This window comes from Gobius niger (assembly GCF_951799975.1).
Source record: "Gobius niger genome assembly, chromosome: 11".
NCBI classification, from domain to species: domain Eukaryota; kingdom Metazoa; phylum Chordata; class Actinopteri; order Gobiiformes; family Gobiidae; genus Gobius; species Gobius niger.
Genome location: NC_136862.1, coordinates 20,886,283 through 21,012,600, shown reverse-complemented (window position 1 = coordinate 21,012,600; position 126,318 = coordinate 20,886,283). Strand labels below are relative to the sequence as shown.

Here is a 126,318-nt window from a genome sequence, read left to right as displayed (position 1 = left end):
TGCCGGCAGGTAGTGCACCAGCTCTTTCGCTTATATCTGTTGCTTTTTAATTCTTACAGACATAATTTCATATTAGTTGGAGTCGAGGTCTGGTCGCTCACTGTACTTTGTATCCGTTGCGAGATTGAGCCAGTGCCTCTGCGGAGGTCTGTTCTCTATAAGTGCTTTTAGTTTTAGGCGTGTGGAAGGGCGCTGTGTGGGAAGGAATGCTGTTTATTTTTCTAGTGTTCTGAAGACCTTTCAGTGGACGTCAAAACAGCAAAAGAGGAAGAACGGCCCAAAAAGCAAATATTATTGTCACTTATTTTAAAAGTGACAAAAACATTCAGTCTCCAAATTGGCGTACAAACATAACATTGAAACATAGCATATTGTTCAGAGTACAGTAAGTACAGCTCCGGAGCATGAGCTGTGCTGCTAAAATAGCCACAAAGTATGCACTTAATTGATTGACTGTAAACAACAGGAAATAATTATGTTTTGGGGAAGTGAAAATATGGAGACGAACTTAAATGTGGTACAGTGTGTTTGGGTGTGTTTGAAAACCACAACAATCTCAACTGAAGACAACTAACATAACAATAACATCATAGTAATTAGCCCTAGACTGGAGAATTACTTCTGTGGAAATGTCTTACACAGTTTGTTTAGACTATAGGGCTGAACGATGTGAGAAAAAGTGTCTAAGTAAGATTCTTCCAACGAATTTGCTACGCTTAAATTCAAGATTTGTTTTGTAATAAAGAATTCAGTTCAATGTGCACATGTGGAGACTGAAAAATTAACTGCTAAAGTAATAGAAGGATCACATTTCAGAACATGTGTTGAGTTCTAAAAGTACAGGATTGGCAGGTTTATAAAATTAGAGCTTGTTTGCAGAAGGCATTGATCAATTAAATGAAACTGTTGTGCGTGGGAGCACACAGAGCCGGGCCTCTTCACTCATCAGGTGCATGGTTGTCATTTGCAGTGTAGACTTTATGCATTTTAAGAGAAAAGTATAGATGTACAGTGAATTAGTCCGATTTAGGCCTATTTTGGACCGGGTAGTGCTTGGAGGGTCAAATAATTTGTAGTTTGAAATGTTTGAGAACCACATTGCAATTTTTCATCCGCCCCCAGTATTTTATTTCTTTCACTGCATATCATTTTTATCAGTGAAACACATATTCATTCCATCCCTGTAAAACAGGACTGTGGACATTGGGCAAAAGCAGTTGTACGTGTAAGAGTTAGTTGACCCACTGAATGAAGTGACACATCAGGCCAAACCAAACAAATCAGAGAAAACTCGTGGAGCCCGTTTTCTGAAGCCCATTTGTTAACCTCTACTGCTGCGCACGGCCCTCAAAACGCCGTGTTGTGATTGGTCGGGGGGAGACGTCAGTTAATTGACGGGACAAGCAACATGTTGTGTTGGGTTTGAAAGAGCGTGTGTGTGCACTCGGAGTTTGTTGTCCCAGGGGAATGGCACGCCTCATAACTGACTCTGGCACTAGGCCTCCTCCCTCGGCCTGTTTGCCACGCTTAACCCTTCAGCTGCCAGGGCATTCGGCGAGAAGGATTGATCTATTTATGGGGCAAACGCTCCAACATTTAAACTTGTAGCTTCACTGAGAACCTATGTACACTGAGAGTTTCAGCAAAAAAATGAATCATTGACCCCAATGTGTCAATTTTGAAAATAGGCCTTTCCACTCAGGATCTGTTATGAAATAAATGGGTGTTCCAAGTAAATAACATGTTATTGAGGCATTATTTGTAAAATGAGTCGCCTACCCAGGTACTTAATTGATTGACAATTGTTGTAAAGAACAAGAAACTTGTTATCTTGGGCCCCATATATAAGCAAACTGTTGCTTCAAGGGTGTCCCATTTATGAATATGCATTATTCCATGAATGAATGTGTAAAAATGTTTTTACTGTAGTGTATATTCATAATAAACTAAACTGAACTGAACTGAAAACAACAATAGTTTACTGACATACTACAGGAGATTGATGTGTAATTTGAAGTTGTAAATATGAACAGCACCCTACATTATACCAGCTGTCCATGTTGTTTACTGCAGCCTTGTGTCCCCAGAAGGCCCTGCCAGTGCTTGTTATCTCCACAGTGTCCCTCTCCTCCAGGGGAGCCTCACTGGAGCTGCAGTCATGACAATAATAGAGGCGTAAACAGCAGGCACCTGGGGGCAGGTTTCTACACAGACCTTCATCACCACATTAGTGCAAGGGCTCAGCCATTCATAAAAAAAACAAAACAAAAATTGGCTCTCACTGAAGTAATGGCTTTCTGAATTCTTCTTTTAAAAACAATTATTTTTATTATTTCTTTGTAACTGTAATAATATTTAGAGATCAAATAAGAAACCTGCAGAAACAAGGGCTCAAGATGTCAGATTTTATTGACGTTTACACACAATATATATATCTTTTTTAGTAATAGTGTCAGTAATACTTCTAAATGTTTTCAGTTTGATTATTATCTTTCTTCCTATAATTGTTTTATTCACTGCTTCTTCCTCATCACAGACATTTATGTTCAGCAGCAGTCTTTCTCTCTTGCACATGTTTGAGTCTGGCCTAGTTTAAAAAAAATGGAGACTGTTTGTATTTGTCTTAGATTCCCCTTTTGTAAAGGGGTGTGTCCATGCTGGGTAATTCAACACCATTAACACGCTGAGGTTACTGTAACAGGCTAAACAGCCTCAACCAGTGTCTGCTAACTCACACCCACATGCCATGCGCCGGCCGTTTGGAGCGCATTGTGTCATGCTTTAGACATACTTCGGACTGAGGGGGTGAGAGAAGTGCCTGGAACAGGAGCTAAGAAGAGACTAGCTGGAGTAGAGTCTTCATGGGTGACTGAAGGAGGTAGAGAAAGTGGCAAACAGAAGGAAAAGAAGACGAAGGGGAGAGCGAGAGCTTGGAGGAACCACCCAAAACTTCCCAAACCACCCAATCAAGCCTCCCCTCTGCAACAGGATCCTCCCAGAGCACCACCTGAGAGCTCCCAGGCACAGCTGCGCCTCAGAGCTGAGCAGCGGGACAAAAGACAGGTGGGAGACACGCAGCATGGGATATCCTGCTCCGGGCCAAGACTTTTGCACTATAATTCTCAAACAAAGTGGGAAATAAACGAGCAAATTTGGGTTTTCTTTCCGGGCAAAGAAAATCGGACAGTCTGTCGGGAATTGTATCCAGTGACAACGTATTGAGCTCACAGTCTCTCTAACGGGAGACCAGGACGATATATATGGACGTTTCTCTCAGGATATTGGAGCAACATTTTTTAAAACTCAATTAGAATTTTTCACTTAAGCGATACATGATGTAGAGTGTGCGTGGAGGCAATGAGGAGATCAGTTTGAGAGTATTTTCAACCAGGAGTTGGCTGAGCTCCTGTCGATCTGTAGAGCTGGAGGGATGTCTCTGGAAGATGGACGCAGCAGCGGGAGCTTGGAGGCTGAGAGCGCCGCCTCGGACCAGAACCCGGACCACAACCAAAACCAAGTGCCAAGCCAGACCCAGAGCCTGAAGGAGAGACCAAGACTGGACCATCAAACCGCCAAAGAGGATGAGATTGTCCTCCATCGCATCGCCTCCATGACCTCCCTGGACTCGTTTGAGCCTAGTGACTTCACCGGGAGGTTTACCAAGTTCCAGTCGCGCCCCAGAAAGAGGTCGCGGATCATTGGAGGTAGGGCAGTTGGCTTCATGTTTGTTATTTGCCTTCAACGCTAAAAATATACATCAAGTTGTTCAGGTTTTGTGAGGGTTGACAGAGAAAACAGGACAGATTTGTTCCAAATTAAGAGCATTTGTCAACGAATTTGATGATGAATTGAATGACCGGAAAGATGGTCGGCTCTAGGGCAGTGCTAATTGGAAAATAAACAATGGCTATTAGTTTAGTGACCGAAAAAAAACACAAAGACTTGGACATAAGAATCACTTCATCCATTAAGTTTCAAATACTAAGTGAAGAGATATTAATCAACATAGCTGACCTGAAGCAATCCTACATCATCAGTATTTTCTTCCCTGATCTTGAAAATGAAAGTAGATCCTTGTTTATTCTGTAGAACTTGCCATGGCTGCTTTTGGACCTGTACCAGGATACGTGAAAACAAATATTCCTACCATCCCTACATTATTATAGCTGTCACCTTAAGATTCGGGGTGACTGTAAACCCTGTGGGATTTGAGAGTGGTCTTGGATTTCCTGGTACCTGTTTGGGTCGGGGCATGTTCACAGAGGAGGGGTCCGGCTCAATGACAGGTTCCTTTGTTGTGGCTTTTGAGACGCTGTGAAAAGTGAGACCCACTGTGTCTTTAGAAAAAAAAAAAAAAACCTGTGCTAATCCTCCACCACGCAATGAGAGAGAGCCATGTCTTTGTGCATCTTGGGCAATAAGCCCCCAAACCACTTGATCTTAGTTTACTTTCATGATCTGACGGGGAGTTTCATGCCCTCACACTTTCGGGTGGAGGGCGAGGAGGGGGAGACAAACCATTTACATCAGAAAAGACAATGTGTAAAACGAACGCTCTCAAAACAAATAAGCTACTGTTGCTTTACTAAAGACATTTGCTTTGAACTTTTGACTCTGCAAAGAATATTGTTTGAATATTCGTAGCCTGAAGCTGCTGCTTAAACGGTTGCTAGTGTTAGTATTTTGCGACTGCCGTCAGAAATAGTTCACTGTTGCACTTACAATTTGAATTCAGTGTGAAACGTTTAGACATGCCCATATCGACTGTATAACTACCATCATTGTTGTTTTATTTGAACAATTATCAAACTATTTTAATAAGCAATGCACCTTAATTACTGTAATTACATGTTTAGATTTCGAATGTGCCATTACTGTTGTTTTGTTTAGTATATGTATGTACCTTGTTGGAGGTCTCAGTGCTTCCCAACCGGGGTAAATGAACCCCTCACAGTACATTTTAGGAATATTTTTGTATTTTTAGATAATGGAAGAAAGTAAAACAGTTGTCATTTTTAGTTGCTTTGTTTCTAGATTAGGGGTCAAAACACATTGGGAACTACTGGTAACTACAGGTCTAGTTCCCTGAAGTGTTTTGTGGAGCAAACCTAGAGGTTCATTGAGGTCTATCGTCTGTAGCAGTGCAGACAGTGGGCGTGCAGTCAGCGTGTTTTAAAAGGGGAAATCTGAAGTGAGCTGTTTTCTGCCTAACAAGCCCATCTGCTCAAACATGTCTTCAATCGGTTGACATCACTGAGCAAACTATAAATTACAATACAACTAGATACCATAAAATCCTTTGTGTATGGGGTGTGCTGACTTGTGCAAAAATGTGAGACTTTGAAGCAGGACTTGGAGGCATTCCTGGCATGAGACGGTGCACAGGGCTGGTTGTGTTTGGTGAAGGCAGCAGTGGAGCAGACAGACACAGGAGTGTGAAGTGTAAACCTCCAGGTCCTCTGTGTCTGTGTGTGTGTGTGTGTGTGTGGGGAGGGGGGTCTGCTCTTATTGTGCTGAGATTGGACTGCACACATTAAGTTTACAACTCTAGAAGAGAAAACTTGCAGTAAATTGTCATACTAACGATTCCACAGCCTGTAATTAAAGCAGTACTAAGTAACTTGTTTACCTTAATAATCCCTCTGGGGGTAATACAAGTGTTGATGGGATGACTGGGGGGTCTTATATCCCCCTGGTGTCTCTGGCCAGAAAACCTCAATTGCAACTTTCCCTGCCTCTGCACCGGGTCGGAGGCCTCAATACACACTAATGGAATCATGAAGAAGAAGCTAACAGGCTAACGGGTAAAGCTAACTGCAGGCTAGCGCCACTTTAGCATTATTTACAGCCAAGTTTGAGTGAAAAAAATGATCTCCATTGTGTAATTGGATGTACAATATCCCTCTCTCCCTTTGTCTTTTTTGTCAGCGTAGTATTTACTCTCACAGACAATTAATGAGTAAAAAAAACGCAACATGCTGCAGTGGTGCTTATGGCCTCTAGGGGCATGAGGTGCTTACTTTTGCTTTAATAAATGTTTATCTATGTCTGGTCTGAAAATTGAGTTAGATAATGTGTCCCTACTCCTCTTTTTTTAAGTTATTATCATCATTTTTGTTGCAATATGCGTATTGTGCATGTTGGTGTGGGGAGAAAATGCATGCAAACTCCACACAGGAAGGTCCCACATGGTCCTGGAATTGAATCCTGGACCTTGTAACTGTGAGGCAATATTAGGTAAATTAACATGAAATATGTCTTGTGGTAAATGAATAAGTAAATTTACATTTTTTTCCCACTATGATTCATTCATTGCACCTTAAACAAGAATGCACAGTTGCTGAGTAAAGCCTCTAAACTAGCGTAAGTTATATGTCTGTGCACATGTCCAGGAGTTGCTGCTGGTGAAGGAGGCACATTCCTGCAGCTGGCATGCCCAGGCCCCTGCGCAGTATGTCAGGAATCCCCACAGCACATCCACCACTGCTTACATATGTTCAATACTCGTTTATTATTGGAAGACCGATGTGTGTCATCCTTTTGGCAAATATCACTTAGACAACTCTCTCCAGCAGGACAGTGTTTTTCTCAGGACAAGCCCAAACAGCTGCTCTCACAGAACCACATGACATCACGTATATTTGCTTCTATGCTTTTAATAATCCCTAGTTCAATTATCTACGTACAGGGAAATGTAAGTTTGTGCCGGATATTATAATTTACTTTGTGAATGATGTTTGGACTTAGTAAATGTAAGAAAACCCTTGCACTTTTCGTCCACATTCAGAGTAACAAACAAAATAGTAAACTAAAACACTTCTAATAGATCTTCATGAAGCGTGGACATAATACTCAGACTCTTAGTCATAATAGACACTTAACTTTGAAAATAGTTTTTAAGGAGAATTCAATTTCACCTCAAATTGCCCCTGCTAAGCTACCACTGGTTGGAAAACGCTGATCTACTACATACAGTAGGCCAGCAGTTTAATATGAATAACTTTGCCATACTGTAGTGTAGTCATACTGACACATTGAAAACTAAATGCAAAAACGACATTGCAGTTCTTTCACTCAGCCTTTACCAACAACCTTAAGTTACTCCTAAATGTCCTCTGCACAGTCTGTTTACAACCTGACACGGAATGGGGTCAACACACATCTATCCAAGACATTTCACATCGACCTGTGTGAAAACAGGCACAGAGATGATGAATGGCTATTTTAAACACCATGTTTGCAAAGCCTGCTGTGCCCTGGCCAGTGTTCTCAAAATAGAGAACAATAAGGCTCTACAATAAATCGCTTTCAAATCAAAATTGCACTTTTCATAATCTCCATCAGCAAATCACGGGGGCTACAGTTGTTTAGGCCATGTCAACAAAAAAGGTATCTCATCTCTTTTCAAAAATGTTCTGATAGACATATGATCCTTGTATTTGCTCACCAGTTCCTATTTCAGTCTTGGCTTTAATGTTAATGTTCCTGGACAAGTTTAATGTGCACTTGATTTTATTACGTTTACATTGTCTGAAAAATTGCAATTGTAGCAATAATCTCTCAGTCTAGCCCAGAGTAGATTATAAACTTGCCCAGTAAATGTGTACTGTATCTAAGTGCATGATGCAGAATTTAGAGACAAGAATAGACCCACAGTGCTTCCTTGTTTTATGTCTGTTCCCTGGAGATGGGGCAGTAATTGTCTGTTAATCTGAACCAGGCCACTGTGTGCCGGCCGGGTAACTCTCCTGCGAGCTGCGGCATTTTGTATAAAACATTTTATCTTCTGCGATTTAGCCCTCCCTCCTCCTGCCTGTTTCCCCTCACTGTCATTGTTGGTAACACACCCACATGTCCGGTGCCACTTCCGCCCTCTGTCCTGGGAATTACATTGAACCTAATTATGCTCCTGCTGCACTTACTTAACCAGAGCTGTTGTGGCCGTAGGTCTACATTATAGGCTAAACATAGAGTCAATGTAGTTAGCCATAAATATGTCATTGTTTTCAGATTAGCATGTACAGTGGGGAAAAAAAGTATTTGGCCAAAATCCAATAGAATGTCTATGTGAAACTGACCAAATACTTTTTTTCCCCACTGTATATTCCTTTTTTATCTTGTATGAATTCAAAGCTTTCCACTTGCTTGAGCTTGATGTTGCTTAAACATGAAACATAAAACATAAAAATTGGTACTATATTGTAAGGCGTAATAACACCTTAGGGGCACTTCGACGTCCACACAGTAATATCTTCGGAATTCTTTAGGAGTGAAGATATTACTGCGTGGACGTTGAAGTGCTCTTAAGGTGTATTTTTCAGCATTCCAACATTTTTCAACATTAAAAAAATAAAATAATGAAAACCAAAATTGAGATAGCTGAAAATTAAGACGTGGTTTACATTTTTTCACACCCAGAACTTAAAGTGCATGTGACGGGTTTGAATGCTTTTGAAAATACGACTTATTTAGACGAATAACATCGGTTGTAAGTAAATAAGTAGCATTTTATTTCAGTGAAGCAGCAAGAAATGTTGGTCAGAAAAGTTATTTTTATTTTTATTTTTAAGCTGCTGACAGGAAGTGACATAGATAGAGGTAAAGTTCCATAGCAGACTGACTCATTTCCCATTGACACAACATTGTTGGCACGGCAACAGTTTAAAATTATTGTCCTCTATCTATGTCACTTCCTGTCAGTGTCCAATAAGGAAGTGAAACTAGAAACATCGCAAAAAAGGTCAAACTAAAGAAAGCTGGGTACATTTTTTTTCCCCCTGCAAACTCTTGAACATAATTGTGTTAACTATCCTGCCCTAATGTGTCATAATGCACTTTAGAGCAATAAAGAATTCAACCGATTCATATAAACAATGCCCTTGTGGTCAGACATTTTTTGACTGTGCAGTTTCATGATTATTTTCTCACTGAACTCCTTCCCAGAATTGGTTTGGAAAATCCTCAAAGAGCAAACTGCTTCTGTTATGAAACTATGAAAAATATACCAAAGCTATTCAAGCCCCAAAATAAAACGGGAGGGAATATTGCTGCGCACTGGACAGGAAGTACTGTGTCTGTGTGCAAACATTGTCCCAGACCCGAGAAGCACTGCCATTTAAATCCGGAGTGGAGCATTTGTTGTCATTCATAAACTCCATTGAGTGCCCTTTTGGTGTATTTTGTGCTCGGGCAGATGCGATTAGCCCGGGACCATCTCTGGCTATTTGTCGCTGTGACCTGTCTGTTATTGCTGCTTTGGGCTCTCATTGGCGGAGGGGGATCACAGCATGCTCGCTCAGCATTTAGCCTGAACCAAAACAGTCAGAATGAAAACAATTAATAAACCTTGCCTTTTTAGATTGTAGTGGATCTGTATGAATCTAGAATCTGTCATGCACCAGTGCTGATGTGCGTTGCTCACTTGTCTCCCTGCTTCCCTTGTGATCATCTTGTTATTGTCCACCTTCCTGTGCAGCGCTGCTCTGTTTTCCTCACCCCCCCTCCTCCCCTTTCTCTCTCTCTCTCCTCTCTTTCCTTTAAGCTGATTGGCTCTGTGCGCCTACCAACATCTGTGTATCACTGTCCTGAGAGAGCAAAACACAGAGGGGATGGGTGCTAGCCGCATGTTAGCCGCACGGAGCCACAGGACGGGACGGGTTGTGTAGCTTTCTTCCTCTGCGCTGACACATTAACAGACAGAACAGAGCAGTAGCATTAGCGTTCACGCAGCCTCTCCGTGTCCCGAGTTGGTCCGCAGAGCCTCATCCTGCCGTCCGGTCCTCTCTCCGCTGTCTGTCACCGTGGCGACACAGCCTCCGCAGCCATGGCGACCAGCCAGCAGGATTCAGGCTTCTTTGACATCAGCATCAAGTCCCTGCTCAAGTCTTTAGGAGGCAGTGAGTACATATGGCTGTGTGTACTGAAGCTGTTTTGACAAGCAAACGTGGGGCTTGCTTCTTTTTTATGTTGTGTGCTTTTTAGTTTGTTTGTTGCTCTTTAAACATTCTACTATTTGCATATATGTGTATGCATATTACTTCCTCTTATCCGTAATTTATAAGCGAATATTATGTCCGTGTGTTTAATTTTTTCATTTATTTTGGGTCTGTAACTGCAAGCGTGGAAGAAAGTGGTGTTCATAAATGTTATTCTACATAATGAAGGCATCTTAGTGATTTAAAAAGGTGCACATCAGTACATTAAAAAGTACATAATTGCAGAAAAGCAAAAGCACAAACCTGATCTGCAGTGTCAATGTTTGGAAGATTACATAATGGAAGACCGGAGGTCGTCAGATGTGCTCAGGGTTAGCTCAGGGCAAATCCGATAACTCAGCACTTTTTCTGAGCTAATTATACACTAAGAACAACTCACTAATTTGCGTTTTCTCTGTCTGCGTCTTAACTTGTAGTCACATGTTGCCTGAATTATGTTGCATTTAACAAGTTTATGGGGTTGTTGACAGAAAGACTGGAATCACCAAATCGATAGCCCGGATCAATGTTTTTGCAGACAGGATATGAAAGCGTTCTCCTTGAAAAGCTCGTAGGCAGCTCTCTTACGGCCGCATCCCGTCGTTCGGAGACACACTGGACATATTGTACTTTCTACCAGTCAGCAGTGGACAGTTGGCTAAGCACTGCTGCACTAACGGTAGCTCATTGATCGAGACAGCCTCATGCAAAACACTGCTCGTTTACACTCACTTGGTTTTGATAAGAATGAAAGGCATCCAATTGTGATTTTCAAGATGGATAGTATATGTACTTTTTTAAATTCATATGTTGTGCTGCTGTTTGGGAGTTGAAGTTGAAATATGGGACTGGTCCAGGGAGATCACAAACTAAAACACCACTTGTTTACTGTCACTGCTGCATTTGGCATACAGATAAGAAATGTATTGGGTAATTTGCAATATAATAAGGTATCATGTCAGTTTAGATTGCTACAGTTTGTGCTAAAAAAGACATTTATTTCTGTCAACATGAGCCCAGCAATTATTTTAATCTAAGAACATTTTGGAAACATTTACTCAATGTGAGAAAAATGTGCAATGTTTGATAGCTGTCTTGGATGTTGTGCTATTATGCAACATTTCTCTGAACCATTTCGACACAGTGCACTCCATGAATTTTACACATCGTAGTTTTTTATGAAATTGCATCTGTTCCATGACAAGGCAATAATGGAACTAAGTTAGGCAAATCTTATTTAAGATTTCACATGGCTGAGTAAGACATGTAGATCTCAGTCAGACGGAAGAATGTAGTGATTTTGCAATATGGAGCTTCTTGTGATCATCTAATGTTGTAATAAAAATAATATAGAGCCCTGTTTATGCTCATACAAAGTTCATTGTTTTTTGTTTTGCTGGTCGTGCTTTTTACTTATCATAGCTATGTTTCTGTTGACATAAAACCTGCTTTTTGACATGTATCGTATTGTGAAGGTTACAGTTAGCAGGGTCCTTATTGCCACGTGTGAACAGCGAATTGTTGTGTGTTGATTGCGCGCTGTGAGCGTTTTATGCAGATGCAGAGAACAGCAGCAGCAGCAGCAGCAGCAGCAGCGATAAAGGCACGTGTGAGGATTTCTCATTGAGGTTCAGTCACTGGTGTGTGTGATGTGCAGCTCCAAGGTCATCACTGTAATGGACGGCTTATGAGCCACTCGCCGGGCCCTGCGCTATTGTACTCAAAACTGCATCATATTCATAATTACGGGACAAAAATAGACTGCGGTTTTATAAATAAATAAAGAATAATGCCTTGTAATCATTTTTCTGAGAATTTGTATTATTATTTCTATCAAGGGCGGATGCTTTTCAGGAAATTGATGTGGAGAAAATGCGTAATGCGTTTCCTGCCTGTTCATACATTCAGTGAAACATCATTTAGCATGCACAAGGGTGGAATATTTGAAAACGTTATTCATAACACTGTTAACAAGACAATTTTCCACAAAGGTCCAAAATAAGAAATTATAATTCAAAATCTGTACCAAGAAGAATAAGGCCTAACATATTAATTCCAACATTTTACGCCATACACTCAACAGATTGAGTTGAATTTAGTTTAAATTTACCCCTTGACTTTAATTCCTATCTTTATTTTTTAGCGAGATACTTTTTATGCGTTTGTTTGAGCTCTAAATTATTATAATGTATAAAGGATTAATGCAACCTATATCGAGTATAGTAATAATTGTATTGCTTTACCACGTTTGGACAATAACACAAGAATGGCTCAGAAAAACGCCGACATACTTTATACCCGTCTCTAATCTAATATTAACTCCTGCATTTCATCTATATACAAGCTCAGAGTTCTCACTTACCGACCCGGGTGCTTGATGTAAAATGCAGTGCCACAGAAATGCCTGAGCGGTGCCAAGGGGCATAAATCAGGCTCAGAAAGAGTGAGTCAGCAGCCGGGTCTGACTTCTGCTGCTGTTAACGCTTGTTGATGGCACTCACTGTGCGTTTGTGTTAACTTATAATTACATTCTGTATCTACGCAAAGGTCTCTTCTCGGGCTTGTGAAATATGTAGTGTGTCATCCCTAGGTGGATGTCTACTCTTTAATTGAATCCCTATGTAAGATATTTTAGGTCTTTCGGTGTGCCCTGTTGTCTTATCTATATGTGGTAGTGATTCATGCCATCACTATGTTAGTGTGCCAGACAATGTGACGTTATGCACCAAAGTTAGCCTGTGTGTTCATGGAAATTTCTTTACACGTCTCATCTTATCTTTACACGTCTCATCTTATTAACTGACTACTTTTGCTGTGTGCTCAATAGAATAGTGGTCCAGGGCTGAAGGAGGTTAATCTGTGGCCTTTCACCAACTAACATAATAACGTTTGTCCTTAGTGTTGGATTGATCTCATTTGTAGCATATTCTGATACATTTTATGATGTACATTATAATGCCTATCTTTGTTTATTTGATAACAGCACCAAAGGTCAAAAGATAACATCTGTATCCAATTTGATAGTGTTCATTTAAAGCAGTACTAAGTAACTCATGCCCCTCAATGCCATCAGCACCACTGTAGGTGTTGTAGCATGTTGTTGTTTTTTACTCATTAATTGTCCATGAGAGTAAACACTGCGCTGACAGAAAAGACAAAGGGAGAGAGGGATATTGTACATCCTATTACACAATGGAGATAATTTTGTGTGGCTGTAAATACTGTTTAAGTGGTGCTAGCCCGCAGTTAGCTTTGCCCGTTAGCCTGTTAGCTTGTTCTTCGTGATTCTATTAGTGTTCGGAAGACCCCCCCAATCATCCTATAAATACTTGAATTACCCCCAGAGGGATTACAAAAAGGATTTATTGAAGGTAAACAAGTTACTTAGTACTGCTGTAAAGAGGGGGTATTATGCTGTTTTGAAGGTAGACTCAGAGATTACACAAAGATGCGCTAGTGGCTGGAGAATGATATGAAACTTTTTTGGTAAAAAGCTCTAAAAAGTTGATTTTGTTTACCCCTCTCCTTTAAAAGGAGGCTTTTATGCATAATTCACTTTTTAGAGCTTTATAATCACATTATATTGTTGTATTTTCATCAAAAACATACCCAGAGTTGTGTTTAGAGTCATTCATGGACTTTAGGATGCACTCTCCTTACCTCCCCACCACGGCTCCTGATTGGTACCCAGGATATCCATCCTATGCTGAGCGACAAGAGGCAAAACAATCAACCAGGGCTTCACTATTGCAAAACATGCTGCAGCCCCTTCCGATGATGATGATTACGTTGAAGAGTTGCCCATTACTGTATATCGACTTGTGCCTTTTATAAAACGCATCAATGCATGGTGTGTTTTGTTTATTTCTCTACATATTGTAGTTATTTGTCATTTGAATATCTCAAGGGAAATATTATCCCGTCAAAGGTTGTGTAATTGATTTGGAAGTGGCTTCAATCGACCAGTGATGCCCTCGATGTTTCCTGCTGCTAAAATGCAGAGTCATGGAAACCTGTTCATGAGCTCTGGTCACTGCACTGCATCAATTGGCCTGTGGAGGATCGTTTTACACTGTTCAACCTTTATCTGTATTGACTCTGAGAAATGAACCATTACAACATTGCACATGTGACACGACAGCTGAAGCAGATTAGATGTTTTAACTCGCTGTAGAGAATACATATGACATTACATTGTTCTTTTGCCATGTCGTGGCTACAGGTGCATATTTTGTTCATGTCCATAATACAGTTTCGTATGGCATCACTATGTTGAAGATGGGAGGTTTCGGGTTTTTGAGTTTGTTTTTTTTGCTGTTTCTACTTGTTCCCAGGTTGTGTTTTTTTTTTTTGTACATCAACCGATCACAAGCCATGAGAGTGAAACGTCATACATACATAAATCAATCAACTTAACCCTGACCCTGCCCTAACCACTAACCTTAAAGACAGTGGGCTGGTGCCTAATCTTAATACATCGATTTTCCACACTTGCAGCTTTCCTGCACTGGGTCGGAGGCGCAATACACACTAATGGAATCACGAAGAAGCTAACAGGCTAGCGCCACTTAAACAGTATTTACAGCCAGGTTGAGTGAAAAAAAATATCTCCAGTGTGTAATTGGATGTACAATATCCCTCTCTCCCTTTGTCTTTTCTGTCAGTGTAGTATTTACTCTCACGGACAACTAATGAGTAAAAAAAAACGTAATATGCGACAACAGCTGCAGTGGCCTCTAGGGGCATAATCTTAAAGCGAAATAAACACCTTCAGCTTTAGTCCCATTAGGCGTACAACAAAAAACACAATTGAACTTATTATTATTATGTCTTCTTCACATTCATTAATGGTTTCATCAGAATCAGTTGAATCTGATGTCGAAACGTTTTTCTTACCTCCAAGAATTCGACACTTTGTTTTGTTTTGTGCATGGGACGACATGTTTTAATTTGCACAAAAAGATGACGCACAGCTTGCAAAACTTGGATGGAACGGGGATTAAGGAAAAGGCCGAGGCAGAACTAAACCATAAAGTTGCATAACATTTATTTTGACAGGCAGAACTTGAGCATCTGTCAAATACAAGTCAGCTCATTTTCTGACAGGGGTACAGTGACTCCTTACATGGGGACACACAGAGTCTAGTGTAAAGCCTTGGTCGTACCTGCCTTCTCTAAACAAAGGTACCTCTATGAAGCAGCTCGTGTTATTTGCATATACGCACACTTCGGGGTCAGGAGTAGGAGTGGTGGGTATGTAAGAGACTGACCGCCAGCGCTCTATATATAGTCGCCCCCCTCTCGCTCCCACCCACCCCGCACTGCTCTCTCGGGGCAGTGTTGAAATTCCAAGCCCCAACTCCTCTGGTCAGATCTCCTCAAGCAGCAAGCAGACTTTATAACTTAAATGACTACTGACAACGCAGCGCGCAGCCGAGAAGAAGGCGCTTTTCCAGAAGCACTAAACTCCGCTGCAACTTCCCACTGACTCTACTGTTTTTCAAGGTCACGCTGTAAAGGAACATTTTGGGACCCGTCTAAGCTACAACCTGATAGTTGGGTCACGGTCTCATGTATCTACTCAACATGAGGCACGCTGCACTCTGCAACCAACCCGTCCTGAAGCAAGACAGTGGAGCGAGCTGCTTGACTTTCTAACAACTTTTAACATTGAGGCCTTCAATGGCTGCCCCCATCTGTGGATACACCATGACGTCTTGGCTAATTTGGATTCAATGTTGGATGTAGCTGCTGCTCTACAATGGGAGCATACACTTTTAGCTTTGGCTGAACGAGTCCAGCACTTGTTTGTGGGATATGCCTTGCTTACTATCATGGTGGATGTCGAAGAAGAATATTTCAAGCTTTTATATATTTTCCTAAAGGATTTATTTTACACCTGATACTATTTCTTAATTTCTGTCACCTGTCAACACCATGGAGGTCCCAACAAAGTGGAGCAGAGCTAGTGTCATCAGCTTCATCAAAGGCCTTGGTAAGCTAATATGGGGCTGGATATTATTCACGTGCACCCATGCTTGCATCACGCCACTGCTTGGGTTACACGCAAACAGGGCTCGAAAGATGCCAGTAATTAGTCCTGTTGCCTCTCACCTCCTCGGGGAAACCAGCACCGCAGGGTCACATGGTCAACGGAGGTCAACCAGCCTCAAGTGACGGGCGGATTGAGCTGTCCGCATGGGGTTTGTACAACTGAATGACTGGCATTACTATATAATATCGAGGGGAAGAATCATCGCATAGAAAAAGTTCTCAACCACTATGTTATTTCAGTAATGTAAGATAGTATTAGAAATAAACTTGGCTTTTGTTTGTGGTTTACACAGTGCATTACCCTGACTTTAAAAAGTGTGTTAATCCAAACATTACTCACTCTCTTTAATATCATTTATGTATCGCCTCTTTTATAATCTCTAGGGCTGAACAGTATTTGGAGAAAAATATGCAATCTTTCTGACAAGGATTGCAATTGCTACAATTAAGACAAAATCTCTTTAAGTGCACACTTTAACCTCTTAATCCCCACCTGAACCGAGCACATTTTCTCTAGTTTGGCTTTATCCATATCTAAAAGCTTCTTGAAAAAAGTGTCAAAATAGTGACGAAAACCAGGATGAAAGTACAACCCCAAAAAAGTAACAAAAAAGAGCGACAAAAACACAATAAACAAGCGACAAAAACATCATTAGAAAGTGATGAAAGCGAGCCACAAAAGAGAGACAAAAAAAGTGATAAAAATGCAACAAAAAAGTGGAAAAAAAAAGGAAAAGTGATGAAGAAAGCAGCAAAAACATGACAAAAAAGGCACAATCAGTTTTGTAGGTCTTTCAAATGAGGCCTATACCCTGTGAGCTCCAGTATAAAAGCTTAGATTTGGGTAAATGCTGAACTAGAGAAAATGTGCTTGGTTAAGACGGGAGGTAAGAGGCTAAACATAAAGAATCATAGTCATTGCAAAGACCTAAGCTACCGGGTTAGTGGGCTTTAAACAACCTCCATGGAGTCAGGACATTTAGTTGTCATTATATAGCTCGCTGAAATAATTACTGTTGCTAATTGTGGCCATTCAAATTGCAAATTTCAATTTGATTTGTATTAACCTAGCAAACCTAACATCCACTCTCACATTGCTCACTTTAATCAAGGAAAAGAAATGGACTACAGCCCAATGGTTTTCAGAACGTTGTTGGTTTCCTAGTACCACCAGATCTAAATCAGTTCTATACATGATGAAAAGTAAGACTATGCCAGGTCTAAACTAGGACTGAATCAGGCCTCACATAGTATCAAACCATGACTAAAGGCGTTCTAGACAGGGACTAATCCAACAGAGGCCAAAAAGGTGGATGACTCTGGACTAGAAAGTTGAACATGTGCCAGAGCTGCTGAGTACCACTAGAAGCAGCTAGAACCAGTGTCACCATTACCACAGTTTGTGAAACACTATACTTGTGTAGAGCGCCCTTATGTTTCATTCCACAAGAAAGAATAAAGAAAGCATATTAGCGTCACTTGACTTTTATAACAAAGTGTGCTTCATTGGAAATGCACTAATCTCCAGAGTCATGTTTCTCTATTTAAGATCTGCGTCAATATTGTGTCAGGTGAGTGACAGGAACAGCCCCTCCCCCGCTGTATATCTGTCAGTTTGTTTGTCGTCTGCCTCACTAATGTAACCTTTTAGACTGCGCACTATCGCTGCAGATGCCATTACGTCTTATGAGAGCTATCAGCGGTATCAATATGATGTAATCCCTGAGGAGACGAGATAAGGCGCTCTTGAGCAGTTGGTGTTTGCGAATCTGGAAAATGTATCGAGTCAGATGTGGCACACTCTTTATATATAGAACTAAATTTAGTTGCGGCTCCAGACACTTGGCTTCACACCAGGGCTAAGCTTATTTACGGGACCACAAATGCATACGAGTGTTATTTTCAGACAGAAAAGTTCTACTTTTACACATCTGCTGCATGTTTTTGGTCAACGCATCATCATAAATGTACAGGGTTCGCTTGACATGAAGTGTTTTCATTGGAATATGCGGTAAATATAGTTTATCCTGAGTCCGACTGTGGCTTGTTGTGCAGAAATAATTTATGAATTAAACTGAACTTTTGCACATTTTTCAGTCACGATGCATTTTGGTTTTTGGATTGTGTTTGCAAAAATGTGAGCAACTCTACGAGACCTCAGTGATTGATATGGATATTGCATCAATATTGCATTAACAAGAAATTTGCGACACATTTTGCAGCCCTAATCGATATGATTGGTTGTCATTGTTTTGTTCAATTTCTCCTGGTAGTTTCTAGTGAACCATTTTGCCAATTTTCCCTTTTTTTTTTAAATCTTTCTGGAATCTTATGTATTTTATTTTTTCTACTCTACTTAAGCGGTGCAAGTGTATGGAAACATTATGAAAAAAGCAGAGTTTCTTCTTGTGACAGGTGGACACAATATCTATTTGAGAGTTCAGTTAAATGAACCTGTATTTATTTTTTGTCCTTTGTCTGCAGCCTCTCCAGTGGGTCTGAAGCCACCCGTCCCGCCTGTCACTGGTACCGTGGAGAGGAAGGGTCCTGTCGTCATGGCGCCGGTAAACGTGGACCCGGAGAGCAAACCGGGCGAGTTCGTCCTGAAGAGTCTGTTCGCAAACTTCACCCTGCTGTCCGAACGCAAGATAAGGATTATAATGGCCGAGCCGCTGGTGAGTTTAACGCTGTCTTTTTTCTTGAGTGACTTTGTTGCATGTTTTGACACCTGTTAATTACACATTTTTAATACCCCTCTATCAGTGATGCACTTTGCTTGAGCTAGTGTGGCCTTTTATTGTTCAACCTCTTAACCCCCACCTGAACCAAGCACATGTTTCTCCAGTTTGGTGCTACCCAAATCTAAAAGCTTCTTGAAAAAGCAAATATAGCAAACAAGGATGAAAACGCAAGAAAAACGTGCTGGAAAAAACAAAATTATAATGTGACAAAAACACAACAAAAAAAGCAACGATGGAAGCGCAGTACTTATTAACTTGTTTACCTTAATAAATCCTAAGTCCCTCTGGGGGTAATACAAGTGTTAATAGGATGATTGGGGGGGCTTTTATCTCCCCCCGATGTCTCTGGCCAGAAAACCACAATTGTAACTTTCCTTCCTCCAGGTCAGAGCCGCAATACACACTAATGGAATCACGTAGCAGAAGCTAACAGGCTAACAGGCAAAGCTAACTGCGGGCTAGCGCCACTTAAACAGTATTTACAGCCACGTTTGAGTGACAAAAAATATCTCCATTGTGTAATTGGATGTGCAATATCCCTCTCTCGCTTTTGTCTTGGCGCTTTTGGTCTCTAGGCACGAGTTACTTAGTACTGCTTTAAAAAAAAAAAAAAAGTGCAACAAAAAAGTGACAACAAAAATAACAATGAAGAAAAGCAACAATAACGCAACAAAAATGTGACAAAAGAGTGACAAAAACGCAAAAAAAGGCAGCAAAAAAATGATGGAAAAGGAACAAAAGCAGACAAAAACACATGAAAAAAAACTATGACAACAAAGAAAAACGACAAAAACGTGTGACGAAAAATATGTGACGAAAAAGCTACGATCAGTTTTGTCAGCCACAAGAAGGAATCTATACCATCGGCTACAAGAGGGAATCTATCCCACCACCAAGTATGGAGTGAATGACTAATAACTTCACTCTAGCACTTTGAGAACTCTTGTAAAGCACAATACAAATGGAAGCTATTATTTTTTCTGTATTATTATAGTTGATTGATTTCTTACCAAATTCTGAAAAATGTAAGCCTGTTTATATTTACAATTTGGTCCCATAACCACACGTCTGTTTTGTGCATTTCTTTAGGAGAAGCCACTGAACAAGTCTCTTCAGAGAGGAGAGGACCCTCAGTTTGATCAGGTCTGTACTTGACACCGATACCACTCCAGGGCTGCACAATATGAGCCAAAAAGAGTCTTCAAATCAATTTTTCATCAAATTGTGCGCCGCTCTTACCTGTGTTGGGTGCTCTCTGTGCAGTTGATGAGCAGCATGAGCTCTTTAGCGGAGTACTGCCTGCCCTCCATCCTTCGCACTCTGTTTGACTGGTACAAGAGGCAGAACGGGCTGGAAGACGAGTCGCACGAGTACAGGCCACGCGCCAACACCAAGTCCAAAAAGTAAGACACAAGTCGTTAATGAAAGTATCACACTATCAACGTATTACATCAAGTTTAATGGTATAAAGGCCTTGTAAAGGTCAAGCTTGTTCAGTGTTGCAGGTGATATACAATATACACTGCAGTGCCTGGCCAGAAAAAACAGTTACCACCATAAATGTCACAAGCACACACACCTCTTTAGATTTGAATACACCTGCAATCGAGAAGCTTCTGCAATGTCACAAGCTTAATTCCTGTCCAGTGAAGATCTTGTATTGATAATGAGATGTTGTTGTTGTCTGTTCTAGCGATGAGCAGCAGAAAGACTACTTACTGGAGCGGAGGGATCTGGCAATAGACTTTATGTTCTCTCTTGTTCTGATAGAAGTTTTAAAGCAGGTAAGTGATGCTGCTAATGTCCATTAAGGCTTAACATTTCTCCACCACTTCATGTCTCCGCAGTGGTTACAAAATGTCGACTACAAAATGAGCCAATTTATGTTTTTTAAAATGCTAATGTTCTAGCATGGCCTAAATATGAAACAGGATGATTATTTTAGTAGTTGGGCTTTTGTGCCGACCACTCAATGCAGCAAAGCTTCCTCTATATCAGCTCTTTTGTCACCACAGCTCTTCATTCTGTTTCACAATAACCAATAACCTTGTCCTTTCATTGCAGATCCCTCTTCATCCATTGTTAGACGGGCTCATTCAGGAGGTAATCAACCTGGCCTTCAAGCAGTTCAAGTATAAAGAAGGGTAAGACTCGCAAACTGTATTTTACTTTGTATTTTGTATTTTCTTTTTTATTACTTAGTTCTCATACATCTAGCAGTACAATAGCAGTTTTTTCTAACACGGGTGTGCATCTTTTATAGGTATTTGGGACCCAACACTGGCAACATGCACATTGTGGCTGACCTCTACGCCGAAGTGGTTGGAGTTGTGGCCCAGTCCAGGTAATGTAACCCGCCACTTAAGTAACAAAATAAATGATTCTCTCTGAACGTATGGTGTTTATTAGGAACATAGATGCTGTGTTTCTGTTTTGTCCTGTTACATTATGTTTTGTTATAATGCATGTACAATTACAAAATACAAAGAATGAAACATTCCCATGTTAAACAAAAATATGCAACAGTCAGGATAAAAGAATCCACTAAATCGACACATTACCAGCCTTAGACGAGAATTTGTTTCAAGAATTATCATCATCATCATCATCATCGTCCGTCGCCGTCTAGTATTGATTTAGCCGACTCTATTGTCCCATGTTTCTAATAATAATGATAAGATAAGTGGTCATTGTTTGATATTTACATGGCTAAAATTTTTCATTTTTTTAATTAAGATTTTTATCTGTATAGTACCGTATACTCTGTGTCTTTAATATGTTTAAAAACAAGTATATACCATGATAAATTCTGCAACTAGACAGAGGAAACCGGAGTAACCTCTGTGCTATAAGTAAAAATAAGAGGACAGAATAGTTCTTTAATCACTGGAGGTTCCCTGTTAAACTTGACATTCTTCATTGTTGCTTGGGCCATTGCCGTTGTGTAACGTAGTTGTTGAAATCCACACTCGCAGCTGTGAAAAGCTGAATATGCAGTAGCTACATACCTGTCCTCCTTTTGACCTCATTCAAACTGCAATTACACATGGTGTCCATATGTCTCCAGGACAGGGCAAGCAATGTCTGGTTGACTGTGGAGTGCTGAAGTTGTGTCTGTCTTACAAATGTATGAGCTCGTCCTGTGATGGACCTTACGTTTTATAAGCATTAGCCTATTATTGTGTTTTATTGAGGGGAGGTAGGTTGACAGAGGAGGCAAATAAAGGTCATTGTGAACACTATTGGCCTTCAGTGCTGTTCTTTTGGCTATGAAGTATTTATAAGCTCACATTTATCGATATACCAGGTTTAACAGCATAGCTGTTCAGCAGCACAGATCAGTTGGAAACAGTCAGGCGGCGCCTTGAGGAATTTCATTGATATTAATTAATGTCAGTTAATATTGAATTATGTTCACTGAAAATGCCGTAACCTTTTCCATCTTTAGTTTTATTTGTTCAGTAAAAATGAAACAACAATGTTTTGGGCAAAACACTTGGCTTTGTTTTTTTTTTCCACTGGTCTTTACAAATATTTGTTGTATAAACTGGATTATAAAGTCCTTCCATCAAGAAACGAGAAGACTCAAGCAGCTAGAGTTACCATTTCACTGTTTGATAACTGTTCATAGTTTTAGCTTTAAAACGTCATTTTTAACATAAATAATGATAAACAGGAGCAAGACGGTTCCACACATTTACGCCGTGAACAGACAGACGCTTCAGTGTCCGTGACTTAGGTTTGGCAAACATAAGTAATCTTGTAAGAAGAGGTTCTGAACAGTCTGGAACTGTTCATCGAATTTGCAATTTTCTAATCTACAAAACATTTAAATGTAATTGGCACATTAAAGTAAATGTGTTTAAAGTAAAGAGTAAAACATATTATTACATTTTCAGAGTTCCCATGAATTACAGCTCTGAAACTTAAAACAAAAACATTGACCTGGAAGGGCGTGATTGCTGATTGAAGTATTTCTGATAACATATGGAATATATACAAACAAATCGTACACAATGCACACTTTAAAAGGGTCATACTTTAGGGCCACACTTCAGTCTTGACACTATTTTCCCCCTTACATACAGCTCGTTTTATGGCCTGCAGTGTTTATTTGCCTCATATTGCAACACTCAGCACCAGACGTGATCTCCTGATGACTCCTCCACTCACTTATCGGCGGTGCCAGCCCATGTGAAGCACGTGAAACGCCACAGACACCAGTGCACTCAGCCCAGAACAAGCAGGCACATACACATTCTCCACACATCACCCCTCCACATGCCTTTCTAAATATAGACCGGGCCGCCGAGTCGTTGGTAAAGATCTGTCCACATGGAGGCCGTCTACAACAGTACACACATGCACCTTCAAATAATCTTTTAATTGTAGGAGTCGACTGGGAAAATGACCCATGTTTAATGATCTTTACAGTTGGTTCAGATCATATTCAGACGCCTTTATTTACTGAGATAGATGTTAAGAATGGGAAAATTTCACTAGTGCAGATTAAAAATAAAAAAGGATATTTCAGTATTGGAGCCAATTTTGAGCCAATCGTCTAAATATGTTGATTTCCGTTTTTGTGATTGCATTAATTGAATTGACTGATGATTTTTAACCTCTTAACCCCCGTCTTAAACAAGTGCATACCCAAATCTAAAAGCTTCTTGACTGGTGCTTACATCCTCTTGGCCATTGCAACGCCTCATTTGAAAGCTAAGACCTATAAAAAGTGATGTTGACCGATCTTTTTCCTTGTGTTGTTGCACCGTTTTTGTCACATTTTCTGCACTTTTTTGCTGCACTTCGATCACTTTTTTGTCACTTTTTTGTGGCGTTTTTGTCACATTTATGTTTCTTTTTTGTGGCTTTTTCTTCTTCTCGTTTTTATCACATTTATGACGCTTCTTTCAAGAAGCTTTTAGATTTGGGTGAAGCCAAACTGGAGAAAATGTGCTTGGTTGAGGTGGGGGTCAGAAGGTTAGATGTCAATGTTCTCTATATGTTTAGTGTGTTTCCACCCAATTTTACTGCGTGAACGATATGAGATAAGATAAGTCAATGTTACTGTAAAACGCATCTTAGCCCTAGTATTACAAAACTAAATCACTGTTATCGTCCATCCCTTGTGTATATTTTCAAGAAGAACATTTCAGTATCAGACTTCAACACTATGCCACTGGAATAAATAGAGGGGTATAAATACTTCCTCCGCCTACTGCGCCGCCAAATCACAACATTACTCACTTTTCATTCCCCCTGCTTTTGTTTTAATTACCGTGCCCTGGCAGAGTTTGCTGAGAAAGCTCCTCAAATATCTAATCATATTTAATGGCTTGTTTTGGCAGGTTCCCAGCAGTCAGGAAGAAGTTCATTTCGGAGCTGAAGGAGCTAAAGCAAAAGGAGCAGAGTTCGTATGTGATCCAGTCCACCATCAGCCTCATCATGGGCCTCAAATTTTTCCGAATCAAGATGTACCCGGTGGAGGACTTCGAGGCGTCTTTTCAGTTCATGCAGGTAGAGTCACAAAAAAATGTATTGTGTGTATATTAGTTTCTTCAATATAATGAAACAAGCCCATATTGTGTAATGCACTCATACACATGCCATGCAATACTGTCTGCGAGCACTTAGGCACATCTGTACTACCGTGCTTTCCATGCTGAGAAGTTCCACCGAAGTAATTAGAGGTTAAGTGCCCTGTTTATTAGTTTTGTGATGGTGATTGCACTCCTGTTTCCCATTTCCTCTCCTGATAATGACGCGGGGCTTTTTACATCGGTAGCGTTTAGGAAGTGCACACCAAAACAACCCACTGTCACAGCCGCTGATCAGCCCCTGCGATCTCTCCGTCTCTCTCCTCAGGAATGTGCGCAGTATTTCTTGGACGTGAAGGACAAAGACATCAAACACTCATTATCTGGACTCTTCGTGGAGATACTTGTCCCCGTCGCTGCTGTGAGTGCGTTTATATTATTGTTTTATGTTCACTGAACGTACAGTGGTGGTCAAGAAGACAAAATGCTGGTGTTAAATTTCACCCAATACATAAAATAAAGTACCTGCGTTTGTGGAAAAGACCTGGAAAAAAATAAGTGTCTTTACTATGAGGGGGCTCGCCTCTCCTCAGACCTGACTCTAACTTTGCCAGGACCGGGACATCACCAGCTCGTCTCTATGGAGATGTTGCTGCTTTGCTTTGATCACAGGTACAGGTGACTAGGAGCACATCTGGTATCACCGGCTTGTTTTGTTGTTTTTTACGACAAAACAAGCCAGTGATGCTCTTGCAATGAAGCAATACGGTTTAACCTCAAATGTTTAAAAATGTTAAAAGTATGTATTTTCCACCCCCTACTTGCTCCAGCCATGTCCTAATGTGTAGAATGAACCATGACCTATTTACCACAACTGCCTCTAAAATCCTGCACTGTCACTCAAAAAGGTGATAATTCGGAAGTGCCGTCATGCACAAGCTTAATATAGAAGGTGCAGTTACGCGTATGACCTGAGGTGGCAGTAGTGAGTATGAAATGGCCAACTTGCATCTGCCCTTTTAATGCTTATACCCATTGACATACTGTATTGGTGCCAGTCCCAAGTTCGCATAAAATGCTTCCTGGTTACATGGTGATAAACTGAAGAAGATTGAAAAACAATGTGGAATAATCTTCCTGAAGATGTGAGACAGACGTCAATTTTAACAATGTTCAAATCCAAAGGTTTATTTTAGTTAAAGTGTTCTATGTTGTCTTGTCTAATTTGCTCTAATCTCTCTTTGCCCTGCAGACTGTGAAGAACGAGGTGAATGTCCCGTGTCTGCGTAACTTTGTGGAGAGTTTATACGACATCACGCTGGACCTGTCCTCGCGAAAGAAGCACTCTCTGGTCAGTTCACATCGCTCTGCCTTAGTACATGCCTCCATTCATCCTGCAGCCCCATCAACAACGATACAGTATGTGAAGGCACTTACAGTAAGACTCCAACGCACGCGGCTTTTATCTCTATGAAGAGACAGGAGCGTAGTTAGGCTCCAGTGGACGGCTCTAAAACACTGACAGATGGTTAGTATTTGACAGCAGCGGGGAGGCGTGGGGAGGAATCAGAAAATGGGATGCAATATGGAAATTTAACCAGTGATCACTCAAACGGGGTGTAATGAAATGTTTAATTGATGCAGTTCCTACATTTACAATCCACAATAATCCTGATGACATTGTACTGGTTTTAATTAGATTTACATTTTGTGTAAGGCCGCTCTGTCTTGTTGTCACATGTTCTGACCACAAGCACTAAGAAGAAGCTTCTGGGAATAGAAGCAAAACATCCTCAACTCTACTAAACTCAGTCCAGTTGACGATATAAAGCAGTACTAAGTGACTCATGCCCCGAGAGGCCATAAATGCCACTGCAGGTGTCGTAGCATTTTTTCTTTTTACTCATTAATTGTCCGTGAGAGTAAATACTACGCTGACAGAAAAGACAAAGTGAGAGAGGGATATTGTACAACCAACTACACAATGGCTGTAAATACTGTTTAAGTGGTGCTAACCCGCAGTTAGCTTTTCCCGTTAGCCTGCTAGCTTCTTCTTCGTGATTCTATTAGTGTGTATTGCGCCTCCGACCCAGAGGTAGGAAAGTTGCAAGTATGGTTTTCTGGCCAGAGACAACAGGGGGACATCCCATTAACACTTGTATTACCCCCAGAGGGACTACGAAAAGGATTTATTAAGGTTAGCAAGTTACTTAGTATGTTTTTTTTTTAAAGTGCTTGTCATGAACCTGGGAATTCTCTAAATTCTTCGAACAAGCTGAGAACGCTTGGCGTCCCTAAAACGTGACTACACCTGCGAGCACAGATAAGATCCTTTCCCTCAGACACAAACAAGTGCATGTGAGACGGGCGGCTGCTTCAGAAATGTCAGGTATGAGCGCGATGATTTGAATTTCGTAATTGTTATTCTTCCAAACCTGCGCTAAACAATGCATTTGGAGACAGTCATCAAGCTCTTACTTTGATAAGATACAATAGGGAAATACGTCCATTGGGGTTGAGGGAGGGTTTATGACCAGGGTGTACCCAGACCAGAGTGATAGTTAGCGGCGCATTCACGTCAAAGTATGATCTCAATGCTGTCTGTGAATGGGCCCCACTGAAGTCCATACAGGTGATGAAGTGTCAGACACAACAGACAGAAACAAGCTGAACACCCAAGTGTGGGAAACTTATCTTCCATCGGCACTGACACTTTTGAAAGCTTCCAAGAAAATCATTATTCTGTTGAACAGCAAGAAGAAATGCAACACATTTGGGAAGCTGAAGCTATTCTGTGATTAGCACGCGTTTTCATATTTTCATGCATGTCATATATTTTGAATTACTGTCATTACTGTCATTATTAATTGCATCGAGAGACAGTTACATTAGTTAAAACTTACTGTTGATGATATCCCATTTTAGAATGTCCTGAATGCTTAAATGTTTATCCTGTATCTCTCTCTGTCTCCATCAGGCGCTGTACCCTCTCGTGACCTGTTTGCTATGTGTCAGTCAGAAAAACTTCTTCCTCTGTCGCTGGCACATTTTCCTCAACAACTGCCTTTCAAACCTCAAAGTGAGTTGTTTTGTCAAATGCTTTTTAAAAAGTTGGCAACAAAGTGAGATTTCCTATTTAACACTTGTACTACTGTAAGCAAACCTATTCATATTAATCACTGGCTTTTGCGACCCATTCAGTTTAAACAGACACAACATTGCAGATAAACTCTCTCATGAAATGCACACACAGTAATTGCCTGCTTCCCTATATAAATATATCTTCAGTTGTATAACAATCTAAAGTATGAGCAGTATGCAAAGTGAAGAGGAATGCAGCGCAAGTGAAGATTAAGACAGATCTTTAAGGTTGTGACTCTGTATGGCACGACACACAGATTATTTTTGGTTGAGAGCACACCCTTATACATGTTGATGTCTGACTCAGGGGAAGGAGAAGACAGGTGTTTAATACAGTTGTTAACTATGCTGCTTTTGTCTTCAGAATAAAGATCCCAAAATGGCGCGTGTGGCTCTTGAATCACTGTACCGTCTCTTATGGGTTTACATGATACGGATCAAGTGTGAGAGCAACACTGCAACGCAAAGGTAAGGGGATTTTATATTTACTTTTTACAATATTAGCACGAGCATCGTACGTAAAGTCCGTATTTACCGTGGTTTGTCTTGTCGTTTTCTGTTTTCAGTCGCCTGACGTCCATTACCTCCACACTGTTTCCCAAAGGCAGCCGTAGCGTTGTTCCCAGAGACATGCCGCTGAACATTTTTGTCAAAATCATACAGTTTATTGCACAGGTTCGTACTGTAACCATTTGATACACTTACGGAGAGCAGATCTCACCGTTATTGTGACTTGTATTTAATTGTGTGTCTGATCAGGAGAGACTGGACTTTGCCATGAAGGAGATCATTTTTGACCTGCTGAGCGTTGGGAAACCAGCCAAAGCCTTCAGTCTGAACCCTGAGGTAAAAACAACTCTGTATCAATAACATGCACACTCAGACATCGGCCAAACAATGCTAAACCCCCTGGATGCTCAACAGAGAGCAGCATTCCTGCTTTTATTTGCGTTTTCTGTCGTTGGGTAAAGATCCATGTGTTATCTTAAAATCATCATTGCTTCGTAGGTAGAGAAAGCATTTGATAATTAAAGGTCTATGCCAGGGGTGTCCAAAGTGCGGCCCGGGGCCAAATGCAGCCCTCAGACAAATTTTTGGTGGCCCTCGGCCTTCTTGCTGAATCGGTACACATCATAAGAGATAGTCCTTTTTAATTTAGTAATAATTCTACACAATTCTAACAAACTCATTGTGAGACTGAGCTGAATATGAAGATTTTAAGCATAAATAAAGGTATAGGGCACAATTAAAACCTCTGCCATTCAAAGGTTTCGCGGCACTGATCACCGATCTATGGCCCTTCACCCGGTGTACTCTTCAACATGCGGCCCCCCATGAAAAAAGTTTGGACACCGCTGGTCTATGCTTTATAAATCAGGTGTCTCGATTCCTTTTGATATCTATGAGAGTACCAGTACAACTTGTAAAACGACTCAATTAATATCCAGTCAGAGAAGGACTTTCAATATCTGAAAAAAACACAATACACATGGTTACTCAAACCCATTTATGCTTAAAATCACCTTATCCTTCAATGCTCTGAGCACAGTCAAAGAAAATAGCTTTTATATTGTAGAAAACAATAGAAATAATGTAGCAAAAAATGATTAAGCAATATTTGAGTGCATACTAGATCTGAACCCTGAACTACAAAGCTACTTAAACTTATCCCATTTACCCAGACATTAGCATCCCTGAATTAGCGATACTAAAAAGCAGCTATAGCTATATTAACTTTGTGTTTCTCTGGAGCACAGTCATGTGAAACAGACGCAGTCACATTTTAGCCAAATATTCTTAGAGATCATACCCAACAGGAAGTGATCCATGACAAAACGTGTTATTTGTGTTGACGCTGAGTTGAGGGTGCTGTTTAAAATGAAAGTGACTTACCCTCAACCGGGCCATTTTTGTCTCCTTCTTTGAACATTAGACAAACTACATTTTGTGTATTTCAGCGCATGAACATTGGTCTGAGGGCTTTCCTGGTGATAGCGGATGCTCTGCAGCAGAAAGATGGAGAGCCCCCGATGCCAAACACTGGCGCCACACTGCCTTCAGGAAACTCTCTTAAAAAGAAGAAAACCTACCTGAGTAAAACACTGACTGAAGAGGAGGCCAAGTTAATAGGCATGTCGCTGTACTACTCCCAAGTCCGGAAAGCTCTGGACAACATCCTGAGACACTTGGACAAAGAGGTGGGACGCTGTATGATGCTCACCAGTGCTCAGATGCTCAACAAGGAGCCAGAGGACATGATCACGTATGCAACTTTAACCTGACATAGTCTACCCTGTGCAGGTCAGGATAGTAATTGCACTGTGTCTTTTACAGTGGCGAGAGGAAACCTAAAATTGACCTGTTCAGGACGTGCGTGGCAGCTATCCCCCGGATCCTCCCTGATGGGATGTCCAAACCGGAGCTCATCGACCTCCTCTCAAGGTAAGTCATAAGCAAAACACATTCATCAAATCTCTCCTTACTTTCCAGTAACAAAGTCTGATGTCGAAATTTATTTGTTTCATGGTAATATAACATAACATGTTGATATTTTTCTGCAGGCTCACGGTGCACATGGACGATGAGCTTCGTTTAATTTCCCAGAATTCCCTGCAGAGCTTATTACTTGACTTTTCAGACTGGAGGGAGGACGTTCTGTTTGGTTACACACATTTCCTTCTGCGAGAGGTATCATCATTACCATAGTTTAATTTGCAAGTTTTTAATCATACATTGCTTTTCTTTATGTCTGTTTTCCGTGTGCCCTCTCCAGGTGCAGGATACCCACCAGGGTTTGCAGGACGCCTCGGTGAAGCTCCTCCTCCAGCTCCTCACACAGTGGAGGCTCGCACTGCAGCTCCAAGGGAAGACGAGGGGTGGAGTCGAGGTCTGTGTACAGGCACAATAAATCAGGCTTTAATGGATACTTTACCAGGAAATATTGGCTCATATGTTACAGTTGTCATAACCTAATAGATTACATGTCACCTCTCTTCCCTCTCGTTTAGGCCAGTCCGCGGATGCCTGATAGATACCCCCATTGCTCAGTGCTTCATGCTGTAGAGGGTCTGGCTCTGTTGCTGCTCTGCTCGTGTCAAATCAGCACGAGGAAACTGGCCGTTGGGGTTTTAAGGGAAATACGCTGCCTCTTTACTGCTCTGGGACACGCTGAGGTACTGTTGAACCATTGGCAGTGTTTTATTTGATTATAAATAAATAAATGATACATTCTATAAAATAAATACCATGAATAATTACCATATTACACCATCTTTATTGTTTGCTGTTTCCTTCCTATTGCCGTCCTGCTACCGTGCCACCGAAATACTCAGCTCCAGCATTACAATCCAAAATGAATACATACTATTACTAAAAACGGCAAACAAAACAGCTCCATATTTACCTAAACTGCTGACGATGCTTTTCCACATTCATCAACCGGCTAAGACCCAAAGGGGGGCAGAGACATCCGAGATCATGGTGCAAATGCCCTCAGACTGTTGTTATTTTTGCGTATGCTACATATACATGGCACACTTTTAAAAATAGCTGACAGTCTAAATGTGTTTGGCTCCAGGATGACGACAAGCCCATGATAGAGATCATGGACCAGCTGAGCCCAGCAATAATGGACAGCATCGTTCACGTGGCCGTCTCTGACTCAGTGAGTGCAAAGTTTAATGTTATGTTAAACATCAGTGGATGTTGTGGGGAAAAAAATAGTAAATGAATTAGGAGCATTTATGTTGATTTTGAGTAATTTTGGACTCAATTGAAATAAGATTACCATGTGAGAAGATGTCAGCTTTTATTGTCACCAGTTGTATATGGTCGTTATATCCGTGGGCAAGACACTTCATCTACATTTCCTTCTCCAGTTACAGTCAGTGTCGAGTTGTGGCGGGGAGGGGATTTTGCATAAAATATGATCATCCTGTAAGGGGAGAGACAAAAGGACTGTATAATTGAATGTACACACTCTGTACTGAAGGATACTTGGACAAGCTTACATTGATCCATAAAGGACATTGCTTAATCTTTGTAGATCAATAATACAGTAAAAACATTGTGAAAAACCTCAAATGTAGAGAAACGAGAAGGAGCATGAGAGATGTCTTCTCTGGGTGGATGTGGGTGCTAGGAAGCTGATGAGGCAGGTGTGGAGTAGGTTAAATGGAGAAGCATGCACACATTTTGGATGTGGAGGAAGTGTGGCTGATATAGTGTTGGACTGAGATGAAAGTGAGGCTTGTGATGATGAGAACAATGATCAGACGATGATGTGTGGTGCCCTTGAAACTTAAACAATAGAATAATACCACTGAAATTAAATGGTTTAACTTCACCATAAAATTCATATTTATTGTTATGTTTCCAATCCCCAGAAGTCAGCGAAAAGTATATTATATATTTACTCAGACGATTGCGCCACATTGCAGTGAATAAATGCTCTGTTTTAGTCGACTCTGCCCATGAGCCATCACGTGGACCTGCAGTGGCTGGTGGAGTGGGGGGCGCGTCTGGTGAGCAGTGCCTACGACGTGAAGAGCCCCAGTCACGTGTGGATCTTCGCCCAGTGCGTGAAAGACCCATGGGTGCTCTGTCTGCACATATTCTTGAGGCAGGAGCACCTTCCCAAACACTGTCCCATCGCCCTGGGATACGCCTGGCCTTATGCGTTCACACGGCTGCAGCTGCTACTGCCTCTCGTGGACCCCAAGTAAGACATTAACCCATCCCACGTACTGATCAGTTAGGAGAGGCATTATAGAAGAAGCTTTTAAATTATTATTATTATATTTATATTATACATTTTTCCAACAGCAGCCCAGTGAATGCCAAAAAGACAAGCACTGCTGGCTCTAGTGACAGCTACATTTCTCTTTGGCGAAACTACCTGATCTTGTGTCTGGGTGTGGCCAAGCCCAGCATCATGTCTCCTGGTCACCTGCGGGCCTCCACACCCGAGATCACGGCCACCACCCCCGACGGCAGCGTCACCTACGACAACAAGGTCTGTGTGCGCCGGGAAGCACGGAAATTAATACTTCATAGGAAATACACTGGGCTTCATTGTTATGGTTTCATGACTTGATGACAACTGGAATGTACCGTAAGACAAAAAAGATCATTTTGTATGCTTGTAATATGACAGTTGATAATGATTTAAATCTATCTTGTTGGTGAATCTAATGATCACATGACATTTTTTTTCTATTAATGGCTGCCATTTTTAGGGATTTTAAGAATAATACTGAGGATGTTGCAAATAAATGTTTGATAAGTTAGCCCAGTATAAATCTTAATCATCATGTTACATTTGTTTTAGGTGATAGGCACTCCATCTGTGGCCTGGCTGTTGAAGCAACTCGTCCCTTTGATGAGAGCGGAGAGTCTGGAAATCACAGAGTCTTTGGTGCTTGGATTTGGGTGCACAAATGCCCTTGTATTCAGGTATGACTTTAATCACAAACATTTAACCTCTTAGCCCCCACCTTAACCGAGTGCATTTTCTTTAGTTCAGCTTTACCTATATTTACAGCCTCTTGGCCAGAGTAGGGCCTCATTTGAAAGCTAAGGCCTATAATCTAGAAGGATCTTCTTTCCCACATTGTTGTCACTTTTTTGACATTTTTTTTCCATTGCTTTTTGATTGCATTTTTCACTTTTCCATCACATTTTGTCACTTTTCCATCACATTTTTGTCACCTTTTTATCACACTTTTGTCACATTTTCATCACATTTATGTCGGTTATTCAAGAAGCTTTTAGATTTGGTTGAAGTCGAACTGGAGAAAATATGCTCGGTTCAGGTCGCGGGTTATGATGCTAACTTTAGCAAGTCACTGCCACAATGCCAGGCTGCTCTGCTCTCTGAAAGACACTAAACACATCCTAACAAAAGGGAAAAATATAAAAACTTGGGACCTTCCATTTGATAACTGTCAAACTGATGCAGCATACTTGTTTGATGACAATACTTAGCAGAGGCTGAACTCCTTGACAGTTTTGGACTACAACAATGGAAGTTTAAGGAGGTGCTAGCTTTGCATGTTATCTCTTACATAAGAACACCCAAAGGTACAGCTGTGTCTCCCGCTAATGTTTCCCCCATCTGTCGTTACATTCTCGCCATAGCTGAGATTAGCAGCATACCTCTGTGATATTGTGAGAAGGAAAAAAAAGCATTGCAGATCAAGAAAGTGAATTCTTTGAGAGGCAAAGATGGATCACATTTTTCTCAAAGACACAGGCACCATTGTAAAACACAGTTGTGCTGTTTTATCAGGAACCATCTAATTTCCACTAGAAAAGCTTTCCAAAATGGGTTCATTGTTGTTAAAAAAGATTAAGGTCATACCAGGAAAAGTGACTTGTGTGGGAGGATTAGTGCATTTGGGACATGCACCTTTTAGATTCCACGAATGCATTACGAAAGTTAGCAACGAGGCTCTGTCACCTCATCACACTCAGCACAACACTTGACCTCACTTTACTTTGAGCAGTTTGCAAATAGATTTTTGCCTTATTGATTTATAGGGAGCTGGTTGAAGAACTCCATCCACTGATGAAGGAGGCACTTGAGCGAAGGCCGGAGGTAAACACACAAAAAAATCAATGGTTGTTAAAATACTGTGAATCTGTGCTTGTAATTAGACAGTAAAGCATTTAAAGATTTTTCACAGTTTGTTTTTACTTTTATTCTAAATTGATGGTTTTCTTTGGCTTTCACAGAACAAGAAGCGCAGAGAGAGAAGAGATCTACTGAGGCTGCAGCTGCTGAGGATCTTTGAACTGCTGGCAAATGCTGGAGTTATCAGTGACAGGTCTGTTGTATAGGGTTTGTTGCTTTTAAACTATTCATGCACTATAACATTTTCCCTTAATTTGTGTCATGCGTATCCTTAAATCAAATGGTTAATGTATGCTAGGAAATAAATCCCTGTTGTGCAGCTGTTGATGCTCTCGCCTCACAACAAGTGCAGCGTTTGATTCCCGTGGGGCTTTTCTGTGTCTAGTTTGTAGGTCTAGTTTCCCCTATCACTAAAAATGTGTACAATAGGGTCTCCTCTAGGGCCGGGACTCCCCCATGAAAAAGATTCAGAATCTTAGTGAGACGTTTCTGGTTAAATAAAGGTCGAATTATACGAAAATAACTGCACAGATCAATGTCCAATTGTATAATAAATTATAATAAATAATATGTATTACCATTGCAGCACAAATGGGGCATTGGAGCGTGACTCTCTGGCTCTAGGCGCCTTGTTTCTTGAATACGTGGATCTGACGCGGATGCTTCTGGAGGCTGAGAACGAGAAGGAGCTGGAGGTGCTCAAAGACATCCGAGCTCACTTCAGTGGGATGGTGGCCAATCTCATACAGTGTGTCCCTGGTAAATAAATACACTGATACCTAAAGCATCATTTATTGTTCTCCTTCAGTCATCCAAACACCAGCATGTGTTTGATCCTGTTTGTTTGTCATTTGCAGTGCACCACAGACGATTCCTCTTCCCTCAGCAGTCTCTAAGACACCACCTTTTTATTCTCTTCAGCCAATGGGCAGGACCCTTCAGTGTTATGTTCACACCTTTGGACCGCTACAGTGACCGCAACCAAAAAATCACACGATACCAGTACTGTGCCCTCAAGGTAAAAACCAAACAACAACATGTTTTATTGCTATTTATTTTACGAAAGCTACAATATTTATTTGTTTTTTCTAGGCAATGTCAGCAGTTTTGTGTTGTGGACCAGTTTTTGACAATGTGGGACTCTCCACTGATGGTTATCTTTACAAATGGCTTGACAACATCTTGGCCTGTCATGATCTGCGGGTACGTAATTTTTTTTTTGTTGGCTGCTTATTTGCACCACCGACAACTCATTCACTCACTACATTCACACTGGCGTTTGAAATAAATCTCTCATCTTTGTAGGTACACCGTCTTGGGTGTGAGGTCGTCATCCTGCTGCTAGAACTAAACCCGGACCAGAGTAATTTATTCAACTGGGCCGTGGACCGCTGCTTCACCGGGTCCTACCAACTGGCCTCTGGTTGCTTCAAGGCCATTGCTACGGTCTGCGGCAACAGGTCCGTACACTGACATCCACACATGCACTCAATGCAATGCAGCCACTTGGTACTGAATATGTTTTAATGTCTTTTAGGAATTACCCATGTGACCTTGTGACGCTTCTCAATCTGGTGTTGTTCAAGGCTTCAGACACTAGTAGAGAAATATATGAAATCTCAATGCAGCTCATGCAGGTTTTGTGTTTGTCTTCTCTTTCAAAACAGAGGCATTAAACATTACTCGCAAATCACCTTTTTTTTTTTTTTTTTACATTTGCACAGGTGCTGGAGTCCAAGTTGTGTGCGTACTCGAAGCGGATGGTCGAACAAAAACCTGGTAATATTTTGTACGGGACACACGGGCCGCTGCCTCCTCTCTACAGTGTCAACCTCTCACAGCTCTCCATCCAACTGGCCAGCATGTACCCAGAGCTCACCCTGCCTCTGTTCTCAGGCAAGCATCTCGGTGTATTTATGGATAAAATAAGTGTCCGTCGCATAAGTAACAAACTGTTGGTGTTAAAGAGCTGATTCATAGAAGGTCACATGACTAGTTCTGACCACATAAAGCCATTGAGCATCGGTGCCTGGCAGTAAGCAGAGCCAAGAGTGCGACTGTTGACAAATTAACATATGCCACTGGCAGCTGTAATAATACGTGACCTATGCATTACTGCTATGGGGACAATTATAGATGATGAAACATGCTCGTAATGGCTCGAGGCTGACAGAGGGGCCACGAGGGTAATTAAAATGCTTTGACCTGCCTTTATAGTAATAGCAGATTATACACCGGTATGGGTTGTAAACCATTTCATTTCTAAAAGCTTCAAATTATACCTGTGGTTCTTTAGATTTTGATTCATTTAACACATGTAATACACATTTAGACAGTTTAGCATCATTTCGTTATAACATTAATAAACACAACGTTGATTCTTTCTTCCGATGCAGAGGTGAGCCAGCGCTTCCCCACCACACACCCAAACGGCAGGCAGATCATGCTGTCCTACCTGCTGCCCTGGCTCAGTAACATCGAGCTGGTGGACACGGGGCTGTTGCCCCCTGCCTCCAGCCCCTGTACCCCTGATGAGGAGTGCCGCACACAGGGACATAACATGGGCGCATCCCCTAGTCTGAAGGGCAGCGGCTGGGGATCCCTGCAGGCCACGTCTCTGGTGCTCAACAACCTCATGTTCATGACGGCTAAGGTACAGGCACCAGACTGTTGATTCGACGTCTGAAAACTGCATCATCATTACATTAAATAAATAAATGAAGGATAACATAATTGCCATTGTAAACAGTGCATTCAGAAAGTTTTCAGGCCTCTTTTAATTATTTTAAGTTATTCATTTTAGTTATTCAGTTTGACAGTAAAATCATAAATTCATTTTCGAATTTGATTACACTATAATAACATATTAAAAATAGAAAATTAAAGAAAAGAATATTAACCTGTTTTGCAATTTATAAAACTTTAGATTTCTGATCATGCAGCCAAGCATTTTTTCACATTCTTTAAAAGAAAAAGAAAAAAAAATCTAAGTTTTGTTCAGATTTTTTTATGAATGCAGCTCGATTTGGTCTATGTCGTGCTCTTCAACACCATTTCTTTTCCTTTCAGTACGGAGATGAGGTTCCAGGTCCCGAAATAGAAAATGCCTGGAACGCTTTGGTCTCAAACGAAAGATGGAGCAACAACTTGAGGATAGCACTGCAGTTCCTCATCAGCCTGTGTGGTGTCAGCAGCGACACCACGTTACTGCCTTATGTAAGGACTTTTTTACACTTATCATATTCTTTCAATGGAGACATCATGCAAAATCAATATATTGTTGTCTCCTTAACATATCTGAAGTAGTATTTTCTTCAATCACGCAGTTTTACATAACCAGGTAGATTTTGCTAATTTCTTCTTCTACCACTGAAGCATTCTACTTTGTTTTTCCGGGATGTTGCTGCGTTATATAGAGATCACAAAACTGTGCTCTACTATTTTCAAGCCCATAATTCATGCGCTTGGGCTCTTTTACATTATTTAAAAAATGTAAAGTATTATATCTTATGATGGAGAACCCAACCAATGTTTTAAGCTCCAATCATGCATGATATGTTCACTTTAATAGTTCACAGAGTACATGTTGCTGATCCTAGTTTCATGCATTTTCAGATCAAAAAGGTGGTGATTTACCTTTGTCGCAACAACACCATCCAGACAATGGAGGAGCTCATATTTGAACTTCAACAGACTGAGCCAGTCAACCCTGTGGTGTTGCATTGTGACAACCCTCCTTTTTACCGCTTTGCTGCGAGTAACAAAGCCTCCACGTCACAAACAGGTGAGTCAAGGGGTCATTATTTTTTTCAAACCAGGAATATTTTTTCCATAGCAGATAATAATTTTTAAAGCCTACACTACAGTACGTGTAATGACATTTCTGCTTTGTCTAGGAACCACCTCGAGTAGTAACACTGTTGTGGCTGGTCCTGAAAATCTCCCCGACTTAGATGAGCCCAAACTGTCAAGAGACAGTGATGATCGGTAAGAAATTAAGTTATTCTTTATCCTGTATTACATGCACAGTTATATTAACTTGCCTATAAATGCCTATGTATGTCCATCCATTTTCTTCCGGTCGTGGGGGCAGCAGTCTCAGCATAGATGCCCAGGCTTCCCAATCCACGCACACCTCCTCCAGCTATTCTGGGGGGACCGGAGATTATGTTCACAAAAAAATACAAATTACCAATCGGCAACAAAAAGCTAGATTTAAATCTGCAATGTTCTAATTATATTATAATATATATGCTCAGTAATGTACAGCTCATGAGTCAGACGCTCATCTTATGTTGCCACCGCTCTCCTATTGACTTGCCTGACCTGCGTTCAGATGTTAGAGGAGCGTGGCGCCTCTTGTGAATTACCACTTTTATTCCGTCATAAGGGTTGAGGGAATGTAGTCGTTGACATGCCAACTTAATCGGAGGTAGATGTCCACATCGCTACATGAAGACATTTGAAGAGTATTCTGATTGAGATTCTCTTTTTCTACAGGAGGGCAAGAGCACACAACAGACTGGAGTCCCGCTACAGTAACAGCTCGGGTGGCTCATACGAAGATGAAAAGAGTGAGTTGATTTGTTGTTTTCTCTCGTGGGAAAACGTCCCAGACTCAGACAGGCCAGAGGGTTCAGAAGCGACAGTGATGTTTAAAGAGCTTCGGGACATGGATTCTCACTGTCACTCTGACTTAATGCTTTTTGTCACTGAACTTCAAAAAAAATGAATGTACAGATTGACATGAAGCGTGCCGCTTGACTGATAAGTGACTCGGCGAACTATACTAAGATAATACTTGTTTTATGAACAAAATCACAGATCCGTTTGTGTTTTTTTGTGTGTGTTACTTTACAATAATGACTATTTCAAAAAAGTGCAAAAACGCTTTTGCTACATTTTTGTGGAAAGACCTGCCTGGTGTATGTAGTTTTACATTACATTCTTCATAGTTTTGACCGCTTTTGTTAAATCACACTTCTTTTTGATGCATATCTGGGAGTTTGTTTTTATGAGTGAGACAAATGTCAAAAGCATAGTAGGAATACTTTACTGAAAGAAGTGTAAAATAAGTTGAATCATTTTAGCTTTATCGTGATACATTTTAATCGGGTATTCATCAAAAACATGATGACAATATTGATCTGCTTGTAGGCGATCCTCTTCCCCCATACGCTGGTTGGCTATTGAGTGTTTTGGAGACAAACCGCCCTCAGCCGTTACCGATGCCAGTGAACGGAGGCTGCTGGGCTCCTCTCGTCGATTACCTCCCGGAGACCATCACACCCAGAGGACCTCTGCACAGGTGCGCTTTATCTACTCACAGAGATGTGACGTGGATTAGCTCTGCTCCTTGTTACTATCTCCACTCATCTGCAAACTCAGCGCCGAAAGGTATTTACAGCTGTCAAATGTTCCATAGATGAAGTGATAAAACGAGAATGAAAACCAGCCAGTGCCTTTGCAATGTACCAAATGAAGTGAAACATGCTGTACATTTAGCACCTGCAGAAGCATTTATCAATATTATAGCATTTTGACAAGAGCATCCTTTTCCATTCACTTCATGATGAATGAGCAGTGACAGCAGTGAGCCTACTGTGGTGTTATGTGCATAGTAGAACATTACGTTCACTATGCAAATATTCAGTACATTCATTACAAACACATTTCAACCCCTGTAAAAAAAATGTGGCGTATCTATAAGCCCTTTCATGTACCGTTTTTAAGATATACAATCAGCAATTTGACTTAATTGTGTTTTCTTTTAGGTGTAACATTGCAGTGATCTTCATGACTGAGATGGTGGTGGACCACAGTGTGAGAGAGGACTGGGCCCTTCACCTGCCATTATTACTACACGCCTTGTTTTTGGGTAGGGAAAAAACATACACATTTTTTCATTTTAACCCAAACAAAAACATCTGCTCCTCTTTTGCATACAGCACTATTTAGACAAAACGCTTCACAGAAAATTCAGTGCTCGCAACCATTTATCACGAGAAGCACAAAAGCATAGACATGTTTGATCTTCGTTGGCCTGATGTGCTCTCCCAGACGCATTCTTCAAAGCCACAAGTTAAAGAATACCTTTAGTCACATTCCTTAAGCATCATGACATAATAAACATGCCATACCAGTAAATGTCACCTGCCGATTGTCATTAGTGTCATCCTCATGATGTCTTTCCCATGGCTCAGTCAGGTGTTCTATGAATAGGCCTACTGCTATAATAACTGAACTAGATTGGATTTTATTCATGCAAACATAATGAGTATTCCAGTTTGTAAAATCCAGAGTTATTGTCTGTCTGTTTCTTGTTTTGCTTTCTTGTATCGTAATTGTACTAAACGGGTTTATGCTTGTAACAGGTCTGGACCACTACAGGCCAGAGGTTTATGAGCACAGCAAGCGTCTCCTCCTCCATCTACTCATTGCTCTTTCCTGCAACAACAACTTCCAGGTAAGCGTGGATTATTGAATTTTGTTCGTTTTGATTTTTGACAGTAGCGATTTGTTAACAGCCATCTGTTTTCTACTGTAGGTCATTGCCTCTGTGCTGATGCTAACCAGAGAAATAAGTGACAACAAGACTCTCACCATCAAGTCCAGCTACCACTCCGAGTACCAGCAGTCGAGTGAGTAATGATATTAATAATGGTCTGGCATTTCTACCTTTGTAGTTCTTTAGCCACTCGCGCCTCATTGGGCCATTGATTAGGAAATTTAAAGGTGCATTATGCAACTTTGTATGTGGAAAAAAAAAATAGATGTTTGTGCATATTTGACCTTGTAGTGACCCAGCGGCTGTATGAGGGGTCAGCATGGCGCCTTTACTTTCAATCACGGTGGTCTCTACAACGCTCGAGGATTAATTGTTTTGTAGGTTTTCTGGTGAGAGGGTTCATCAGCAGAGAAAACTTTCCAAACTATTGATCCTGGAGCATCCTAGAGACCAAAATATATGGCGCCATGCTGACCACATACAGCCGCCGGGTCATTACAGGGTCAAATATGCACACATCTTTTTTTTCCCACATAAAAAGTTGCATGCACCTTTAACACATCAAAAGCAAGGAGAGTGAACAAAAAGTACCATCACTTTTAGAACTTTGTAACTCTTTGCCCATGACTAATCTAAGAAAACATACCTTTGAAAGCCCAAGGGTTATGATCAAACTTGTAGAGGTTATTCTTATGACTGAGAGTCTACCAAATGTTTGCTTAGACACCCCTGACTTCTTGAGAGAGTGGCAGGCGTCCCCAGTGGCGGACTCTGGCCTCAGCTCCACATCCAACTCCTCCGTGGCCAGTCTGGGAGGGGGCAGCACCGCGGGCAGTGTCGGAAATCTACCCATCGTTACCCCCGACGACCTGGAGGACCTGGAGGACGCTCCGAACGAAAATGACGAGAAAACGCATAAACTGATTGAATTTCTCTCCACAAGGTAACCACATCACAAAAAAGAAAAAATAGGGCCGTTTGCTGATTTTGCTGGATTACACATTTAGTTGCTTTTCCCAAAACGTTGTGCAGTGTGGTGACAAATTCCCCCTCTCCTCTTTGGGTAAACAGTCTGTTGATACCCCCTTGGCATTCTTCCTTTGTGTTTTACCGTGTCACAGTGATGCAGTGTGTGTGACTGTGCAACTGTTGCTCGTGTGGGAGTGTGCACATGCGCCCGTATCCCGCTTGTTAATGTGTCTGTGGTGATGGTGGTGGGTATACAGTGCCTGGAGTACTGTGTTGTCGTTGCTCAGAGCGTTGGGGCCGCTGTGGGCGCACGAGGACATCACACCGAAGAACACGAACTGTAAGAGCACCGAGCAGCTCACCAACTTCCTCCGGCACGTCGTCTCTGTCTTCAAGGAGTCCAAGTCCGGTGAGTCTGGCATACTTGCTGCTTATCCTTTCATCAGACCTATATTTTAAAATCCATAGAAGTCAGTTAATCTCATTTCAATGCAATGGGATATAAAAAAAAGATCAATTATAGCTATTATAAAGACCACGTTATAAGATTATAAGGAAACTGAACAAAGTCATTCTTTTGTGCTACGCTCTGCTTTACCACAACATAGTACTTGCTTATAAAATGTCCTTTCTTTTCCTCAGATTTCCACCTGGAGCAGCAGCTGAGTGACGTGGCCTTACAGACGGCTCTATGCAGCTCGTCTCGTCACTACGCGGGACGTTCTTTCCAAATATTCCGAGCCCTTAAACAACCCATCAACAACCATGCCGTGGGCGACCTGGTGTCCCGCCTCGTGGAGGTGGTGGGAGAGCATGGGGATGAGGTGCAGGTAAGAGAGACATCTGTGAGCCAGTTGTTTAATTTTAGCGTTTTTTAATTTTATTTTGATTGACAATATTGAGTTTTCTGTCGTAGGGTTATGTGATGGAGGTGCTGTTGACTCTGGAGGCAGTGGTGGTGAATCTTGCAGAGTGTTTGAAGAACAGCGACCTAATGGCAGCACTAACCAGGTACACAGTTGTATAAATGTCAAGTAAAAAGTGTTCTATGTGATAATGGTTATTTTTTTTCGGACTTAAATGCTGTAACCAATGTTTGTGTGTAAATTTCACTAAAGTTATGCATCTCACTTGTATCTCTCCCCAGGACCTCGTCGCCTGACTTCTTACTCAATGACAAACTGATGAACAGAAAGAGCACAGGACAGCTCAACTTCCCGGGACCAGGGTTTGCCGGTTTAGCGTCGCAGCGGCACCAGCGTTCCTACTCTGTCCCGAAGAAGTTTGGGGAGTACGGAAACCTCTCCAGTGACCCCCCACGCAGTGCCACTCTAGACCGGATACAGGCAAGAGTAAATAAACAATCCTCATCATCATCATCATCTCCATCAATTTAAGTTAGAATATTATTTGGAGGCACAGTGAAGTATGGGTTGAAGTGAACTAATGTTGGAGATATGTGTGAACAACCATTTTGATACTGTATTTTTTTTAGGCTTGCAACAATGGACTGGCCCGAGTAGGAAGGACTCCGGGCTCCTGTACATCATCGACCAATCGCATCGATCCAAGCGTTTTGTCAGACCCCGCACACGTCTCTCACCCATCGTCGATTCTGGCCACTGTGTTCTGGGTCGCCGCTTCTCTCATGGAGTCGGATTTTGAGTTTGAATATCAGATGTCCCTCCGACTTGTTCACAAACTGCTCTCAAAGGTAAAGAAAGCCCTTCGAAATATTTGACATACACAGTAGATAATATAGCTTTTACTTGAGCGCAGATTAGACAAAATTCTCCCATCACTCACTCAGTATGATCTCCCCTCTCACAGGTGCCCTTAGACCGAATAGAGAACCGCGAGCGCCTTGAGAAGCTGCAGGCTCAGCTGGGATGGAGCGGTTTCCCCGGGATACAGCAGCTCCTTCTGAAAGGCTTCACGTCCCAGGTCACCTCAGACCTCACCCTTCAGCTCTTCTGTCAACTCACCCCCGTGTCCCGAGTGGCTGTGGTGGACAGCTCAACGTCAATAGGTCTGTAAACCCACTGTGAGAGTAGATTTTCACAATATACAGTGAAACACTGCACTGGACTCATTTGGTCTTTTACTGCAGGTTTTCCTCTAAATGTGCTGTGTCTGCTGCCACACCTGGTCCAACACTTTTCACATCCAACGCAGTTTTGTAAAGAGAGCGCGGAGAGGATTGCACAGGTACAAAGCGTTGTTCCTTCTTGTGCTGTCTTGTGCTTGTTCTGTGTAAAAACAAAGTGCTTATTCCCCCTCTAGGTTTGTTTAGTGGAAAAACACACTAAACTCTCCCATTTGGCTCATGTCATGACCCTGTACAAGACCCGCTCTTACACACGGGACCCCTTCTCCTGGGTCAGTGTGGTCTGCCGCTACCTCCACGAAGCCTTTTCGGACATCACTCTGAACATGGTCACCTACATGGCTGAGGTCAATGCCCAAACTTATCTATAACTTTTCTTTGCACTCATAAAACAGTCCTATGATGAAATTGAAGCATTGTTTTTCTTTCATATAGCTGCTGGACAAAGGCCTTCCCAGCATGCAACAGTCCCTCCTGCAAATTATCTACTGCCTCCTGAGCCACATGGACCTGACAGCTATACAAGTCAAACAGTTCAACGCTGATGTCATGAAGACTATTGAGAAGTTTGTTCAGGTGTCTCCCGCATATTCATGTACTTGTATTGATCTTCTTAATCATTACAGTAAAAATAAATCAATCTATACCCTGTTTTCCCTCGACACAGACGGTGCATTGGAAAGACGCCCTAAACATTCTGAAGCTTGTTGTATCTCGCTCTGCCAGTCTGGTCCATCCGGTTTACGGACACTCTCAGGGCGACCTCTCCAACCTGGAGGTCAGCCGCGTGTGGGACGGGTCGGCCAAGGCCCTCCCCGGGAAGACGCTGGACTTCACTTTTGACATCTCGGAGGTAGGAATGATCACATCAAATGGTCGGCAGCGTAAATATAAAGAGCAGAGGTAATGCTGGGGGACAGAACTAATAGATAAGAGACCAAATGAAATGGTAACAAGATGATGGATGTTGTGAAAAGTGACCAGTTCACCCAAACCATGCTATTTCAGACTCCTGTCATCGGTCGGCGGTTCGATGAGCTCCAGGGCTCCGGAGGCAGAGAGGGAAAAGCCAGAGCGATGGCAGTGACGCGCAGCACCTCCTCCACGTCGTCCGGATCAAACTCCAACACCATCCTGGTCCCTGTCAGCTGGAGGCGCCCGCAGTCCTCACAGGTACAACTGTGGGACAGCTCTAATGGGGCCGTCACTGTGGAGCCGCTTGAGCCTGGAGGGATGTCAGTTCTATAGCAGCGGAACAAGTGGTGAAATTGTAATGTCATGATGCAGGTTGTTTGAGCTGCCACTGTAGCTACTGAACAGCTCTTAGGATGTGTGAATGATTGGGTTTTGTAAAGAAGTGGTTCTTAAAAGGACATTTTGGATATAAAAGTGGGACTTCATATTGTCATAATTACTTTTTACATTTTTATCACTCCTAGAAACGAACCAGGGAGAAACTCGTGAACGTTTTGTCACTCTGTGGACAAGAAGTGGGACTTACCAAGAACCCATCAGTAAGACACCTACCATTTCGTTATTTAAATACAGCATACTTTCCCGCTTTGCCGCTTCAACTCCCTCGTGTGTCTCAGGTGATCTTCTCGTCGTGCGGAGACCTGGACATGATGGAGGTGCGGGAGAGCGGGGTGTCCTCAGAAGAGGGGGGCACCAGGGAGGACACGCTGGACGACACCGCCAGCGAGCAGCAGTTCAGGGTCTTCAGAGACTTCGACTTCCTGGACGTGGAGCTGGAGGATGGAGAGGTGAGATACTTGGAAGAAAGCAGTTTTACATTCAGACATTTGTGGATTATTATTTATTTTATTTGCAAAAGCTGTATGGTAAGATGTATTTGTTACGAATTGAAACACGAAATAATCCTCACTTGATTGTCTGTCCCGACTCTCGTGCCTCTGTAACCCTGTGTCTCTCTTCTCTCCCCCTCGCTGCCTCAGGAGCTGCAGGTAAGGCCCCCCACTCTGAGCTCGCTCACTAGCTTTTATCAGCTCTGTGGTGATGCTGGCTTCCTTTTCTTTTGTTTATTTATTCAATTACATTTTTTTTTCTTTTAATATATATTTATTACTCCTCATGTATTCTTATGGCTTGGTTTCATAGCTACAAATATTTTTCTGGCTATACAGATATCTTTCTGTGTATACTATACTGATACATTGTACATTTTAATAGCCTCTAGAGCATAATTTCATGCCTTAAATAACAATTGTGCATCTTGTGCTTGTCAGTAGACACTTAGCAACCATTTATCATCTTAACAGGGTATCCCCAAGGTTTTAATGTTTAATGACCATAGATGGTGTTTTTATAACAAGAACCAATTAAAAGATTTTGATGTAAATATTTCGGTCATGTCTTTTCAAAGTTGGCTTTGAATTTGGAAATAAATTCAATCACAAACAACCCTGGCGGTGCCCTGACGGAAGCGCAGTTTAACACAGCCATAACTGAATTCCTCCTGTAGTGTTCCCCATTGTCTGCAATTTTGCGTGTCTGTGTCCTCTCTACAGGGCGAGAGCATGGATAACTTTAACTGGGGCGTGCGGCGGAGGTCCCTGGACAGCACTGAGCTCGGGGACCTATTGGAGGAGAGTCAACATTCGGGCAGCACTCCCAGTTTGGGCCACGAGGACCCCCACGACACGGATGAATCGTCAGAGGAAGAGGAGACCTCTACCAGCCAAAGCCTCTCTCACTCCCAACTCGTAAGTGCTTTGAAAGGGCCTATATCATGCAAAATCAATCTTTTTTTTTTTTTTTTACTCGGCTTATAACGTTTATCTGTGTTTAGTTTCACTCATCCTGCATATTTCGTCCCTCTCTCATACGCTCAAAACACCTGCCCAGCCTCTGATATACAGTATCTCTCATACAAAGAAATCCATGTAGCTTCAGTGTAAGAAGTCCAAACTTTCACATGTCATATTTCCACCTGCTCACTTGTTTTGTAACACCAGGAGGAGGTTAAAACATCTTGAGCCCTATGGGTATAAGACATATACATTTTTAATGTTGGTCTATGAAAAAATATCAATGCCAATGTGTCTATAGTCGTTGTGAAAGTCTGAAGAAAGCTCAATAAAAGACCTCTAAGTGTTCAATCAATACAACTTTGACACATGCTGCTGTGGGGAAATCAATTAGTGCAGGTCTTTATTTTCAAGATAAATTGGCCACTTCTGCTCTTAATTCAGCTACTCAAAGGTGGAGAGGTCTCACTGAGTGATTGCAGAGGTGAATAAGCTTGAAGATAATGATTTTTTTTCTTTCACAGACAAATCCCTCTCCATCTGAAGAGACTAATCACACTGACTCTTTGTCCACATCCTACGATACATCTGCGGACCCTCAGTCGCTCAACGCCACCACGCCGGGACAGGGGGGACTACATGACATCCACAGTGTGCTGCATGTAAGGGCTTAATGTCTGAACTAACTATGTGGTGAAGACACTTTGAGCGTTTTCCCCTGACCCCACTCGTCTGTTTTTAGGGGAGGGGCTGTGGGGAAGACGAGGACACACAGGCGCAGGACGATGAGCTGTCGCTGAGTGCCAACGATGTGCCCCCGGGTTCAGACTGTGGGGAGAGCTTCACCTTGGACCTGCCGGGACAGGCCCCGGACCCGATCCCCAGACTGGGCCGGCGCTTCAACCGCGACTACTGCCAACCGCCGCTGGACTTTCTAGACCCAAACTGTCTGCCCAGGTAGAAATAAAAAGTATTCCTTGTGAACAGCTTTGGAAGAAAGGAGTGTAATTTAAGTATCATGCATGATCCCTTTTCTGTCTTATTGACTGTATTCTCTTGCTGTATCTCTCTCTACAGTCTTCGTGATGACGTGGATGATCTGGAGGACTTGGGCTTCCCTCCTCCCCCGTCTCCGTTCTTCTCAGCGATCCTGGCTGCCTTTCAGCCCACGGTGTGCGACGACGCGGAGGAGGCCTGGCGCTGCCACATCAACCAGCTCGTCACCGACTCCGACGGGTCCTGCGCCGTCTACACTTTTCAAGTCTTCTCATCGCTCTTCAAGGTTAGACCAGCAAAACACCTGTGAAAGTGCAACAGCGTGCACGTAGTGGAAGTGTTTCAAAGACACATACATTATTTTAAATGGCACAAAACAAAGGGTCCTCATTTTATGACATTTCTGCTACTTTCATTACCACTAAATACCCCATACCTCATTGTGAACAGAACCTCCAGGGAAAGTTCTGCACCCTGACGACCGATGTGGCGACGTACCTCGGGGAAGGACTCAGAGGGATCGGGTCTAAGTTCCTCAGATCCTCCCAAATGCTCACCACCTGCTCCGACTGTCCCACCATCTACGTGGACGCCGACACTGTGAGTGAATACGTGGCAATGAAATAAACAATATTTCAAATAGTCCTAATGAATCGTTTTTGCTTTAGATAATGTCTTACGGCCTACTTGAGAAGATAAAGTTTAGTGCCCTGGAGCTGCAGGAGTATTTGGACACATACAACAACAAAGAGGATGCGGCTGTTTCGGTAATGTTTCAGGAGATCAATATTCAACGTTGCTACTTATTATATGTGTGTTAAAATACTGAATAAATACATATCATTTTCAGTGGCTGAGGAACTGTAAAGACACATTTCCCAGGTGCCCGGGGGAGAATGTGGTCACCTGCCAGCCTGGAGACTCAGAGGAGAAGGTACAGGGAAATAAAAAAGAAAACCCTAAAAAATGAAGCAGTATAAAGCAGTATTTGGGATTTTTAATGAATGGTTGCTTTGGTACAGGGACAAAAAGACTTTTATGAACCTTTATGATGATCAATGATTCTGAATTGAGCATTAATGATCATAAAATAACTTGGTTTACGTCTAAGAAATATGTAAAATTCCCCAAGGTTAGACAATACAAGCATCACTTTGCTAAGGTTTGCAAGATCATCTGTTGCATCATTACTAGTCCATACAACCATTCCTTTAAAATCCACAATAATCTATCCAGCCTTTTATTGAAAATTTGTTCTGTACATTATAGACACCTTTACAATCAAATCCTGGTTGTTGAGTTTGTGCATGTTTTTGAAGAGTGCTCTGTCTGTTTGAACATTTCTTGTGAAGTAGTAGTATACGCAGTGTGTTTGAGTACAACGCTACTGGGTTTATACTCATTTCTGGGGTTGACTCTGACCCTGTTGCTGCATGTGTTTGACGCTGTGTCTTCCTCTCACCTCACTCTGACGCCCCTAACATGCTCTCGCTCTAGCAAATGGAGTCTCTTGCAGTAAGTCTCTTCAACTAAATTCTCTTTAATAAAACGACTTTCTTTTTGCATGCAGTGTGCAGATTGAAAAATGTGATGTCATATTTCTGCTTGTATTGTGCCTTTTGAATCTAAAACCTGTTGTTTTCTCTCTTATTTAGCAACTGGAACTCTGTCAGAGACTGTACAAGCTGCACTTTCAGCTGCTGCTGCTGTTTCAGTCGTACTGTTCACTCATCGGTCAAGTCCACGCCATCAGCACTGTGCCCGAGGTTAGACTGATTACAACTTATATTAAAGATAACTATAAATAATACTGAGGAATATGTGCACTGAGACACACTCGGTAAATTGGAGGATATCCTAAAACATTGTTTAAATTAAAGCAGTAATAAGTAAATTGTTTATCTAAAAAAAAAAATCCTTTTCATAGTCCATCTGGGAGTAAAGTGTTAATAGGATGATTGGAGGTCTTTCATCTCCCCCTGGTGTCTCTGGCCAGAAAACCACAATTGCAGCTTTGCCTGCACGGGGTCGGAGGCCCCAATACACGCTAATGGAATCACGAAGAAGAAGCTAACAGGCTAACGGGCAAAGCCAACTGAGGTCTAGCTCCACTTAAACAGTATTTACAGCCAAGTTTAAGTGAAAAAAATATCTCGGTTGTGTAATTTGATGTACAATATCCCTCTCTCCCTTTGTCTTTTCTGTCAGCGTAGTATTTACTCTCAGGGACAATTAATGAGTAAAAAAATGCAACATGCTACGACACCTGCAGTGCCGCTTATGGCCTCTAGGAGCATGAGTTACTTAGTACTGCTTTAAGAAACAACAACAACTAGCACTGCAATTTCACGGTTTTCAGGACCCAGCCTTGTCCCACCACTGTATCATCACAAGCCTTGACCCAAATTATATTAATTTCAGCTCATAGTAAAAAACATGTTGCAGTTTGACTCTGGTATAATATGCAATATCAAAAAAGCAGTATGTTCTTAGTTCACAGAGTTCTGCTGGTTCGAGCATTGAATATTTTTGACTGACTATAACAAACTCTAATAATTTACCAACAGTATTTTTTTTTGAAAAAGCCTGTGATCAACTAAAATTGGTCCCAATACCCTCGCTGAGAAGCACTGAACTAAAAAGTTCTCTTTCTGCCACCCGCCCTGTCCCTCTCTCCTCCTCTCATTGGCAGCTGTTGAACATGTCGCGGGAGCTGACAGAGTTGAGGGGCAGCCTGCAGGCAGCTGAGGCGGCAGTGGCCAGTGACCTGGAGCACAAGCTGCTGTCTCACGCTCACGCTCACAGCAGTGCAGTCGCAGCCATGGTCGTCCCCAACTTCCCCACGTCTGAGGCTGCGGTGCAGGCCATCCTCGAGTGCCTTAAGAACCACGAGTTCACGAAGGCCGTGCGCTACATTCAGGAATGCAGGTGGGTAGTGCACAGGATATAGGACTTTAGAAGAAAATGTATACAGCAATTATACTTCAATTATAAATCATAAAATGATAATGACAATAAAAATAAATGACCGAAAATTGTTGCAGATAATGTAGTGATTACAGGCATCGATTTGTATTGACTTCATGCTGTCTGCCCCAACAGTAAAATTGGCTCTAAAAATGCTAACATGCACATTAAAGTTCAATACCTCTTTGGTGTTTTGCAGGAGGCAGTGGCCTAACGGTGTGTTCGGAGGCAGCTCTGAGAGTGAGGTGCAGACCCTCCTGAATGTGTATTTCCGGCACCAGACCCTGGGCCAGACCGGGACCATCGCTCTGGTCGGGTCTCGTCAGGACCTCAGCCTGATCTGCTCCAAACTCCTGGAACTGAACGGGGAGATCAGGGACATGATTCGCCGCGCCCAGGGGTACCGTGTGGTCACAACCTACCTCCCCGACTCCAGCGCCTCCGGGACAAGCCTCTGACAGGACCTCAGGAGCCCCCCCTCGCCGCCAGACCCTCCTTTAGACACCCCCCCACTGCATCCCAGGACTCTACCATATCCCACCGCCCACTCAGACCAGCCGACAGTTCAGCTTGGTCATACAGGAGGATCCCAACATCCGAATACGTGGCCTCTTCCTCCTCCTACGTGTCTTCTGTCCCGTCTCCGGACTTTCAGACAGATACAACCGTCCCAAAAGGATCGGTTTTAGACACACACCCTTCATGTTCCTCTTCATCTGCATCATCGGTTGCTTCTGACTCATCTCTGCTCGATTTCCCCAGACCTCCGAATCTATTCACAACACCACACCACTGCCCGACCGCCCAGGAAGAACTTTATTTCACTTTACCTCGAGAAATGGGCAGGAACCGTCCAAACAAGAGGCATCAATTCAGAGGACACTCTTCTCACAGTTCGCCGCTTTTCAATTTAAACCCGGGGAGACATTTTACATCGCCGTTCCCATCTTTACCCACCGTCGCCTCTGAACCAACTCTTATCACGAATCCAGATAACTACACCCCTCCACAAGGATCCCATCTACCACACTTTCCCCGCTCGCCCTACAAGCACCCGTCTCCTCCGCATGAAAACGTCCAAACTCAATGTCCCGTCCGCTCATCTTCTCTCCTACCTGCTCCTCCACCCCTTCCCCCCTGTCCCACTGCTCCTCCGGGGGATCTGGCCTCTGCCGCTTGGGGATGTTGTTGCTCCTCTTTTGGCGACGCAGCAACGCCGTTGTCTCGTTACCTGGAGAAAGTGGGCAACGCTGCACTGCCTCTGTTAAAAGCAGGGGGGCTCCTGAAAACTAAACCTTCTGATGTACAGACATAATGATCTTGAAACCAATTGTAGACTTTATAACTTGAAATGGATCTTCTGCAGTATGTAAGTCACTGCTGCTATGGACAAACAAATAGTAATATATTAACTTAACTTATGACCTGAACAATGTACAGCTAACGGTAGTCATTAATGAGCAACTTTGTGCACAAGACTTTTTGGCTGACATGCCGATTCTGCGTCCCAGGAAGAGAACTTTTACAAATTGCTATAAGGATCGCAAGAAGACAAAGACATGGTAAAGAAGCTACCATGTAGATTTTGAGATTGCACTAAATGGACTTTGCTATTTGAAATAATGTTTAAACTGAATTTATTACTGATTTCGTTGTTAATAAGAGAGACCGAAAAGAAAAAGGCTGGAAGTATCCCATCCCTCCCACTACTGTTTTAATAGGACCTCAGTTGGAGGAATGTGTGCAATGCATGACCCAGCCGAACACTTTCTACTGAAAGAGATCTGCTTCCTGCAAACACTGCACAGACTGAAAGAATGGTTTGATAAAAGCAGTACAGGCGATTGGGCCGATTTCTAAATGCTGTTTATACTGTATTGCAAATCGATAAACCAGCCGTCTTCAACTACTGTAAGTGATGAATCATGTTGTTTGTGCGGTCCTTTGTTGTAGCATCATCATTAGTGACACTGTAAATGACTCACTGTAACATGGAGTTCACATGCCGAGAGGACTGTGCATGTACCCACTCCTGTCTCTGTATTATCATGGGCACTCATTGTAGCATACGTGTGGTGTGTACATCCACATTAAGGGAAATGCTGACATTCAGCACTTTGTGTTCAAAACAGTGCTACTGAAGCCACACTTATCACTGCAGTCAGCTGTTTCTGTAACTACCTTCTAGCAGTTTAATGTCTTTTTGCTGTATTAAACTGTTCTTATTTATAACCTAACAGCCATAAATCGCCCATTTGAGTTTTCCACTGTTCAACTCAAACTGCCATGCATGCATCTTCAGTGTACTGTATGGAGTGTTCGGACTATTTATTACAAAACATTTTATCTGAAAGATAGTTTGTATGCTGGTACTGAAGGGAGCTGTGAGCTCCAGGTATGAGTTTTCTTGTGTGTTGGAGAATGTGTGTGCATGCCAAAATCTGAAATTGCACATTTTTAAAGCTTTTTAGATGAAGACTGTAGTTGTTTTTTCACCTTGTAAATACTTTTACAGCCTTTGTGAAGTTGTTTTGAGTTGATGCTCTGTACACATCTGTGTCTAAGTAAAGACATATCAAAGCTATACAACTTGAATGAAATTTGTCTTAATGGCTTAATTTCTTTTTCACGTTGTAGCAATGTCAGATGGGTTAATCATTTCAGAAAAACGTACTCATGTTTAAGATGAGCTTTTGTTATCCTATTGAATTGTAGGATATATTTCATTACTGGGTTTCGGGCTGAGACTTTTTAAGGATTTAATTCGTACGTATGTGAGTGGCTGAGGGCCTGCTGTGGAGACAGGGCCCCATTTGTTGTTTAGAGTAATGTGAAACCCACCAATACACTCATTTTAGATGCAATTTTTATTTATTTATTTTATTAACTTTTTTTTTGCTTTTTACAAAAATAGTGTCATGTTTACCAGGATATTTAGGGAAAAAGTTGCACTGCGAAGTTGCATCTAATAAAAAACCTGGCGGATTCAGCTACTCGCTGGTTGGGGAATAATTGAATCACTTTGGTCCATTAGTGGAGGCAACTTCCATCTGCAGCGAGTGCCGAGAAGAGCGACGCGTCCTCAGCCTGGATTAAAGTGTCTTTCAGTGTTCAGAGCTGGGACTTGTGTCCCATCATTTTTAGACAATGTATTTGAAGCTGTAAGTGGCGTCACAGGAGAGCTTCATGCCTTTACAGCGACAGCACAGGTCCTGACGATGGGGCCTCTTCATGTTGATGTGCCTTTGTTTCTTCTCACAGGTGCAGGACGTCTGAGAGCAGCCCTACAAAGCAACAACATAAGGATTATGAGTTCATGCCAGCAGAGGTGCAGATCTTTAGAGTGCCCATTTACCCTGCAGAGGATGGACTCCACCCTGTATGGATTAAATCCAACCTGGCACTTCCTGCAGAGCTGCTTGAAATACACCTAATAATGAGACTTAAGTTATTCACAGCTTTACAGAAGAAAAAATAAATAATGAGACTCATCACATGACCATACCTTACTGGTTCCAGAGATGCACCACACAAAAGCACTCTCCCACCGGATGTTGCACTTTTTACAGTGGAAAAAACCATACCTCTGCTCAAGAAACTGAAACCAAAAATATTGTCAATATTAATATTGGTTAATGACAGTGATCTCCGAATGACCCATTGTTCCGTCTTGGACAGTCTGTCACTAATGACTGGCTTCAAGGTTGCCATACCGTCTTTGCTACGCTCAATCCTGTCAGACCTTGGAAGCTAAGCAGGAAGGGCCTGGTCGGTACTAGGATGGGAGACTGTTTGGCATCATAGGGAAATCAAGCAAATGTGTGAGTGAGTGGTTGGTGGTAGTCGGAGGGGCCGATGGCGCAGACTGGTTGCCTTGCTTCCATCAGTCTACCCCAGGGCAGCTGTGGCTACAATAACAACTTACCACCACCAGGTATGTAATGAATCAATAATGCAATGTAAAGTGTCTGTAAGTGTCCAGAAAAGCGCTATATAAAACCGATGCATTATCATTATCATTATCATTATCATTATTATTATCATTATTATTATTACTACTATTGAGTCAAAGCCTGTACAGATCTTGATTTTTTACCTCATGGAATAGATCTAAAATGTACAGAAATGTAAGTACTGTGACGTAAACACACGCACCTGTAAACCGGAGCTTTTTGAGGCCAAATGGAAGCTGGTGTCCGGGTCATTGGCCGTGCTCTCAGCGCTCTCCACGCTGTCCTCCTGCGGTGAGGAGTCCAGCTCGCTGTCATCCCCCACACTAAGCTTTTTGACAAAGATCCGACGGTCAAACACTGGAGAGTAGATGGACACAGGCCGCAGGAAGCGCAGGTGGCCGACAGGGGGAGTGCCGTCCGCCAGGAACACAGCCGGGCTTTGGGGAGATTTGGGGGACAGTGGTCCCTCTCCCTCCCTGGAGAACAGGGTCTTTGGGCCTAGTGAGCATTGGATAAGTTTATGCACTTTCGCATTCACCTGCACGCCACACTCTCTAGTGTTGGCCCTTTTGAGCTGTGGGAGGACTGTGGGGCTGGTCTGGGACAGGAGGGCCTTGCACAGATCCAGATAGTTTAGGCCATGGGGGGTCATGAGACGGCCCTCTCTTTTGCACCAACCGCTGCCGGGACCCGGAACCCCGCAGAAGCCGAAGGGTGGAAACGTGGACAGGAACCCCTCCATCCTGGAGCCATGAAACCAGAACCAGTTCGCCCTGTGCCCATTTATCTGTGGCCACACTGACAGGGCGACAGCTGATTGCCTTATTGAAAACAGGAGCGAGTGTCTATCTCGGTCTCCCCTAAACACTGTGTTGGAGCGCCCCCTACAGAAAGAGAGGGGGCATTTCAGCATTTTTTATATGCTACAGAAGAAGACGACGAAAGACAACCATTAGTCTTACTACCATCAAAACTATAAAAGTTATAGCAGCCAGATGTAGACTTGTCTAAAATAATGCCTTTCATACCTTTTTCTGACCAAAAAGCATTTGAGTGAAGAGATTTGATTGAAGTTCCTGTGCTCTTTTTCGTTGTACCGAATCTACTGAAGAAAATGTATTAATTTATTAGCTGTATCCCGTTATGATCCATAGCCTGACAGTTATAACAAGTGGGTAAATAGACATAAGACAGATGCATATTTTGCCTGTAGATGGCGCTGTGTCCTCACAGGTGGATGCTGCCCCGATGGGCACTGGAGCAGCGCTGGAGCTACTCATATTGGCGCCATTTTGGAGCAGGAGGGGGAAGAGCTGCAGAAGAGAGGACACGACAGATCACAATTCTCCGTTACAGGCAAGATAATGCATTTCTAAACAATAACTTTCTATTGAGCCCGAAGATTTCCATATCACACAGATGTTGATGATCAGGTGTCGCGCGGGATGTGTCCGCGCAATATCCATCTTCACGGCACTGAGCAGAACAGCTCAGCCCGCCGTGCCTCCTCAGTTCCCGCAGCCGTCAGGGCTCACAGCGCTGCTTTTTGCTCGGTCCAGCAGCTTACAGCTTTAAGCTAATTATAAAGATGCGTGTCTGCTTAGACCTTCATACATGAGCGACTATGACATTATTGATATGCCTAAGTGATTTATAGTGCACCATTAATACCAAACGGGATGAGCTGATGAGTGCATTGCTGTATCTGTCCGCCCTCTGTCACTGATGACTGCGGCTAGGCTAAATGCTAACGTTAGCCTAAGATTAGCATAACGCTAGCACAATGCAATGAGCGATCGCTAGCTCCAAGGCTAACAGCAGCTAATTTGATTAGCTTAGCTACTGCTGCCCACAACAGTACAGTAATAATGCTGCCGGTGAAGTGTAGTCCATCACATACCACTAGACACTATAAGGGCACAACAAAGGAAGCGATAACTGCCAATGTTCAATAATCCGCCATGAAATACTTTGTAAAGCAAATTTGTCCCACTTTGCGGGGTACGCACTGGACTCCATTATTATGAAGTTACTAGTAGACTGAGCCGCAGTGCTTTTTGGAGGTATGATGTTCAAGGGCTGAATGAATGATTACGCACTTGAAAGGATGTCTCATCGCTTTCTCGTGATTATTCATTTATCTTGTTGATTAGTTAATGTTTAATGGGCCCTGTGGAAAATTGTGATTGTATGGCTGTTCACTCATAGTTATGAATATCTCCCACAACAAAAGACCTCCCACTACAGCACTACAGACTGAAGCCACATACAGGCAAATCAGTGTTTTATGAAGTTATTCAGCACCAATGTGTCACTGGGCATGAGCGGTGCATCATGTTGATTCTGCCTGATCAGGGCAATTGTTTATTTTATTTTTAAACATTGGTGTTGCACTTAACATGAAGTGGTATCCTATGACAGATCATAATTTTAGTTTAGTTAGAAGTTTTTTTTTTCTTGTAATCCTCGACTATATCCTGCAAAATAGTTTTGTCCACATCACAAATCATGCAACCGTGTCAGTTCAGATTCACCTCCAGCATCTCCTTATTTTGGCTGTATTTGCTCTGTAATGAACACCCATATATGGACTGTATTTTTGTTCAGTGTTTTTTTGCTAGATGCTGGTTGTGCTGATCTTATGGGTTGTAGCTTTGGTTTCTGTGACTAGTGAAACCTTCTGATAGGGTGAATGAGTTCTCCTTTGGTCCCAGCTGCTTTTCAGTCTTCTGTGTTTATAGAAGCGCTGCTGCCCCAATGGTTAAATCAAGGGGGGCTGTATCAAAGTTAAATTTAAGGGGCCCAACGATGTGATTTTGGGCCAGATGCGGGACACAAAGTTTAATCAAACAACTGGAAATGATGTCAAGTAAGTTAACTACTGTAAAGGAAGTACAAAATCACATGTCCTGCAATGTTACTGTTCTAGATGATATGGGCAAACTTTGGATGCTTAGCGAGTTAGCGTCTTTTTCTGTAAGTATGGTATTGGGTAGAATTGTATTAAACAGCCTCAGAATGACTGGAAGCTTGTTGGGCTTGACCAAGTGTGACCGTAACTTATTCCCAGGCTTAACTACCCACATGCCGTGTGTCCCTAAACTCGGTCGGTCAGTGTGTGGTGCATCCCGGGTCCCTGCCTGTTTTTGTTTGATAGACAGACTGAAAGAGAGAGATTGGGTCTGTGTTTGGCAGCAGCTGTGGAGTGTAAAACCAGGTCAGATTGGAACGGCTGGCTTCAGTCCAAGGTCCACTCATGTGCATCTCCTGTCTGTTTAAACCGATGATAACCACTAAGCAATGGGTTGGTTGTGATTCCAAGCATTGTATCTGCTGAGTTGATTGTTCGCGTAGACCTTCTGACCTAGACTTTTAGTAATGGGTAAATCCTTCTCAGTAAAAACCTGCACAGCACTGGAGAGTGCTGCTGATAACGATATTTTTATTTATTTATTTTACAACTGTCGCTGCCTATTCCTAAATCTCTCAGGAACTCTGTAAAACAAGTACTACTTAGACCACCTCTCAGGTAATTTGATTCAATACAAATAAAATGGCTGCATCACACACTCAAGTAGCCGATGTCCAAAGGTATATTTATTGATTAAAGATAAATGTTTCAGCAGCTGCTTAACTGCATGCCATGCTCATATTGCTCGCCGCTCCTGTTGACATGGTGTTTTTTTTAGCTGTGGTTACTCAGACAGACCTGTTATGTCCATATGCCTGACCTCTGCCTCGTCGCCACATCACCAAGAATTGTCAGGCTTTGTGCTCGCTGTCAGAACAGCAGGTACAGAAACATCTACAGGTGAAACTCCGGACATTTGAATATTGCAAAAAAGTTCATTTATTTCTGCAATACAACTTAAAATGTGAAATATGATATAGACTCATTGCATGCAAAATCACGTGTTATAATTTTGATGATTATGGCTTCCAGCTTATTAAAACTTAAAATGAAAATTTACCTGAAATAAAAAAGAGAAATGTCAGCCCTCTGAAAAGTATAATCATGCATATGTGCTTAGTACTTGGTTTGGGCCCCTTTTACTTATTATTGCCTTAATGCGGCGTGGCATGGATGCTGTCAGCCTGTGGCACAGCTGAGGTGTTATGGAAGACCAGGATGCTTCAATAGCTCCTTCTGCATTGTTTGGTCTCATCTCTCTCATCTTTCTTTTGGCAGTGCCCCATAGATAAACTCTGGAGTTCAGGTCAGGCGAGTTTGCCGGCCAATCAAGCACAGTAATCTGATGGTCATTGAACCAGGTTGTGATACTTAAGGCAGTGTCGGCAGGTGCCAAGTCCTGCTGGAAAATGATATCAGCATTTCCATAAAGCTTGTCTGCTGAAGGAAGCATGAAATCTCCTGGTAAACGGTTGCACTGACTCTGGACTTAATAAAGCACAGTGGACCAACACCAGCAGAAGACATGGCTCCCAAATCATCAGACTGTGGAAACTTCACACTAGACTTCAAGCATCTTGGATTGTGTGCTTCATTCTTCCTGCAGACTCGAGATGAGATGCACAATTTGCTCTCATCAGAAAAGAGAACTTCCACTTATCTTTCTTTATGTGCTTTGATACAGCACTTTGAGACAACTTCTTTTGCTATTGAGGCTTTCTCTCCTTATGGATGATGGTTTTCCGCACAACTGTCAGGTCAGCAGTCTTTCCCATGATGGTGAACTGCTGAACCAGACAGAGACCATTTAAGCCTCAGGGACCCTTTGCATGTGTTTTGGATTAATTAGCTTTTCACAATATTCTAATCTTTTGAGATTTTGAAATTGGGGTTTTTATAAGCTGTAAGCCAAAATCATCAAAAATATAACAAAGGCTTAACATATCATTTTGCATGCAATGAGTCTATATCGAGTTTCACCTGTATGTGTGGAAAGTATGGCTGCACCAGGTTTTTTTTATTTTTCTTCAACCAATAGTCTGAGCCATTACGGTTAATCGGTTAACTGTTTAATCTCCACACTGAAATTGTGGAAAGCGTACAATCACCCAGGCGCTGCGTTTAAGGAGCGCCTGGTTGTGTTTCTCCACATTTCACCCCTAGAGTGCTCCGATGATGAGAGCCGCCGGGGTCTCTGTTCAAAACAACCGTCCGATGCGGAGTTCAGCTCATGTCTGCGTGCAACTGCTCCAACACCCCACATGCTTGTTTCTCTTGTTCGTTCATGTGCGCCTTAGATTTAGGAGGACATAAAGTGACGACATGAGCATTATCACTATGACTTCGACATTACATATCAGGTCATTTCTTTTAGCTTCTGTTTTTGCACTCGTGCTCATCATGCTTATGGGCAGATCTACCAAATAAATACAGCCTTTCTCCCAATCTCACTTCATACGAAAAGGACCTGACCGAGCCACAATGATCCATTCTCGCTCTGTTTGTAAAGGCAGGACTTGTTGTCTTGTTTCTCGAGCATCTCCTGCAGCCTGTTTGTTCATGTGTGGGACGTACTGTATATCCCATCGCCTCATCATTAAACTGTGCAATAACTTTAACACGGGTCTGTCATATTTTTGTGAAGACACTGTCATATATGTTGTTTCATGTTCTCCCCACGTCTGCACAGGTTTCCTCTGGGTACTCCACTAAAAATATGTACTTTAGGTTCTCCGTTAGGGCCCAGGGCTCCCCTGGAAATTAGATTCTTAAAGGAATAGGCCACCGTTTTTACATACTAAAATATGTTCTTACCTCACTTTAGACGTGTTAATATATCCCCGTCTGGTCTTTGTCCGTGCGCTCTGTCACGCAAACGGAGCACATACGCAGCTTCTCCCACATGTCACATAGCTCCGAAAAAGCTCACGATAGAAGCTACCAAGCTCTTCCACGTGTTCCCTATTTAAATAAAGTTACGTGAAGTGTTTTCATGCGAAGTATATTTACACAGAAATGTAACATGTCGATTTTATAAGCAAATAAAAAGGGGGACTATATTGTGAGGCGTAATGATACGAGGAGTAAAACGTCCGCGCAGTAACTCCTAAAGGTTATTGACGGAAGTGAGCGAGGGGAAGTCTTTAGGAGTTACTACGCGGACGCTGTGCTCCTCGTATCATTACGCCTCACAATATAGTCCCCCTTTTTATTTGCTTATAAAATCGACATGTTTCATTTCTGTGTAAATATACTTCGCATGAAAACACTTCACGTAACTTTATTTAAATAGGGAACTCGTGGAAGAGCTTGGTAGCTTCTATCGTGAGCTTTTTCGGAGCTATGTGACATGTTGGAGAGGCTGCGTTTGTGCTCCGTTTGCCTGGCAGAGCGCACGGACAAAGACCAGACGGGGATATATTAACACGTCTAAAGTGAGGTAAGAACATATCTTAGTATGTAAAAACGGTGGCCTATTCCTTTAATCCCAGTGAGACGTTCCTGGGTAGATAAAGGTCAAATAAATAAAGTACAGCACTGTTTAATCGGTCTGCCTGTTACTGTACCCCCGGGCAGCAGGACAGGCGAGTGCGCACTGATGTTGGAGAAGTGTGGATGCTGACTGTCAGTGCAGTGTCTGCTGATTTAAAAGAGTAGAAGTGTCGCCAAACTTCCTAAATCTTGTGAAAAGGCTATAATAACGTTCTGTAGAAAGGTAGACGTAAGAAAAAACACTCTTGGGCGAAAATGAAGTGCACACAGCAGAGCTCACACGGGAAACTCGTTGTTTACCGGGCAAAGGACTCTTAATCGGATACAAAAGTAGTAACAGTTAACCAGATAACCATGAACATTGCTATTGATTTACTTTCGTCATGTTTTAGTGGAAAGCAGGGCATCCTCAACCAGTCCATACTGATGTTGCTGCCTTGCTGTGGTTAAAAAGCATTGTCCGTGTTTGTGTAATAGAGCATGTTTTGCATCGTTGTTTATGTTTTGAACAGGGCTGAGCAATATATATCGAATAAATTTGTGCTTTTGGGAATGGACTCTGAAAAATGACTAAATTGTGAAATAGAGCGAGTTGCGCCTTGTATTTATTTATTTATTTCAGTACTTCACAAGCCCAGCAATTCACGATCATTGACAAGATGGAACATTGAATGCTTTCCACACCAGTATCATTTTAAAATCACCCATGCCTTCAATCTTCAAACCAGATTTTAGGCTGAAGATTTGTGGCAAAACATAAATAAGGGCTTTCAGTGCTACACATGGTGCCCTATTCCCCAATTATTTATTTTCTAGACAAAATCAAGTCCTTTTCTTGGTCTCATGACCTTGACCCTGGTATCTGTATTATATATGGTGCCATATACTGGTCCATATAATGAAGACGGCCCTAACCCCAAGCAGTTTGTTGAAACAATTGGCAGCATTATGTCAGTTTTAGTGTGGGAAAGACGCTAGAGCATTTAAAACATTTTTTACAATGAAATTCAGAATTTCTTTTCTGAATTTGGCTAACTAATACTATGAAGTAATTTACATATATTTAGCACTGATTGTAAACAAGGTAAAAATGCTGGCTCCAATTAGAATCTCCTGCCTATAATCAAGGACAGTATTAATACCAGGTACCAAACTGTATAAATGGAGGAAAAGCTTAATAGACCCTATGCGTCAAACCGGCCCATATTACAATTCACTATTAGCAGGCTTTCATTTCTCTAATGGACGACTGCAGTGGTAATGGTCTTTGCCAAACTGCGGTAAAACATCGCACTGTTACATTGAGAGCCGAGGCACATTTAGCTTCATCTGAACGCAATAAACGACAAGCGCAGTCATCTTTGCAGGCGGCTATAATGAAACGAGATCTCATTTCACAGCCTGCTCCCTGTGACTGCACCACATTTTCTCCATGTTCCTGGTTTGAAGGCTGTTCGCTGTAAATACCTCTCAGGGTGAATGTTTCAAAAACTGCTGCATTTCTGAAAACCTGCCAAAGCTCTGAGGCATTAAAACGATCTGGCTTGTTTCCAAAATTAGCGTTTTAGATTCCATTTCTTTGCGGTTACCCTTCGAGCTGTGCAAAAGCATGATGCATGGTGAAACTGACAAATGTAGTGTCCAAATGGTTCAACATTCAGCATTGACATTGACACAGCAGATGGATCATCATCTCCGGGCGTCCCCTGTTCTTAGACCCTCCATCTCCACAAGGAATCACCCACGAGCAGCCCTGGCCTCAGCTGTTAGAGTCACTTCGATGCTTAATGGAGGCATTGCTGTAGTTGTAGTTGTTCTCTCAAGGAGTCCCTACTTGTTTTGCTTGTAGGAAAGTGTTTGGGCCAGAGAATAGCTGCCACGCTTCCACCACTATGTGACTGAGTGAATGAATAATGCACCAAATCTACTGAAGCAAGATGTGATTTTTTTTCCCCTTTTACTGGACTATTGTATTTTCTGATGATTTCACAGCATTTTGAAGTGCTACTTGTTAGGGCTGGGACCATCCACTTTTGTCACGATCCGATACGTATCACAATTAGGGGTGAGCCGTATCGTATATTGTTAGCGCAGCATGCATTTTTTTTATATTGTTATTTTTTATATCATTGTGGACACGGACGGTGTAGGACACAGGGTCAGGTGCTTCAAAAGTAAAATGAAATGATGTAAACTGCCTGAGTTGATTGTATTTGTGAGGAAATTAATATGCTGTTAAAATCAATCAGATTTGTCCATTGTCAATTATATCGTCAAATATATCATTATCGTGATATTTCTTTTTTATGTTGTGATAGAGATTTTAGGCCATATCAATGTCAATGTCAACTTTATTTGTATAGCACGTTTACAACAACACTAAGTGCCCAAAGTGCTTAACATACAGGTACACAATATAAAATTACAGTACAAAACAACAAGAGAAGCGCACACAATAGAGTTATAATACTAATACTGGACTCCGAGTCAAATTTATTTCCAAACACAAATGATACATGTAAATATTATACAGACGCAGAATTTAATAGTAACATAGAAACGGCTGGGTCATTTTCTCTTATTCATCTGAATTGTAGAAGCCTGTATTCAAATTTTAGTAAAATACATGATTATTTGAACACATTAAAAAATAAATTTACAGTTATAGCTCTGTCTGAGACTTGGTTAACGGATGCGAAAGGTGCAGAATTTAATTTTGAGGGCTATGAATTGTTTTATGTTAATCGGATCAAGAAGAGAGGAGGGGGGGTTGCTCTTTGTGTCAATAGTGAGTTGAAATGCAAAACAATTGAGTGTATGACTACTGCAATAGAAGATTTAATGGAATGTTTAACCGTTGAGATCGAAATGAACAAACAGAGGAATATTGTTGTCACATGCATATATAGAACTCCAGGGTCTAGCATTACAGCATTTAATAACAAGTTGGAGAATTTATTAGTTGGGATGAATGAAAACAAACAATCTATAATTTGTGGAGACTTCAACATAAATCTCTTGAATGTGTCTAATCATTCCAGTAGTTCAGATTTCCTAGATTTAATATATAGCAGAGGCCTTTATCCAACTATTACCAGGCCTAGCCGAATAACCTCCAACTGTGCCACATTAATTGATAACATTTTTGTTAATATACTTGATAAAACTGTCAAAAGTGGTCTTTTGATAAATGATACAACTGATCATTTACCCATATTTGTAACTGACTTTTGTAAAGTGAAAACAAACAAAGAAAAGTGCCCCAAAGTCATTCGGTCCAGAACTGAGGAAAGACTAAATAAATTTAGGGATGATCTTATGAAAGAACACTGGGAAAACGTTTATAGTACAAATAATGTAAACGAAGCTTATGAGTCATTCTTAAAAAAGTATCTATGGTTATATAATAAAAATTGCCCAACAAAAATACGGTATGATATAGCAGGAAAAAAAAAAAAAAAACCTTGGATAACAAAGGGTATATTGAAGTCTTGCAAAATGAAGAATAAGCTTTATCGCGACTTTGTAAAATATCAGACAATAAATGCAGAAAAAAAATATAAAGCCTATAAAAATAAGTTGACTGCTGTAATGAGACGTGCAAAGAAAGATTACTATACAAACTTGTTAATGGAAAACAAAAGTAATATCAAAGGAATGTGGAAAGTCTTAAGGGAGGTTATGGGCGGTAAAATAAATAGTAGTCAGCCACTATACTTAATGAATCAACAGAATACTGAGGTAAGTGGTGAAAAAATGGCTGAGGAATTTAATTCATTTTTCGTCAGTGTTGGCCCAAATCTATACCACTACATAACGAAAATAAAAGCTGTACAGGTGAAAGCAGAGTCATGCAATCTCTATTTCTTGGCGAAGTCAGTGAGAGTGAAATTATTTCTACTGTCTCCAGATTAAAAAGTAAACATTCATGTGATAGTGATGGCTTAGATATGTACATTGTCAAAGAAACTATACATTGCATTGTAGGACCATTAAAATATGTTATCAATTTGTCTTTTAATACAGGTTTCTTTCCAGATAAAATGAAGGTGGCTAAGGTTGTCCCCCTTTTTAAATCTGGTGATAGGCATAGTCTTACAAATTACAGGCCTATATCTTTGCTTTCTCAATTTTCCAAAATTCTGGAGAAGCTTTTTGTTAATAAATTTGACAATTTCCTTGAGAAACATTCCTTGATACATGACAATCAGTTTGGGTTTCGAAGCACCCGCTCAACAGCTATGGCTTTGATGAAAATCACGGAGGACATTACAACAGAATTGGGGTATAAAAATCACACAGTTGGAGTTTTTATTGACCTTAAAAAGGCCTTTGACACGATCGATCACGGTATATTGATATCTAAATTACAGACGTATGGTATTAGAGGTGTAGTGTTAGACTGGATTAGTAGTTACCTAGAAAATAGACAACAATATGTAGAGCATATAGGCCATGAATCCAAGTTAGAAACAGTACAGTGTGGAGTCCCTCAGGGCTCTGTGCTGGGGCCTAAACTCTTTACTTTATATATTAATGACCTCTGTGAGGAATCAAAGATTTTACGTTTTGTTCTTTTTGCGGATGATACAATTTTTTTTGTATCAGGGAAGAACTTAAGAACATTAATGAAAACTATTGAACAAGAAATGGTTCAACTTCAGAAATGGTTTAATAAAAACAAATTGTCCTTAAACTTAAGCAAAACTAAATTTATGTTGTTCACAAATCAACAATGCCCTGAAAGTGTTACTTTGACTTTAAATGGAATAAGTATTGAGAGAGTGTCAGAATTTAGGTTTTTAGGAGTCCTCATTGATGATAAATTTAAGTGGAAGTCACACATAGCTTACGTAAGAAATAAAATTTGTAAAAACATTGCAGTTTTGAGTAAAGTAAAGTTTATGTTGAATTATAAGGCAATGAGAATCCTATATTGCTCCTTTATTTTGCCATACTTAATGTATGGTTTGGAGGTATGGGGAAATTGTTATGTTACAAATTTAATGCCCTTATTTATTTTACAAAAAAGGGCTATAAGAATAATTAATGGAGTTGCTTCAAGGGAACATACTACAGAACTGTTTCTGAGGTCAGGACTACTCAAATTGAAGGACTTGGTTTCTTTACAAACTTTATTAGTTGTTCACAAGGCAAAACACTGCCTGTTACCGCATGGACTGCAAGCGCTTTTTACAGTAAACAGTGAGACAAGCAGAAGAAATAATGACTTTAAACAACCTTTCGCAGGAAAAACCCTTAAACAAATGTGTGTTTCAGTATCTGGTGTGATACAATGGAACTCTCTAGAAAATGATCTAAAATGTTGTTCAAATATTCTTCAATTTAAATATAAGTATAAACAGAGGACACTTAACTTGTACAAAGACGAATGTGAAAAACGTTAAAATTTACAACAATAATGATGATGATGACGGTGGTGATGTAGTTGTGCGGCGGTGGTGATGGGGGCGGTGGCGGGACTGTCTGGTTGTGTGGCGTGTACCTATGCATGTGTATGGGTGTGTGTGTATGGGTGCATACGGGTATGCTTACAGTATATGAAACAAAAGTATATTTAAAAAAAAAAAAGTAATAAAGAGGAAAAAAAACAATAATAATAAAATCATTAAAGATTCTTTAGTGCAGGGTAAGCAGGTGCTGGGCAGCTGTGGGAGGTCATACATCTCTCAACAGCTGCCCACACAAACCTCGCTTTTTAACACACCATACAGCATAGGGCTCATCACGAACATACACATCCTCCTCAGTATAGGGTAAGCAGGAGTGGGGGAATGTCTGGGGCGTAGCACCTCTGGACTTCTGCTAACTCCTGTCTCTTTTTTAAACACACCACCTATTTTAGGGCATATCACAGTCAATCACAAATGTAGGACAAGCAGGTGCTGGGCAGCTGTGAGAGGGTAAACATCTTTCGACAGATGCCCACTCAAACCTTGTTTTTTAATGCAATACACAGCATAGGGCTCATCACATATACATTCATACATCCTCTTCTTCGTTTTGTGTGTGTGCTGTGTGTGTGCTGTGTGTGCCCGTGCATGCCTGCCTGTGTGCGTGTGTGGGTGTGCGTTGTGTGGTCTGGTGGCCTTGTCGTTGTTTCCATTGCCACTGTTGTCACCATTGCATCTCTGTTGTTTTAGCAAACAATCATTAATAATAATAGTAATAATAATGATAAAAATAAAAAAAATAAAAAGTTAAAATCGAAAGTTGATTACATCTGGTTTTTGCGTGTGTATGTGTATGTATATGTGTGTATTGTGTGTATATGTGTGTATATGTGTGTAAATATATGTATATGTGTGTATATGTGTATGTATGTGTATATGTAATTGTTGTTTTTTTGTTGTTGCTGTTTTTTACATCGGTTAGGCCATCTAGTTTGTAAGTTTTTCTTCAAGAATGGGGTTGGAGTTTATAAGATTTTTTTTCTTCATCCAACTCCTGTTCTTCTTTTCATGGAATGTATTGTTTGTTTGTTTTTTGTTGGATTGTTGCTTTATTTTAGGTTGCATTACCTTGAAAAAAAGAATAAATAAAATGAAATGAAATGAAAATAATACAGCTCAACTTGAATTGAACGACAACGCAAACAGATGTGTTTTAAGGGCAGTCCTAAAGCTTTCTATGGTTGGAGCAGCTCTGACGTTTAGGGGGAGACTGTTCCAGAGTTTGGGAGCAGCCACACTAAACGCTCGATCTCCTCGCGTCTTTAAACGGGATCTGGGCACGTTCAAATGTGTCATGTGTCCAAAATGTATAAACCAAATGACATTTGACATTTATTAAGTGTTGAGATTTAAAATAGCATTAACACAAAATGTAGCAAAGTGCTGTGTAACTGTCCAAGCAATGGGGCCTTTTTATCATCACTCCTAACACAAGTATTAAAAGTATTGCGATACTTGATAAAGTATTGATACTTTGTATTGCAGCACAAAGTATTGCGATACAAGTCCAATGCGATTTTGTCACAACCCTCTTTGTATTTGGCTGGTTTACGTTCTGTTTGTCATACATCTATATAGCAATGTCTTTTTTTCCCCTTTTTTTATTGAGAACAGAATAGAATGAAACTTTTGTCTGTAAAAAGAGGTGAAATTAGTCTTTCAACACGGCTCATTAAAACTCATTCCCTAAAAAACACACACGACATCATTGAAGAATAACACATCAAAATGAACAACATAAAGTACAGTCCCGGGCGCTGTAACAATATGTCTTCATCTAATTGTATCATAATAACGTATATGTCGTGTGTGTCCACAGGCAGTGAAGAGCTGAGAGGATGGCTCACTCTAAAGCTCGAGCCGCAGACGGGAAGGTGACCTACCCTCCAGGGGTCAAGGAGATCTCCGACAAGATCTCAAAGGAGGAGATGGTCCGCCGACTCAAGGTCAGTACTGCCTTTTTACAGCTGCTCATAAAAATGTGTTCATGGTCTTAAACGGAGTGTTGTGTAATGAAAATACAACTTTTTTATTACACAATCTCTCACTCTGTCACTCGCTGGATCACTCTCTCACTCTCTCCCCAGCTGTTTTCTGACTCACAGAAGTGCATTCAAGAAATTATGTAATAATTCTATTTTGAGTGATTTGTGCAAAACGCTCAAAGCTTATTGCAATATTTGACGGTCAGATATTTTCTTTTTTAAAACGCACTATCAGTACAACATGCTGTTTGGGGAGAATTCTTGCATTGTCCCACTTTAACACTGTAAAATGTAAAGCTGTAATACCTAGATAGGGATCCTGCAGCACATAGGTGAAGTCTGCATGTGCCCCCTGAGTTTCTGTGGGATCGGTGACCTCCTCTCACAGTCCAAAGACCTTTGTTGAGAATGTAACTGGAGCTGTGCGAGTGACTGGTCGTGCTGTGTGTTTGTCAGCTCTGTGTGTTACAGGCCACATGGGATGCAGTGATACGGTCTCCTCTTTATCTGATTTGTATCTTGGTATTTTGACTTTGCTTTAATGTATATCAAAAGTCTGGAAGTCAAATACAAACTACAGCATTTGTAAGGATTGTTGCAAAGACCCAAAGAGAGGAATTGTATATGTTAAATGAAATAATCTGCATTTCCCCTTTGTCCCGCTCGCCTCGTGTGCAGATGGTGGTGAAGACCTTCATGGACATGGACCAGGACTCTGAGGAGGAGAAGGAGTTGTATTTGAACCTGGCCCTGCACCTGGCCTCGGACTTCTTCCTCAAACATCCCGACAAAGACGTGCGGCTACTGGTCGCCTGCTGTTTGGCCGACATCTTCAGAATCTACGCTCCAGAGGCTCCGTACACCTCCCCCGATAAACTCAAGGTAGAGCAGAGCACTGGACACATGAGGCATAGAGAAGCACAAGACCTGCTCCTATTATAATCTTTGCCAGTTAATACTTGTTAACCATCTGGTTCCAGTTTAGTGTGTAAGATTTCTTTTGGCATTATCTATTTGAGCGTTATTACCAGAATGCTTGTTGAAGTCGATTTGTGCTTTGACTCGGTTTGAATAAAAAAACAAAAAACAGATTGAAATAGTTTTTTGTTTCATTATCAGTAATTGTCTTTGTCTTTTTCCCAGGATATTTTCATGTTCATCACGCGACAGTTGAAGGGACTGGAGGACACGAAGAGTGCTCAGTTCAACAGATACTTTTACCTGCTCGAGGTAAGACGTCCATTACAGTTATGGTCAATTCCTCGCACACTGTTCCTAACACAGCACAGTCAATGGAGTTTGGTGTGTTTATCATTTGAGGAAAAACTGTAAAACGTTGTTGCTCGATCAGTCTCTTGTGTTCGTGTCCAAGCCTGCCGTATCTACAGCTATAGCATGTATCAATATGCACACAAAGGGTTGAGTTATTTAACAGCTGGACATAGTTTCAAGCTTTTAAAATCCTACCAAACTATATTTACAACAGCTTTCATTGGTCCTGTTTAAAACCACTTCAGAGACGGTCTTCTTCTGAACTGTGTGTGGATAGAGGATTAAATATTTAACATTTCATTAGATTTCACATCCATTGCTTCGTTTTCTAATAATCCCCAAACTCTGAATAAAATATGCGATATACAGTATTCATGCAATGGCCTGACCAGCGAGAGCCATTTACTTTAAAATGAAGTTTGGCACCGCTCGTGTTGGTGTAACGGTAGATGGAAAATGGGGATCCTGTCTTTGAGTCTATTACAAAGTGCTTGAGACATTACTTCCTGATCACAACTTAACCCCTGTCATCTCCTGCACAGAACATTGCTTGGGTGAAGTCCTACAACATCTGCTTTGAGCTGGAAGACAGTAACGAGATCTTCACTCAGCTTTACCGGACGCTCTTCCAGGTCATCAAGTGAGTGTTTTAGTCCACTGCCATCATCTGTTTATTACCTTTTTTCATTGTTGTATTAGTTGAGATCTAAACTACAGGATGTGCAGCTTTATGTACTTGTAAATAGCAGTAGCTTTTGTGATTTGATCCTTGTGATTGTTCAAACTGCAATGAATCTGATGGCCCTCCTTTATGTTATCATTGCACAGCTGTTTCCTGACTTTCCCTGTGCTCGTCTTGGCTCGTTTCCTGCAGTAATAATGAACTGATGTCTGTGGCTCTCGTAGCATCCAGTTGTTTGATTGCCTTTCTCTCCTGTTTTTTCCACAACCTTGAGGCTAGAAATCCTGACTGCAGTGCAAATTTGGCTGTTTGCCCTCAGAGCCAGCCCGTTTGAAACCTGGACAATATTTCCTTTGTGCGCTGCGTAAAGAGCACTGTTTGACTTCAATTGTTCGCAGTGAGGCAGAACATAAAGGATAATGTTGCTTAGTTGTGTTTTGAATCAGAGATAATGAGGTAATTAGTGCCAGGCTGTGTGGAGGTTAGCCACCAGCCACAATAACAAAATGTAGGTTGTACGTTTAGCCTCCTTCTGCGAAACAAGTGCACTCCACACTACAGCTACAGACGTGGTGTGAAGGCTGCGTGATCCCAACTTGTTTATCGAAAAGCTGCAAGTAAACTACACCTCTTTGTGTGAAAAAAACAACAAACTGTAAACCCTGTAGATTAGACCTTTGCAAACACAGCCTGAATTCCATGGGAATCGTACATTTTGCCTCTAAAACCTCCCAACCCATTGGCCTGTACCAAAAATGAGGATCATTTTTGGTACAGGCCAATGGGCGAGGAAAGCACTTCTTTTGGGTCCACATGGCGAGGAGTTGACATTGCTGTAATACCACCCCCTGGTGGTCTGAGGAAACTCCAAAAGACAAAAAAAACTACAGTAAATACTACGCTGACAGAAAAGACAAAGGAAGAGATATTGTACATCCAATTATACAATGGAGATCATTTTTTTCACTCAAACTTGGTTGTAAATACTGTTTAAGTGGCGCTAGCCCGCAGTTAGCTTTGCTTGTTGGCCTGTTTGCTTCTTCTTCGTGATTCTATTAGTGTGTAACCCATTAACACTTGTATTACCCCCCAGAGGGACTATGAAAAGGATTAGGTTAACAAGTTACTTAGTACTGTTTTAAAACAGATTCCAATGAAGACTTTACTCCTCCAAAAGACGGCTTAAATGCCAGGCTCCAAATATTTGTATTATTTCTAAAAATAGTCTATTCCTGTGACAACACCAAGAAGAATATAATATTTTTAACGAAACTGGTTTTATTTATTTTTTCATGGTTGTTTTATTAATAAAGCCATAGCTGTAAGCTTTGATTGACAGGCCCTGGAGCGCAGTGGAGGCTTGTTGTGGCTCAGCCCACCTCACGGGGCCGAGTTTCCCACCTTTTTGTCCTTTTTTGAAACATTGTCTGTAGGAGAAGACTGAGCCGTTTTCATGGATTCTCTCTTGAACGAGTAATTAATCTAAATAGGGATGCGAGAGCAGTCCACTAATATAAGTGTATGGCACAGATCAACACTTGATAAATGGCCCTTAAGCCTTATGTAAACATGACAAAAAATATATATATAATATAATTGCTTCTTAAATTTCCACTGTCACTGCCTTATTTTAAACTAAATTCCCGGGCCTTGTTTCCATAGTAACGGGCACAACCAGAAGGTGCACATGCACATGGTGGACCTGATGAGCTCTATCATCTGTGAGGGCGACACCGTGTCCCAGGAGCTACTCGACACCGTCCTGGTCAACCTGGTGCCAGCGCATAAGGTACTGAACACACAAGTCTGATGCGAGGCAAGTTTATTTATGCCGTGCATTTCATACACAAGGCAACTCAATGTGCCTTGATCATGGCACACCATGACAAATTCCCACTTACTACTATCGTAAGTGCACTAAGTGATTGTTTTTTTTTACATACTTAATTAAGTATATTTGCCCAGCTACCACATACTCTGCATCAATCAGTTTTTAGACTTGATGTAGGTTATTATGCATGCTAAAAATGGCTTTGCTTTTTTGCTTTTATTTTTCTTAATGACATAAATGTAGAAGTGGGGAGTACTGTGGCCCTCCGTAGAATTTTTTGCACGACTGAAATCAACATGTCAGGGTTGGATTGAAGGAGAACGTAATGGCGCAAACATGAAGGCTGTAGTGGCCACCGGTGCTGGTTGGCAATGGAGCGTTGAGAATAAGTTTGTCTTGGCTGTAGAACCTGGAAATAGCCTTTTCTATGCTTTCAATTCAATGAGACCCCTGCAGGCGAATGCTGGTATTGCAGTAATATAAAAAAAAATGTATGGGTAAATACAACATTGCACGTCTTTTTGTAAATGAGAAAACCTATACTTGGTGTGCCTGATTTGTTTATTTATTTATTTTCCTAGAATCTGAATAAACAAGCCTATGACCTGGCCAAGGCTCTACTGAAGAGGACAGCCCAGGCAATCGAGCCATACATCACCAACGTAAGCTCTCAGTTCACATCAAACACAACACACACCACTTTAACTTTGCATTGAGTTTCATCTTAGTCTTTGTGGGTGTTTTATTTTAGAAAATGAGCCGTTCATCCTGCTTCTCTATCCAAATGGCAAACGATTTTGGAGTGAGATAAATGTATTTCATTAGTTCCAAATGGAGAAAACGCTTAAGTGACCACAGCCGAGAGAAAACCGCTGTGTAGGATATTTTTTTATACAGATGATACAGTGGGGAAATTACCTTGTCTGACAGAAGAGCAGGAGAGTGCAGTGTAGCATCTGTGTTTATCGTGAACAGCTGCTGTGAACCGAGATGTCAGGTTTAACTCATTACACTATTGCTCACGATTATAAATGTCACTTATGGGTAAATGGAGAGAGCCTGAAGAAGAGCCCTCACTCGGACTAAACAAAGTTAAATGTATAAGCTAAAAATTGTAAAAAAAAAAAAAAAAAATCTCACTAAGTAGTAAAATGTAACAATGATACTAAAGCTCAGCTTGCTCTCATATAGGATCGATTGGCCTAAATCAATCTCGCCTTCTCCCCAGGAGGATGAGCTGTGACCCAAATATGAAATGGTTAGGTAAATTTAAACCTTGCACATCAAAACATGTTGAGATTTTGACCTGGTGTGTCCTCTAAGAACAGAAAAACATTCTCCAGATCGATCGTAAGCAAGGGTTAAAGTTATCAGTTACTGCAACGTAATTTTGACCAATTTGGGAAAAATATCCAGTCAGAAATATATCATTAAAAGTAATGTTGGGATAGTTCATTCAGCGACACCTCTGCGGTGGACCAAGGCTATTAGCCAATCAGAAGTGAGTTGGTGTGTGTGGGGGGGACATCTCTAAATACATTAGCGTGGACTGGACCCGCGGTTTATTGATGAGGGAGCGGTGTGCTACAGACTGCGCTCTGTTAGTCATTTTTGATGTGGCGTTCACCGTGAGTCGCCTCCCGCTCGGGGACGGCGATGATGCAGTGAGAGGAAGAGGCCGTGAGCCTCAGGGCAGGGATTCAGGTGACACACAAATCCTTCTCGCAACTTATTGCTTGGTACAACAATCTGGTTATACAGGTTAAATTATTATTATTATTATTATTATTATTATTATTATTATTATTATTATTATTATTGACCATCAAAGATTGGCTACAGTATAAGCTGCTCAATAAGCAAAGAACTAATGAGCCGCCCTTCTGTAATGCTCATTTAAAGTGCGGGGGTTCTCGTGTGTCTCTTTAAGCATGTGCAGTATATGTTTCGGGTGACAAACATGTCCATGTAACTCTCTCCTGAGGTTCAGCCCATCTAAAGTACTGTGATACTGCAGCTTCTGAAAGTTTTATGACAGCAGTCTGATACTAAAATAATATGTATTTTCTGTTGGTACAAACTACAGTAATTGTCCTTCAATTATTAACCTTAAAATGTGAACACTTAGTAAAATCTATTCATTGCCCATAAAACGGAACATTACAGTGTTTCTATAAGAGTGTAGAAGTTTAAAGATTGAAAATATTTGGAACATTTTCAGATTTCTACATTGGAATAAATTGATGTTAAACTTCCTGAATCCATAGTTTTTGTAAAGTTACACAGACCAGTGTGACCTCTAATATGCACCCAGAGAAAAACACTCCTATTGAAAATCTTACATGTAATTCTTTGAGCAAATTACCCATATTAGACAACAGCAAAAGGATCAACTGAAAATATCATTCATCATTTAAAATGCACCAGAATGCAGAAAATGTCATCAAAATCACATTTAGATGAGAGTTAAATCTCTCCCCTCTGGTTGTATCTGTTTTCATTGTATTTTCTATGTCTCTTGCTCCAAATTCAAACTACTTTATTCCTACACAACTGCTCTTCTACTTTTATTCATTCTCCAAAGCATATGTTCTGCTTTTCCCTACAAGAGCTGCCTCGGAGATTTGTAAAGAAACAGCTGTGCAACGGCACTGAGGAAAATGAATGTGCAACTGCAGGATCTGCATTTATCATGAACATCTGCTGTGAATGAACCGAAACTCGTCACACTCAAAGCCCCTCAAGATAAACAAGCTCTCGTCTGTGTCTCCTGTAGTTTTTTAACCAGGTGCTGATGCTGGGGAAGACGTCCGTGAGCGATTTGTCCGAGCACGTCTTCGACCTCATTCTGGAGCTGTATAACATCGACAGTCACCTGCTGCTGTCGGTGCTGCCGCAACTCGAGTTCAAGCTCAAGGTAAAAACGAGGCCTGGTTCATTAACTCTTGTACTCTAGGTATTTTACTGCAGCGTTAATGTACTCGTCTTAGTCACCAAATTCTGTTATCAATTTCCCCAGGGTGCCGCATTAAAGTCCCTGCCCGACTCTGCAACAGCCACTTTAAATGGCTTAATGACTGTTTGTTTTGCCTCATCTCATTGCACTTTACAAGACAAATGGCGCCATTATCACGTTGCCGTCTTATTACGAGCTGCGGTTGCTTCTTCTCATAACGTCTGACTTTCTCCTCTCTTCTCTTCAGCTCCAAACGCTCTCAAGTCAATACACTATATCCATATACTAGCACTGGAGGTGTGTTGATTCATGTGAGAAAGATGGAGCTGTCACCAGTCAGCATAATGTTGCCTCTGCAGTGTCTCTGATGGATAATGCTCATTAACTGTTGCTGCTGCTGTATTTCACTCTCCCTCTCTCGCATCAGAAATAACGATAAAATCTCCCCCCAATGCTCGTTTTCCCTTTTCCCCTCCATTATTTTTATCTTTTAGCTCGATTTCTTCCCCCCTCCTCGTCGTCGTGCTTCAGCCTCGTTCATTGTATCCGCTGTGTTTTTCTCTATTAAGACGTACAGCAATTCGGTATGTCGAAACATTCTTTTTTTGTTTTTCCTGGCTTTGTTCCCGGTGGAGGAATACATCACACCCACATTGCAGGAATCACATCCTTAATGATATGACTAGGTGTTATTCACTAGCACGGCCGGGCGAGGCTTAAAATAGCACGATGTAGCTTTCCTGTGGGGGCGAAACCTGCAGAAATACTTCTTAATGTAGCAGCTGATCTGTAAAAGTGAGTACGAGTATGTAGAGATTTGTTTCCATCAAGTCTTGGGCTGAAAATTAAAAATCGCACTTTTCTCCGGTTCCTAAAAGCCTAACTTTCTCGGCTACTCCTTGTTTTATCGAGCAAGTGAAGTGCAGGTTGTGCTTTTGAATTTGAGTCGAAAAAGTTGCTCGTTTTGGGGATTATAAAAATGCTTTGGAGCTTATTTTTTCTGGAAATTGTTTTTTCTGTTTTATTGTCAGAGCCAAGCTATTATTATAAAACACCAACTGAGTGTTTTTTCCTTTTCCCGTTTTCCCCTCGGCTGCGTTTCCCGGTTAATCCAGCTAATGCTTTTTGTGCTTTAATAGCTCCCTTGAAATTTGTCTAGCAATCCGTTTATAGTAGTGTGGTATGATTTTTAAAAAGTAGTCTCCTGAACTAGTTTGTTTATTTGAAGACATTTCACGGGTTTGTCAATTCAGAATATCCCCTGGTAATGAAGTTGAATAAAGTCTTTGTTACCTTCTGTGTAATACTATAAAGATTAATGCTACAGATAAAGTAAATGTGTCTGAAGAATGACAGGCCTGAAAATCACCTGTACCGCACCATGTTACACTGAAATAGGCCTGTCATGATAACAAGTTTGAAGTTCGATATATTGAGGCAGAAAAGTATCGCGATAAACGATATTATTGACTCTAACGATACCGGATACTGTCGACTCTCAGGCTTAAAAATGACAGTAAACCCTTGTTCTAAAAGTGCATCATCATATCCTAAAATACAACACAAGCTGCAATAAACATGAAATATAATGTAACTCAATTTACTTTCCTTAGAAATCAAAGTTTTACAAAGAAAAAATAGGGGGAGATGCTAATAAATGTACAAACGATAAATATCGAGCCCAAAAATGTATCGTTTATCTGTTATTTATTGAATGATAAGTCGATTATAGTAATTATCGTGACAGCGCTATGCTGAAAGTGTTTTCCAAAGCTACACCAAGTTGAGAACATTACCTCTCCCTGAAGTGTTCCTCACTCTCTTGTTTCTCTGTGTTTGTGTGTTTTTGCAGAGTAATGACAATGACGAGCGACTGCAGGTGGTGAAGCTTTTGGCCAAAATGTTCGGAGCCAAAGACTCGGAGCTAGCAGCGCAAAACAAACCCCTGTGGCAGTGCTACCTGGGCAGGTGCGTCCACTGCTACTGAGGAAAATCCAAACTTGAAAACATTAAAACTGCCACAGTGAATAAAGATCTGTTGTATTCTGAAGATGTCGCATTTATGGCTCCTTTCCATCCTTCATATGATCTTGTTGTTTTGTTTTTTTCATTTGATAATAATTCATTCAACAACTTGTTCTTCCTCCCAAGGTTTAATGATATCCATGTTCCTATTCGACTTGAGTGTGTGAAGTTTGCCAGTCACTGCCTCATGAACCACCCGGACCTGGCCAAAGACCTGACGGGTAAACCCACACACACAAACTGCTGTATTACATACCATACAGGCACAGGCACAGCATAATAGATTCCTTACAATACTATAAACATCCAAAAATGTGTGACTCTGACTGCCCAGATCACGTTATTCTCTTCCTCCAGTCATGGCGCCACATTTATATCACCGTATCCCCTTTCCTTCCCAGAATACCTCAAGGTCAGGTCACATGACCCGGAGGAAGCCATCCGCCATGATGTTATTGTCTCCATAGTAACCGCAGCCAAAAAGGACCTGTCCCTCGTCAACGACGCGCTGCTCAACTTCGTCAAAGAGCGGACCCTGGACAAAAGGGTGAGTCACACTCCTGTGGATTTGGTAGAAACTTCACTTGGGGGATTTTCATGAACTACAATGCAAATCTGTCATCTACTATACGCCAGTGTTAATGCCGATAAGCATTACAGCGTTTCTGCATACTGTTAATACTGTGCATGAATTATTTAGAACAGAAATGGATCTTTACAGACTTGGACAAACCGAGACAAGTCTCATTGATCCACATGGTGTACGATGTCCAGGCTTTTATTAACCTCCCCCTCTCTGCGTCCTCTCAGTGGCGTGTTCGTAAAGAGGCCATGATGGGGCTGGCGTCCATCTACAGGAAGTACTCTCTTAACGGCGAAGGAGGGCGAGAAGCGTCTAAACAGATCTCCTGGATCAAAGACAAACTGCTGCACATCTACTACCAGAACAGCATTGACGACCGGTGAGCGTCTATGTGGAAATGACCCTGAAACAAACTGATCCTGTTTGTAGACGTTTACTGAGAGGGGAAAAAAATAACTTTACCATTCACCTTTGAGTTTTATATACTGTAGCTCCCACAACCATCTGTCTGAAAACAAATATTTGTGTGACTCTCTTCACTGTTTTCTATAAAACATAATGTATACTAGCCGCTATGTTATTGCTAATAGGAAAGTCACTTTTGCTCAAAAACACAGTATTCCTGATCTAATCAGCTACTGCACCTGTGATTGACGGGGCCTATTATCATTTTCAGTGAGTATAAATAGAAACGTGTACATATTTTACTCACAGTATAGCTTTTGGCCCACATAAGTCTAGTTTATGCCGCTTTCTGACCAGAATCATCATATTTATTCTCCTTTCAACATTTCAATGCGTCTTCCAGCATGAGATTCTGACCTTGTTGAGGACGGTGCTAATAAAAGCAGTCTAACAATGTCTAATTTGCCGTCTTCTCTCTTCAAGAGTTTTTATGAAGCTCGTTTTTACCAGATTTATTAATGTCATGACTAATTTCCGTAATAAAACGAAATGTCCTCTTTTTGCAGGTTATTGGTGGAGCGAGTCTTTGCCCAGTACATGGTCCCGCACAACCTGGAGACGGCAGAGCGGATGAAGTGTCTCTATTACCTTTACGCCACTCTGGACACTAACGCAGTCAAGTAAGTTTCAGTGACTACAGTATGACTTGTACTTGACTTACTGGGCTACAGGATTGAGCATAAATATATCACAATAGAAGTACTGTTAAAATGGTGGTATTCAGTATTTCTTTACTTCTACTTGAGTAACATTATTGTTCTTGCAGAGCGCTGAATGAGATGTGGAAGTGCCAGAATATGCTGAGGCACAATGTGAAAGACCTGCTTGACCTGGTCAAAAAACCCAAGGTAAATCTAATTCAGACAAAATGTGCAGCTATGTATAAACTAGCGATGTACCGATCCGATACTGGTATCAGATATCGGAGCCGATACTGGAAAAAATACAATGTCAGGTATCGGCTAGAAATATCCAATACTGAACCAATACTAGTTTTGGCTAGCATGACAATAACATATGACTTTAATTGACTCTTCTCGATTGTAAGATCAATACATTTTTCACTCAGAGAATGCCACTTGGTATCGGTGAATATCGGATATCGGCAGATACTCAAACCCCCAGTATCGGTAGAAAAAAAGCTGGATTGGTGCATCTCTCGTACGAACCATTTGCGACTTAACTGTGTGTTGGTGTGAGTCTTAATGTGAAATGTTATTACTTTCAGTCTGAAGCATCAAGCAAGGCTGTGTTTGCTAAAGTCATGGTCATCACGAGTAAGTAACACAAGCACATGATTAAAGCATGAACCCAAAGTCACAAACTTGCCATTTCTTTTAAATCTTTTGTAATTGTGTGTGTGTGTGTAGGGAACCTGCCTGACCCAGGTAAAGCTCAGGACTTCGTGAAGAAGTTGGCTCAGGTTTTGGAGGACGACGAGCGGATCCGAGACCAGCTGGAGACTCTGGTCAGTCCCTCCTGCTCCTGCAAACAGGCCGAGACGTGTGTGGTGAGTAAGGATGTTCATTTGGCCAAATATTTATGTAGCTATGTGTTTGTGAACATGTGTAGATGTTGACGTGTGGGTATTTTTTGTTCCTTTTTTAGAGGGACATCACCAAAAAGCTCGGCAGCCCCAAACAGCCCAGCAACCCCTTCTTGGAGATGGTAAAGTTCCTGTTGGAGAGAATCGCTCCAGTTCACATTGACACAGAATCAATCAGGTATTTTTTATTATTGCTGTTGTTATTCAAGTGTTGTTTATTTGCTCTGGCTGTGACTTATTATTTTTTCGATTCCTAGTGCTTTGATAAAACAAGTGAACAAGTCGATAGAGGGCACAGCTGACGATGAGGAGGAAGGAGTCCCCACTGAAGAGGCCATCCGAGCAGGACTAGAGCTGCTGAAGGTAACTGTAATAAAGCTGCTCATTTAAGGCGAGACACAGTGGTTCAAACGCAGTCATCAATGTTGGGAATTATTTATATTTATCGTAGTTTAGTATTTTAAGTACATTTGGTATCCATGTGTTGCTCGAAAGGCGGGTACTTTCTTTTTTCTGTGAAACCACAGTGGAAGCAAAGGCTACTGAATGCGAAACCACTGCAAGTCTCGTTTTACTTTTGCCACAACATCTTCTCTTGAGAATCACCAACAGCCTCCAAACTTGAAAATATACGTTTTTTTCAGAGGGATTTTTATTAATCAAATTTCTTGCCTTTATTTCTTGCATTTTTAAACCCCAAAAACAGGGCAATATTTTAGTTTTTACTCTTTAATAACTAGCTTATTAAAACAAAATAAACTAGATATTCCAAATCCCCTCTTGATAGAAAATATTTTTAACTCGTATATCAACAAAATAATAATAAAAAATCTGCTTTAAGGAGCTATACCTGATTGTACAAAGAAACAGGGTCACTCAAATTTCAAATTGCTATTTTCTGGTCCAAACTCATCTCAAACTTTCCTAATGCATTTACAACATCAACATCCGTCACAGGGACAGAGTTTAAACCAGGTTTCACAACTTTCAGGAGGAAAACTGTCACTTCACTGTAAAAAATGCCAACTAGCCTGACATTTTATGACTGTTTTAAAGGCTTTAAAACCAGTGTTTTTTGGACAAATGTCTGCTTTTACCATATACTAAAGGACAAAACAAATTTTATTCCAATAACAGAAAATTAAAAAAAAATCAAGGATAGATCCTTTAATCCAGGCAACTTTATCCATTTTCTTTGGTCTAAAGAAAATGCCCTTATTTTTACATGAAAACATGAAATATCAGAAAACTTGCACTACCTTTTTTGTTTTTATTTATTTATTTTCATAATCTGCAAACGTTTCAAATTGTTTTCTTAATATTTTTTCCCCCCTATACACCCGCTGTGCCTCGCCTTAAAAGAAGCACTCGACACTCAATTTGCCGTGTTATTTTCTTCCTCATAATTGTTTTAACAGGAGCTTTTAATCAAACCCTTAACTCCTCTCTAAATCCAGTCCTGGTTCAGCTCAGGATCACAAAGCTGTTAATTAATTTCCTGCCGCTCGTCTGGAAGGTTGAACAAAAGGTGTAAAATTACTGAGGAGAATTGTAAAGAAAACACTTGCATGACATAATGGGTTTATGCTGGTCCTCCAGAGGCCTTTTATAGTAAATCACCATCTGTGGCTCAACCAGCTGTGATTAAATTCACTGTGTATCTGGAAACACGAACGGCACAAAAAGAAAAAAAAGAGGAAAAGTAATTGTTCAGTCGAGCACAATGCCTCCCTGTGGTTTTCCTCTCGGCCCGATTTCCAGACAGACAATTTGGAATAACGGTTTATAGACTCCTACTCACACTTCATTCATCATCAAGATGCACAAACTAAACCCTTACATTTGAGTTAGATGGAGTCCTCTTACAACTCAGTTCACCATTATCGCTCTCTTGTCTCTTGTCCCAGGTGCTGTCCTTCACACACCCGGTGTCGTTTCACTCCGCAGAGACCTTCGAGTCTCTTTTGGGATGTTTGAAAATGGACGACGAGAAAGTGGCCGAGGCCGCGCTGCAGATCTTTAAGAACACAGGCAGCAAGATGGAGGAGAGCTTCCCTCACATCAAATCGTACGTTTAATCACTTTTGTATTTTTATAATAGTATTCTTTGATACGGAGCGTAATATCGCTATTGTTTTGTATGTTTGCTACGACGAGGACATTACTTATTAAAATGGATTACACAGCTCTACACTGTGAACACAAGCTTTGACCTTTCACGTCGACCCTTGGCTTTTACCCATAGACATATTTGGGTGCATTTATGTGCTGTAAATTCTGCTCCCTCTGCGCCCCCCAGTGTCTTGCTGCCTGTACTGCAGTCCAAGGCGAAGAGAGGCCCCCCTCGACAGGCCAAATATGCCATCCACTGCATCAACGCCATGTTCACCAACAGAGACACCCATTTCGCACAGATCTTTGAGGTGAGTTTTGTTGCACAGCCTTTCTGAGTGTTTGCCCGACGCCTTTACATGAACAATTGTGTCGTTTCTCCAGCCTCTGCACAAAGGCCTCGACCCTGCAAACCTGGAGCAGCTGATCACTCCCCTCACCACGCTGGGACACCTGGCTCAGCTCGCACCGGAGCAGTTCGCCGCTCCGCTCAAGTCTCTAGTCGCCAATTTTATCGTTAAGGATCTGCTGATGAACGACAGGGTACAGACTAACAGTAGACTGATTTTCTAGTGTTTTAGTAACAACCAAAACAGGATGAGGAGCTTATTTTCTCTTTGTAGATTGCAGGCAAGAAGACGACCAAACTCTGGGTCCCTGATGATGAAGTGTCCCCTGAAACACAGGCAAAAGTAAGTTTAAAAAAAAAAAAATAACGCTCTCAAATAAAGTCTTCAGCAGTAATATATTTTTACTTTCTTTTGTATCTGCAAGTGGTTTGGTCAATTTATCAGTATTTTTTGTGTTAATGCTCCTAAATTGTGTATATTATTTGCATAAAGATAAAAATACAGTGAAAGTATGAATGTTTTAATCTCTAACTATATCTTACCCTTTGTCTGTTGCAGATCCAGGGCATTAAGCTGATGGTTCGGTGGCTTCTGGGAGTGAAGAACAACCAGAGTAAATCTGGTAACTCCACCCTGAGGATGCTCACGGCGATTCTTCACAGCGATGGAGACCTCACGGAGCAGGGCAGGATGGGGTACGCATCCATTAATACGAACATGCTTCTATTTATTTTTTTGATTGTTTAAAATCAGCTTGGCCAGTACCGTTTGATTTACTCATTAAGGCAACTGTTAAAGTTTGTCTCTTCCCATTGCAGTAAACCAGACATGTCCCGACTGAGACTGGCCGCGGCCTGCGCTCTGTTAAAACTGGCACAAGAGCCGTGTTACCATGAGATCATCACTCTGGAGCAGTACCAGCTCTGTGCACTCGTCATCAATGTAAGCACAATTACTACAGCTACTTCTGATTGTACGTTATTACTTCTCATCAGCCTTACTTCACTACCAACCTCCATTTCTACAACGAGTACTGCCATTACAAGTCTCTACTACTGCATTACAACTATTACAACTACTGTTTAATACCACTTTTTCATTGTGAACTGTGTTAAAGTTTTCCTCCTCTTTTTGGATACTTCAGGATGAGTGTTATCAGGTGCGGCAGTGTTTTGCCCAGAAGCTCCACCGGGGGCTCTGTCGTCTGCGACTGCCCCTCGAGTACATGGCCATCTTCGCCTTATGTGCCAAGGACCCGGTGAAGGAGAGGAGAGCTCACGCCCGGCAGTGTCTGGTCAAAAACGTCAACATCCGGCGCGAGTATCTCAAGCAACACGCTGCCATCAGTGGTAAGGAAAGAAGTGCAATATTATATTCAGTTTTATTTCAACATGGACTAACACCGTTTTATGTCTCCACAGATAAGTTGTTCTCCCTTCTGCCGGAGTATGTTGTGCCCTACACCATTCACCTTTTGGCCCATGACCCAGATTATGTCAAAGTATCCGACATCGAGCAGCTGAAAGAAATTAAAGAGTGAGTGTTTTTCAAGAAAAGGACATGAATTATTTACTGCTTTGGCTACAAACCAGTGCTGGTTAAATGTTGAGTTGTGACGTTTTTTATTTTTGTTTAGGGCTCTCTGGTTCGTCCTCGAGATCATTATGGCCAAGAACGAGAACAACAGTCACGCCTTCATCAGGAAAATGGTAGAAAACATCAAACAGACGAAAGACGCACAGTCGGCCACTGATGCCAAAACCAATGAGGTACAAGAAATATGTTTGTGAAATAACTACTGCACCTTTACAACCTGAAGATGACTTTAATTTCTTTCCTTTTGTCCAGAAACTGTACACAGTGTGTGACGTAGCAATGAACATTGTAATGTCGAAGAGCACCACCTACAGTCTGGAGTCGCCAAAAGACCCTGTCCTCCCCTCACGCTTTTTCACCAAACCTGACAAGGTTTGTTTTCATTAAAGCTCAGTGTGCCCTGTCATATATTTACTTATTTCTGATGTGTTACGTTTTAATTCATAAAAAACAAATCTCACCCTTGTTTTTCAGAACTTCAACAATACAAAAAATTATCTTCCTCCAGAAATGAAGTCCTTCTTTACACCTGGAAAGGTACGATGTAGTACGGTCTTATTTTATTTATTATTTTCACGCCATTTTCTTTCACATTAAAACGGACTGTTTTTGTCCTCAGCCCAAATCGGCCAATGTTTTGGGAGCCGTGAACAAGCCTTTAGCGTCAGCTGGAAAACCGCTGAGTAAAGCGTCGCGAACAGAAACCGCCAGCAACGACGACCCCTCGTCCAACCCAGGATCTCCAAACCGCAGCAAGTCGAGGTAAGTAACAACGTGATGCTTAATATAGTGCGTCGGCCCTCTCTCAGCAGCACAAAGCGTTATAGTTGTCCAATACTTGAAGAAATAATCGTAACACTAAAATAGTAGTTGGTTGCAGCCCTGATAACCATGTTTGCTTTGTAGGCATGACAGCACAGAAAATGACCACAGTGAAAATGAAGACTATGGCCTTAACACTGACAAGGTAATTTTAAACCGGATGTGACTTTATCCATTCAATATAATGTATACAATAATTACACGCACTTCTGTCCATCTTCTCAAAAGGAAATCGAGAAGCCGCGTGGGCGTAAACGCGGCGTGGCCTCCAGCGAGGACGCGGACAGTAAACCAAAACGTGGCCGTAAAAAAGCCGTGGCTTCGACAGCGGAGCCCGAGGATCCGTGGGACGACGACACCAGACCCGAGGACGAACAAAACAGCCCGCCCAAGAAACGCAGGGGGCGGCCCCCCAAGTCCGCCTCGGCCAATCAGGACTCTCCGCCTAAAGGGAAGCGCGGCAGGAAGAAGGCAGCCCCGCCTCCTGAGGAAGAGGAGGAGGAAGAGGAGCGAGACGAGGAGATGGAGGAGGAAGAAGAAGACGAGGAGCGAAGCAGCGATGTGGAGGTGAAGAGCAGAGGACGCGCTGCGAGAGGAGCACAGCGGCGGTCACAGGGGTGAGCAACAAGACTATCAATGTTCACTTTTTTATCAACCCCAATACCCAATCAACTTCTGCAGCTTTCCAGCAGCAATAAAGATTTTTCAATAAACTACAAATGTGGGGGAGATTAAAATCTTAAATCTAAAATATTTGTTGTTTGTACCTTATTTGCAGATGTTGGTTAATTGTGGGTGTTGTCTCACAGAAAGCCGTTCTCGTATATAGTAGTCATCTTATTCGCTTATCCCCGTCTTATTCAGGCCAGATTCAGCAGAGTCCACTCCACAGAAAAGAAGAGGACGCCCACCCAAATCAGCACAGCCCGCGGCGAAGAAACCAGCGTAAGACATGCATTCATTTATAATATTGTAGTTACCACAGTAATGCGGTTAAGAGATAGTGTACATTTATGAATTTACCTTATTCAGAATTATCTTGTGTGATTGAAGTTGCCCTTTAAAGCTCTTCTTTGTCTCTAATCCCACTCTAATCCCAATGAGGACAATGTGATAATACATAAACTATATCACTATGTTTCTTGGGTCGTCTCTACCGCTCCAATCGGCAGCTCTCTAAGTTCAGTAACAAAGGTATGTATATTTGAAATGTGTTTTGTCTCTCCAGTCGTGGTCGAAAGGCAGCAGCTAAAGACGAATCTGAGGAAGAGGAGGAAGACGACGAGGAAGAGCAGGAAGATGAGCCAACGCCGAAGGTGCGATATGTCACAATATTACAATGTCAATGTCAACTTTATTTGTATAGCACATTTACAACAACACTAGGTGCCCAAAGTGCTTCACATACAGGTACACAATATAAAATTACAGTACAAAACAACAAGAGAAGCGCACACAATAGAGTTATAATACAGCTCAACTTGAATTGAACGCCAACGCAAACACATGTGTTTTAAGGGCAGTCTTAAAGGTTTCTATGGTTGGAGCAGCTCTGACGTTTAGGGGGAGACTGTTCCAGAGTTTGGGAGCAGCCACACTAAACGCTCGATCTCCTCGCGTCGTTAAACGGGACAAAATTAATACAAAATTAAATACAGTGTCATAGAACTATTGAGATGATGGTAAATTGCAGATGATGATCTCTTTTTTTTCACTGGAAAACAGGGAAATTATTTTGATACCAGTTTCCAAGATGAATGCATTTATTTAATTTAACCAGGAAAGTCCCAGTGAGATTAAAAACCTCTTTTTTTAAGGGAGTCCTGGCCAAAAGGCAGCAAATCTCATAATAAAATGACTTACACATTAAAGATGTCGACTCAAGTGCTCTTAATTTGTACTTAAAAGTGTTGAACAGAATAAGTTCAGTTATGTTCTAGTCTTTTTGCAACATGTTCCATGTAGAAGGAGCAGAGTGAACATAAGCCCTTTTCACAGTTCTGAATGCAAACGGTAAGAGTTTACGCTCTTCCGTGATTGTTACAGATGTGAGAGGGCTGTAGACCAAGCATGGCCTTATAAATAAAAGTGTACCAATGTCCCAGCCTCCTGGAGGACAAAGGCTATCCCACTCCAGAATACAGTTCACAATGATGGTTCAAGGCCCTACAGTTAGCAATGAACCTCAGAGAAGCATGGTAGACAGTGTCAGTCTTATGGCGACATTAAGCAGAGGCATTCATGTACAACAGGTCTCCATAGTCTAAAATGGATAAAAATGTTGCAGTGACAAGGCGCTTTGACCTCTCAACCCGACAGAAAGCAGCGGTAGTACGTTTTTATGCATTTGGGTTGATTGTTGTGAAGTGTACACTATCCAGCTACATCATTTTAAGGTAATCTCTTCTTCCATCTGTTAAAAAAAAAAAAAAAGCCGCACTTGATATGTTTAACCAACCAACGCAGATGCTGTAGCGGTTTGTAAACTACTTTCTCTCTTACTTATTTAGAGGGCATTCTTGTTTGCTATGGGAGATACAACCACAAATCACTTGAACACAATGCACTCGTACTTCCCAATTCACAACTAGAAAGTAGGACCATTTTAGTCATAGCACATTACGGCAGCTTTATACTTTGGTAAGCAGCATAGTAGGTGCGCTTGGTAACTCACAGTAAAGGAAAGCATTTAAGAGGTGGGTGATGTATTGGATCAGGAATCGTTCAATCTTCTCTCTCTTTCCAGGGTCGCAAGAAGGCAGCGGGGCGAAGAAGATGAATGTCCTTCACACCCATCAATGAAGGATTTGAGCCTTGTGTAGGAAAAGACGATACGAACATTATGAACTTTTTAAACTTTTCATACGTTGAAGCTCCAACTGTTACACAACTTCACACACTCATTGATATCATCCCACGCTGTGAGTTGTTGCATTGTGTTGCCTTGTGCCGCCATTTGCCACATGATTAAATTGAAAATGTTTGAACAGAAAAACAAAAAAAAATCATTTGTAAATAGTCTCTTATGTCTGTTTCCTGTTCTGTTGATGTTCGTTTCTGACTGGGGGGATGCTGTCAAGCCTTATTTGTTTTTTTTATAATTCAAGTGCTCCCTCGAAGCAATATGTCAAATCTCCCCCTCCTCTTTGTCCCATTTTAAAGAGATTAATCAGTATCTTTTTGTGATGTTAATTGTGCATTTTACGCTCAAAAAGTCCATGCATTGTGTTTACAGCTCTGTATATTAAAGCCTTTTTTACCATGTATGAAATGTCCAAATGTAGAGTTGAAGATTGTAGCGTGTATGTCATATTTTTTAGGTTTTTAGGCCAACGTCTTTCGCAGCTGTGGTTAGTAGCGTGTGTCACCGCTGGTAAAACTAGGCTTCACATCCACCCAGTCAGGCCTCTGTTGTATCAATATAATTCTATATAAAACCTGACACGCTCTGCTTCTCTTTATTTTCTTCAGATGAGTTTGATCCAGGGGGTAGTCAAGCGTCAGTCGGTAAGAGAGCGGACTCTTGAGGTGACAAAGTATCACGAGGGTATTGTAGTGGTGTGTTTGAAAAGCAGCATATACATGTACGGATTAGCCCATTTATTCCTATTTTCTAAAGAGCCGCTAAATTGTTTACAACCTGGGACTAAATCAGATCACAACATGGACTGAGACTGCATCGTCAAACCAGGATCAGGTCTTAACTTCGCTCTCGTTTCACTAGTTGAATGAAGAGCTGAAGTAACAGGACTGATTCAAGCGTTATAAGGAATATTCACTTATCTCCTGATATGCTGCATGTACAAGTTTGGGATAGCGTAGTGGATAAACACTGCACATCTACAGGCTCAACCCTGACACAGGCGTACTGTGAATAATACTCTTGCAGGCCAAGGCACGTCACCCCATGTAAAAGAACACTAAAGCATCATCATTGACCTTTATTTAACCAGGATAGTCCCACTGAGATTAAGAATCTCTTCTTCACGGGAGTCCTGGCCCAGATGGGAACCTATTGCACATGTTTTAGTGGTGGGGGAAACCGGAGTACCCGGAGGAAACCTACGCAGACACAGGGAGAACATGCAAACACCACACAGAACGTCCCGTCCTGGTGGGAATCGAACCCGGGACCTTCTAGCTTTGAAGCACGAGCTCTTACCGTGCTGCCCATCATGACGAGTTCATTGTTTTTTTTGCATGAAAAAATGTAATAGATTTTATTTTATAAATTTAAGTTTTTAATTCTTTCATTAATTTTAGGAAGAATTATTAACAATTATGATTTCGTCCCAATCTGTCTGAAACACCAATGTTCCCCTGTGCAGCGCTTAATTTGTAAATTAGTAGTTTCAGGAACACTTTTGGTCTGTTGTGATGGATTCAGGGGAACAGGCCAAAACATCTGCTGGAACACTCATTAAACACCATTGTATAAGATCAGATCTTTGCCAGGTCCTCCGAAATAATGCCCGGATCCTTTTACAGTGGAAAACTGAAACTGGGGATCAAATTAAGCACTGCCCTGTGCATTGTGATTCATGTTGTCTTTTGGGTCACCCTCTGTGACTTTGTATTGCTGTTGGTGTCTGTTCATTTGAGATGTGAAGTTTCCAGTCCAGCTTCATACTGATGGGGCATGACTGTACATACTGATTACTTGATTACTGGGCCAAACTAAACTAAAATGGTGTCAAACAGCTTTTCTACAGTATCCATGGGTTATCATGACAAAAGGTATATTATTGTTATGATGATTTTATGACCTAAAACATAGTGAAATGCAAAGTTTCACCTGACTGCACAGTGCACACCTTTTAGATATATAAATATTCAGTGGAGGGTCATTGCGTTGAGGGTCTGATGTTTCTAAGCAACGGGACTGAACAGGAAGTGGAGATGACAGAAGGTCACTGTTTGCATAAGTTGATCCTCCTCTATAACCCTGATGGATCTGATGAGACACGTCCACATGTTGACATGGTAGATTTCCTTTGTTGATGCAGTGATAAGATTATCTGCCCACAGACACAGAGTGCTGTTCGTGAGATTTTATTATAGGGACATTGTGCACCTGAGCCTTGTGCATAATCAATGTACAATCATGATGTTAGGATTCAACATTATTACTAGAAATACAAGCTCAGGTGCCATTCAATTTAATGTCAGAATGTCTTGGAAAGGTTGTGAATCTGACAACTTTCAAAGCACAGTGTGACATTTCACATATTTCTACATTTTGAAATTGTTAGAGTGAGCTGCTCATATCAAACCCAATCAAAAAGTAAATGAAATGGTTAAAGTAGAGGGAACATACAATATAAAATTGACTTGAAAAGTAATAGAAGTAGCCAATACACACCTTTTTTTCCCTCCTTTTTCTTTTTCGTTCCAGCAGTGCACAAATCCCTGCTTTGGTAGTTCAAGCCCTCTGTCTGTAAACAATAACATTCCCTCTCTGGCCCTCGGTGTCACTGACCCCCGCGCGCCCCCCTTGCCTCTGGATTGGTGACTGATTGATCGATGTCCGGACCGCTCAGCCTGGACACCGGTGCGTCAGGTGCTCCGTGGCTAATCATTTACAGTGTGAACACGAGGTCCCCCCGCTGGCTCACACCGGGTACAGTATGGACAGGCGTCAGGACTGGCATCTTCTCACCCAGATGTGAAACTTTAGCGGAAACAAACCATTATGGGCGCGCTCCTGTTCACCTGCGTCATAGCGGTCATGCTCACCGGGGTCAGCGCGAAACCCAACTCGGGTCTCAAGACTTGGGGTCGGTTTCAGAAGCTGCCATACCCGGGGGACAAGGCTTTTCTATACGAAACCTTCCCCGAGGGGTTCATGTGGGCGGTGGGCACGGCCGCGTACCAGGTCGAGGGCGCGTTTGTGAAGGACGGGAAGGGGCTCTCCATCTGGGACACGTTTACGCGCGGTGGGACCAGGGTGGTGAAAGGCGACGTGGGCAGCGACAGTTACCACAACGTGCGCGCGGACATTCGGGCCATACGGAAACTCGGGGTCACGCACTACCGCTTCTCCCTGTCCTGGGCGCGCATATTCCCCAACGGGACCCGGGGCAGCTACAACGAGGTCGGCACCAACTACTACCGGACCCTGATAAAGAAGTTAAAGGAGATCCGCGTGCAGCCCGTGGTGACCCTCTACCACTGGGACCTGCCCGAGCACCTGCAGCAGAGCCTCGGGGGATGGAGCAACCCGCAGCTCGTGGACATTTTCCGGGACTACGCCGACTTCTGCTTCCACGCGTTCGGAGACGATGTGAAGTACTGGATCACCATCGATAACCCGTTTGTTGTGGCCCAAAGCGGGTACGGCACCGGAGAGGAGGCGCCCGGGGTCAAGCATGACCCGGACCTGCCGTTCAGAGTGGGACACATTCTGCTGAAGGTGAGGGGAAACTGTTTATCTACTGCCTCCCAAATATAATGGCGTGGTTTGCCCATTAAACCCTTACCCTCCACCTGAACATGTTTTCTCCAGTTCGGCATTACTCAAATCTAAAAGCTTCTTGGGGGAAAAAACATCAATAACTGCAACAAAAAAAGTGATGAAACAGTGACAAAAAGCCACAAAAGAGCAACAAAAAAGGAACAAAAGAGGGACAATAATGTGACTAAAATGTGCCAAACCAAATGTTTTACTATTGCAATGTCAAATTAATAGACAATAAAAACATACAATTATTTCCAAAATGTGGCCAATTCCTGTCCATCACTGAATACTAAATATAAACCAAACCAGGGGCGGACTGGGACTGAAAAACAGCCCTGGACTCTGACTAGCCTGGCCCAAATTAGCGTAATTGTGACACTTCCACAAATACATATTTTAACCTTTTACCCCCCGCCTAAACATCAACGATTGCATTTTCCCCAGTTCGGCTTTTTATTATTATTATTTTGATTTGGTATCATCCGCAAAAAGAACGGGAAAGGTGGTCGTAGAAACAGAAGCAAAATCATTCATATAAATAATAAATAATAATGGTCCCAAAATTGAACCTTGTGGCGCACCATAATCCACGGAATTCCTTTTAGATTCATGTTTTTTTATACTGGGCTTTACCCAAATCTAAAAGCTTCTCGACTGGAGAGCAACAATGTAACGCCTCATTTGAAAGCTAAGACCTACAAAACTGATGGAAACTTTTCGTCAAGTCGCCACATTTTTGTCATATTTTTGTGGTTTTTTTAATCATTTTTCCGATGATTTTGTTTTTCTCAGGTTTTTGTAGTTTTTTTTCTCCGTGTTTTTCTCACGTTTTTGTTGACTTTTCATCCTCTTTTTCTGGCTATTTTGATGCTTTTCTTTTTATCTTTTAGATTTGGGTAAAGCTTGGTTGAGGCGGGACTGGTGGCCCTAAAGCCAGTGGCCCTTCTGTGCTCTTCCAGAATGGACATATGGCCAGTCCACCCCTGAACCAAACTATTGCGACTCAATGTTTACTTTTCTCTCCCCTCCAAACATATTCGTTATCCTCTATTTTAAAGTCATATACGTTCTCTTTCCTCAGGCCCATGCTGCTGTCTGGCACCTGTACCACAGTCAGTACCGGCACCGTCAGAATGGGCGCATCTCCATGGCGCTGGCGTCCCACTGGATCAAACCAAGCCGGACACGTCGAGAGAGCCTTATTGAGTGCCAGTGCTCCCTGGACCATGTTCTGGGCTGGTTTGCTCGCCCCATATTCACAGACGGAGACTATCCCCCCTGTATGAAGCAGAGGCTTGGGTCCAAACTGCCCTCTTTTACACCGGAGGAGAGGGACTACATCAAAGGGACAGCGGACTTCTTCGCTTTGTCCCACGCTGTTGAGTTGAGTTTCCAGCTGATCAGTGACGGTCTAAAATTTGGGCAGCAAGAGGATCTTGACTTGAGGATGCTGCTGTATTGGGTGAATGCAGAGTACGACAAACCGCCCATATTTGTGGTCCAGAGTGGTTGGTAAGTTCAGTTGGAGAGATCACCTCGCTCAGGGTTGGAGGGACATGACATGAGAACGTCAAGCTTTAAATCTCTAACATGTAAAGGCAGTCATAGTGCCAAGTCGATTCCTTCTGCTGTATGTCCTGAAAAATACATTCATTTTAAATTGTGATGTGGTCTGAGATAGCATAGTTCGGAGCCTACATTTTAGACATCATTATCAGTCAATAGCTGTTTTTCCATTAAAATATTGTTTATCATATCCATTTGTAAAATCCCCACATTTCCCCACATACACTGGTCCACTACCGTATTGCTGTATTACAATATTACTGTGCAGACCTTCTTTTTGTATTTTCACAGTGATTGTTCATTTGTAACTGGTTTATTGCTGTCTTAATGTGTTTGCATTGATATTAAGATGCCTTTGTTTCTGCTCTACACAGGTATGTCCTCGGCAAAACCAAGACCGAAGACTCCAGACACATGTACTACCACAAGAGGTTTATCGCAGAGACACTGAAATGTTAGAAACACACGTAGTTCATGTTTACTACATGTTAATATTTGTTTAATTTAATCAATTGTTGTTGAATATGTTTGCTATATATACTGTTGTAAACGTAACATTAGTTTTGGTGATTCTCCTCTCCGCATTGCAGCTATAGTCATTGATGGCGTGAATGTGATCGGATACACAGTCTGGTCCCTTGTTGACGGATTTGAGTGGCATCGAGAATATAGTGTTAGACGTGGGCTTTACTATGTTGACTTCAGCACTACTGACATGAAGAGGGAGCCAAAGACCTCCGCTACCTTTTACAGGTTCTTAACTCACTATAGTTATCACTTGATAAACTTTAGCCTAATTAGGTATTTTCAAGTAAAATGCTATTTTCTTTCAGGACAGTGATACAAAGCAATGGTTTCCCGGAGCTTCCTGATAACAGCCCAGTTCAAGGAGTCTTCCCCTGTGACTTTGCCTGGGGAGTCTCTGCCAACTCCATCCAGGTATGTGCCCTAGACTAGTGGTTCTCAACTGTTTTGTCTTACAAAAGTTTTTTTGGCAATTTTGTCACTCATAGATAGTGATTGTGTGAAGCCAGGTCAAGCAACTGAGTTTGCTCTTTTTAAGTCATAATGAAAATATAAACTATAAAATCACCCTGATCAAAAGTTTACATACCCTGGACATCTTGGCCTGATAATGTGCAGACAAGTTTACACAGACGGGTTCAAATGACTACTAAAAGGTTAACATCCTCACCTGTGACCTGTGTTTGTAGTAATTGTGTGCATAAAAGGTCCGTGAGTTTTTGGGCTCCTGACAGACCCTTGCATCTTTCATCCAATGCTGCACTGGTGTTTCTGGTTTCTGACTCATGAGGAAAGTAAAAGAATTGTCAAAGGATCAGCAAGAAAAGGTAGTTGAACTGTATTAAATGGGGAAGGGTTACAAAAAAGATATCCAAGGTACTGAGATTATCAATCAGTTCAAACTTTAAGTGGTAAATGCAGGATTCGGTTGAAACAAAACCATGGTCAGGTCGACAAACAAATATTTCAGTAAAAACTTGAAAAGAAAAACCAAGAGATAGCTTCATCTGAAATACAGGACACTCAAAAAAAAAGTTTTAAGATGCACAATAAGGAGGCACTTGATGAAAAAGTCACCAGAAAAAAACTATTACTTCGCAAATGCCACAAAGTATTTACTTATATGCCAAACAGCACAGAGACAAGCCTGAACATTTCTGAAACAATGTCATTTGGAATCATGAGTCACCAAGGCCTGGATGAATACCATTCCTACAGTGAAAGCTGGATCACGGATGTTTTGCAGATGTGTGAACTACAGGGAACCTGGTCAAAACTGATTTCAGGATGAATGCAGCATGTTGTTAGAGAATACTGGAGGAAAAGTGTCACTCCTGAGTCTGAAGCTGCACATGGGACACACTTGGACGTTCCAACATGACAACGATCCAAAACACAGGCCATGTCAACCTCTCATTGGCTACGGCAGAATAAAGTGAAGGTTCTGGAGTGGCCATCTCAGTCTCCTGACCTCACTATCAGCCACTCTGGGGAGATCTCAAATGTGCAGTTCAAGCAAGACAGCCCAGGAATTTACTGAAACTAGAGGCTTTTTTGCCAAAAAGGAAAAAAAGGTAGTTTCAATTATCACAAGTAGATCAATCACAAAATTGATACATTCAGCACATTTTCTTTGCTATTCGTTGAAATCGTCATTCTTTATTCACGTAAAAAATGTTGTCTTCACTGCTAGGGCTTTTTAATAACATTCCAGCAACCTTGTAGTATTTGCCCTCTGTGACCATGTAGTTCTTTCCATTGATTAGTCCCATTTGAACCGCTCTGTGTATATTTACAGAGTTAGCCTGCAGAGGTGCATTTGACCTGATCTGCCCCTCTCCTCTCGCTCTGTCTTTGTGCAGGTGGAGACTATGCCCAGCCAGTTTGCAGACCCCAGTGTTTATCTGTGGAATATCTCTAACAACGGAGAGCTCATCAAAATAAAGGGCCTCATTGCTCCGCCTCTGAAAAGGAATATACACTGTGCTGACTACGCCACAATAAGACAACAGGTCAGTCAATCCCATGAGTAAAATATCTCATCTCCAGGGAATGTGAAACTGAAATAAAATGAAATAATCTCCAATAGTTTCTTACCTATCTCTTCTTGCTTAACACCCATACTTCATGTAATAGTATTGAAGCCACATTCTAACTTCTTTTGCCTGTATTTTAGGTTGAAGAAATCCGCCACATTGGGGTGAATCACTTCCACTTCTCTCTGAACTGGTCGGCCTTGGTTCCTTCAGGAGACGTGTCCCACCCGAACAGCACTCTACTGGGATACTACCGCTGCTTCACCCGGCAGTTGCTCCAGGCCAATGTCACCCCAGTGGTCACCTTGTGGCACCACACCAAGCGGGGGAGCAGCCTGCCCGCCCCGCTCAACACCGCTAACAAGTGGCTCAACAGGTCACTGCATAGCTCTCAAAACTGATGTGTTTGAACAGCCATACCATCTTGTCTGATTATAGGAGCTAAGCCAGGGCAGGACTGGTTAGTACATACAGTATGAAAAAATGTTTTACTTAATACAGGGGTGTCCAAACTTTTTTCATGGGGGGCCGCATATTGAAGTGTACACGGGGTGAAGGGCCGTAGATCAGTAGTTAGTGCCGCAAAACCTTCGACTAGCAGAGGTTTAAATTGTGCCCCATACCTCTATTTAAGCTTAAAACTTTCATGCCAGCTCTGTCTCACAAGAAAATGTTAGTTGTTAGGTTAGAATTGTATAGAATTATTACATTTCAAATAATAAGGTCCATCTCTGGTGATGTGTACCGATACAGCAAGAGGCCGAGGGCCACCATAAATTGGTCTGAGGGCCGAATTTGGCCCCCGGGCCGCACTTTGAACACCCCTGACTTAATACAATTCAAAAGAAATTTAAAAGAGTTGTTTGGAAAAGTTGGCTTCAATATGGAAAAATCAGGATTGTAATCACACATATTTGGACCCATATTGTGAGTCTCCATTGATAAGATATGTTGATTTTAATCCATACTTGAAATAAGCGCATATCATAATTCATTGTATCTAAAAACGTTGTGTATCTGGCCTCAGGAAGACTCCCGAGGCCTTTGCAGACTATGCCAGGCTGTGCTACAGAGAACTAGGTGCCCATGTTAAAATGTGGATCACTTTGAATGAGGCGAACGACGAGGTGGTGAGCTATCAGGAGGGACACCAGATGCTCCGAGCTCACGCTTTGGCCTGGCGCGCCTACGACCGCGAGTTCAGACACCTGCAAGGAGGACAGGTGAGGAATGATTTAGAAGTTGAACATTTCCTACATGGCCTTGAATATTCATCTTGTGGTCGTCATTATTTCCAATACATTCCAATACGTGTACACTCAATGAACTATCTTGTATCTCAGGTGTCTTTGGTCCTACACATGGATTGGGTGGAGCCTGCCTTCCGGTTCAGTCGTGAAGATGTTGAACCCGCAAACAGAGTTCTCGACTTCAGCATAGGCTGGTTCGCGGAGCCGATCTTTGGCAGCGGGGACTATCCTCAGGGGATGAGAAGCTGGCTGCGTCAGCTCAATTCAGTCAGGTACAAACTCTAAACTTTTACACTTGCACTTTAAACCATGGACTCGGCCTGCGGCATTGCGAAATACTGCATTACTTACATGCATGAACAGTACTTTGATTTAGAATCACTCATGGTGAATAAAATGTTGTACCTTGCTGTAGTGCCAAAACACATACATTATGCCAGGAAACTATTTTTTTTTAATGACTATTTCTAAGAATTTTGTGCTGTGTACGGTTGTGTGTTTTTCAGCCTTCCAGTGTTTAATGAAGAGGACAGGAGGCTAATCATGGGCACTTATGACTTCTTTGCTATAAGCCACTTCAGTACCACACTTGTGACTCATGCCAAAGAGGACTTGTAAGATTAACATTTTTCGAATCGAACAAAAAAGTTACCAATTAGTCTTTGTGTTGTGTTACTCAAATGTATTTCTATTGAATCCCGCCGCAGGTACCAATACAATGCCATGTTAGAGGTGCAACGCATGTCGGACACCACCTGGATCCCGTCCCCCTTAAGATCTGTGGTGCCATGGGGGCTCAGGAAAGCCCTCAACTGGGTAAGGAATGTTTACTCCATTACCGAAGAGAAGCTTGTCAAGTTTCCTTTGTGAATAGTCTAATTTATCTATAAATTATGTCCGACAGATAAATGAGCACTACAAGAACGTCCCTGTTTATGTAATGGCCAACGGTGTCGAGGAAGACCCAGCTCATTTCAAAGACAATTTACGAGTCTACTACCTGTACAACTATATCAACGAAGCACTGAAAGGTAACTTCACGGTGTTCATTTTTCAGTATTGCTTCATGCTTGCCTTTCATCTGTACCCAAATTTGAGCCTAGGCCCTCGACAGGGCGCTTAATAATTACACTTGTATTCAGGTCAGTGATCCTGATTACTCAGCTCATGTAAAACATACAGTACAAATTTCATGGACATTGCTGACAAGGAATTATCATCTGCAAATGTACTATCTAGTTAATATCAAAATAAACTAAAATAAGTAGTGGTTCATGGTAAGAAATGAGGTGGGATAGGATGGGTAGAGTTAATTTTCCAAATGTTTTTGTTTAGTTTAGAAAAAGTACTTAGCAATATAGTAAACAAAAGAGTAAATGCTGTTGTAATAGGACAAGTTCGATAAGGGGAAGGCCTGTATTAAAGTACAGCAGCGTAGGCCAAAACCGGCTCTCAAGATGATTTTGGGGAATATTATTAAACAAATCAGAGCTCAAATGCCTGTTGCAGGTACTGTAGAAATCTGAAAAATACTGTCAATTCCTGAGCAGAACAATAATTTAGGCCATATATGATGTACAACACCGGCATTTGTTGAAAGTAATGAAAGTTTCCTCTGCTGTATAGTAGCTATGTTTTAATTGACAAAAAATTTAATTCAATGTGTAGAATAGACATTGGCTCCCAGTTTATCTGTAGCATGTTAACAGTTTATGTTGCTTTTGTAAATGTAGCATACACACTGGATGGCGTGAACTTGAAAGGTTACTTCGCCTATGCCCTGAATGACCAAAGGGACCCCTGTTTTGGTTTATACGGCAACGTACAGGAAGAAGTCATCATCAAAGCCTCTCTGTCCAATTACCGCAACGTCATCCAGCACAACGGCTTCCCCGTGCAAGGAGGGGACCCTCAGCAGTGTCCCAGCAGACCTATGTCCTGTCTCAGCTGCCAGGTGCTGTCAAAAACGCCAGTGTTGGGCTTCCTTTCTCTGGTGGGGTCTGGGGTGTTGATCACACTTGGTATAATCATCTATTATACAGCAAAGAGGCACAACGAAAGTTACTGAAGAGAATTATTTTTGATATGTATTGTATAGTAATATATTGTGTTAGCTGGTCCTGGGTAAAAGCACTTATAACTCCTGCTGCTATATTCTCTATCCGTGCTATGGTTGTTGTGCCAAAAAGTTTTTTATATTGTCAAAGTAATTTATTGTTTATTTAGTTTTAAGTATATTGTATTTATCAAAAGGACATAAAGACAAATGTACAAGTGTGCATTTTTATTAAACATTTCCAATATCAAACTGGGCAATTACATAATTCTGCAAAGAATTGTTAGTCATTGCAACGCCAGATCTTCGAGTGCTGTTGAGGTTTAAAGACAATCCAGACATCTTCAAGTAAAGATTTGATTAGGATTTTCTTTTGGGAAGGGGCAAAGAGCATCATTGATCTAAAACATCATTGCGTCAAGTCCGTCCTCCATGAACTTCTTGTAGATTGCCATGAACTTTGCGACAAAAGCCTCGAGGTGGAAGATGGCTTTGTTTCCCAACTGTAGCCTGTGTTCGTAATGCGCCGCCATATGAGCCACCTCAGTCTTCAGGTGACCGTCGCAGTTGTTCAACAGCTCGTTTACAAGACCCTGCGTTTAAACATACTGTCAGACACAAATATACAAGTGGGAACAGGGTCAGTTAAAGCCGAATGTAAAAACAGTACCTTCATGATTATGTCGGGAGGGATGCAGTGAGTCAGGAGTTCATACAGTCGGGCTCGCACTTCCAACAACCTGAAAAGAACAAGTCAGCGGAAAGAGAAAATAAAGGGATCAACTTGTTTTTAGTCAGCTTTAAATTTATTTTCTACATTTTCTACATCTACAAGAAAATAGCTTTGTACAACATACTCAAGCTTTTGATAGTAACTCAACATGTATCTTACCTTTGGGGGCTCTGTTGGCTCACAATTGCATTGGCCGTCTCCCTCAGGTAAACCTCCCAGTCGGTCTCTGGCACTTCCTGGTCTGCAGAGAATGGGTACCTAAAAAACAAATAGTCATTCAAGTCACAATCAAGCACAGGCAGAGTTAATATCACGAGGGTCCAAACCTACTGTTGCACTCTGCAGGCCTCGCACATCAGAAGAGCTTTGCGCAGATTACGACCAGACTTTTCAGAGATTTGCTTTGCCAGTTCAGGAGGAAGGAGAAGCCCCTCTTTTTTGCAAACACTGGTCAAAACACTGCATACCTAAAGAACGTCAACCAAGATTTAATGACTGATTCTGGTCCATGCAAACAAATACTACAGTGTCTCTCTTGTCTCACCTCTTCAGAGCTGGGAAGAGGTACCCTGACAGCCAGACATCTGCTCCTGATTGGTCCAATGACTTTAGAGGTGGAGTTGCAGCAGAGGATGAGGCGACAGGTTGACATGTACTTCTCCATGGTGCGACGCAGTGCATGCTGGGCATCCTTCGTGAGCCGGTCCACCTCAGTTAGTAGCACCACTGACAATTAAAGAAGATAAATTAGTGCTTTTAGCCAAAAAATTGCGATTGTGGAAAACTTTATACCTTTGAAGTCTCTCTGGGTGCTTGACTGAATCTGCTGAGATTGAGCGACAGTTTTGATCAGCTCTTGAATCACCACACGGTCCTGATTTCCTGCGTCACTAATAACAAATAAAATGGTGTCATACAATTTCAAATAAGAGTTGAGTTACACATTTAATCATTTACCTTGGATTGACTTCCAAGTGATAATTACTTGCTATTGTGTTAATTTCAATTTTCTTCTTCGACGGAGCCTACGCAAATAAAAACAACTCATTATGTATTGTCCAAACATATTGCTGATTGTTTGGGCAATGGGCATATGGGAAAATTCGATATCGGGATGTCTCTTACCACAATACTTTGATGCTCAATTCGCAGCTTCTCCACTCCAGCCCCGTACAGCTCCCGCAACAAACACATGATGCGGGTCTTCTTTCCTGACCCTGACGGTCCATACACCAACAAATGTGGGAAGTCTCCACATTGGACCTAAAAGCAGAAAAAAAACCAGATTGCATTAATGGTTTGCATTTTGAAACATTTGCAGCACAGTAGCAAAATGAAGGGGGGGTTGGGGGAGATCATGGGTAGTTAGTTTGCAGGTTAGTATGTACATGGCATAGGCATGTTAATTCAGTAAGTATAACTTTATGGTGAGGTTTATTCAACATCTTACAGATTCATGTTGCATAGTGAACTGATACCAAGTTGTTACACATTCTTAACCTCTTCACTCGCGCCATAACCAAGTGCATTTTCACCAACTTTACCCAAATCTAAAAGATTACGGCCAGATTTGAAAGCCAAGACCTACAAAAAGAGATTTTTCCCTCGTTTTTGTCACATTTTTGCCCACAGTCTCATCGCTTTTTGTCTCTTTTCTGTTGCTCTTTGGTGTTTCTTTTTTGTTACATTTTTTGTCGCTCTTTTGTTGCATTTTCATCCTCGTTTTTGTCTCATTTTGTTGCCATTTTGACACTTTTTTTCCAGCTTTTTCCAGCGATTTGGGTAAAGCCAAACTGGAGAAAATGTGCTCGGTTCAGGTGGGGGTTAAGCGGTTAATACACCTCTTACAGATTCATGTTGCCTAGGGAACACATTCTTAAAGGGCATTGTGTTTGATCCGATCAATCTCTACTGCTACCCATATTTGATAAGGGAGAAAGATGAAGGAAAGAAGCTAAACCGGGTGCTAAATCGCATCATCCAATTTACGTACCAGGTTTTTCAGCTGCGTGGCTTGCTCTTTGTGATAGTCCAACTTCCCGAGAGCGTTGGGTCTGTACTTGTCCACCCACAAACTCATTTTTTGTTTTGAATTTAGCCAGAAATCTGAGAAACCTTGATATTGTTGACAGTAGCGCCTTTACTCTCCCGCGAAATCTTTTTCACAAAACAGGAAGTGGGTGCGTGACTCCTCCTTCAAAAATACGGAGCATCCGGTGGGTCAAAAATACTCTCGCGCAATTATATGTTTCATATTTTTTGAATGCAAAAGTTTAGTATTTCATAAGGCACGGCTCAACGGGACATTTAACGGCAAATTTAGGTTTGCAAGATTAACGTGTTAGGATATATACACGCAAATGGTGAACATGTGTCTTTGTAGCTAAATATAGACGCTGAAGGATGACATTATGTTAATTAGCATGTTTGACTTGAGCTGCAGATGTGAAGGCTATTTGCAATCTAGCTTTAGACTTCATACGACATACGTGGACAAATGTAGTGGAGGCATTTGATTTTTTTTTTAAAGTGTGAAATTAACCCTTTTTTTTTAAGAAGAACAAATTGTGAAAAAACATCCTCTCTGGAGTCAGGACTGTGCCACTGCTCAACCGGGTAAAAACTTAGATTTTCTAAAATACATTTGATAGATAACGGTGTTTGTGGTGGTGCTGTGCTTTATTATTAATCCACTGTCAAACTAGACTTTAGTTACATCAGTACAACATTCAGCTTTTATCTTTGTTTTACAGTTGGCTTGGGAAATATTAAAAATCAGCCACAGTGAGGGAAGAGCTACATGAAACTGATGGCAATCCCATTCAGAAATAAAAGATTTTACGCTTGATCATCCTTCACAAGCTGTAAATGTGGGTTAAATGTCTTATTGCGCTAATTCTGGAGATTTTGGTGTTTTGGTAGATTATCAAAAATACCTGAAGCCTTTTGCAATTAGCAATTATTACCATTAAAATTGGTTCCCATTGAGATTAATTGTGAAACCCTAGTCTCAAGGCCAGACAAGTTGAGAGAGTTATATAATACTTGGATCGGATTCTGCTCACAAACTAAGCACTTTTTTTTTACTTTAATTGTCTTAATAAAAAGCCTGATCTGTCATCTTTCACATTAGCTTTCTCTCCATGTGTTTCCACTTGGAGCCTGACTGTGGATACATACTATATTTCTGACAGGAATGCTAGGCACAGAGGAGCATGTCTCTGCAGGCCGGCGTGGCTTGCGCTGAAATGCATGTCTGAGGGAAATTGATGTGCATCTGTCACCACTGTAACATACTGTAGCATGGTGTAAAATCCTGGACAGGTGGGGGCGGTGAGGTGGACAAGTTCCTCTGAGAGGGAGACTACGACTCAAACAGAGCTAAACTAATAGAGTATGTCTAAAGGGACATTGAAATAAGCCTAAACCATGACTGAAACGGAGCAATATCAAAGCTAATTCAGTTCCACATAGGTTGCCTTTAGAACATCGCACAATTTAGCTTAATAATGTGAGAGCTGCACCAAAATCCTGTGATCTTAATCTGGTGACCTAAAGTTCTTTGAAATACATCATGATCATTAATAAAAAACACATTTGACATTGAACTTCATGTCAGTTTTTGTTTTTGGTGGATAGGCCTGGTTGTAAAGATATATTAAAAAATAAACCAGGGTATAACATCCACATTCTTGGTTGTTCCCTTTCTCAATACTGTAATAAACTATTGGCTCTTGAGAAAGTTGTGATGTCGCACTAAACTTAATCAGGAGTAAATCTGTTACTAGTGCCGTTTACGCCATAAATGAATCAAAGCCAGAACTACACTACACTAGGTCTAAAGTGGGATTCAATCATGTCAAATTGGACTAAATAAGAACAACAACGTATCTAACCTAGGTCTGAACTGGATCTGAATGATTAAGCCAGAATTCATCTGTTGGACTTTGTCAGGACTAAAGAAGGTTCAAACCAGGTCTGAACCAGAATTGGACCAGTACATTCACCAGGACAAAACCTTTCCTCGATTAAGACAAACCTGGGTCCTACAGTCTGACACATGTTGCTGGAAAGGATTAATGTAGCCCCAAGGAGTTGCCAAATCACTGCAGCAATTAAATGTATTTAGTAACAATTTGAGGAGCTCAATGCAATATCAAATCCACACCACAAAAACCTTAAATCAAGCTTGGTCTTTCCTTTTGTGCATTTTGTACCGAAAAAGTATTTGAAAACAACGATTCTCCAGAGAGATAATCTTCAGCCCAGGAGCAGGCCCCAACAGGCGGGACCCTCTCAAGGTTAAGGTGCAAATAGCAGGTCTTTACTCTTGACCAATGACATTCCCTTTGAAACATGAAATCCAGTGTTTGCCGGAAAACTCTTGAGAATTCCTCATTCCCCTGATAACTGTTCAAAACACCAATTTATGTCATGATCAGGGCTCAAAGATAGATTTTGTTGTAGCTGAAAATAGCTTGATCCGAAAGATTTAGTGAGGTACATGATTGAAGCATTACCTCATGCATTTGGAGGAATGTGCTTCACAGGTGAGATTCTTTACCCCCAGGCCAAATTATTCTGCAGTAACTAAAACATGACAGAAAAGAACAGACATTTCAAATCCAAGTCAAAAATGCACAACTAAGCATACAGTTTCTAAATGCTTTTTCACGCATTTGCACTTGACTTGTTTTTCATCCGCTTTGGCCGTAACACAACACACCACACACTGTTGCACAAACACCTGCCTGAGTCTCACTGAGGTAATGTAGGAGGGTAAAGCATTCCTCAACACCTCTCCCCTCCCTCCTCACCCGTTCTGTTCGTTCATATCTTTTCAGGGTAGGCTCTGTGGATTTGTGAAACAAGCTGCGCAGCGTCAATGGTACAGTACCTCTGGCTCTTTGGACGCATCTGTCTTCAAATAATATGTTTGGGATGACAACGCAGGTATGTACCAACACAGGTATGCATTTTATTGTCTAGTGGTTACAGGCCAAAAATAGATCTATCTATCAATTCAGTAATGGCTTATCTGTGAAGTGGTCAGTGTGTTTTGCAGCGGGATACTTGAAGCACTTAGTGAGAGATTCAAAAAGAACAAACCAGGTTTGAACCAGGGCCAGTGAACTTTGCAATTCCTATTAAAAAAATATATTTGATGAGACACTGTGTACACCCCTCTCATCCCGGTCCAGATGTCTCAGAAATAAACAATGAATAAATCATGAAAGTTTATAATGCATGTCAAAATGAGACTCTCTTTAATAAAGGTTCATGGTTTTGATCAATTTAGTGAAATTCTCAAAAGACATCACAGTTTGTTTCAATTGAGGTAGAAAGTGAGAAAATATAGTGTCAGACGATGGGGTGGTGGAGAAAATTGTCACCTGGGACAAAACATTGTGTTTTAGAAAAAATATATTTGTCAGAGAGAATTCCTTAAAGTTGCAAGGAGCTGTCAAACTTACATGAAGGTAAGACACTCTTTTCCACTGCCCTCAAGCTACTACTATACTGCAACAACAACTATCACCACCACTACTACTGCTATTACTATTGTCACTACTATTATTACTACTCTTGCTACTTCTACAGGAGTTGACATGTCCTCCCGTAATAGACTTTGGTTTTGTGAGCAGTTGTTTGTTTGCTGTGGAAGCTTACATCAGCCTGTGTCTAAGCCGCTGCTGTCGTGAGGTGAGGGCAAGGATTGTGCTTCTGTGATGAAACGACAGATAAACTTGTCTAGGCACTGCTATCCCCATCTGTACTGACTGTACACTACAGCTCTGTTTATGCATACCAATATGCATTATCGCTACTACCTCACAGAGATAAAGGAAACAGATTTGATACTCTTTGCATTTTTTTATTTAGGGTTGTGCATGATTATTATGATTATGTGCCTATTTGGAGAAAGGGCCACATTTTCTATTTCAATGCAGCTCTTTGCTTTTAAAGCATAGATACAAGATACAAGCTGTTTACTCCCACCTACTCCTCCTATATATAATATCTTTGTTTTGTTAACCATGTTGTTGATTCATAAAAGTGTCTTTTCTACATTTGCTTTCTTACAGCCCAACTAGCTGAGACAGCTGCACCCAGCCCACAAATGAACATGATATAGATGCTATATTTTTGAAGCTTAACCTACACTGAAAACCCATCAGGCTTGGTTATAAGGGCCTGAAGACCAAATTGTCATCAAAGTCTTGTCAGATGCAGACGGCCAGTGATGCATGAAGGCCCAGTGGCAGCTCTGCTTATCGAGCAGCGGTTCAACAAGCCGGAGTACCCTCAGGCAGTCGCTCTCCCTTTACTGAAACTTCAAGGTCAAGTTCTGGCTCCTGCTCCAGCCTCTAATAACCCCAACAGCATGTCTGAGCCTGTTCCTGTGTTACAAGGTGCCCCCGGCTCACCGGACAGCAACGCATCGACTGGGAACGAACCTCAAAGGGATGGCATCTCTTTTTGTGAGTTAACCTGCAAGAACAATGTGAATTACGGACACTGTGGTTATTTGGAGGATCTTTACGTGACAAGTGACTTAGATGATCAAGTAGTATCACCTATAGGGGAAGGTAGTGAGGCATCCCGCCATAAAGATCCTGTTTTAGAAAATGGGACACTTGTAACTATGAACTTCAACTGTCCCGTCTCAGAAATGGACAGAGAGAAATCGTCCCACAATTATCTTGACGACAAACATGAAGACGGCGTGACTTCTGCAGAGTCAACCTCTGAGGAACCCCCCCACGATCTGCTGAGGATAGTCAAACACAAACCCAGCGCCATTGTGTTTTCGGACTTTGAAAATGACACCGTCTTCACCAATGAGAACCCTCAGTCCAGCCCAGGGTCTTCTTCTTCTTCTTCCTCCTCCACTACAGTAGAGAGCGAGGGGGATGATGATGATGATGATGATGATGATGATGATGATGACTTTCCTGAGGCCTCACAATATAAGGAATTCCTGGTCAGTCGTCGCCGTAGAAACTTGAGCAGGAATAGGAAGTGCTTGAGGAAGAGACCGGATGCCCAGCCTAGTAGTAGCACTTGTGGTTGGCAGAAGCCCAGCAGCAGCAGTAGGAGCGGTGACGGGAGCAGCAAGGGCCGAGTCGAAGCTACAGATGGGGGGAAGAACAAGGAGCAAAACAAGGGCACAGAGGTAAGAAAACCAAGAATTGTGTTTAATTTATTAAAACTCTAACTACATTTGCTTTGTAGAGCTCATGATGACTTCATTCCACAGGGTGTGATGGTGTAATGTCTATATCCTCCACTAGAGGGAGGCAAATGCTTGATGCTCAGTTGGTGCTGCATCTCTTCACAGTTTGATTGGAGTTCCGGATTGGATGTGGTTGATGTTTTAAACCATGTATTTTATTTTGTATTGCCTATACCAGTTTGGCAAAGAAAAAGACCTGGGAGATACTGTGCATTACATTTAGATACCAATGTGTTTGACTGAAGTTAGGCAAACGTTACGGCCCCTTCAGTTTGCAAACACACTGTAAAAATCGCGTTGTTAGAGTTGCTTTGAGAGTATGTTTTTTTGTTTTGTAACATTATGTGTCAATGGGGGGCACAGTTACTTCTGTCCTGGAATGTTCCGCTGTGTGGCTTTTACTTTATGCAGGTGTTTTTGAAATGAAAGAGGAAAAGTTGTGCGTTGGTGTTCCAGTAGTGAGGAACGGTCACATTTTGGCAGGTTTCTTAAATTCTTCCCATTTTTTGCTGGGTCCGGTCCTGGTATTTCCATCTCCCAGTGTGCAAAGTCATTATTGTAATCCTGCTCCTCACAGCTCCTGCACCTGTCGCATAGTGCCCCTGCTCCGTTGGCACCGTCCCACCGCAGCCCTCTGGCACGACGCTACCGCCTCTTTGGCCCTTAATGAAAAGATTTGTTCTCAGTGTGCGGGTTTTTTCTTGTCCTTCACAGACTTTGAACAAGTAGTTTTCAAGTCACTTATTGGCCACGCACATTCAAATACATGTAAAGTCAGAAAGGGCCCTTTGTGACCGCACATTCTTGGGATGTTTCTGCCCGGGTCGTTTCGTCACACCGCATAATGTGGGCAGCAACTTTGAAATGAAATAATGAGTGGAATTTGAAACAAAAATCAACTTCATCTTCAGATTTGATACATTCTGACCAGCAGTTGCATATGTTGTATTAGTTTAGTTTAGTTTAGTGTAGTTTAGTTTATTTCGAACAACGTATCAATAATAATAATGCATACACAGTAATACATAACAATACAAGGCATAGTTTTACTCCGCCAACAGCAAAGCAGAAACTCCTCCTGCAGGTTTGGACAACTGGAGTTTTGAAATGCATGTGCCCCCTTAATCTATACCATTCCTCCTGTTGTCGAAAGAAATCCTGAATACATTACATCATTAATGGGGTGAAATAGTTGATTAGATCCTTCAATTTAAGTGGATTTGACTTTAGGAAAAGAGGATGTGTATGATCTCTATATCCAGCATTATGAGTTACACAAATTGCTCTTTTTTGGAGAAGGACAAGTATATTTGTAGTACTGCTGTAGCCATTCCCCCAGACCTCAATACAATATATTAGAAGTGGTAGGACTAGCATACAGTGGAGAGTGTGAAGTGATTTATAATCCAGCATATGTCTGGTTTTATTTATTATTGAAGTGCTTTAAGAGATTTTATTTTCAATAAGTTTAATGTTCCAGAGTAAGTTGGAATCAATTAAAATCCCAAGAAATGTTTTTTCATTAACTCTTTCCATCTCCACCTCCTTGATTTGGGCTTTTGCTTCAGTATTAAAGAGGGGGTATTATGCTTTTTTCAATCACATAGCACCAGTCTATATCACACTGCAATGATGATGAAACCTTCTGTTGGTCTGGAAATGCAGTAAATTAGAATAACTGCCTTGTATAAAATTGCTCTCTCAAAATGGCTGTAGTGAATGTCTTGAAATAGGCCTCTGTCTCTTTAAGAACCTCTGTCCCTTTCCGACACGCCCCCTCCACACTCTGTCTGTGGCATCAGTGGGGAGGGGGTTCTGCTGAGGAGCAGTGGTTGGTTACTCGGCTGGTGACGAAAGCTTGGAGGCGTCTCCGGGAGGTGGGGGCGTTCCTAGGAGGACTCAGGCAAACCTATCCCTAAAATGGCCGCCATCAGAGTTTTTACAGATTACTGAAAAATACATGAATGTGCCAAGGCAACACTTCAGGCATGTTTTTAATGAGGGAGTGACATAATAAGATGATGAAAAGCTTGAAAAAGTCGATTTTGCATACCCCCCCTTTAATTTTTCTCTAACATATATTTAGTTTTACTTAGGTGACAGTTTGTTCTGATCAAACCATAGTTTTAATTTGCACATTTGCACTTATTGTTTCAAATAACTTGTCGACATTCTGATCTGAATGGAAAATATTTGTGTCATCGGCAAAAACAATATTTGATCAGTTTAGATGCTTTACACATGTCATTAATATGCAAGATGAACAACACTGGACCTAGTACCGAACCCTGAGGGACACCATATGTGGCATTTAAATAATCAGATTTCAACTCACCCATGTTCACATGTTGTTTTCTGTTGTATAAGTAGCTCTTTAAACAATCAAGCATGTTATAACAATTGTACAAGCAATTGTAGCGTGAGTTTTAAATAATTTAGAATGAAAGACGTTTCAGAGAGTTAGATCTACCGTAGTCCTATGTCGCTGTTGTTTACACAAAACCAGTTTTGATTCGTTAACCTACTGTTGTTGTGGAATGGGCTGAAACTCGGGGGTTGTTCGGTCACTCTGCATCATTTTGCATGCGTCTGAGCAGACTAGAACAAAAATGACTAAATCCAGTATGCAACGAACCTAATGGGGTTCTCTCACTTTCAAGATCCCAGCACCGTCTACCTTAGTTGAAGCTCGGTGATTGAATTTTTGGTGGCAGGACCTTAATATGCAGCTTCAAACCAGGCTCAGCTGGTTGAAGTGGCATTTTTTTAATCAGCCATGCAATCAAAAAATCCCCCAAATCATGTAGGCCTGTAAAATAAACATCTTCACTGAGACAAAACATCAAGTTAATGGCTGTGCAAACCTTGAGACAGGTCATTGTGAAAATGAAAAGATCTTGGCGAGGCATTTCTGAGTAAGTGTGCTGTCAGTAGACACTGTGATGCATTAAGGCCTCAGCTCCTTGTGAAAATACAGCGAGAGAGAGAAAAAGCTTATTAACAATTAATGAACCTTGAGAGCACTCCATCGTGAACCACATACTGTACCTCCATATTATTAAAATTGTAGGTGAAACAGTCTTCAGATGTTATACTTACACCAGGCTTGCACAATAAAATGAATAAAAATAATAGCAATCTTCAACTTCAATACTTCTTTATATTCTTGTTAAATGCCAGAAATACTCCTAGTTAATAGTTCCTGGTTCTGCCACTAAACGACCAAAATAGCTGTAGCACATTCCTTATGGTGTATTTTTAATATTGTACAGCTCTCTCTCCTTACTCCAAGCCTTTCCTGCAAATTGTGGGTTAAAAATAGCTCCCAGTACACAGCCCCTCAGTGTCCCGTGTGTGAAGGGTCGAGGGAGATGTGGGGGCTGCACCTCCACAGGAAATGACAGCACTGCCAGGCCGTTAATGTAGATGGTTTTTTTTCGACTGGTCAGTGTGCTTGGTTTTTGGGCATGGGCCGTGTGAGTGAGGGAGTGGGTGGGTATAAAGGGAGAGGAGGAGAAGGGTGGTATGGTGCATGTATGTGTGGCCTGTTTGGACTTGAAAAGGGGTCCTGTGTGCCGCTATCAGCCTCTGGGACTCTGGGATTGGCCAAAACAAAGCAGTTTGTTCATTTCCTGAAGCCCGCCAAACAAGTGTCTCAGTCATAGTCCTATTGGAGCAGAGAAAGAGAGGGAACATGCAGCTAGGCTAATACAGTACATATTACAGCATATTTGTTACATAACTATCTTAACAATATGGGCTTTCATATTTTATATCAGTTAGAGGCGTTTTATGTTATTTCTGTATTGCCCATAAAACAAGTTTCTCTTGTAGGAGGACGAATGAATGGCACATACACATAATATGCTTAACTATATTGAATTTGCTGTTTTTTTCTACAATTGAAAGGACTTTTTTGCTTATTTATTCACATCATCTGACTTTACAAAAACAAGAAAGAAGAAAATGATCAATCAGTCCTCTTATTTTTGAGATGCCAATGTATGTAGACCAGGGGTGTCCAAACTTTTTACATGGGGGGCCGCATATTGAAGCGTACACAGGGTGAAGGGCCGTAGATCGGTAGTTAGTGCCGCAAAACCTTCGACTAGCAGAGGTTTAAATTGTGCCCCATACCTCTATTTAAGCTTAAAACCTTCATGCCAGCTCAGTCTCACAGTAAAATGTTAGTTGTTCGGTTAGAATTGTATAGAATTATTACATTTCAGATAAAAAGGTGCATCTCTGGTGATGTGTACCGATACAGGAAGAGGCCAAGGGCCACCATAAATTGGTCTGAGGGCCGCATTTGGCCCCCGGGCTGCACTTTGGACACCCCTGATGTAGACCATTCAATACCACATTTATTTATTTAGATAAGAAGAAGTCTCCAGTGCAACAACTAGGGCTTCAAGGTAAATCACTGACACAAAATAATCATTTAAATGAATTGTCACAATTATTAAATCTCGAAGGCTGGGATTAAGTAAAACAATTTCCTCTGCAAAGAACTAAATACAGGATTCATATGAGGTGTTCTTTTGGTTGTCCTGTAGTCTAGACCTCTAGTTAGATAGTTTCCCATTCAGTTACCCTCAATAACAACACATTTATTTCATACAAAACATGATTGTAATACAGATTTCATATATCTTCAGAAGGCACATTTCCTAACCTAGTCCTGCCACTGGCTTTTCTGTTCCTATTTGCTTCACAATAATGTCTTTGAGAAGGTGTCACCTCCTCCACACTCACAGCTATAACACACAGTCCGCATGTGTGAAGGGCCAGTGTCCAGCCCCGGCAATCAAGCCCCTCAGCGTTAAGGCCTGCGAGGAGGAAATAAACAGCATTTATCGTTGAGGCAAAGAAAGGCGTCTGTTTGAATGAAATCCTGAAAGTTTACTTCAGACCGACCCGTGTGCGTATCACGTTTTCAGGCGGCGGACGGGGACTCAATGACGCTCCTGATGAAGAAGTTGGATCAGATCAACGACGGGATTCGAGACGCCAGCTCCTCCCCTTCAGACTCCATCGAACAACTCAACACTCAGGTAGGATAAATTTACATCTGCTGTGGAAGGTCTTTTTTGACTTAGTATCAAAGGTTTCCTGTTGATGAGTGAGGACAGGACTGGGTGAAGATAGAGCAGTAAAAGCATATTTTAGTGCTCTTTTTTGTTCAGTGCGTCATCTTTATTTTATCACTTCTATGTTAAGATAAGGTGACCAGGTTGTGTAAATACTAAACAGGTTCAAGTGGCTGTGAGTGGGTAGAGCAAAGTTCTTTAATGTTGTCAAGACAAGAGGTATATCTTGCACGGACTTACCGCATACCACACACATCAAGTCAATGTGCTCGACCTGCAGACTTCCCCCCTTTTTAAATAGCAATGCATTAATTACAGTTAATAGCCTCAGTCTGGCTCTTCTCCAAGGCTGTTGTTTTTCTGCCTGTAAAACGACTGCATCTGGCAACAGCATCAATCTCCCATAGACAGTAAAAGCTCATTGTTGTTAATGGAGTTTTTAGATGCAGAGGTAGGTGGTAGTAAGGGCACTCTGTCGTTATTACATTCAGTTGAGTAAGTGTTTGAATTAACTGTTCAAAGACATTGTTGTATTGCATTGCACCGTCTTTGTACTAGTAATGTTTGTCAAGGCTGTCATTCATCCAAGGAGTATCCATCGTAGAAAAGCTAAATCATCAACTGGACTGGGTTTTGGAAAAGTTGAGGTTGCTTCGCTTCTAGTCAAAGAAGCTTCTTCTTAGCTCTTTTGGTCAGAAAAAGACACTTTTACCCAAAACCCAGTCCAGTCGATGATTTAGCTTTTCTGCGTTTGAATTAGGGACGCACCAATCCGATACTGGTATCAACTACTAGGGCTGGGACAAAATATCGGATTTGGATCGCAATACTTTGTGCTGCAATACCAAGTATCGATACTTTCTCAAGTATCGCAATACTTTCAATACTTGTGTTTGAAGGCATTTTTATCCTGCATTACTTTGTTTTCCAGTAACAGCACTGTTACATTGTTAATTCACTTTTCGATCATAACACTTCAATAACTGTCAAATGGCACTGAGTTTATAAACTTTAGACACGTGACTGTTTTCTTTTTATACATTTTAAGGTAAACATATTACAAATCATAATTACTATCGCAATACGTATCGGCCCCTGAGTATCGTGATGCGCATCGGATCATGACAAAAGTGGATCGTCCCAGCCCCATCAAATACTCTCCGATACTGAACCGATTCCAGTTTTGGCTCGCAAAGCTTTAAAAACACAACTTTCACCAACTAAATCGCAGTGAATACTGACATATTGCTGTACCTCATTTTGAAGCTCAGACTCAGGAGAATTCAATCACTTAGTTTTAACCTCCTAAAGCACATTTTTGATCCAAGTGCAAAATGCCGCGGCAAGCAACAGTATATTAAAGCTAGCGGCAACTAATCAAGAATGGGACAGAACTATGAGCACACAAGCACGGACAAGAACGCATATTTGAAAACGGCCTATATATATATATATATATACAGTGGGGAAAAAAAGTATTTGGTCAGTTTCACATAGACATTGTATTGGATTTTGGCCAAATACTTTTTTTCCCCACTGTATATATATATCGCTGCATCTCTAGAAATAGTAATGTGACATGTATGTATGTTTGTAATTAATTAATGTCTTAATTTTCGCCAAGTTATTGCTATATCGGGTGATGCAACATTCACATTGCAAGAAGCCGCATCTGCCTAAAACAAAAACTTGTAACAAAAATGGTAACATAGAAAGTTCTGTTTTACCTAATTTACTTTCATTGTTGTTGGACTTGTTTTAGTCCAGATGAACCGTTTTATTTTCTTTTTTTTGCAAATTTATCTAATATATACATAGTTTCATGTATATATTAGTTTTGTCCATCGAATAATTACAATAAGCCTTCAAATACTGTTTTTCTAATTGATATATAGTACGTATATACTTGTTACTCTATTGGATTTATTTTTGATGATTAAAATTGGCTATTCCACATGTTTAGAAGGTTGTTTCAGGGTGATTTTGTAAACACCAGTGCCTCCCACTCTATACATTCCTTAAGGCTCATTATGCTTACGCCGTGTAAATCTGGTAACCTCAAATACCTCTTAAAGCAACAAAAGTGAGCCGGAGGAATCCCCATAAAATCAAATATTCTCTTAAAAGAGGGAGAATTTAATCAAAGTCATTTTAGTGTCTGCAAAGTCGACCAAACGAACAGCACACAGTTTTATCAGGTCGTATCACTGCATTACATAATGTGGTTAGACAAGACAATTACTAAAGTGTCAAAATCATGTTACATTTTTCTACCAAAGCAAAAATGACCCATTTGAAATGAATTATATGTCAAGAATGACTTGTCTAGCCACTGTCGTTTCAGTTTATTGCATTAATTAATTATTCCTTGGCAAAGCTTATCCAGGCTTGGGACATTTGTATAAGAAAGGCTTGTGAATAATTGTTTAAAATATACCAGGGTAATTACTGAGGTAAGTACGATACATCCCAAGTCTTTATAAATACCAGAACAACCGTCTCCAACTTTTTCCTCCTGTGACTTGAGCTACTTTTACTAAATGAATATGGCAGAGAGTTACTTGAGCTTTGGACATACTTGTGGAGCACATCCAGGGCAGTTAGTGGCCAATGTGGTGTTTGTGTGCAACATGTTCTGAAAATTAGTCTGTTACAAACTAGTTTTTGTGTGTTTTTTTCTTAATAAAAATATTGAAAAGCTTTGTGGAGCAACTTGGAAAGCGCAGGATGGCCACTCCCAGTCTTTGGAGACGGGGCATCTGACATACTATGCAAACAGCTACATGGTTACAAGTGACAAGGAGATGACGACCAAAGTCTTGGCTTATTAAGATTAAAATTTATTAGAATGAAGTGCAACCATTTAATTTATTCCAGAAAAATGAACAAAACAAACAAACGTGTGTGTGAGCGGCTCCTCGGGCTGAAACAACTGCTCGATTAATCGATTATTGAAATAGTTGACAACTATTTTAGTAATCGATTCATTGTTTACTAGTAAACACAGACTCAAAATGAATTTTTCTTTTTTTTCTTTTTTGATGGAAATTTACTTGTTTTTAAATCCAGGGTCTGTAGTGTCTGTTCATTGAAAATTTCATAAACATCTGTCTGTGTCTCATCCAATCAGAAGCAGAATTGGCACTAAGAGCCTGTCTTCAAGCTGCACCACTTTAGCTTTATGTGATTAAAAAAAATGAAAAAATAAAATTTTCACACACCATTCCCAGCCAAGCGATTAATCGATTAATCATAAAAAATAGTCGGTAGATTAATCGATTACCAAAGCAATCGTTAGTTGCAGCCCTTGTGTGGACGTCAGCTTGTCTCCATGGAGATGTTGACTAAAGGCCACATATGAGATGGTTTAGGTCTCATCCAAATCAATTCTTTCAGTACCCAGTGCAAAATTAGCATTTTCTGTTTGTAGCTCATCATTAGGAGCATGTTTTGTTTTGTTGGCAACAGTATAACCCAAACTGTGTGCCTATCAGTAACAAAAATAAATAAAAAAAGTAACAATACAATCTGTTTTATGGCCCGAGTAATTGCCATAACCCCATCTGAATATGTGGGACACTCAAAGACCTAAGTGGGGCACTGTGATCAATAAAAATAAGATGATTAGTGCAGCTGTCTGCCCTGCTGTGAAAGAGGAGAAAGGGCTCATTTATACAGAAAAATGTCAAATATTTATGGGGTAGTAAAAATGTAGTGGCCTCAGCCCAGATCAGAAATGCATAACCTTTTTATGCCTCGGAGGCGACACTCGGAGCTGTTTTCTGCTTCGGCCATTTTTGGACGAAGACTGTGTCTGATCTGAAGAATGCTTTGAATTTGAGCGAATCTGAAGTGATTAGATCTGAGTCTGAGATAGATAATATCCACATTTACACAATATAGTACGTCCGAGCCGAGACACATGATTCATATTCCGGTTTCTATGCCGCATGAAGTATTTGATTCAATCGCCGTTTTGTGCGACTTTAGGGTTTAGTGGCTCGGTGGATTCAATGTAACTCCCAAATGTTGTTCTCCAAAAAGTTAATTTGGAATATTTTAAAACCATGTGATATAAGGATTACTCATTCATATCTTTATCTGCGTTTTATTTCATTCTATCATTACTCATTCCCATTCAGTGCAGTTTGGACAAATATGGCGACAACTTGGCTCAGAGTTTACAAGCCAGTAAATCCAGTTATGTTTTGGCTTCTGTCTTGGATCTCTTCCCAGGAACGGATAATTTGGTCAGCCAGGATTTTAATAATAAAACCAAATGCTGGTTTGAATGGAGACTTTTTTTGTGATGGCCTATTTTAGACAATATCCCTCATAAAAGACTTAAACCGCTGTGTTAATGACATTACTGGAAGGGTTACATGGTCTATTAAAAACTGCATTGGGAACTTACCCTCATAAACTCCCTCAAACACTTGAATTATGAAACCAAACTAAAATGAGAAGAAACTGAAACTGGACTTTGTTTCTGAAACATAATGTTCTTGATGGGACTGTTTTATAGTTACAAAAAATAGCTCAGCTAGCGCCATTTCTCCGATGGAAACAGTCCCCGGGGTCAAAGCGGGAAGTTTGAACACAGACAGGCTTTGTGTGTGGAGCAAAGGGAAAATGTGTGTAATTGTAACTAGTTAGAGGAATAATTTCGCAGTTCGGGCGGCTCAGGCATACTTTGCAGTTGTAATCAAACTGCTGACTGACTTTGTGCATCTATGGGCTTTTGGTGGGTGGCCAGTCAGTGTCACAGGCAAAACATATACACATTTTTTAACTCAGGGGTCTTTTGCATCGCTTCAAAGTGACGTGTGCGCAATAGTGATCTCATTAGGTCAGGCCTCAACGGACTTTCCGCTGTTGTCGAGATACTGGGCACAGTTGGGGACAGTTAGATAAAGAGGGAATTTTGTAAATAGGCGAACCATAACACCGGAGTCAAACACCAAGAAAAGATCTCATAACACAGAGCTACTACTGGCGGCTGGAAGAGAGTAAGACGTAGAGGAACATATACACTCTATCTATGTTCAAATCGATTATTAATATCAATTATTCCAAAAGATAGGGATTGTTTTGTCTAGCCACAAGGAGTTTTAGTGTTTTGTATAGTTAAAGGATGACCCTTCTCTCTCTCTCTCTCTCCACCCAGGATGCTCCGGTGTTCAGCAGGACGCCCGGACGTTCCCTGAGCCTGGACAACGGCCGATCTTCAGACAAACTTGAGCCACAGAGACGCCGCTCTCGCCCTCTGACCCGCAGCCGACCTCTGACCCGCTCCTCTCTGTCCTCCCCCATGCACCTCCATGCGCGACGGGCCAGGGTCAGTAGTATCTGTGTCACTCTGAATGTCTAAGGACAGCTCATGATTGGAATCACAAATGTGCAGATGAGCTCCTCCATTTTACGGAAGGCTTGCGGTCTTAAGAGTAAACAGATTTAGGACCCGTGCAAATGCATGATAATTTAGCTGATTTGCATATTGACACTGCAAAATAGTGTAGTATGTTCTCAAGGCTTAAAGTGCATGTGACAGATTATTTGTGTGCGTGTGTGGTGTTTTTTTTTTTTTGGGAAACTGAAATTTATATATATAACTGTTACTGTTACTGTGTGACTATTCTGTGCCAATGGGCCATGAGCGCCTATGGAACTTTCCTTCTTGCAAAGTGAATGTATGTTTTAGAACATAGAAATGACAGCCTTATCTATCTCCTCATATTAGAATTGGCACTGGATACTTTGAGTAAGTCATGCAGCTAACCAGGATCCACATCATTTTACATGGAACTTAATTTGAGCATCTTAAATTCTGTCACAAAAACCTGCGAGTCATGACACAAACTGAACAGCTGTAATGTTATTTTATCAAGGTGGATTGTGTTGGAAATAGCATTGAACTAAGTGATACATCTGAATAATACTTTACTACCACAGGTATTACCCCTCAAATAATTAGACGGAAGAAGTTAGATGGAAAATTTTTTTTATATTTTTGAAAATGCGTTCCCAAAGATTGGCAAACATCATAGATTTTGGGACCTGGCTCCATTTGTCATCCCAAGAGCACGTTGTCTATATTTAGTCTCTAATAATAAGTAGGTTACAGTCTGCTGCAGCTTCTGTAATTAGACACCGACCGGGACCTGGACTGATGGAGTCATTACTCAAATATCAATATGACGATGAATATGATTTATTTCTGTATCTAATGCTCTTCTTCACTCACTTTTGTTTTGACCCTAGAGCCCATTATTCAATTATTTGTTGGTCAATTTTATTGATAACTATCAAACTACTAAACAAACTCAATATTTCATCCATGACCCATATTGCATCTTTGAGTTCCTTTTCCTCCATTGCCTCCACATGTGCATCTGCATACGGAACTGACATGTGACATGTGTCAGATGTAAACACTCTCTCTCCATTTATTATGGATTGGCAACGACACAAATTGTCTTGTGACCTCTCTGGTTAGTACTCGGAGTAAATGTTTTGTTGTGTTTTTCCATTTGTTTAAATGTGCTTTCTGGCTCTGAGCTCATGTCCAGGCTTTCTGCTGTTGTGTCAATACAGTCACAGTAAAAGGATGAGGCAGCTCGTACCGTCCCGAGAAATGCAAGGTCATCTTTATTGGAGTCAGCACTGCGGCAACAAGAGCTACCCCAGCTAGATCTGCTGGTCACTCAGCAAACTCATTTTTGTGCACAAGTTGATATGTTAGAGGCTGGAGAACAGTGTAACATTTTTATTAGGTTTTACATTGCATTTATTCAATCAATCATTAAAGCTAGTCAAAACTGCAACCAGTGGTGTAGCAAGGGTGCCCTGGGGCCCCAGGCAAAATTTCCAGGGGGGCCTGGATGATACTGGGTTGAGCCAGCTATATACAGTAGGCCGACATAATAGACTAAAAACTAATTCCATCATAAATCAGTGCATCAGTATCAATACTGTCATTCCACAAATAGTTCAGTATCAATGATTCAGCCGAGATGTGAAGCAACTATTTATAATAAATATCACTGAAAAATCTGTAAGTCCAATATTGCATTGCAATAGGAGTTTATTACAAAAACAATGGGTCGCTGTAAACAAACAATGCAAGCTACAAAACACAGTATTATAGCCGCATGTGACACCTCATGTCTCACTACTTTGATATTATAGCTTGCAATATGTTGAAACATTTGTAAATTACTAAGCAATGTAAAAATGTGTGCTCCATAGGTTATTAAGTTTTAGCTTCTTTTTAATCTGAAAAAATTCCAAGTATTCCTTGCTAGGTGCTTGCATGTTTCCAGGGTTCCCCATACCCATGTTTGAGAAACAGAACAGATGCTTCACAGCTGAATGAAAAAAGAACATAACATCTTTGACGCAAAAAGGAATGATTTGACATATGTTGTTGATTTTGGAGCAGTGGTTGATGAAAAACGTGCAGCTTCTTGTGCAGTCTGGAATTTAATGTAAAGTCTAAATACACAAGGCAGAAACAGGACTGTGCCATGAAAAGCAAGGAAATGCCAACAAACATTTACATCTGAGAAGCACTGAACTAAAAACAAGAATCGATAAATTGTGGAATCAAGACATAAAGGGGGTCAGTGGGTTCATTTACAGTGAGATGTTCCTAATGCCTATTGTGTCTACTCCACTATAAAGATCCGTCTTTGTTATTCGGTAGAACTAATTTGGGTGAAGGATTTATTGAAAGAAATTCAGACATACTTTGTTTTGCTAAGGTTTGCATTTATATTGTTTTGTGATTCGGGAGGTCGAAAAGTAGGCCATGGAAACATTCAAATCAAGTTCATGTCTCAGTAATACATCCACAAATAATAGCGCTTGAGTTTTGACCCTGTGAAAAGTTGCCTGCAGAAGCCCAAATTCAGCTGAATGTAATGTGACATGTTTCTGTAATGCCTCCTTCGACGTGGGGAGCCTGCCCTCCTGATCCTGGAGTGGTTGAAATATTAGCTCTGGTCCACGTGTGCTTTGTGCTTGTGTTTTGATGTGCGTGCTTTGAGGCTGCTCAACATTTCACATAATTACTATAATATCAGTATCCTATCACAAGATAGTAAAAGTATTGCCATTTCCAATAATAGAGTATAGAGAAAAAAAGAGTGCTGGTGGCTACATTGTATCATAACAATAATACGTCATAGTTTAGTTATAGCTTCTGTTTGTTGCCGCGCTTATGTGCTAGCTTGCATTCATAGTATATTATGTCTTTAATTTTGTTCATGATGCTAGTTTTATGCTAGTATTTTATGTTTAGCATGTCTACAGTTTTTGTGTTTTGTGTTTTTACAAGCATTTTGTGATGTTTAGTGTAGTGCATGTGTCGTTTATTGTGCAGTTCTGTGCTAGCACGTGTTGTTTATTGTGCAGTTCTGTGCTAGCATTTGTCGTTTATTGTGCAGTTCTGTGCTAGCATGTGTTGTTTATTGTGCAGTTCTGTGCTAGCATTTGTCGTTTATTGTGCAGTTCTGTGCTAGCATGTGTTGTTTATTGTGCAGTTCTGTGCTAGCATGTGTTGTTTATTGTGCAGTTCTGTGCTAGCATGTGTTGTTTATTGTGCAGTTCTGTGCTAGCATGTGTTGTTTATTGTGCAGTTCTGTGCTAGCATTTGTCGTTTATTGTGCAGTTCTGTGCTTACATGTGTTGTTTATTGTGCAGTTCTGTGCTAGCATTTGTCGTTTATTGTGCAGTTCTGTGCTAGCATTTGTCGTTTATTGTGTAGTTTTAGCATGTGTTGTTTATTGTGCAGTTCTGTGCTAGCATGTGTCGTTTATTGTGCAGTTCTGTGCTAGCATGTGTCGTTTATTGTGTAGTTTTAGCATGTGTCGTTTATTGTGCAGTTCTGTGCTAGCATGTGTTGTTTATTGTGCAGTTCTGTGCTAGCATGTGTCGTTTATTGTGCAGTTTTCGCATGTGTCGTTTATTGTGCAGTTCTGTGCTAGCATGTGTCGTTTATTGTGTAGTTTTCGCATGTGTCGTTTATTGTGCAGTTCTGTGCTAGCATGTGTCGTTTATTGTGTAGTTTTAGCATGTGTCGTTTATTGTGTAGTGCCGTGCTAGCATGTGTCGTTTATTGTGCAGTTCTGTGCTAGCATGTGTCGTTTATTGTGTAGTTTTAGCATGTGTCGTTTATTGTGCAGTTCTGTGCTAGCATGTGTCGTTTATTGTGCAGTTTTAGCAGGTGTCGTTTATTGTGCAGTTTTAGCATGTGTCGTTTATTGTGCAGTTTTAGCATGTGTTGTTTATTGTGCAGTTTTGTGCTAGCATGTGTCGTTTATTGTGCAGTTTTAGCATGTGTTGTTTATTGTGCAGTTTTGTGCTAGCATGTGTCGTTTATTGTGCAGTTTTGTGCTAGCATGTGTCGTTTATTGTGCAGTTCTGTGCTAGCATGTGTCGTTTATTGTGTAGTGCCGTGCTAGCATGTGTCGTTTATTGTGTAGTTTTAGCATGTGTCGTTTATTGTGTAGTTTTAGCATGTGTCGTTTATTGTGCAGTTCTGTGCTAGCATGTGTCGTTTATTGTGTAGTGCCGTGCTAGCATGTGTCGTTTATTGTGTAGTTTTAGCATGTGTCGTTTATTGTGTAGTTTTAGCATGTGTCGTTTATTGTGCAGTTCTGTGCTAGCATGTGTCGTTTATTGTGTAGTGCCGTGCTAGCATTTGTCGTTTATTGTGCAGTTCTGTGCTAGCATGTGTCGTTTATTGTGCAGTTCTGTGCTAGCATGTGTCGTTTATTGTGCAGTTCTGTGCTAGCATGTGTCGTTTATTGTGCAGTTCTGTGCTAGCATGTGTCGTTTATTGTGCAGTTCTGTGCTAGCATGTGTCGTTTATTGTGCAGTTCTGTGCTAGCATGTGTCGTTTATTGTGCAGTTCTGTGCTAGCATGTGTCGTTTATTGTGCAGTTCTGTGCTAGCATGTGTCGTTTATTGTGTAGTGCCGTGCTAGCATGTGTCGTTTATTGTGCAGTTCTGTGCTAGCATGTGTCGTTTATTGTGCAGTTCTGTGCTAGCATGTGTCGTTTATTGTGCAGTTCTGTGCTAGCATGTGTCGTTTATTGTGTAGTGTTAGCATGTGTCGTTTATTGTGCAGTTCTGTGCTAGCATGTGTCGTTTATTGTGTAGTTTTAGCATGTGTCGTTTATTGTGCAGTTCTGTGCTAGCATGTGTCGTTTATTGTGCAGTTCTGTGCTAGCATGTGTCGTTTATTGTGCAGTTCTGTGCTAGCATGTGTCGTTTATTGTGCAGTTCTGTGCTAGCATGTGTCGTTTCTTGTGCAGTTCTGTGCTAGCATGTGTCGTTTATTGTGCAGTTCTGTGCTAGCATGTGTTGTTTATTGTGCAGTTCTGTGCTAGCATGTGTAAGTAGGTAGAGGAGCAGCGAGGGGCCGTGGGATCAGACCCAGCAGTGAAGTGAGCGTTTATTTTCCCCGGACCGTGACTGATAAAGCACAGCTGTCCAAACTGACACACACTGCTCCAGATGCCTATTGTCATTCAACACCAAATTTAGACCACGTTTTGTACTACATTGTATCTACAGACTACACACACACACATCCCAGTAGCTTAGATTATCACTGGGATCATCTGTGTATTTCTTTAAGAGTTTAATATGGACACAGACCAGAGTGAAGATCTAAGGAGTGATTATTGGTACAGCCAACGCTGTACCTCATAGTAACAGTCTTATCAATGGTTCATACGTTATTAGAAGTTGTACCATCTTTGTAAGGGCATGTTTAATCCTCATATTGGAATTTATTACAAAAAATCGACATTTTTGTTAATTATTCTTAAACCCTCGAGGACCCATTGAGAAGGTATTAAAGTAAAGGAGGCTACCTAACCCTAACCCTACTATTTTCAATGCATGATTGAATAAATAATGGAGAAATGTTGAAGTTGATACTTTTTTAAAAGTTCCTTGAGTCCTATCCAAAACTATGACTCCTTCATCTCCCTGTGACTTCTTTGTTTCATTTCTGATATAAGCCCAGACTTTGGTTATGTCCAGTAAATGACCCAAAAGCATGGCAAACCCAAATGTGATATGGGAACTGCAGGTGCATCATGGGTAGATTCCGCTCTTGCCCAGATCTGGGGTTTTCCTGAAACCATTGCTCATAAAACTCCCTTGATCAGAGAAATTTGTGCAGCATCAGCAACTGTGGGATCAAGTTTCACAGTGATTCAGTTATATCCAGGCTTCCCTAACGGACTGTGTTTCTGTGCTTGAATGAACTCCTCAATCAGAGAGGGCACCTGGCATAAAGAAAGATACAGCAGATGATTTACTCTGGTTCCTGAAATACACTTGTTAACAACAATTACAGCACATAGTTTAGAAAGAAGACACCAGTAATATGTGTAGAGGTTTTGCATACAATCTTATAGCAAAGCCAGACATGGACTCAATTCAGTCCTTAAATCTTCCATAAACATAACCATATCTGTTCCCATTCAAATCCTGTTTCTATTTTGCTTTTTACTATTTGTCATTGGGGTCACTTCTAAGGTAACTGTTCCCAATTTCCAGCCTTAATACACAATGTAGGTTAATTAAGATAAGTTGGACATTTCAGACAACTAGATTTCATTGGCCATCCCCTAATATCGTAACACAGTGCCATCTATTTTGATTAGTTTCTGTGTCATGTCCCCATTCTCTCTCTTCCAAAACAGCATCGAAGACGCATGATGTGTCTCTTCAATTTCCTACTTTAATTTAATTGCATCATTTGTTATGATTCAAAACAACTGCCCTCGAGAGCGTCTCGTCTCATTGGTCAGGCGGATATCCTCTAATTTAGCAAAAATCTGCATGTGTTTCTTAAAACTTCCAGTAAAGCCTTGCTTGATGCCGAAATAAATAAGCCATTAGGCGTCTTCGGGGCCACAACATCATAAACAGGAAAACCATTTTGTTTAGTTGGATTGGATTTTGAATGTAGGTCAATTTCCCATAGCAGCTACTGTGCAGTTTGTCGTCTTTGGCTTCCATCACGTTTATATTGACCTCCGAATTTACCATTATTTGTATTTCTTTCTCATTTCGTGTATTCTGTTTGTTTTCTCATCAGGCTGCTGGGAGGATGTCCACTGGATCGGCAACAGGTAAGACGCAGTTGTGCTTGTTTGAAAGTGTGTGTCATCAGTATCCGTTCGGTCGGATTGTTTGCATTCCCGCTTTTGGGATAAAACCGGACTTCTGGGAATATCTCCCACTGCAGTCCGAGCCAAGTCCAAGTGTCAAAGCTCCGCCACCCACAAGGAATGAGACATGGCCGCTGTTGCAACACAAAGGACCTGTGCATATTCAAGTGAAAAACAGTGCTTTCTGAGAGTAACAAGAGGAAAGAAGGAGGACATTTTTGCTAATTTGGTTGATGCATCTACAAAACAATGTGAGTAGATTTCACATTTGGAAATCCTTACCAAGTAGATAATTAAAGTTCAGATTTGCCTTTATTCATGAAATATAAGTTACTACAAGTTCCAGTTTCATCACCCATTCTACACCTAGCGATCTCTCTGTATAGCTTGTTGCCATGCTATTACCATCTTGTGTTATTACTGTGTACTTAAGTTAAGTGCAACCTGTTTATACCTTTATTGTTGTGCTTCAAGCAGCTTATATGCTTCTTCAAGGGAACAAACCAGACATGCACATAGTAAATTAACTCTTCAAAACGGTGCAAGTTACCTAATCATTCATATATTTCCCTCCTCTGTGAGTTGTGTTTTCCTCCGTGCCTCTTTCTTAGACTCAGGTTCCCCTTTGCTGCGATCCTGGAGTCCACACACACATGATTAATGAGCGCAGGTCTGACCCTGTCCCGTATCTCTCGTCCCAAGCCCGCGTCCCGTTTGACTGACAGCCACAGGCGTCGTGTCGACTGTATGTCAGGGGATTGTTTATTTTGGTGCAGTTTGTATCTGTCTGTGTCTATACATTGGGGGGTGTCTCCGATGTGACACCAGCACGGGGCGAGATCACGTTGCTGTCACGGATAGTCCACGGAGAAGAGGTGCATTGTGGGTAATGAGGCCCCGTAGGTAGCTGTGGGGTCAGAGGCCGTGGCATCGGCGGGTTTGAGGTGCCGGGGAAAGTGTTTGTGCGCTGTAAGTGTCTTTTCACTGCGCTCTCAAAGCATTACAAACACAGCAGTGGTGAGAGAGCGGTGGAGATTAGCCTCATTGTTTGACTTGTCCCGTGTCGACTTGCGTTCTGACTTGAGTGTGTTTATTTTTGAGCCAGATACAAGGAAACACTTCGGACCTTCTGACTGAAATTCTGTCTAATCAATCAGTGCTGGGGCGGCCTGTGTGGTCCGGGTCTTAACTCAAAAGGGGACAGGATATGATATGGACATATCTCTGCACATAGCTCACATTCACTCGCTGCACGGCAGATAAAATGGGAATTCCTCTCAGGGCTTCTCTTTACCAGAACAACGCACCTCTGACTGTGGGTTGTGTTTTTGCAGGTATTTATTAATAATCTCAAACACATCTATCACAAGCTTAAACTTTGTTGGTTAGAAAATACAGTTTTGATCTAAAACACAGGCTGAGAACAGGCAGTAGTTTCACTTACACATTTTCTAATGATCTCCTTAAACCACTACCTCAAGTCTGTGCGGCTTGTGTGGCTAAAGTGAAGTTACAGTGGTATGCAAACGATTGGGCACCCCTGTAAATGTTCATGATTTTCCTTTATAAATCATTGGTTGTCTGAATAAAAAGTTTCAGCAAGACAAACACAGTGATATTTGAGAAGTGAAATAAAGTTTATGTGATTTATGGAAAGTGTGCAAGAATTATTTAAACAAAACTAGGCATGTACATAAATGTAGGCACCCTTGTCATTTTATTGATTTCAATACCTTTAGCACTAATTATTAGAACCTAAAATTGGTTTGGTAACCTCAGTGACCCTTGACCTCCATACACAAGTGAATCCAATCATGAGAAAGGGTATTTAAGGAGGCCAATTGTAAGTGTTTCTCCACTTTGCATCTTCTCTGAAGAACATGGGAGCCTCAGAACAATTCTCAGATGACCTGAAAACAATGATTGTTTAACATCATGGTTTAGGGGATGGATACAGAAACTTGTCTCAGAGATTTAAGCTCTCAGTTTCAACTGTGAGGAACATTGTGAGGAATTGGAAGACCAGAGGCACAGTTCTAGTTAAGGCCCGAAGTGGCAGACCAAGAAAAATCTCAGATAAGCAGAGGTGCAGGATGGTGAGAACAGTCACAGTCAACCCACAGACCAGCTCCAACATCATCTTGCTGCAGATGGTGTCACTGTGCATCGTTCAACTATTCAGTGCACCTTACACAAGGAGATGCTGTATGGACGAGTAATGCGGAGTAAAGCGTCCATGCTCAGAAACCATCAAACCTGACTGAACTGAAGAAGTTTTGTAAAGAAGAATGGTCCAAAATACATTCCGCCAGAATCCAGACTCTAATTGGAACCTATAGAACGCGTTTTGAGGCTGTTATTTCTGCAAAAGGAAGGTGCACAAAAATTTAGTCAATTTTTCAAAAAATTCTAAATTTATGCACAGGCCTAATTTTGTTTAAATAATCCTTGCACACTTTCCATAAATCATCCATTCATCCATTTTCTTCCGCTTTATCCGGTGCCGGGTCGCGGAGGCAGCAGTCTCAGCAGAGAGGCCCAGACTTCCTGATCCACGCACACCTCCTCCAGCTGTTCTGGGGGGACCCCGAGACAACACCAGGCCAGCTCGGAGACATAGTCCCACCAGCGTGTCCTGGGCCTTCCACGAGGCCTTGTCTCAATGGGACATGCCCAGAACACCTCCATAAATCATATAAACGTTTTTTCACTTCTCAAAT

At 41.4% G+C, this 126,318-nt stretch overlaps 6 protein-coding genes across 6 annotated transcripts; 4 read left to right on the top strand and 2 right to left on the bottom strand.

Moving 5' to 3' along the window:
- The first annotated feature begins 9,594 nt into the window (after window positions 1-9,594).
- fryb (furry homolog b) lies at window positions 9,595-52,049 on the top strand. The gene is made up of 64 exons (XM_079566292.1): window positions 9,595-9,896; window positions 18,513-18,703; window positions 19,859-19,912; window positions 20,033-20,172; window positions 20,463-20,553; window positions 20,834-20,913; window positions 21,033-21,113; window positions 24,121-24,289; window positions 24,638-24,730; window positions 25,562-25,660; window positions 27,287-27,388; window positions 27,815-27,918; window positions 28,017-28,125; window positions 28,210-28,296; window positions 29,409-29,713; window positions 29,785-29,892; window positions 30,012-30,138; window positions 30,224-30,337; window positions 30,459-30,623; window positions 31,028-31,114; window positions 31,911-32,170; window positions 32,275-32,464; window positions 32,780-32,904; window positions 33,991-34,048; window positions 34,186-34,277; window positions 34,671-34,843; window positions 34,942-35,102; window positions 35,177-35,287; window positions 35,390-35,544; window positions 35,622-35,721; window positions 35,809-35,980; window positions 36,481-36,737; window positions 37,154-37,300; window positions 37,700-37,868; window positions 37,981-38,071; window positions 38,585-38,658; window positions 39,242-39,392; window positions 39,859-39,962; window positions 40,459-40,550; window positions 40,632-40,725; window positions 41,316-41,535; window positions 41,849-41,970; window positions 42,204-42,391; window positions 42,478-42,572; window positions 42,709-42,913; window positions 43,057-43,275; window positions 43,392-43,590; window positions 43,672-43,769; window positions 43,845-44,015; window positions 44,104-44,244; window positions 44,336-44,521; window positions 44,677-44,841; window positions 45,108-45,182; window positions 45,261-45,440; window positions 46,197-46,391; window positions 46,961-47,098; window positions 47,179-47,393; window positions 47,514-47,718; window positions 47,883-48,032; window positions 48,101-48,199; window positions 48,283-48,366; window positions 49,088-49,198; window positions 50,125-50,360; window positions 50,599-52,049. The coding sequence occupies exons 1-64, from the start codon at window positions 9,824-9,826 to the stop codon at window positions 50,855-50,857; spliced, it is 9,111 nt and encodes a 3,036-aa protein (XP_079422418.1). The 5' UTR covers window positions 9,595-9,823; the 3' UTR covers window positions 50,858-52,049.
- Window positions 52,050-53,324: 1,275 nt separating this feature from the next.
- zar1l (zygote arrest 1-like) lies at window positions 53,325-55,153 on the bottom strand. Its single transcript, XM_079565817.1, has 4 exons — window positions 54,555-55,153; window positions 53,905-53,997; window positions 53,755-53,829; window positions 53,325-53,683 (listed from the first exon to the last, which is right to left on the bottom strand). Exons 1-4 carry the CDS (start codon window positions 55,092-55,094, stop codon window positions 53,540-53,542), a joined length of 852 nt encoding a protein of 283 aa, XP_079421943.1. The 5' UTR covers window positions 55,095-55,153; the 3' UTR covers window positions 53,325-53,539.
- Window positions 55,154-55,596: 443 nt separating this feature from the next.
- Window positions 55,597-87,910, top strand: pds5b (PDS5 cohesin associated factor B). Its single transcript, XM_079566193.1, has 35 exons — window positions 55,597-55,708; window positions 68,049-68,175; window positions 68,893-69,096; window positions 69,358-69,444; window positions 70,029-70,126; window positions 71,831-71,957; window positions 72,581-72,661; window positions 74,776-74,916; window positions 76,808-76,923; window positions 77,107-77,201; window positions 77,382-77,527; window positions 77,791-77,942; window positions 78,535-78,648; window positions 78,795-78,876; window positions 79,257-79,305; window positions 79,399-79,538; window positions 79,637-79,752; window positions 79,832-79,937; window positions 81,482-81,642; window positions 81,874-81,997; window positions 82,071-82,229; window positions 82,310-82,378; window positions 82,595-82,731; window positions 82,855-82,978; window positions 83,181-83,385; window positions 83,458-83,572; window positions 83,673-83,805; window positions 83,885-84,004; window positions 84,107-84,169; window positions 84,252-84,394; window positions 84,539-84,599; window positions 84,683-85,071; window positions 85,319-85,399; window positions 85,683-85,770; window positions 87,201-87,910. The coding sequence occupies exons 2-35, from the start codon at window positions 68,068-68,070 to the stop codon at window positions 87,231-87,233; spliced, it is 4,167 nt and encodes a 1,388-aa protein (XP_079422319.1). The 5' UTR covers window positions 55,597-55,708; window positions 68,049-68,067; the 3' UTR covers window positions 87,234-87,910.
- Window positions 87,911-90,060: 2,150 nt separating this feature from the next.
- Window positions 90,061-98,414, top strand: kl (klotho). The gene is made up of 13 exons (XM_079565812.1): window positions 90,061-90,866; window positions 91,993-92,423; window positions 92,852-92,931; window positions 93,068-93,230; window positions 93,311-93,416; window positions 94,865-95,014; window positions 95,179-95,414; window positions 96,066-96,261; window positions 96,382-96,560; window positions 96,795-96,902; window positions 96,996-97,104; window positions 97,193-97,319; window positions 98,022-98,414. Exons 1-13 carry the CDS (start codon window positions 90,147-90,149, stop codon window positions 98,354-98,356), a joined length of 2,940 nt encoding a protein of 979 aa, XP_079421938.1. The 5' UTR covers window positions 90,061-90,146; the 3' UTR covers window positions 98,357-98,414.
- Window positions 98,415-98,715: 301 nt separating this feature from the next.
- rfc3 (replication factor C (activator 1) 3) lies at window positions 98,716-101,256 on the bottom strand. Its single transcript, XM_079567037.1, has 9 exons — window positions 101,071-101,256; window positions 100,203-100,340; window positions 100,035-100,102; window positions 99,870-99,967; window positions 99,622-99,803; window positions 99,408-99,544; window positions 99,237-99,335; window positions 99,015-99,084; window positions 98,716-98,937 (listed from the first exon to the last, which is right to left on the bottom strand). Exons 1-9 carry the CDS (start codon window positions 101,155-101,157, stop codon window positions 98,746-98,748), a joined length of 1,071 nt encoding a protein of 356 aa, XP_079423163.1. The 5' UTR covers window positions 101,158-101,256; the 3' UTR covers window positions 98,716-98,745.
- Window positions 101,257-105,321: 4,065 nt separating this feature from the next.
- On the top strand, window positions 105,322-123,722 carry LOC306970772 (uncharacterized protein; the record flags this gene model as incomplete). Its single annotated transcript, XM_079566800.1, has 5 exons — window positions 105,322-106,254; window positions 111,255-111,368; window positions 116,572-116,742; window positions 123,526-123,559; window positions 123,676-123,722. 5 exons carry the CDS (start codon window positions 105,322-105,324, stop codon window positions 123,720-123,722), a joined length of 1,299 nt encoding a protein of 432 aa, XP_079422926.1.
- Window positions 123,723-126,318: the final 2,596 nt, after the last annotated feature.

Excerpts from the sequence above, each read along its gene's own strand:
- kl (XM_079565812.1), top strand. The coding sequence starts at position 90,147 with ATGGGCGCGCTCCTGTTCACCTGCGTCATAGCGGTCATGCTCACCGGG. Across the intron at positions 92,932-93,067 it reads TATCGCAGAGACACTGAAAT|CTATAGTCATTGATGGCGTG; the intron begins GTTAGAAACACA and ends TCCGCATTGCAG. Across the intron at positions 96,561-96,794 it reads CGTCAGCTCAATTCAGTCAG|CCTTCCAGTGTTTAATGAAG; the intron begins GTACAAACTCTA and ends TGTGTTTTTCAG.
- rfc3 (XM_079567037.1), bottom strand. The coding sequence starts at position 101,157 with ATGAGTTTGTGGGTGGACAAGTACAGACCCAACGCTCTCGGGAAGTTG. Across the intron at positions 99,804-99,869 it reads CACCCAGAGAGACTTCAAAG|TGGTGCTACTAACTGAGGTG; the intron begins GTATAAAGTTTT and ends TTTAATTGTCAG. Across the intron at positions 99,085-99,236 it reads AGCCAACAGAGCCCCCAAAG|GTTGTTGGAAGTGCGAGCCC; the intron begins GTAAGATACATG and ends TGTTCTTTTCAG.
- pds5b (XM_079566193.1), top strand. The coding sequence starts at position 68,068 with ATGGCTCACTCTAAAGCTCGAGCCGCAGACGGGAAGGTGACCTACCCT. Across the intron at positions 70,127-71,830 it reads ACGCTCTTCCAGGTCATCAA|TAACGGGCACAACCAGAAGG; the intron begins GTGAGTGTTTTA and ends TTGTTTCCATAG. Across the intron at positions 78,877-79,256 it reads ACCTGGTCAAAAAACCCAAG|TCTGAAGCATCAAGCAAGGC; the intron begins GTAAATCTAATT and ends TATTACTTTCAG.
- zar1l (XM_079565817.1), bottom strand. The coding sequence starts at position 55,094 with ATGGAGGGGTTCCTGTCCACGTTTCCACCCTTCGGCTTCTGCGGGGTT. Across the intron at positions 53,998-54,554 it reads CAAAAAGCTCCGGTTTACAG|TTTCTTGAGCAGAGGTATGG; the intron begins GTGCGTGTGTTT and ends TTTTGGTTTCAG. Across the intron at positions 53,684-53,754 it reads TGGAGTCCATCCTCTGCAGG|GGCTGCTCTCAGACGTCCTG; the intron begins GTAAATGGGCAC and ends GTTGCTTTGTAG.
- fryb (XM_079566292.1), top strand. The coding sequence starts at position 9,824 with ATGGCGACCAGCCAGCAGGATTCAGGCTTCTTTGACATCAGCATCAAG. Across the intron at positions 38,072-38,584 it reads TCAAGAGACAGTGATGATCG|GAGGGCAAGAGCACACAACA; the intron begins GTAAGAAATTAA and ends CTTTTTCTACAG. Across the intron at positions 44,842-45,107 it reads GGCGCCCGCAGTCCTCACAG|AAACGAACCAGGGAGAAACT; the intron begins GTACAACTGTGG and ends TATCACTCCTAG.